The sequence below is a fragment of the Arctopsyche grandis genome, chromosome 13, assembly GCF_051622035.1.
Source record: "Arctopsyche grandis isolate Sample6627 chromosome 13, ASM5162203v2, whole genome shotgun sequence".
Lineage (NCBI taxonomy): Eukaryota > Metazoa > Arthropoda > Insecta > Trichoptera > Hydropsychidae > Arctopsyche > Arctopsyche grandis.
In genome coordinates, this window is record NC_135367.1 from 5,252,015 (window position 1) to 5,396,193 (window position 144,179).

At 34.0% G+C, this 144,179-nt stretch overlaps 7 protein-coding genes and 2 long non-coding RNA genes across 15 annotated transcripts in view; 4 read left to right on the forward strand and 5 right to left on the reverse strand.

The window, feature by feature from the left end:
- Positions 1 to 2,807, forward strand: part of mEFTs (elongation factor Ts, mitochondrial) — a 3,855-nt gene extending 1,048 nt beyond the window's left edge. Inside the window, exons 2-4 of one of the 2 annotated variants that reach the window (XM_077444623.1) lie at positions 55 to 204; positions 278 to 529; positions 1,993 to 2,782. In XM_077444623.1, coding sequence (XP_077300749.1) covers positions 55 to 204; positions 278 to 529; positions 1,993 to 2,532 — 942 coding nt within the window. In that variant the 3' untranslated portion in view covers positions 2,533 to 2,782. Of the gene's footprint in view, positions 1 to 54; positions 205 to 277; positions 530 to 1,992 lie in introns of both variants that reach the window. The other variant, XM_077444624.1, reaches the window with a different exon arrangement.
- A 5,469-nt stretch (positions 2,808 to 8,276) lies between these two features.
- Positions 8,277 to 27,737, forward strand: qua (villin like protein quail). Of its 2 annotated transcripts, none has more exons than XM_077444630.1 (15): positions 8,277 to 8,558; positions 20,713 to 20,805; positions 21,360 to 21,473; positions 21,553 to 21,752; positions 21,841 to 22,330; positions 23,426 to 23,654; positions 23,720 to 23,967; positions 24,117 to 24,203; positions 24,831 to 24,924; positions 26,151 to 26,396; positions 26,476 to 26,607; positions 26,675 to 26,830; positions 26,907 to 27,013; positions 27,094 to 27,273; positions 27,348 to 27,737. In XM_077444630.1, the coding sequence occupies exons 1-15, from the start codon at positions 8,535 to 8,537 to the stop codon at positions 27,459 to 27,461; spliced, it is 2,514 nt and encodes an 837-aa protein (XP_077300756.1). In that variant the 5' UTR covers positions 8,277 to 8,534; the 3' UTR covers positions 27,462 to 27,737. The 2 variants fall into 2 exon arrangements, with proteins under 2 accessions (XP_077300756.1, XP_077300755.1); XM_077444629.1 differs by lacking the exon at positions 8,277 to 8,558 and adding an exon at positions 17,952 to 18,143.
- Positions 27,738 to 29,076: 1,339 nt separating this feature from the next.
- Positions 29,077 to 57,368, reverse strand: LOC143921372 (uncharacterized). Its single transcript, XR_013261425.1, has 2 exons — positions 57,321 to 57,368; positions 29,077 to 31,848 (listed from the first exon to the last, which is right to left on the reverse strand). It is a non-coding gene; the product is annotated as an uncharacterized LOC143921372 (long non-coding RNA).
- Positions 39,086 to 73,232, reverse strand: Rok (Rho associated coiled-coil containing protein kinase). Of its 4 annotated transcripts, none has more exons than XM_077444626.1 (13): positions 72,765 to 73,232; positions 64,341 to 66,275; positions 63,894 to 64,054; positions 63,609 to 63,818; positions 59,878 to 60,068; positions 59,627 to 59,801; positions 59,386 to 59,543; positions 45,989 to 46,190; positions 45,632 to 45,903; positions 45,247 to 45,551; positions 44,949 to 45,168; positions 43,539 to 43,658; positions 39,989 to 41,647 (listed from the first exon to the last, which is right to left on the reverse strand). In XM_077444626.1, exons 1-12 carry the CDS (start codon positions 72,967 to 72,969, stop codon positions 43,568 to 43,570), a joined length of 4,125 nt encoding a protein of 1,374 aa, XP_077300752.1. In that variant the 5' UTR covers positions 72,970 to 73,232; the 3' UTR covers positions 39,989 to 41,647; positions 43,539 to 43,567. The 4 variants fall into 4 exon arrangements, with proteins under 4 accessions (XP_077300753.1, XP_077300752.1, XP_077300751.1 ...); XM_077444625.1 differs by having other exon boundaries at positions 43,530 to 43,658; XM_077444627.1 differs by lacking the exons at positions 39,989 to 41,647; positions 43,539 to 43,658 and adding an exon at positions 39,086 to 39,904.
- Positions 73,233 to 73,930: 698 nt separating this feature from the next.
- LOC143921373 (uncharacterized) lies at positions 73,931 to 76,161 on the reverse strand. Its single transcript, XR_013261426.1, has 3 exons — positions 75,977 to 76,161; positions 75,686 to 75,897; positions 73,931 to 75,588 (listed from the first exon to the last, which is right to left on the reverse strand). It is a non-coding gene; the product is annotated as an uncharacterized LOC143921373 (long non-coding RNA).
- Positions 76,162 to 77,962: 1,801 nt separating this feature from the next.
- Positions 77,963 to 84,559, forward strand: LOC143921532 (uncharacterized). Of its 2 annotated transcripts, XM_077444860.1 has the most exons (4): positions 77,963 to 77,984; positions 78,078 to 78,233; positions 82,041 to 82,174; positions 83,872 to 84,559. In XM_077444860.1, exons 1-4 carry the CDS (start codon positions 77,980 to 77,982, stop codon positions 83,898 to 83,900), a joined length of 324 nt encoding a protein of 107 aa, XP_077300986.1. In that variant the 5' UTR covers positions 77,963 to 77,979; the 3' UTR covers positions 83,901 to 84,559. The 2 variants fall into 2 exon arrangements, with proteins under 2 accessions (XP_077300986.1, XP_077300985.1); XM_077444859.1 differs by having other exon boundaries at positions 77,963 to 78,233; positions 83,872 to 84,558.
- A 2,917-nt stretch (positions 84,560 to 87,476) lies between these two features.
- Positions 87,477 to 102,320, forward strand: LOC143921533 (BTB/POZ domain-containing protein 6). The gene is made up of 8 exons (XM_077444861.1): positions 87,477 to 87,663; positions 87,800 to 88,062; positions 88,143 to 88,347; positions 89,414 to 89,774; positions 99,558 to 99,778; positions 99,862 to 100,122; positions 101,530 to 101,721; positions 101,796 to 102,320. Exons 2-8 carry the CDS (start codon positions 87,800 to 87,802, stop codon positions 101,958 to 101,960), a joined length of 1,668 nt encoding a protein of 555 aa, XP_077300987.1. The 5' UTR covers positions 87,477 to 87,663; the 3' UTR covers positions 101,961 to 102,320.
- Positions 90,028 to 92,560, reverse strand: LOC143921536 (uncharacterized). Its single transcript, XM_077444869.1, has 2 exons — positions 92,297 to 92,560; positions 90,028 to 92,226 (listed from the first exon to the last, which is right to left on the reverse strand). The coding sequence occupies exon 2, from the start codon at positions 92,181 to 92,183 to the stop codon at positions 91,605 to 91,607; it is 579 nt and encodes a 192-aa protein (XP_077300995.1). The 5' UTR covers positions 92,184 to 92,226; positions 92,297 to 92,560; the 3' UTR covers positions 90,028 to 91,604.
- Positions 102,321 to 106,976: 4,656 nt separating the features above from the next.
- On the reverse strand, positions 106,977 to 109,082 carry LOC143921538 (uncharacterized). The gene is made up of 2 exons (XM_077444871.1): positions 107,976 to 109,082; positions 106,977 to 107,582 (listed from the first exon to the last, which is right to left on the reverse strand). The coding sequence occupies exons 1-2, from the start codon at positions 108,386 to 108,388 to the stop codon at positions 107,540 to 107,542; spliced, it is 456 nt and encodes a 151-aa protein (XP_077300997.1). The 5' UTR covers positions 108,389 to 109,082; the 3' UTR covers positions 106,977 to 107,539.
- Between the last annotated feature and the right edge of the window lie 35,097 nt (positions 109,083 to 144,179).

A 144,179-nucleotide genomic window follows, 5' to 3' on the forward strand; every position in this document is an offset into this window, starting at 1 on the left:
GTGCTAAACAAACCATACTGCAGATTATTTAAGCATTTTTTTTTTTGTTTTCAGATGTTTATCAAATTCATCCGCAATTTCCACACAAGTCGGATCTTCTGGTCTGCAGAAACATCCGCTTTAGCAAAATTGCGAAAAAAGACTGGATACACATTTTCAAATTGTAAAAAAGCATTAGAAATGCACGGTAACGATTTGGCAAAGGTCGTTGAAACATTCTTTCTTTGTCTTAATTTTTATATTCGATGTATAAATATTTATTGGCATTAAATTTCAGGCTGAAGATTGGTTGCATGAACAGGCTCAATCATTAGGCTGGTCAAAAGCCAGCAAACTGGCCGGAAGAAAGACAACACAGGGATTAATTGCGCTGAAATATGATGGGGCTCATGCAGCGTTGGTGGAAATAAATTGTGAAACCGACTTCGTAGCTCGCAATGAAAAATTTATAGCCATGGCTGAAGAGGCCGCCAATGCTTGTTTTAAATTCGCACATTCTGCCGCTCAGGCGAAAGGACCTATAACTAAGGTTCACAAAATTCATACATGCAGTGGCGTCGCTAGGGGTGGTGTTACCTAAAAAATATTTTTTATTAATTACACGAAAAATGGTTCAGAGACGAGATATGACTTTTCTTATAGATCTATGCCCGGTAAACACGAATCTGGTAATAAAAAAATGTTGATTGGCTCGAGATTCGGAGATATATGTGTTTTTTAAATCGCGCGATTTTTCTATATCTTGGTGTTGTTCGGTCGATGTCTCAAAATATGTCAATTTTATGTTCAAAATGAATATTGGAATCTATAGTTGGGTATTTTATCTGTCATTTGTAGTACTATTCAGCTTTCAAATCTCTCTAAGTAGTCGTCCGGTTCAAATCAAAAGTCAAAAGTACGTATTTTCACTTGGGATTTTTTCCCACTGTTAATACTATTTTATATTGAGTATTTTCTATTGAAACATGTTTATTAGGATAGTGCTCTGGCCGCACTATTTTTTGTTTTCGTTTAAAAGGGTTAATTGGAAGTGTGCTGAATTTTAAATCGGTAAAATTTCGAGCTAAAAACTCGTATTAGTTGAGCACGGCTTTGCTTTTTGTACAGTGTACGCTCGACTTGCTCAAAACGCGCTAGAGTGGTGAGTCATTACTCACAAACGTTGATTGGATATATAATTTGGTGTGTTTCTTGATCTGTATAGTACACTCGACGCATTGGAGCGATCTGTAATGACGAGTAAAAACAATTAACAATTTTTTTTTTATTCAATCAATCTATGTAGTACACTCGTCGCATTGGAGCGATCTGTAATGACGAGTGTACATACATAGATTGATTGAATAAATAAAAAATGTTAATTGTTTTTACTTACGAGAGAGAAGCGCCAAAAGAGAAGCTAAGTTCACGCGTAGTTTCTGGATTGCATCTCCGTCTGAATGAATCAGTTAACCTTCTTATCTTTAGGTACAAACACTGAATCAGTTAACCTTCTTATCTTTAGGTACAAACACTGAATCAGTTAACCTTCTTATCTTTAGGTACAAACACTGAATCAGTTAACCTTCTTATCTTTAGGTACAAACACTGAATCAGTTAACCTTATTATCTTTAGGTACAAACACTGAATCAGTTAACCTTCTTATCTTTAGGTACAAACACTGAATCAGTTAACCTTCTTATCTTTAGGTACAAACACTGATTTCTTAGGAATTCGAACAAAAGGCAAATATGGTTCATATTTGATGCTACATATAGCTGCACCAGACGGATTTCGCGGTAGCTGTATAAATACAGAAAGCTGTACATATACAGAAAGCTGTACATATACAGGAATCTGTATATATACAGAGTTAGCGTTTTTCAAATTTGAACAATTTAGTGTCCCCGGTGCAGACCGCACTCCCCGCACGGGCCTAGCGACGCTTCTGATACATGTTCTAAATTCTCATTTGAAAACAAGCCAAACTTAATGAAGAAATATTTTTTCAGATGTGCTTCGACACTGAGCGTTTGGGAAGTCTTCATACAAGTCAAGGCAAAACTTTGGCCGAACAGCTCGTTTTAATGATTGGTACAGTTGGAGAGAATGCGACTCTTCGCCGTGCCGAGTGTTGGAAAAGCGCACCGGGAATTTCACTTATCGGCTACACTCACCCTGCAACCAGCGATGTAACTCCCCTTTCAATCGGAAAATATGGAGGAATTCTAGCATACACATGTGAAGACAAAACGGTTGATTCGAGTGTGATCGGCAGAAAAATCTGCCAGCATATTGTCGGTATGAATCCGACTAAAGTTGGCAAAGAGGATACCGACAAGCCGGAGAAAGTATCTGATGATGAAAACTGCCTGATATTCCAAGAGTACTTGTTAGACCCTGAACTTCAAGTAAACGAAGTATTGAAAGAAAACAAGTTGAACGTTTTAGACTTTGTACGGTTTGAATGTGGACAGAATTTAGAAGTTCAAACTGAGGAAATCAAGCCTAAAGACGGTCAACCGCTGGAAAATGTTCAAACATGTCAATAATTTGCGTGCTTGTAATATATATCTAATATAACTTGCTACCATCTTGTAAATATAGAATGCTGCAGAAATGTTACATTCTTTATGTGGTGTGAACATATTTGTAGATGTTATTTGTGTGAATGAGAATTTAATGCTTTATTATATTAACTGTAAGTAGTGATATTCAATATTATTGTATTTATTGAATTAAAAACGATGATGAAGTTATTTTATTTTTTCAATTGTATCATAATTTAAATTAAATATCTAGGATTTTTATTTTACATATAAAAATACCCGCCGGCGCAAGATTGAGAGGAGCGCCAAAACGCGGTTTGTAATATTCCGTATTATATACTACAATAATGTGCTTGATTTTATTTTATTTTTACAGAGTGATATATACCGGGAAGGCCTAACAGGTAGACTCCAATGCGCCTTCCTAGACAATTTATTACAAACATTGCAGCATTTTTATTACATAAATCGCTGTATTTCGAGAGGCTGAAGGACACGAAATTAACAATCAATTAATTGATTAATTAATCCAGAGATATCTATGGATTTAGACTTGTACATAAATTTTTACATATTGTTCATAAATTGAATTCATATATGTATTTGTGACAGCGGGTAGCATTATTTTTGCCAATTTGATGGAGGAACCGTTTCAACAATGAAATCAGATATATTGGCAAACTCTGATAGGAAACGATCGATTTGAAGTCACAAATATCCAAGTCTGACCAGCAGTACTAAAGATTAGCATGGGATCTAACCCGGTAACCTCTCGGTGCTAAACATAAACGTAACCACCGAGCTACACTCCTGGCTGTACAAAACTTGACCAATTTTTACAAGCCTCTTCTTACTTTTTAGTGAAAAATCAACGAAGAATTGAAGAAAGCGTCGAAACAATCGATTAAACTTTTAATAAAAATAATCTAATTTTAATAAAAAAAAGATACTAAAGGGGGCCTTTTGTTAGCATTTGCATGCGCGCCCTATTTTTCTAGTTACGCCACTGCCAATTCTACAATCAGGGCTGCGCCTACCATATTTATAAATGTGTGCAACGCACACAGGTGGCCAAAATATAAGGGCAGCTGAAAGAAATAAGAGTCGAAAAAATGATATTCCTTAAAATTACGAAACAAGACATCATACTTTTTAAAATGCATTGTATACTTATGGATTGCTGTTGCAAGTTACAACTTGGGTAAAAGTCGGAATTCTAGGCGCGGTTGAACCGCTCCTTCCTGTGATTGGCCACTCTTTGCGATGCCAATAGTATTGCCGTGCCTTGAATTAACTCGACTTTTACCTGATGAAATACCATCTCCGACATATACTGCCTGGTTCGCATATAATTTCGAACGGTTGGGCAGCGTACGGAAATATTCCACATATTGTGAATGGAATATACACGCATTCGTTTGTGGTTCAATACAAATTCATCTAAATATGAATCGAAACGGGCACGCGTTGTTCCAAATTGACGCTTCATCTTTCTTTTCACACGCATCCACATTTTGCGTATGTATTTCACTATCATTTGGATCCACGAAATTATCCCGGTGAACCACTTTTACCGGAATTCGGAATATTTCCGTACGCTGCCCAACCGTTCGAAATTATATGCGAACCAGGCAGTATATGTCGGGAGTATTTCATCAGGTAAAAGTCGAGTTAATTCAGGGCACGGCAATACTATTGGCATCGCAAAGAGTAGCCAATCACAGGAAGGAGCGGGTCGACCGAGCCTGGAGGGTCTGCCTTGTCGAGAATTCCGACTTTTGCTACAACTTGTAACACACCCGAACTATAATTCGGGGAAATAACGGGATAGCAGGTATAGCTTTGGTCCGCATAAAACTAGGTCTTTTATGTTCTGTTATCTTTGCGACTGCCAGATGTATTTCTTCAAGGATGTTGAGAGTATTGGTTGGTCGTCGAAAGAACAATATCCTAGACGTGGGGGTAAAAACACTATATTTTCATGAACGAACTTAAAAACGTTCAGTCTCTCTTGTCGTCTGGTCCTGTTCAGAACTAAATGTTTTGGTTTTTTGTCTGTTTTTCTGGTTTATTTTTATTGTGATTAAAATTTTCTATATTTCTCACACAATATTCATCACAATGTAAGATTTTTGCACTACTCGCATGCACTTCATTTTTTTTTAATAACATTTTTTGGTTCATAGACGAGATATGGCTTTTCTTATAGATCTATGCCCAGTAAACACGAATCTGGTAATAAAAAATGTTGCTTGGCTCGAGATTCAAAGATATGGGTGTTTTTTAAATCGCGCGATTTTTCTATATCTTCGTTTTGTTCGGTCGATGTCTCAAAATCTGTCAATTTCCTGTTCAAAATGAATATTGGAATCTATAGTCGGGTATTTTATCTTTCATTTGTAGTACTTTTCAGCTTTCAAATCTCTCTTAAGTATTCGTCCAATTCAAATCAAAAGTCAAAAGTACGTATTTTCACTTGGATTTTTTTCCCACTGTTAATACTATTTTATATTGAGTATTTTCTATTGAAACATGTTTATTGGGATAGTGTTCTGGCCATACTATTTTTTTTCGTTTAAAAGGGTTAATTGGAAGTGTGCTGAAGTTTAAATCGGTAAAATTGCGAGCTAAAAGCTCGTACTAGTATTTACTCGTATTTACACGAATCTGAATTGAATTAATAGGGATAATATATTAAATTGTCTTTATATGAGAACTAAATAAAATTTCTCTTAGAAAAATCATAGGAAATTGACAGATTTTGAGTCATCGATCGAACAACACGAAGATATAGAAAAATTGCGCGATTTAAAAAACCCACATCTCCGAATCTCGAACCAAACAACATTTTTTATTACCAGATTCGTGTTTACTGCGCATAGATCTATAAGAAAAGTCATATCTCGTCTCTGAACCATTTTCGTGTCGAACAGTGTAATTAATATGATTACATTAAAATGCTGATCAAATTAGAGAGCGGCCGATTTAAATTTGCACACAGGCAGTTGAACTCCTAGGCGCGGCCCTGTCTACAATATATGTACAATCATTACCACAACAATGGTCCCCGAATGATTGTGTAAGACTGATGAATCTAATTAATCGTTTAGCTCTTTCGTCAGAACTTTTGATATCATCTATGAAAATTTTTAATGAACAGCTAAAAATTTAAATTGACGATGCTTTGCCGCGTCCCCATTACAACCGGAAATCCTCTGCATGATTTCTACTGATTGTCATTACATCACATCGTCAATAAGTGAAATAATACTAATGTGTGTGTGTGTACCTTAACTAAAGTAATTGCACGGTTATCTGTGCGTTTCCGTCGGATTTGACGCATTTTCTCTTCGAACCTGATTCACTCGATGTTGCAGAGCCAGAATCACGAGTTTGAGTTTTCTCCACGTTCTCCGATTCATTTCGTCGATAATTTCACTCGCTTTATAAATCTTCTAGCGATGAATGTTTTGCAGGTCAAGTGCGCGAGTTCGCGGCTGAAATCGCGGTCATCGGAACGCATTCGATCATTGCGCTGCATATGCATGCATTCGCATAAAAGAGTAAAAGCGGTAAATTCTACATCGCCATTTAATTTCTGATTTTACAATTGAAGCGATTAAATTTGAACAAGCTCAAATTTTATCGCCTTAAACAAGTTTATCTGCAGATACGTAAGTTTTAAATTGTAAAATTAATGTACCGTAAGCAATAATTTTAGACTAATTTTTTGAGAATGACACAATTTGCCTTTCTAAAATTGGATTTATTGAACAGAAAACTTTTCTATACTACCTTAGCATCGTATTTCAAATGAAAAAGTCACTTGTTTTGAATCTGAGGAATAAAATTAATTTCTGGGCAATAAAAACAAAATACTAGTTTTCTATTGTTTTATTATTTACCTACAAATACTTATCAAATACAGAATGAAGAAAAAATTTACCATATCAAAGATTTACATATGTATTATATGTGAGTTAACAGTAACGTCTCTTTGAGAATAGTTTGATTCATAAGAAGAGGAAATGGATAACTGATACACATGTCTGTAAAGGGTCTACCTCACGGGACCGAAAATGAAAAGGTCGAAAAAGCAAGTATCGGAAGGCAAATATCGAAAATCAAGAGATCTTAAGTCGAAAGATCAAAAAAAGGGTGCATGGTAAACGGTACTATGTACAATATATAATATATATTAGTGGCATGCGGTGAAATTATCTCTCTTTCTATTGTCATACAGCCTTGTTTAATGTGCGCGCGCAGGATACGGGAGGAAAAACCTGCTCCTCTTGTATACCAGGAAGGCCTAACAGGTAACCCCAATGCGTCTTCCTGGCCAGAAACATTGTACATTTGATACAAATATTATAAGTATTATACAAAGTAAATATTTACCTACATATCAATTTTTTCTAAACACCCTTAGAAAAAAATTATAAAAACTGGATTACCATCCTTCTTTTTCCCGGCCTTGGGAACTTGCTACAGTTTCAGGCAGTGTCAACAAAAGCATAGAAACCCAAATGTTTGGATATAATTCTTGTAAATTGTGCTGTTTTATAAAATTTAATACAATGAGTGAAAGGCTTTTAAATTGATAAGTTCATTGCTAATAATATCAGATTTTGAATTCGCGGTAAGCTTTATTTAAAGATCGGCTTTTTCCAGTAGATTGTTTGAATAGACTTTTGCCGAATACAAATTTATTTATTCACAAATTTGCCATTTTACAGATCAACTCCAAGTCGACACTATGGTTATATAAAAAGGAAATTAATTATTATTATATTATAATAATATTATATATTAATTAAAAGACAAATATGGATAAAACAAATACAAAATTGTAAAAACATGAAATATAAAAATATAAAAATACGAAATTGTAAAAACATAAAATATAAAATATAAATTGTAAAAATAAAAATATAAAATTGTAAATACATGAAATATAAAAATATAAAAAACCTGAGAAATAAAATTATAATGAAAAATAATAATATGAAAGATAAATATATAAAAATATGAAACATTAAAATATAAAAATTTGAAAATATAAAAATGTAAAAATATGAATATAAAAATGTAATATGTTACAAGTTGCTACGATCTCAAACTAAGCAGTACCTCAACCAGATCAGTATATTTTAGATTAAACAGATCCAATCCAATAGAAATCTGGTTGAGGAGCTTGATGCCCCTGGCGACAGGGGACGAAAGCATTAAATTGGTACGTGCCTCAGGTGGGAAGAATAATTCGCGGTATCTAGTAGCTCTGAACTTGCTGGGAACATTAAATTTCAACTCCGCAAGAATACGAGGATTGTATGTATATTGATCCACTTAGAAGTTTATAGAAATGTTTTCCCAGATATGCTGTACGCCGTGACTCGAGGGAATTGTAGCCTAGACCTTTGGAGCTCTAATTTTAATTTTAAAGCGCTTTTGGCGGATCGAGCGGCGCCCTAACTTATTTGGCACCCTCGGGCACCGCCTGACCCACCCCCCCTAAAACCGGTACTGCATAGCGGGTATGATTGTTTTTGCCAATTTGATTGAGGAACCATTTCAACAATGAAATCAGATAAATTCGCAAACTCAGATAGGAAATGATCGACTTGGAGTCACAAATATCCATGTCTGACCAGCAGCATTCAAGATTAGCACGGGATCGAACCCGGTAACCACCGAGTCATACTGCTGGCTATATTTGTATATATGCAGTTGTTTACAACTGTTATAGCGTAATATGTAGTGTCGCCGCTATCTGTGGACCATCGTCGAATGTGCAAGGCGCCATTGTTAGACACAAAGGGTCCGTTCACAACAATGGCCCCGGCAGGCGCCGCGGACCGTATATCCGCGTCATTAACAAAAATCGGCCCATTTTCAAATTGAAAATGGAAAAGCGACCAGTTATGCGGGCGTCCCCTTACCGACGGACGCCACGAGCACCGCGAGAACTGCAATAATACATATGTATAATATGCAAAGCGACCGCGATGCACCGCAATTGCAGGCGATCGGTGAGTACGTGCCCCGCACTTTCCCCGCGCTCTCTTCTTACCGAGCTCGATGAAAAAGAAGCGAGAAATTGACGAAGATGAAGAATAATAAAAAAAAAGAAACAAGATCGGATCGTACGACTCCCCCTCGCAGAAAATGAGAAAAACGAGCACGAGATAGAGCAAAAAATAATAATGAAGAATAATAATAAAAAAAAACAAACAGCGGAGATATTTTAATTTTCTCTCAGCGTAAATTTTGTGATTCGAATCTCTTCTAGATGGATACGCTTGCGTTGTTCCCCTATTTTATTTATGTTTATTTTTCGTCATTGTTACACTTTGTATCGAAGCAGTTCGCCGATAAATCTCTTGGTGATTTAATTAGATACGGTCGGTACTGACGTCTCCATCAGATCTCTTAATATTCTTTAGCAGTTTTAATTATTCAAGAATGTGCATAGGTATACTGCACCACTTTATTATACATATGTACATATATATATAGATTTGAACTTCGAATTTGAACTCAATGTTTGATAAGTCATAATGGTAAACCGCAGCTCTCGTTTGATGTATGATCTCCTTTCTTGTTATCAGTGTCATAATATTGATTTCATAAACCATCATTGCATTAAATATACTATATAAATATAAATATATATATATATATATATATATATATATATATATATATATATATATATATATATATATATGTATATATATATATATATATATATATATATATATATATATATATATATATATATATATATATATATATATCTTGCTCTTTTGTAAATAAGTACATACATATACATACGTTTTTTATCAATTTTCTCACATACGTATTTGAAATTTTGATTATAAAAAACAGTACATGTATTGTTGCTTGCTAGTATATCTTTTTTTTTTAAATATATAATTTCGAAAGAGACTTTGTAAGTATGTAAATATTGTTGGTTCGTAAATCCGTGACGTCATCGAAAAAATGAATATTCAAATAAATTTAAATAAAACCATTCAAATAAATTTAAATAAAACTATTCAAATAAATTTAAATAAAACTATTCAAATAAATTTAATAAAATGTTTATTATTAGATTGGTCATGTTTAAGCGGTTTATATTACATATACCGAGCGAAGCCGGGTAAAAACACTAGTAATTTTATAAATTTACTCAAGTACATATTGTACAATAAACGTTCATAAAGTTTCTGATCGGAATCTGACCAACCCATGACTTTATCTATGTATTTGAGGAATATAAGAAGGTCACAAAAGAAAATTTGATAATTAAACATGCATACACGTTCACAAATACCGGTTATGGGAGCGTTTTCGATTCAAATTCACAAGACAAATATTCTACTTCCGGTTGTCAGATTTTGTTCAAATTTTTTGTATGGCTTAAAATTACTATCAGCATTATACAAATTGAATATCAAGAAAATAAAAATAATTTAACAGGTCAAAATAAAGTAATGAAATATTGTTTTAAAAAAAATACTACTTCCGGTATACGAATCGGGACCAAAACCTTATTAGCTGTAAGTTAGTACATAAAGAATACAAATATAAATTTTCGGCTTGATACGTTCAGGGGTGTGGAAACAATGGTGGCTACAACAATTTTGACCTTTCTAAGAGGAAAAAATGAAAAGATCCAAACTCTAATCCATTACATTAATATAAAGCTCGCAACTTCTACAATTTAATATTTTTTTGTTTTTTATTTAATAGTTTTGAATATTAAACTGTGTTTGAGTGATCGGGGCCAAACTCTGTGCAGTCAGCCATTATAATTTACTGTATTATAGTAGGTTTATGAAAGAAATGGAATTTTTCTATGAAATATATGTATTATATAATACGAAATATACATCATATATGTCATTGTCCAGCAATTTACATGCCCTAATTACAACTGAAAATACACTTCGAATGTTACATATAAGTAAAACTAAATCCGTATACCGAGTAATACAATACATTGCTTCACAAAATATATCACAGTTCTTTGTGAACTTTCTTATTATCTTTATTTTCTTCCACGACTATTACGAAAGACCGTTTTCAAGTGTCTCAGGCTAGACAAAAAAGGTTGAAGATCGTTGTTTCGTTAAATCATTCATGCAAATTATTATTTTGTTCCGCGAACGGTTCAATCACCCGTCACGAGAACGCTCTTCTTCTTACAAAACTGCGGAAAACAACAAAAGCCGAACGAAAAACGTCGTGTTGCACAACAAATATCCGACGTAAAAGTCGTGATTTTGTGGCCAACCTTTGTCGCAGACATCGGACAACGGAAACATTAACGATTAACGGCTTTTCGACGGATCGTTAGCGAGCTATCGTCTCGAACGAAAAGCGGACATTTTCGATTTTCTCCTCGCATTTTTCTGCCAATGCCAATAGATATTGAATGTGTATTTTTTTTATTTTTGAAAAGTGGAAGAGAAAACAGCTGATACTTTTTACGATTGTTTGCAAAAGAAATTGCAAATTAAGTCAAATCACGTCTTAATTTAATGAATATGGTAATAATCGATGATTGATCTCGAAAATCTCTTATGCATGAAAGATGAAATTCTTCGTTTTCATGGCCACACACACACGCTTTCTACGTATGCATTCGAAGCGATGCGATGATGTGTTCGCAACGTTTGAATGATTGTGGTACGGCTGCTGCCATAACATCACTCCATATAAAAATAAATAATAATAAAAAAAAAAACACCAAAAGACTCAGGGATGTTGCACGCAACATTATCAATGACCAACAATATCAGGCTTCATCAACAAATCATTTTTATTATTATTTATATATTTTATCAATATAATACAAACCCCTTGCTATGCTACATCCACCTAGAAACGTGGCACATGGTTTTTATTTAGATAGTTTTAAACGAGTTTGGTGCAAACGATCGACAAGCGCCAGACAGACTGAACCGCAGATTAACTGGATGGCTGCTTTAAACGCAATTCTCGACTTCACGAATGATAGATTGCACATCAAATGACGAGTAACCTTTCGGTGTGCACAGATGCAATTATTAAAATTGATTTGGATCTTTCTGGCGAGTTTAATAAGGCAAAATTCGGAACTAAAGTATCAGAAGCACAGAACGTATACAGGGTAGGTATGTCGGGACTTCGGGTAGATTTCGCTTAGTGTAAGTGCGAGCAGTGCGCACGCATAAGGTACATGTGTCGTTAATCTGTGGTTCAGTCTGTCTGGCGCTTGTCGATCGTTTGCACCGCATCGTTTTAAGCATGTGAACAAATGTGGCATGCCAAGCACATATTATCATATCATATAAATCATATAAACTATTGGGATTTATCTGCCAAGTTGCGTTTTGCCCTTTAAGAATCCGCATACTCTAATATTGCTCTATAACAGTTTGTTCGCTGTAATATGGATTATGCTTCAATTATATGGTCTCCTTATTGCTAAATTCACATAGACCAATTGTATCAAATGTACAAAGTTTCTGGCCAGGAAGGCACATTGGGGTTACCTGTTAGACCTTCCTGACATGAATTAAAAAAAAAATAAAAAAAATCGTCAGTATACATATCTCGTAGGGTATCTGGCTAAAAAAATTGCAATAATTGTAAACTATTTGAAGATTTTATTATATTACAAACAGATGCTTTATTAGTTGTCAAACAAGTTGTTCGTCTTTGAGAAACTACTACGACAAATAAATAGCTCGATAAATTTGCATCAATCAACCAGCAGCGTAGTCTAGTGGTGAGTGTTGTATTCTTTCGTGCAAGGTGTCACCGGTTCGATTCCCACTAGAGTCTCGTTGTTGGCCAGACCTCCTTGGTTTGTCGAGGTCGATCGTTTCTTATCAGAATTTGTCAATTTTTCTGATTTCTATTGAAACGGTTCCTGTAAAATTGGCTTTTCCTATCTAATTTTCTCTTGCAAACACTGAGTTATTGTTATATCTTAGGTTTCGCTAGATTTCTCTCCATAGATGTCTCTATGGATGATTATTGAATGTCAAAATTCGTATTCTTTCATGAACAATGTTATTGATCGTATTGTTTACGATGTTTGTAATGTCTGATCATATATGTCAGGTGTTGTTTCGATTTACATGTAATAATTATGTATTTAATATATAATTTTTCGAGTCTTAATCTGTTTAGCACACTCGCCGCTTTGGAGCAATCTGTTAGGCGAAGAAATAAATAAAAAATAAAAATTGTCTACAGACAAATCTCTCCGTCGATACCAAATCTCTCCGATTTGTATCGACGTCTTTGACAAAGATTAAAGTGTTATAAACATATAATCATTAGACATTCAGCGGAAACTATCCAATGATAGCCCCACTTCCAAATGGTCTTATGACTAATTGAACAAAATATGAAGTTGGGCAACCAACTGAAAAGACATTAGATTTACATACGTTGCGGAAAGCCATTGATTGACTCACATTATACAACGTAACTATTATGCTACTCGAAGAATTTGATGATTGGTGTGTTGAGCGGACAAACGGTCGAGAAGATTTTGAAATTTCGCCGATTCGTTTCCGTCAAATCCGACGGAAGCTCCTCGACCGTGTCATATTTTGCCGTCAAATCGAAAACTTTTGTTGTTTTCACGCATGCCCGCCTTCACTTTTGCGACACTTCCTCTCGACAATCACCATCGATCGAAACAACGATGCTATTGTCGAAAGCACGCAATTCGAAAACAAAAATGATAAAAAAAAAAGGAAAAGATATAAAGACGTTAATAATAACACAACAAAAGATCGAATCGCTCAAAATGTTTCCATTATACACAGTTTCACTCGTCATAAATGCTATCAAAATTTTCTACGCTTCTGTACTATCAAAACGTGTCATCGCTACAAATTTTAAAATAATGTACGAACGTATAAATTTACATGTTTAATCACATCTATATACATATATATAAAATTGAATGTCTGTTTGTCTATTTGTCTGTCTGTCTGTCTGTTTCGTGTAGGCTCCTAAACCAATCAACCGATTACAATGGAACTTTCAAGATTTGTTGTATGCATGTCCGGGAAGCTTACTGTGAAAAAAAACGGGAAAAAACCTCTTAATAATAATATTCATAATTACGAATTTACCGACGCGAAATTTTAAAGCGCCATTGTGTAGTCAAGGAAATGTGTTCGTTGGTAACCACGTTACCAGTTGGTTTATGACGACACGGCTTTGAAGAAACACGAGTTGAGCTCCAACCATCACTTTAAACGGTAACGGGAAAGGGAAACGGGAACGAATTGGAAACGGGAACGTAATGGAAACGGGAACGGGAATTGCATGCCTTTTTGTGGCATTGCAACGCATGCCGGGTTCAGTTAGTATACATATACCGGTCTCCGTGACGAGACAGAATGTTAAATGAAAGAAAACGCAAATATCGGAAGGCAAAGATCGAAAATCGAAAGATCTCAAGTCGAAAGATCAAAAAAAATGGTGCATGGTAAACGGTACATACTCAGGTACATACTCACTTAATTTGCGCGAGCAGGATACAACAGGAACAAGAGGAACAGGCTTTTCCTCCCGTATTAATGTGCGCGCGCGGAATACGGGAGGAAAAGCATGTTCCTCTTGTTCCTGTTGTATCCTGCTCGCGCAAATTAAGTGAGTATGTACCGTTTACCATGCACCATTTTTTTTTGATCTTTCGACTTAAGATCTTTCGATTTTCGATCTTTGCCTTCCGATATTTGCGTTTTCTGTCATTTAACATTCTGTCTCGTCACGTAGACCCAGTATATACATATAATATTATACATTCGCTATTGTTATGTCGATTTAGTTTATGCGCATACATTAAATCGGTGAACGCGATATAACATATGTATGTGTGTTTAATAATAATAATAAATGCATATATACACACATCCACAAAGGCACACATACACACATTCATTCATCATTTCGAACGGGTGAACGGGTTGGATCGGTGAGCGTGTAATGCGCGCACTCAACTTTTTCTATGCGTGCGCGCGCGCGCCTATAAATTACCTTACTTTATATTTATATATAACATATAACTTTATTTTAATTCGTGTATCAATCCCTTTCCAAAGCCACCCGTTGAAATTAACGGGCACAACATAAAACGGACGCGATGTACGTATGTATGTTTGTGGATATGTGGCGGACGCGTCGACCAGTCGTGTCGAGGAGACGCGGGAAGCAGGGAAGTGGGGTAGCGGGGATTTGCTGGGTTTGGAGCTTCTGTCATGTGCTCCTGATATTGGGCACCTGACTTGGAGCAGGTGGCGTCAGCGTCCGTTGCGCTGCGCGGGAACGTACATTACATACACACATCCACGAACACACACACGCATTCATCCGTCATTTCGACCGGGTGAACGGGTTGGATCGTTGAACGTGTAATGCGCGTACTCAACATTTTACTATTAATACGTGCGCGTGCCTATAAATTACCTTACATTATATTTATATGTAACATATAACTTTATTTTAATTCGTGTATCGATTCCTTTCCGAAACCATCCGTTGAAATCAACGGGAACAACACTAGTTTAATATAATAATATTTATATAATTTCGAAACGCTTTTCAATCGTCAAAATTTATATGTAGTATTATTTATATAATATGGAACGGAAAATTGCATTGATTTAATTTGTTTATATACTATTATAATGCCTGCGACTTTTAAAGTAAAAGCTGTAATTCACAACATAAATCGATTTCACATTTTGTAATGGCGAATATATTTATAATGAAAATCGAACGAAAAAAATTAATAACCGCATATTTTTTATCCAATCGATTTATATGCTTAACATTTTCGCTGTCCATGTACGAATTTTAAATGAGAATTAACTTTCATTCATTGATCGTAATCGATGCCACGAATCATGTATGTAATATAATAAATACCATAACGAACTCTACACCTGTCTAATTTGCATTTTTATGGCTTTAACAGGCCCGTATAAGACAAAGGAAGTGCATTTGGCAGCATGTGCAGTCCTATGGCCACCCATTTTACCCTTGTTTATTTAAGTTATCGCGAGGGAAACACCTTAAATCAAAGAAAAATTTTCAAAATATTACATATGCTCTCGAAAAGTAACAGTAACAATTGATATATGTACATGTAGGTATATCTGTGGAACAGCAAATTTATTTTTATTTTATTTTATTTTACATGGATATATACCAGGAAGGCTTAACTGTTAGACCACAATGCGCCTTCCTAGACAATTAATTACAAACATTGCAGCATTTTTTTTTAACATAAATCACTGTATTTCTAGAGGCTGAAGAACACGAAATTAATAATTAATTAATTAATCCATAGAGACATCTATGAATTTAGACAAGTACATAATTTTTTACGCATTGTACATAAATCAAATTCAGATATTTGTGACATAGTGGGTAGGGTGGTTTTTGCCAATTTGATGGAGGAACCGTTTCAACAATGAAAGCAGTTAAATTGGCAAACTCTGATAAGAAACGATCGACTTGGAGTCACAAATATCCAAGTCTGACCAGCAGTAAATTAAAGATTAGCCCGGGTCGAACCCGGCAACCTCTCGGTATGCTAAACATACTGCTTGCTACCTATATATCTTAATATGTAACTTCAGTTTATAGTGTATTGTCCTGGTATAAAAAACAATTAATGAATTAATCCCTAGAAACATTTATGGATTTAGACTTGTACATACATTTTTACATATAGTACATAAATCTAATTCAGATATTTGTGACATAGCGGGTAGGATAGTTTATGCCAATTTAATGGAGGAACCGTTTCAACAATGAAATCAGATAAATTGGCAAACTCTGAAAGGAAACGATCGACTTGGAGTCACAAATATCTAATAAAATATTAGCACGGAATCGAACCCGGTGACCTCTCGGTGCTAAACATTAACACAACCACCGAGCCATACTGCTGGCTACCTATATATCTTAATATGTAACTTCAGTTTATGTATAGTGTATTCAGTTCATGTTACCAATTAGGGCTAAAACAAACGTGCTCATGAACTCTCCCCCCTCGAGAGCTGTTCGACTCCTTAACTTACTGGCACATTCTTTGGATCTCTTCAACGCCAGTTATGTTGAGTTGGTCGAACACATCTTACATCTTCTTCTTCTAATGCCGAATCCATATTGGGATGTAGGTGAATACCATGGGCAGACATCTTACATAGCACGACATAATTTAAAATTATTATTTGTTTGTTTTTTTTACTATACATATTTCTTACTTTTTGACATCCTTTTTACTTTATCTATGTACGTAGTAACAATAGATGAAGTTTTGTGATCATGCGAAAATTCGAACTCGAGATTTTGACTGATTCGAACTCAGAATCGATCACTGATCAAGTTTTCATGATCTAGAAAAAATGTGTGTGTGTGTGTGTGTGTGTCTGTGTGTGTGTCTGTGTGTGTGTGTGTATTTTGGGGATATTTTTAACACCGTTAGTCCTATCGAACTGAAACTTAGTATCGGTTACTGAAATTTTTATCGACACGACGTAAATTTTTTTCAAATTTTTAAGTTGACCGGAAATGGTACCTCGCCTTATAGGTGTCCTCTTTTTTTAAGTTTTTGAATTCAATTATCTCCCAAACCACTAACTGAATCGGACTGAATTTTTTTTAAATATGATACAAATAATAATTTTTATAACCTCATATTTTTTAAATATTTCTATCTGAACCGGAAGTAGTACTTTTACTCAAGAGAATCGAAGTTTTTTATGTTTTTTTCAGAAACCTTTTGGTTTATTGAACTGAAATTTCATATCTAGAAGTTTAATTTTTATTATTTTTGTTATTCTTGTTTCATGTATACTTTTATTATTTGTATTATAATCACAGTGACGCTTTGGAGCTATCTGTCAAGTCTCTGTTGTATTGTTTTGTTTAAATAAAATAAAAAAATATATTATTGATTTATTGATCAATGTTTTTCACAAGGTATGTATGTACATATAAAGTACGTGTATATTTGCAAAAAGATTATCATTTTTTTAATGTCCATATAAGCTTTCCATATAAGTACTAATTTGGCTAAACAATATAGATAAAAATCATCCAACGAAACAAAGCAAGCTTGACATGGTCGTTTTCTTACCGAATGGCCCAAAGTTTATCTTCAACGCTGACTGCGGTCGATTTCAACCGGCGAATGGTATTTAAATGGCCATCATTATGCAGAGGGTATTGTCTGGAATTGGCCCCCCCTGCAATTGCGGCATATGATGTATGAACGGAGATAAAAAAGCGTGAACGCAAATATGAGTTTGCACGCGAACGTGGCGCGTTTTACAAAATTAGTGTTGCGGGGCGTGCGCCACGTTACCAGCTGAGATACCACTTGCAATAGGTTCAGTGGTAGCACGGCTCTCCAGTCGATCGGTGGTGTCTTCGCGATCTGGTCATCCAACGTCGTTCGTCTCCGCAGGAGTCGATCCTGACGACGAGGAAGTGCGATGAACTAACTGTGCTTGTGTATAGTGTTTGTTGTGTCCATATACCCAGCAGCCGACATGCACATCTTGGAGATTGGATTTTCAGACTATGTAATAGTCATTGTTTTACTTGCGTATGATAGTTTGGAAGCAATTCAATAGAATGTTTTGAGTTTGAATCCTTTATGTACACTTTTAAGCACTATCAATATTTTGTTACCACTATTGTAATTTTAATTTTTTCTATGAACATCGTCATATCATATGTATATATATAATTGTCTGTCCGTCTGTCTGCGATAACTCTCGTCGTTCTATAATAGTCGTTTCGATTCGGCAAATATATGTCACAGTTAAAACGCAGCCAACAAAATGTACGAATATAAAACGAACGTAATAACTAGAGGTAGGACCGGAAGCGTGCCGTTCTTTGTTTATTGTTCGTTGTGCATTGTTAATTTTTATGATGAACCTTTGTTAAAGGTTCGCCGAACCTTTTTTTTGCACTCTAGCTTTGTGAATAGACCCAAAACGCCGTGATTCCTGGAAAAAGCACGCTCTCTATCCGCCCTTTAGTAATAACCAGTCTTCGGTGGTCCAGCGTGCTTTTTCCAGGAAAGAGGGTATTTTGGGACTATTTTCCAGGAAACAAGGCAAACTACAAAGCTCTAGCTTTCTTTTCTAGCTTTACAAAGCTCTAGCTTTCTTTCTTTCTCTAGCTCTCTAGAGCAAAAAAAGGGTTCACCATAAAAATGAACAATGGTGCGCAGGGTCGCGCCGCGCTATAATAATAACTAAAGTACGGACCCAAAATGAGCTGCTCATTGTTCAATTGTTGTAAATGCTTTGTAAAAAAGGTTCGGCAAACCTTTAACAATGCATTTACAACATTTGAACAATGAACGGCACCCTGGTTATCCGGGCTTTAATAATAACACATCAACAAAATACTTATATATGTATATACTGTTTGCTACCAATGTTTCCTCTAGGCTAATAAGTCTCTGAGCATTTAGCGCCATCTATTGAAATTTTATTTAATTCATTCATTTTTTTATTGCTGTTTTATATTGTTTATATCTACATACATATAGATAGGTAGTTTTTACTTATAATACACAAATTTTCATCCGAAATATGAATATCACTAGTACGTAATATAGAAGTTAAGTCTATACTATGGTTGTCAAAAATAGTCTAATAATATAGTTTTCTAACTCAGTACTGTATATAATTTGCGTAGATATATGTACTTATCTAGCTGATTACGCCAGGATTAATCCATGATGCTGAAACTCAATCAGATTGTACTACTTCAGATCCTTGAGATTGCATCGTTTAATCTAGTTAATAAACCCAAATATTTGTAAACGTAAACTTTTAGACGAATCGATACATAACATTGTCAATTTTTTAACGTAGTTTCCTAAGTAAACTTCTAAATTTATTCTTTTGGGGATAATAAAATCAAATTTTGTTCAAAAAGATCATTTCCATATTGATTGTATATTTGAGAATTTTGTTTTTTTACAAACTTTTTATTATTCAATTTATTTCTTCAATTTAGAAATCTTGTTTCAAAACTAAACAAATTGATACTTCCATAAAATCTATAAGCCAATTTCATATTTGATGTCAATTGAATAACTATAATAATTAATAAGTTAGAAAGCCGTTATATTTAAAATTGGCGGAAGTCCAATTTTAAGTTCCAAAAACACTATTTCTGTTTGACTTAATTCACAAATTGTTATCACTTATTTTAATTCGATATGTCCAGAATCTTGGAAAAGCAAAATAAACGTATTACAGACCATCAGTATTTTTAAATATTGTTAAACGCAAAATATTATATTTAATACTTTTGAGATATCCCTCGAATATTGGACTTATGCCACTTTAATTATAATGGCTCATATATTGATTGTTTTCGTTTTAAGGCTGCTGTCATTTCAAAGTTTTGAAGCCTTTCCAAGCTCTAGTGTGTTTTTAGGGCTAGTTCAAACGGCCAATAAATAGCACGCAACGATGTTACACTTTTTGTACAAGTGTTAATACAAAATGTCGAGCATTGTTGCGTTACGTTGCGTGTTGGTAGCTGCACATACGACTTTTTGTTCCGAAAGAATTGAGTGACGTATTTTATTGTATATGTAAATACACCACTGCACTGTTTGGCTATCGAAAAATATTCACTTTCTTAAAATAAGAGCCATTTTTACAAAGGTTTATTAAGAACCTTGCTAGTAGAATCGGTTACAAGACATTCCTACGTTTATATTTAAATTTCTCGAAGTTAACATGACATTTCGTTTTTTTTGTTCTTACATATTAACCTAATTCCACGTCCATTTCACTCGATGCATTTAATGTTGAGCTATCAGTGAAATCAGATCGTTTTATTCGGTGAATATTCAGATCATAGCATATGCAACGTCACAGCTACATAGTATAATAGTGAAATTACAAAAACGATTAATTCTGAAATAAAAAGTCGATTAAGCTCGAATCGATTCTGCAGTTGATTTTCATCTCGATTCGCTAATTATTTTAAACATGCATGACGATAATTAACATTCCACCGTGAACAGTTATATTTTTTGCCAACCATAATGAGATAACAGATCACAATTTTATTTATTTTGTATACGTAACTTTTTGTTTATGTTTTTTGTTGTAGGATGACACTGACGATGGCCTCCAAGGAATCATCGATCCTATGTTTAGAACAGTTCCCAAGGAAAATACAACGTTTCTCATATGGAGAGTAGAGGTTTGATCTCATTTTTTAACTTGCAATATCGCATATACTTCCCGATATCGTCTGAAAGATCCGAGGCTGTAAATCATAGACTTGTCGTCGTTGAGATAATGATAGTTTAGCGAGTTCTTCGCGCGTGTAATTGCAATTCGATCGTGTATTTTGCGAGAACAATGGGATGGTGTATTGCAGATTTACTTCCTTTTCAATTATTCATTGTATTCCGATGCAACATATTACATTTGACATTTTAAAGTGATGAAAACATTGTTCTCAGACTCATTATTCATATTTACAACATAATTTAGACAATTGATTCCTGGTGTAAATTCTGATGTTCCAGAGTGTTTAATGACATCTTTTCCGTGTAAAAAATTTTCTTGAGAAAACGCTTTAGCCTAATTAAACCATACAATGGGGAATCATTTATCTTAACCAACATGAAACACGATTTATTAATTACAAACTACGTCGATTTACCATAATTGTATCTAAATAAGACATTTTCGGTGGGTTTCGCATATAACCGTTAGTTGATCTCTCTTACATAGAAATTTTCTTTTCAGAATTCTTCTATCGTTCTTCTTCCAAAATCGCAATATGGAACATTTTACGATGGAGACTGCTACATTATATATGCATCATCTATTTATGGACATCCAGCTGGACCCAATGTCATCGTAAGACTTATCTTAATATCATCCTATTTAAGCGTATTTAAAACACTTTTTTTATTATACGACTTATGTACATTTTTAGAAGAGGGATGTTAAAAATGCAAAGATGGAATCGCACATACATTTCTGGCTAGGTGCAAAAGCCACTCCAGATAGTACCGGTGCAGCTGCATACAAAGCCGTAGAACTCGACGCTCACTTGGGTGGATCTTCGGTACAGCACAGAGAAGTTCAAGGACACGAAAGTGCTAGGCTCAAGTCCTACTTCAAAGATGGCATTAAGTAAGTATATAAATGTAGATATATGTATTAATACAAACTTTCTTGTAACGTTGCGTTTCCGTTATCTAACTTTAATCTCCTCTCAAAGGTTGTTCAAAAGCAACGGTGCCGATTCAAAGGTGAGATTGTACCGAGTTTATGGCAGGTGTCCCGTCTTCAGCGAATTGGACGACGTGTCCTGGCAACACTTTTGCAGTAGCGGCGTTTTCATACTAGAAACTCCAGACACGATATTTATATGGATTGGAAGAGCTGCGAACACCGTTGAAAAACTGCACGGTACTAAAATCGCGCTGAAGACGGGCAAGGCGACTAGTAAGGGACAAATCGAACGACCCATCGTATTTTTAAACGACGGATACGAACAAACGCTCAGGAATGACAAGAAGTTGTTGTTCCAAAAGTATCTAAACTTGCAGCACAGACACGTGAAGACAACTGAAGAAGAAGTCAACGGCAAAGAGAAAGGAGAATCGAAACATTCTATAAGGTTGTACAAATGTTGGCACACTGCTACCAAGTACAGAATTGAAGAAATCAAACCTGGACCTTTGCTGCAATCGGATTTGAACTCAAATGTAAGTAGAAAACGTTTTTGATGAATATTTTAAATATAATACATATGTACACAAAATAGTGGCCCATAGCTAGAAGTTCGCATGTTTGCAAGATGTTATTGGAAAAGTGTTGTTATTTCCATAATTTATCGAATTAGCTTTAAATACAGAGGTAACTATAGTTAAAAATCATAAAATTTAAGTGTATTAAGTATACAGACAATACTTACGCAATGCTAAGCTGTGAAATCTAGAAATGTTTCGATATCATAATTGTGAAGAAAGGTTATGGAAACTGATGAAGTTAATTTTTACTAGCCTCTTATTGGCTCGCTTTTTTAGAATGAATTATAAAAATAATTTTCAGGACATTATTATTGATCACAACCTTTATACTTACTAGTGTTGTACCGGTTGATTTCAACGGGTGGCTTTAGAAAGGAATTGATACACGAATTAAAATAAAGTTATATGTTATATATAAATATAATGTAAGGTAATTTATAGGCGCGCGCGCGAACGTATAGAAAACATTGAGTGCGCGCATTACACGCTCACCGATTCAACCCGTTCACCGTTCAAAATGATGAATGAATGTGTGTTCTTCGTGGATTTATGTATGTATGTGTGTACGCTCCCACGCTTGCTTAGGCGTATCTGACGCTGACGTCACCCGTCGCTCGGCACTCAATATCAGGAGCACATGTCAAACGCTCAGGTCCCCGCTACACATTTCCTCGCTTCTCCGCTCGTCACGCCACATCTCTATAGCGGATGCTTAAAATGCACCCATTGGTCAGAATGGATCATCGTTGCTCTAATTGGCCAAACGTTTTAGTCCACGTGAACCACTCCGCTGACTGGTTGTGCGCCTCGTTCGCGTGTATTTATATTTTTAAATATTTTTAGGCACAACACTTGTTTGTTTTTTTGAAATCTCCATACTGGTCGACGCGTCCGCCACATACCCACAAACATACGTACATCGCGTCCGTTTTTATATATATTCTAAGTTATTTAATTCCACCATGAAACTCAAATCTTGAATGTCGATGGTTAAATATAGTCAGATAGCTTATTTTTATTTCATGTGTTTAAACTTCTGCTAAATTTTAGGAAGTGTATATCTTGGATAACGGCGTTCACGGCATATGGATTTGGGTGGGTAGAAAAGTGTCTTTGAAAGAACGAGCCGAAGCCATAAGGAACGCTAGAGGATTCGTCAAGAAAAAGCACTATCCATCATTCACTCCCGTTATTAGAGTACCTGAAGACAATGCACCATTGGAGTTCAAAACTTTATTTAAAACTTGGAAAAATTCTGACATGCAAGCTGAAGCAAACGGTACTACAATATTATGAATGTGTGTGATTATTGAAAATATAAACATTTATATTTTTCCTATACAGCCCGTGTTGCTAAAGCAGCTACTACCCGATTCGATGCTCAAACGTTACACCATGCCACTTGGTTGTCGGCTCAGACCCAACTGGTAGATGATGGTACTGGCGTAATCAAAATATGGCGGGTCACGACTACCGGACTAGTTGAAATCCTTTCGTCAGTTCTCGGCATCTTCTTTAATGCAGATTGCTATGTCGTGTTTTACACATACCATCACCCGGAAGGCGAGTCTAGCATTATTTACTACTGGATTGTAAGTATTAACTGTAAATAATTATGTATATATATATATATATATATATATATATATATATATATATATATATATATATATATATATATATATATATATATATATATTGTTAGAGGAAATTGTTTAACTTGCATTTTTTAAATTTTTAGGGAAGTTGTTCTACTCCAGAGTTGAGAAAAATCGCAGAAAAAGGAGCTAGAGAAATGCATACTAAACTTGACAGAATCCCTATGAATGTAAGTATCATCATCATCATTTACAGCCATTCTCGCCATCCACTGCTGAATGAAGGCCTCTCCAATAGGTTTCTACTGGTCTCTGTTTTGCGCAACTCTCATCCATCTCACCCCGCACATTTTCCTAATTTCGTCCACCCATCTTCCTTGCGGTCTTCCTTTTACCCTTTTGCATTCTCTCGGGTACCATTCAAGCACTTCTTTTGTCCACCTTTCGTCCATCCTCCTAGCTACGTGACCCGCCCATTGCCATTTCAATCTCTTCACTCTATCCACTATGTCCACTACCCTTGTCATACTTCTGCGGAACACGTGGGTAGAAAACCCACGTGTTCCGCTTTCTGCCTTTCCTCGTTATGCCAAGCATACAACGTTCCATACTTCTTTGAGTGCATTATATTGTAAGTATATTTATACATATTTGATAAACACGTTAACATTTTAAGTTTGGGTACAATTTTTATACAAAATCTGAGTACTATCATATTTTAAATGGGATAAATAGTAAGCTATTTTCCTCTTGACCTCACATTCTTAATATTGCTTTAGTTTTGGATGGACTAGAAATCTTAGTTATAAAAATCCACAACTAAAAATCTTTTAATAAACACTAATCAATGTTAATAGGTGCGCGTTATCCAAGGAAAAGAGCCGGCACACTTCTTGCAAATATTCAAAGGACGTATGATAACGTTTGTCGGAAAAGCTACTGATTGTGATTGTAAGTATTAAAAACATTTTATACTTTCCCCTTATCCTTGTCAAATGAGGCAGAATCCTAACTAGGGATTGCAATACCGAAAGTACCGATACCGGTAGTATCGGTATTTTAGCGAAAATTAGCCTTTGGTAATACCGGTATTTAAAAAAGACAGAAATACCGATAGTATCGATTATTTTCAAATTTGTACATTTTATTTATCGAAAACGATATCTCCATGGCTAAAAACTACAAAAACGAAATGTGAATCGCCACCAAGATAACCGCCGCTACGAAAATCGCGCGGGCGGTCTCCTGTCGTACGAATATTCGTCGCACATGAAAATTCCCATACAGAAAACAGACCAAATATTGAGCTGCAGTACTGCAGACAATTCATGTCGGCAACCTTTCATTAGCCCATTCTAAGAACCTACCCTAGTTAGTTCAATCAAAATTTCTCAATACAACTCTCTTTATAATAGATTAGCCAGCAGCATAGCTCGGTCGTTAAGCTTCTGCTTAGCGTCGAGAGGCGCCAGGTTCGATCCCATGAGCTGACCTCGATTGAAAAGTATTTTTCTGAGTACATCTGTAGTGCTGCTGGTCAGACTTGGATATTTTTAAATCCAGGTCGATCGCTTCCTATCAGAGTTTGCTAATTTTCTCTGATTTCATTGTTGAAACGGTTCCCGTTTAAAAATTGGCTGAAAAAAATCCTTCCTACCTACTGTCACCACTATTTGATTAACGTACAATAAAATTTATGTACAATTCATAGATGTCTCGTTAATTTGCGAGTTTTTCAGTGTCTCGTAATTCAACGACTTGTAATAAAAATGCTGCATTGTAATTGGCCAGGAAGGCGCATTGGGGTTCACCTGTAAGGCCTTCCTGGTATATATGTAAAAAATGAATAGATCCCATTTAGCAACTCCCACATGACATACCTCATCTCAATTTTCCCACTTTATATTAAGATACAAATACAATGTCCATAGGTTATTATTATTGGACTGCAAATACTTTTGAACTCTGGGTAACTCCAACTTTTGAATAATATAATTTCTAGTGCATTCTGCTATTCAGGGCATTGTTCGATCTCCCACCAGCTTTATTATACCTTCAGAATAATCAATCAAAGTTGCTAATAGTCTGTTATTAGCAACTTCAGTCATTTTATAGTAATAGAAATATATGGTTAACAAATATCCTAATACACTATTGGAATCTGTATAATCTTGCAGCCAGCGGAATGATACTTCGATCCCCGTCCCACTATCTGGTACGAGTTTCCGGAAAATTCACAAGGGAAGCGCGAGGAACAGAAGTCGTTGGAGATGGCAGAGAAAAGAAGCTGGATCATCGTGGCGTTTGTTACATTTTAAGAAGCGGAGCCCGATGCTGGGTCTGGTGCGCTACCAACGCCACCGGTGACGAGAGAGAAGTTGCTAAGCAGATGGCCTCCACGGAGCATGTGCTCATCATGCAAGGTATGCTCGTCATAACTTAAACAACATATCTCATTGCCAATATTGGATAGTTGAATAATTTGTTTCAACTTTCAACCAGGCAAAGAAAAGGCAGACTTTTGGGACGCTCTTGGTAACAAAAGAACCATACTTACGGCAGATCCTCAACGAGAAACTGAAGACATTCTACCGGCAAGATTGTTTTACGTTTCGATGGGATCACCGGGCTATTGTAAGTCTATTTAAACTAAACAATACTATTTGAACGAATACATTTTACATGTAATGTTATTTCACAGTCGAAGAAATAGTCTCCTTCAGCCAGGCAGATTTATCTCCGGAGTACATCGTCGTTTTAGACGCTCACTGCTGCGTATACGTTTGGACCGGTGCGTACAGTTGTACAGCGGGAAAAGACAGCGCTATAAATATAGCTCTGAAATATTTGAGATCAGGTATTTATAAGACATATCATATTGTAAATATATTAATATACACGTCAAATATAACTAATGGCTTATTTTCCAAAAGATCCGTCAGGTAGAGATGATAGCATACCGATTATGGTTTTATCCCAAGGAAGTGAAACGCCGACTTTTACAGGATTTTTCCCTACATGGGATAGAACTTTGTGGACTGTAAGCAATGCTTTGTCATTGGAGTGTGTTTTATAAAAATGTTTATTTAACTTTTTAACTATCATGTTTTTGATTTTTAGGGTCACAAATCTTATGAGCGCGTTAGACGGGAATTAGAAGGCAAATTTGACAGTGATGGAATGACTGTCAACAATAATGTCGAGACGTCTCTGTTCGATCAGTACGATAAGTATCCTCTGTCAGTTCTACGAGGACCTTCCGATAAGCTTCCGTCTTCGATTGATCCACTCCTGAAAGAGGTAGCTCGAATATGATTGTGTTGAAACTGTATAATATGAATAATATGAATTTATACGTATATTTTTGTCTATAGTTGTATCTAACTCATGATGATTTCGTTTCAACCTTTGGGGTTCCTTACAATCAATTCAAAACATTACCAATTTGGAAACAAAAAGACTTTAAAAAAGGAGCTGGCCTATTTTGAAAAACGTGTGATATGATTTTTTTTAAAACATAATCTTAAAGTTGTATTAAGTGCAAAAATAAAATAAAAAAAAAAGAACAAAAAGCATATTAAATATAATTTAATTTTGTTTGCACTTGTTAGGTCTAACTTATAAAAGTGCTAATTGTCTTGCATTCTTATTAATCAAATGTGTATTTATAATAAGCAATTGTTTAAAATTAATTTTACACATAAAAATATATTGTACGATAATTTGTATGAAGTGAAATGTGTATTAAAATATTTTTTTCACATAATTGTTGCATTATTTAATTCCAAATTCTACTGAAGTCAATATTTTCATAATTGTAATCTTCTCTCTTCCATTCGGGCTTCAAAGGGATGTTTTGTATATACGGCTGGTTCTTATATATTGGTGCTGACTGTGAATCAGTGGCGGCTCGTGAGAATAATCGGGCTGTAGTAGCTCATACCGGTGATCAAATGCAGACAAAAATAGCATGTTATGGGTTGCGATTTAACTATACATTGAGAAAAACGCTTTGTATCTTAAAAAAAATGTTTGTGCATTAAAAATTTGCATTATTTTCGGTGCGTTAAACAATATCGTATTGTGCATCGAATAAAATATTTTGGCATAATAAAGTGACCATTAAATATATGAAACGATCATTCGAAGAAATAGATTTTAGCATTAGAATAGATACAAAAGTGGCAACGTTGCAGTCTTCCGCTATTGACAACTGTCAACTGTCAACTGTCAAAAGTGTTTACTTTTTTTACGTATTACGTATGAATATGAATCGAAGCTAAGTTCGTAGGTGTCGAAGGTCGCAAGCCGAAGAGTAAAAAAGAAGGAATCCAGTAGAGAGGCGTTGGTCGTTATTGGTCATTGTAATCCTCATTTAATTAGGTAGCAAACATCCACTTTTTAACGGTACGCGACGATTGGGCGCCCAGGACGACGGTCGACCAGTGTTACTCGCCACTGCGACAACTGGACGACAAGACTGGCGGGCACTGCGTCAATTGGGCGCCCATCGCACTGGGCGATCGTCGACTGGGCGATGGCGACTGGGCGATGGCGACTGGGCGACCTGGGCGCGTGGGCGACCGCCGACTCGGCCCGCTGGTGAAGTGGTCGCCAAGCTTACGTAAACTCTGCGTTTTGCAAGGAACGACCGCGACCGTCTCCGTTATAGGAATTTCCGATGCACTGACAAATATTCTACCTACATACATATGCTTTATACCGCTTTATTTTTCGTTTCAGTTTTACCAATTTTTCGTAACAACACGAATCATACTGTTACGTACGCCGTGGATTGAGCGAATTGTACTTAGACCAACGGATATCTGTTATCGGTTAACTAAATGCATGCACTTACTTCCAAAGATTATATCTGGACTCTAAGTGCATTTAGGCTAAACAATGACCGTTATTAGTTAGTTCTCAGAATCGGTACGGGAAGACCCAATGTCTTGGAAATACATATCCGAATACGTGACTATACAACAGGTAAACAGATTAGGCGTCCTGAGAGATCTACCCTTTATAAGGCGGTACGTAGGCGATATAATTCATTCTGGATTGAACACTAGCAATACGTGTAACTCCTTAATCATCAATAAATGCTGTGAAACGACTATTGGCCTTTTACTTGGATCCTCCACCCACCCCGTACGCAAAAACTGGTCGTCAGAAGTGGGATCCAAGATGGGCCGTGGAACAAAGTCACCAGCGAAGGAAGAGAAGCTACAGCGAAGCCATCCTCGGGAGCTGTAGGAGAGAGTTCGAGCCATGGAGACACGAAACAAAAAAATGCAGTTTTCACTGCAACACACAGAATCGGTCATCACATATTCGGTTGTTGAATTGCAGTTATCACTGCAACTCGACTTTGACATTATCGGCGGCGGCCGCCAAGAAGTCATCGGGATGACGGAAGGAGGTTACGAAACGGAAGGTTTCGTACAAGTGCTGCCGGGAGAGGACAACTTGGGGCGCTGTCAAGGGCAACATCGAGGAGCAGCATCCGGCAATTGCAGAGTCATCCAAAGGGCGACCGAGACGAGGGCAGTTCGCCAATTCGCCGCAAGTAGCAATAATTAGCGACTGTAGGTGACGACGATCCACGGGAAAGCATCGTCGTCAGAAGAGGAGTGGAGATCAGGAATGGGGAGGAGCAAGAATTCATCGGGATGACGGAGGGAGGTTGCGAAACGGGAGGTTTCGTGCAGGTGCTGCCGGGAGAGGACAACTTGAGGCGTTGTCAAGGGCAGCATCGGAGAGCGGCATCCGGCAGTTGCAGAGTGGTCCAGGGGGGGACCGGAACGAGGGCGGTTCGCCAATTCACCGCGGGTGGCAGGAATTAGCGGCTGTAGGTGGCGTCGATCCACGGGAGGGCGTCGTCGTCAGAAGAGGAGCGGAGATCGACTACAACTGAGAGATGTCGATTACAAGCCACTATTCCCTTCAACTGTTTGTTGAGGGCAGATGTCAACGAACTGAAAAAAAAAATCTAATTGGAAACTAGTCGAGTCTAATTGGAAGAGTCGGAAAGTAAACGGATTGAAATGGAATTCAATCGGAACCATGCAACAGCAGAGAGGCACATCTATCAGATTGGATAAATGTTGGTTGGTCAGTCGGTGGAGTCAATCAAGTCACTTTTGGGAGGATAGAGGCACCGCTTCAGAGGGAATGGCAACGGAAGCACGTTCTGGGTGGAACGTTGGTCTGCAGCAGGATGCTGGGCCAAATGACAGGAAGACGGGGCCACCGCAACAAATTTGGACGTTGGGGAAACGAGCGACTTGGATCAACCTTGGCATTTGAAACCGAAGAAACGCCAGATCACGACTTCAACGAGAGAGAGCGGAACAATTGATATACGTCAACATCGAAAAAAAATCTAGTTGGAAACTAGTGGAAACACGAGTACCTGAAAAAATACATGGACAGTTGCAGCAGTGTTTAGATCATCTCGCAGATGTAACGGGAAAATACATCAGAAAGAAATGGATTTCAGTTGGGTCAATGGAACGGAAAAGAAGCACATTCAACAGAGTGGCAGACTGTTGGGTGCACATTTACCAAGGTCAATGGAACGGAAAAGAAACACAACCAGCAGAGTGGCAGACTGAGGTGTGCACATTTTCCAGGGTCAAGGGAACGGAAAAGAAGCACCACCAACAGAGTGGCAGACTGCGGGGTGCACATTTTCCAGGGTCAACCGTCATTTTTGTGAGGATGGTGGCGATTCTTGTGGGACATGGCTTTGGAGCACGTTCTGGGTTAAACGTTGGTCTGCAGCAGGATGCTGGGCCACATGACATAGGAACACTGGGCCACCGTAGCAAATTTGGACGATGGTGACACGAGAGACATGGACCAAGTCACTTTTGTGAGGATGGGAGCGATTCTTGTGGGACATGGCTTTGGAGCACGTTCTGGGTTGAACGTTGGTCTGCAGCAGGATGCTGGGCCACATGACAGGAATACGGGGCTGCCATAGCAAATTTGGACTTTGGTGATACGAGCAACATGGACCAAACACGTGAGAAATTTTGGACCGAAGAGCTAACAAATAATGATTTCCAAATGTAGAACATCGGATGACTAATTTTAGGCGAGTAGAAATGTAACTGTAACTGTTTCCATTGTAAAGGTGACGTAAAGTGAAGTGTAACGAAAGTTTAATGTAATTGTTTCCATTGTAAAGGTGTCGTAAAGTGAAGTGTAATGAAAGTTTAATGCAATTGTTTCCATTGTAAAGGTGACGTAAAGTGAAGTGTAATGAAAGTTTAATGTAATTGTTTCCATTGTAAAGGTGACGTAAATCGTAGTGTAACGAAGTTTTAAATGTTTTTGTTTACATTGTAAAGGTGTCGTAAATTGAAGTTTAACGAAGGTTTAATGTAATTGTTTCAATTGTAAAGGTAACGGTAGTAGAATTTAAATGTCATTGTTTCCATTGTATGTAGCTGTAAAGATAACGGCTGTAATTGTAAATGTAACTGTGACTGATATCGGAGATAAATGTAACTACTGTAGATTTATCAGTTATGATTTGTTGGTCAATCGGGACGATTTGACCTAAGAGGGAGGCAATGTTACGTACGCCGTGGATTGAGCGAATTGTACTTAGACCAACGGATATCTGTTATCGGTTAACTAAATGCATGCACTTACTTCCAAAGATTATATCTGGACTCTAAGTGCATTTAGGCTAAACAATGACCGTTATTAGTTAGTTCTCAGAATCGGTACGGGAAGACCCAATGTCTTGGAAATACATATCCGAATACGTGACTATACAACAGGTAAACAGATTAGGCGTCCTGAGAGATCTACCCTTTATAAGGCGGTACGTAGGCGATATAATTCATTCTGGATTGAACACTAGCAATACGTGTAACTCCTTAATCATCAATAAATGCTGTGAAACGACCGTTGGCCTTTTCTTGGATCCTCCACCCACCCCTACGCAACAATACTATTAATTTTTTTCGCTATATTATATTACATTTGTAGTGTAGCACATGTGTGCTACACTACAATACATGTGTAGCACCTTTTCACAAAAAATAATTGTAAGATGACAAATCATATGTACCTACATATTCTCCAAAATAATATAAAAGAAAAATGATCGATTGAATCTTTCGCGCAGTGCTTTTAGTTTGTTTTCAAATGGACACACTTTTTTTTCTTTTAAATGTTATATTTCAGTTTTATCAATTGGATAAATTCACTCTCTATTCTCAATTTTCTCAACACTGTATTAGTTATACATAATTACAAAATATTTTCTAGTAGCGATTCTCAAAGTTTTCAAGATTATATTTTTTTTCAATGATGAAATACGTTTACGAAAAAAAAGCGCATACTTAAATTCGTTCGCGGAGCTCGAATAATTTTTTTCGGCTTTTCCCATAATTAAATTATTACATCGTTTACGATTCGCAGAGGCAATTCTCGAAAAAAATAGCTTTTTAAAGCAATTTTAAACATCTCCCGTTCTATGGTTATTGTTGAAAATTACATTGAGCCACAAAAAATCACGTTTTTTAGTTACCAGAGCGGAGACTAACCAATCTTTACTAACTTTGACCCACTGAATTCGAATATGCTATTGATTTTTGCTGGTTGGTGATCGTTTACGAGATATGAGCGTTTAAAAAAATGCGCGATTTTTACAGTTTTTTGGCTTTTGCGGTCTTTAACTCAAAACCTAGTATTGCTGTGCTCAAAGTGAGTATTGGAATCAATAGTCAGATGTTTTTCCTATTGATTGTGATATTGCACTGCTTTAAAATACTTATAATTAATTGTCTAGCGAATTTTAAAAGTCAAAAATATATTTTTTTTACGTACGGATTTTTTCTCCGTGCTATTTTGCATTTATTTGGCAATTTTTTTATTTCAACTCGTTTATAAGGATTGGTTTTCTATTTCAATATTTTTTATTTTTATCTAAACGTACTAACTCGAGCGGTAATTGCAATTTAAATGCTTTCGTTTTTGTTGCTCAGTGTTATTATAGTCACATTAAAATCTATATGATAGTTTATAGTAATTAAGGCTCATTTCGTTTATCAATAATTTAAAAAGGTATATTTTTACTAATTAATATCTTTCGCTTTTGTAAATTCGAAACATACATACATATGTATAACGAATTATGTTTACATCTATAACTGTCATCCAGCGCTCATCTGTTCATCTAATGTATAATTTCTTTAATAATATTTTATACGTATAAAATATTACAAAAACCTTACAAGAAATTACATATTTTCAAATATTTGGACCGAATGAACGAACTCATTCAAAACGTTTTTTTTTTACTATGAGTGGCAGTTTTATTGCCTAAAGAGAAATAATACCGCGCCTCGTAGGCTAGGCTACAGATGCTCTGCAAGTCGTTTTGATAAAAGAGTTCTCAAAACGACTTTTGACAACTGTTTCTCGAACTACTTTTTTTCTTGATTGTTTTACATGACATGTTATACATACATATGTAAGGTTTTTCAACGGGTTTTTGCGGTATCACAAATTCATGGCCCTCAAATTTGGTTTAAAATAATGCAATGACGTAAATGATTTTATACCCTTTATCCTTTTATTAAATTCAAATTATTCTGAAATGGTTTTCATCGTTTTTTCAAAATCTCTCCGATAAAATAAACGTTTTTTTATTCCAAAAAAAATGGCAAAGTTTCAAAGCGATCGGAAAAGTTTTAGGAGGTTTGTCCAAAACTAAGATAAACCTTGTAATTTTCAAATGTTATAATTAGCATGGAAATAATTTTTTCAATGTATGTATGTGTGTGTTGTACGAATGTACATACATATGTACATATGTACATATGTTATTTTGAAAATTTTCAATTTAATATTTATTTTCATTATTCATCAATGAAAAGTAAATCAAAAAACTTTATTAATACTATGATTTGATGAATATACAAAATTTTACACGTTTTGGATTTTCGTAAGATTATAAATAAGTACCAATCACACGGTTGATCCCATATTTTTTAAGATCATCGAAAGCCGATGCAATTCGCGCTATTATATAAGTATGAAAAGGGTGAAATAGGCTTGCAAAAACTGTACGAAAAAAATTTGTACGAATATCAACACAAATTAAAAATCATGCGTTTCAAATTCACCATGCACATTTTATTTATATTTACTTTATCTATGTACTATTACACGACAATTGGTGCAAGTCCAAAATGTTCAACGACAAAATGTACCCGAAAATTAGTGCACTGACAAAATGTACCCGCGACAAAATGTAAACGGAAAAAATGTTCAAGCGACAAAATGTTCAAAAATGTTCAAAATGTTCAACCGTATCCAATATTTTCTTATTTAAATTGAAAAAAAAAACTTTCTGAGCGTATGAACTGCAGATTACATTGCATAAGTTTATATGGCAGGGCTTCTCAACCGTCTCCAAAATTTACTTTATTTCAAATGAATAAATTACTTTTTATCGTACACATCGCGGGCGATATTAAATTAGTATAAATGACAGGGGTTCTCAACCGTATCCAATCTTTACGTATTTAAATTGAAAAAAAAAACTTTCTGAGCGTATGAACTGCAGATTATATTGCATTAGTTTATATGGCAGGGCTTCTCAACCGTCTCCAAAATTTTCTTTATTTCAAATGAATAATTTACTTTTTATCGTACACATCGCGGGCGTTATTAAATTAGTGTAAATGACAGGGGTTCTCAACCGTATCCAATATTTACGTATTTAAATTGAAAAAAAAAAACTTTCCGAGCGTATGAACTGCAGATTAAATTGCTACCCGAGGTTCACGTCTGACATTCACTATGATTTTCCCAATATAATTAACCTCAAAATAAATGAGGAAATCATCGACCTTTTGTTGGATTTCTCGCTCTTGTTCCAATAGCCATGGGTTGAGAATTTGGAGGAGTTCCTCCCAGCTTTCGACTACATTTTATGGAGGAACAAATGCTAAAGCCAACACCATTTTAAATTTAATTGCATTTTCCTGATTATCGTAAAATTCAGATAATCCCAATTCCTGGATTTTTCTATAGATACTTTGGGACAGATGGAAAAAGCAACCCGTTACTTGCGCATTTGGTCATTGGCTTTGAACGGCATTGATGGCTGCCCTCTCGAAATCCATCATTACCCTATTAGGTTCCCAATCTTGAATATACATTTTTAATTGACTAAAGAGTCTATTATATGTGGTTCCACTTTTATCTGGAAGCAGACAAAATATTAAGGGAACCGCCTTCCCCGGCTTTTGGTCAGTGCCCTCCAGTCGCGTGCCATGTATAGAATATAGCTGCGTGAATAGTGGTGGAGCAGTTTTGAATGTACCGTCCATTAGTATGCTCTGGCAACTTTTTAAAAATTATAAATTCTTTCTCGTTGTGAACATTAAAATTCTTTCTTCAGAACCAGAGCCTGAATCCCAAAATAAAAATTGCTCCGGTGTAGTTGTGCTACCTGTTATTTGATACTCTGTAGGTACATCTATGTCGCTCCTTGTTATTGGCAGAGGTAGTGGTACTTGTGTTTTATTCCTCTGCCTTTGTACAACTGCAAAAATGCAACTAAACTCTTTGTACAAATACAAAATTCATTAACCAACCCTAACTACATAAAAAATGTTAAGATTCCTAGAAAAAGATTTGGTCGAAGCATATGCGTTTCAATACTTCGAAGACAATAGGTTATTTTAAGCTGAAAAATAAAATTCGATTTACAATCATTTCATTTTAACCATGCATTTTTTTTCTCAACGTGTGAATTTGATTAGCAAAAAGTTGAATTTGATTTACAAAAGAGTGAATACGTAATAAATAATAAATGTAATTATTTAAAAATTCATCATTATCAGTATATAATAAAAAAGAAGACAGTAGACATTTCCATGTTTTAATATTCATATAAATTATTGATATATTAATTGTCTATTAACATATGCACAGTCCATCCTAAAATGCCGATGTAACACCAAACCGGACTACGGAATGACTTTAAAAACAAAATTAATTATGGTTGAAAATTATAATACATTGCTTGAAAGATAGTCTTCTTGATAAATATTGTGGTTCTAGCTTATTTGCCATAATTTTAAAGCCTATAAAATAATTTTTCGTAAACTGGTCAAGTACGGTTTGCATATTGCAAGATAAGGTTTTTACTATATTCATTGAAGCTCAGGTATTATCAGTGGTGCTGTTAGTGCTAAATTAAAAAGAACCAGGTCGGTGTTTAATTTTTACGACCCCCCCCCCCCTCGCTTTTTTCCTTACTAAAAATAAGTTGTATCCTAATATTGGTAGTTCAAATATTTATTAAAAAAATCAAATAATAATAAATATTCTCACTTGTTGAAATTATGATGTATTCTCTTATATTTTATAAAAACTTCCATAATGCATCCTCTTCAACATCTTTGATTTTGCAAAACCCGTGTTCGTGTGTCAACAGCAACATTTCCTTTTAGCAATTCTAAATCCATGTACATATGTATGTCAAAAAACTATCAAATTTTAACATGTGAATTTAGAGATCACTATTCATTTAAGCTGAGTTCCCTCATTTTATGTATCCTCAAGTGTGTATGGTCAATAGTTCAAAGAATGTTTTCTTTCGAAGTTTTGGGTGGTTTTAGATAAAAAAGCCAATAAATTTCACTAAACGTCTTTTAAGTTTTGAATGTGCTCAGATTACTATTCGAGTGTTAGAACGAGATTCTGCTCACAATATTTGGAATACAAAATTTTATGTGAAATTTTAGTCAAAATATTTTTTAATTGTACTCGAAAAACAATGTTTATATCAATCAAAGTGCCAGGGTGGCGATTTGATTTAAAAGTTATATTATTAAAATTTCTAGTCATAACAATAAAACAATAACAACAAAATATTTCTTAACAATAACAATAAAACTTGACTCTTTGTTGTTTTCGAGAAAGTTACAACCAACAGCCGCAATATTTCCGGGTAAGTTTATGAAATAAATACTCATTTGAAACGACATATGCCGTTCATAAATAAACAGACAAAGCTGTTTTTTGCGTAAAGGGCTGTAGTGCACACAATATTGACTGTGACTAATTACTACTTTTTATGTACGTACGTATCTTAGGGTTGCCATAATTGTCGGACCACCGAAGGGGACTTCCCCCCCCAAAAAAAAAAAAACACTCATAGCTTTCATAGCTTTATACACTCGAAATTCATAGCTTTGTTATAAAAAATTGTGCAATCTTTTAAAACGATGCATCTGTACCAAATCTAAAATCAAACAATATAGATTAATAGGCGATTCAATTTAATAAAACCAAATAGAACCTTACCTTAACATTTTAATTCATACGTTCTTCTCTCGCCTTTACTCTTCTTTGAATTGGGCGACTTCATGTTTTCGTTTTTTGGAGCAGCTCTTTTTCCCCTTTTATATAATTAATATATAGTTCAATGCACGACATTTTATAATACATACACTTTTTTATAACACGCTTTTCACTGTGTCAATATAATGCGAATTGCGCTCATCTGTCAGTGAGCTTTATGTAATTAATGAGAACACACGTTCAACATAGGCATTTTGCGGTGGGATGGTGAACAAGTATTGTTAACTTGATAACCTTATTAGAACTTTATAATACCAGAGAAATTATAAATTTATTACATAGATATATGTATATTTTTCTATAATAAATGTGATCGAGCTTATCAACTGTGAATAGCTAAAAATTATTATTCTAATGCTACAAACCGAAGTTGAAGAGGACATTGAAGAGATTTCGAACCCACCATTTGCCTATTGTCCTAGGGTTTTACGCAAAGAAAAAAATGCATTCAATAGCCTCTAACATGAGGGTAGTAAAATTTTATAACCCATTTGTCTTTTTACATATTTTCGTCCATTTGTGTAGACAATTCATCTGTCAATCATAGAACTAATTTCAAAATATATTATTGTTTTGCCATCTCTATTCAACGCGCGTGATTTTTTTTACATTTACATTTTAATTGCATTTTACATCGATCGTGTGTATTTAACATGTCAAAATTAAATTTTGTATTCAACCCTTACGCATAATAGTTAGTTAATGATGCAATATTAATGTGAAACATAAAGGAGGTATGTAAAAATAATTTTAGCTGGGGACTAAGGAACCCGTTGCCCAAAAAAAAAAGGTTGACTATTGTAAATTTCTAATGTCTGCCTTTTTTACATACCTCCTTTTTTCTCCAATACAATGTCCGATTCATACATTTGTTTTTTGTTAAACACTAAGTAAAATCTCTCCATCATAAATCCTAATAGTCGTAATTCGAGACTTCATTGTAAAATAATACATTAAATTTATCTAAATTAATATTTGATATTCTTGCCTTATAATTGTATAATGAAATATTAAGTTTAAAAAAAACTTTCATTTTACATATATGTAGCTTGCGAATGTACACTAGAAGACTTATTTGCAGAAGAAATAAAATAATTGCATTTTTAAACAAAATTTTGGAAAAAAATTATGTGAATTTGATTTAGAGACGCCGTAAAGGTCACATTCAATGTTAAAACTCGAAGTACACGTGACCGCTGGCTGGAAACTGTTTTATCAAAATAAAACGTGGCGATCAACGTTTATTTATTTATATATTATCTTAGCTATCAAGCTAATTTTAAAAATACTTCTTAATTACTTAACTCTAAAATTTATAATTATCTTATATGTACTGTCCCTCACAGAGGTCTTCGCACCTCTGTGAGGGTGTTAAACTAATTCAATGACATACGCTTAAAAACTAAATTATTCATTTGAAATAAAGAAAATTTTGGAGACGGTTGAGAAGCCCTGCCATATAAACTAATCTAATGTAATCTGCAGTGCATACGCTTAGAAAGTTTTTTTTTCAATTTAAATACGTAAATATTGGATACGGTTGAGCACCCCTGTCATTTATACTAATTTAATAACGCCCGCGATGTGTACGATAAAAAGTAAATTATTCATTTGAAATAAAGTAAATTTTGGAGACGGTTGAGAAGCCCTGTTATACAAACTGATGCAATGTAATCTGCAGTTCATACGCTCGGAAAGTTTTTTTTTTCAATTTAAATACGTAAATATTGGATACGTTTGAGAACCCCTGTCATTTATACTAATTTAATAACGCCCGCGATGTGTACGATAAAAAGTAAATTATTCATTTGAAATAAAGTAAATTTTGGAGACGGTTGATAAGCCCTGCCATATAAACTATTGCAATGTAATCTGCAGTTCATACGCTTAGAAAGTTTTTTTTTTCAATTTAAATAAAAAAATATTGGATACGGTTGAAAACCCCTGACATTTATACTAATTCAATGACATCTTAAAATGATATTCAATGAGTCACAATGACATTCGCTTAAAATGTAATTGTTCAATTTAAATAAGAATATGTTGGTACGGTTGAGAACACCTTTAATTTATAATAATTTAATAACATCCGCGATCTACACGATAAAAAGTACCATATACATCGATAAATATAATACAATAAAAAGTTACTTTTGCCATTAAAATAGGATAATTTAGGATTTTTGAACATTTTGTCGCTTGAACATTTTTTCCGTTTACATTTTGTCGCGGGTACATTTTGTCAGTGCACTAATTTTCGGGTACATTTTGTCGTTGAACATTTTGGACTTGCACCAATTGTCGCGTCCCCGCAGTGCCCGCCAGTCTCGTCGTCCAGTTGTCGCAGTGGCGAGTAACACTGGTCGACCGATCGTCCTGGGCGCCCAATTGTCCGTGTCCCACTTTTTAAGTAGCAAATATTTTTCTTTTGTTTATTATCATATTTTTCTGCCTTTGCTTTTGTTTTATTCTTATGCAAACCATTGTAGGGTATTAGATTCTTCCTTTGTGTCACAATAGTAAAAAACTGTAAATAATTAAATAGATAATAATAGAAATAATGTATAGATGAGGGGATGAAAATCATGAAGAAACAAAGACGATAGTTTTTAACTTGTTATTTATTAATGTTTACATACCTTTCGTCTAAAACTAAAATACAGTTCCATCATTATTTTTAAATTTATACAATATACAAAATGTAAAATTAATAAAATAATATTTCAAAATTTAGTTTTTACCTAAGCATCTATTATAAAACATCGGATCATGGAGATCGAAATAGAATACACTTAAAGGTTTTAATAGGATTATCACAGGAGGTGTTCTCCTGTAAGTAACACAGCGATGAAGTACAAATTGGAAGGAACAAGTTAAATATAATTATTGTACAAAAAATGAGGTTTATTTCATTGTCGACAAAACGCCGAAATTTGATGTTACTTTTTTTCATCGTTACAAAAAATCAAGATGAAAACTTCACAACACTGTAAGGCACTATGAAATCGTCAATGTAAAAATTGAGACTCAATTAGATAAATACCAAATAATCTGGCAATCAACAATGCGAACAAATGGCAGACACGTATGACTAAAACGTTTTCTTAAAGCAATTTATTGCGTGCCAACTAACTGCTACAAAGAGTATTCGAAGAAAAGAAAAAAAAACACAATTTTAAAAAGTCGCGTATACTCGATGTCTCACAATTTTACAGCGGTCAAATTATTAAGTAATAAATCTATTAAAATAATTCTTGGCATGTCATTGGCATTTAAAAAATATATATCATCAATATATAATCATCTTTCAAACACCGCTATTCATCAACAACAAAAAAAAAATCAAAGAATAATAAGAGAAGGAAAAATCTTATAAAATAAATTCTAGGAAGCTTCATTGCTTGTTGCTTCTCGAGTAAATACAGATGAAGAAGCTCTCCACATCACAATAATTAAAATGGCCACATACTTGTTAGCGTCATATAAAAAATGAACTGACACATTCGTTAAGCATAATATCTATTTTTGGCAATATTATTTGAAACACTAAAATAAGCTATAAATCATAAATATGAGAAATGCACGAAAAAAAATTACACAAAACATTTAATTCGTATATATGTATAAATATACTATATACATATATATAGGATGTCTCAAAAATAGGGTTTGCTATAAATGTTCAGAAGAAGGAATGTAAAAGAAAAAATATCCAATAGCTGTACTCGTAGCCAACAACATACAATAACAAAAAATATATGTATATTATATAAATACTATAGACTAAAATGGGTAGACTTAAAGTAGCACCAGTCTACTATAATAAGGATCATCTGTTGTAATAAGTTGGAACACTGGCAACCTATTTTAAACACTAATCAGTTAGAAATGAAGCTGCAAACGGCAGACCCTGCTAGTTATGTAGTAAGTTAGCCTCCTCGTTTATCTGAAGGCATTTTAATACACATGAGCTTATTTACACGTCGTTAATCAAATCCGGAGCGTAAACGTTACTACTACATCAGGTATATATATATTGTATATATCGTCTTTACAATACAAACAAGAACAGAAGTGATAAATTTTACATTTTGTCTTTTTTTTTATAATTTGTTTCTTTTTAAGATATGTAAGAGTATTTTCTTAATAAATATAAAAAGAATTATAAAACAAAAATATGTATGATAAGCCACACCTACAGTATCTTGAGCGAATTCTTCAATTTTCTATGTGTTATGAATGTCTCGGATCCATGTTTTAATAGTTTATTCTGAAAATATGAATTATCTTAAAATGCAAAAGTGATTCATTCGATAAATTACGACAAACAGATTATAATATCATTTTATTAAGCGACTGTGCAGTTTAAAATTTTATTTATTGTACATATTTTGATATAAATATGAATTTAAATTTCATACTGCAAATATTAATGTTCTACGATCCGAACACAGTGTTGATTTTTATATAATATATATGCATTTGAATTTTTACTTACATATGTACACATTTGGTTATACTATTAAATATGTGTGTAACCAAAACAAAATTAAAATACTCGAATCGATCAGTTCTAAATATCAAAGCTGCACTATATAATATATAATAAGCTCAAATTTATAATTATATTAATAATAAGAATAATACAATTTTACAAATGTGTTAAGATAATTATTGAAGGAATAAAAATCACTTTCAGGAATAAAATCCATTACCAAAGTATTCCCAACGTAAAGAAAATGATGTCCAAATTACACATGTTTATGTATGTATGTCATTAGTTTCAAATTTATAGCGAATTTCATACAATTAATCATATAAAAATATTTATTATTACACTAAACGCTACATTTTAAAAAGTATTAAGTATATATGATTGTTAAAAAAATATATATTAAAATGCATATTAAGTTTCACACCAAAAACTATGAACAGAGCGAGTTGTAATTTTTCAACCGGAAATTAGTTACGCCAACACCACCAGTGATATAAATATCGGTTGTGGCTATTTGCAGGTACTATATCTACAAATTATTGGCTATTTGCAGGAACAATATATATGCGAATTATTGGCATATATATTGGCATGTAGCAGTAAACACGCTGACAGTGACAGTTCACGCGCATGCGCAGAAAGCTTTGCGCCTGTCGCAGATATAGTACCTGCAAATAGCCAATAATTTGCAGATATAGTACCTGCAAATAGCCAATAATTCGCAAATATAGTACCTGCAAATAGCCACAACCATAAATATCAGCAACACAGAGTCAAATAAATCGTATGAATATGCAACATATGCTTACATTACATTCATATTTCCACCATCACCTTTGGCAACAAAAGAATTATAAGAAAAATAATAAACATTCGTCTTTCGAAAGAAAGTCCAAACAAAAGTTATTTATTCTCAATTAAACTAGATATAAAATATTTCCATAAGCACAGCCAAACCAAAACAAAAACAATTTAAGCGACACAGAATAGTAATAAAATGTAGAAAAATGTAAAATAAGAAATTTATCTATACAGTCACATAATGTATGTATAATTCGATTTTCTAATTGCTTTAGTCCCCATTATGTATTATATATATTGTATATTGACTACTTGAGCAAACAGGAGGAGCTACTTGCCAAATCCAAAGTTAAATATCCTATTATTGAATAAAAGTGAGCTCGTTTTAAAAATTTGTAAAATGACATTCATTCGTACCAAAGTTCTTATTTCACTAAATATGACAGAATAGTATTATGTATATTTAATAATAGCCTCACTAGTAAATATATATATAATTATTTAAATAGACTAGACAATGAAAATATATCGATGTATACGATCAATCAATAGAAAATCATAAGGGATTAGGATGAATATGAGTATGTATATGAGATTCAATAAAAAGTAAATCTAATGGAAAGAAAATCAATTCTTCACTAACAACTATGTAAATATGTCGTATGTTAAAACAAAATACATGGAATATAATACAACAAAAGAAATATTCGAATATTCAGTGATATTTGAAACAAATTTCAATACAAAGTTAAGAAAATTGTCATATGCAAAATATTTCCATACCCCACTAGGTACAACAAATACAATATATATATATATTAAAAGATATTGATTATAAATAGAAGAAAAAAACTACTTTCGTTACTTCGGACTGACACGATGGTGTTTCCAGGGTCATTTGTTAACAAGAGAGGCATTTGCAGGTAGAGTGGCTGCCCGCTGAGTTATGTTCATATAAGCTTTCAGGGAAGATCTCGTGGATTCTCTGTTAGATTGCATTTTAGTTGATCATTAAATATCATTTTAAATAAATAAAAAATATATATACAACTAACTTATATCAACATTAGATAACATGAAACACTCGAAAAATGATTACATGAATCCACTTGATATTTCCGACACCTTTGTTGATAATTTTATAACCACAAAAAAAAATTAGCTTGAACAAATTCATTGGTTTGGCGATTTTTATTTATTTTCAATCGTTTTTACAAATTAAACAAGTGCAATTAAAAAAAAATACTTTGTATCTTAAAAAAAATGTTTGTGCATTAAAAATTTGCATTATTTTCGGTGCATTAACAATCTCGTATTGTGCATCGAATAAAATATTTTGGCATTATAAAGTGACCATAAAAAATATGAAACGATCAATCGAAAAAATAGATTTTAGCATTTGAATACATACAAAAAGTGGCAACGTTGCACTCTTCCGCTATTGACAAGTGTCAATTTTTTTTTTTACTTTTGTTTTACGTATTACTTATGAATATGAATGATGTCAGGTCGTAGAGTCGAAGCCAAGGTCGTAGGTCGCAAACCGAAGAGTAAAAAAGAAAGAATCCAGTAGAGATAAGCGTTGGTCGTTGTCGGTTCGTATTTTGGTCATTGTAATACACATTCAAGTAGCAAACATCCACTTTTTAAGTAGTAAATATTTTTTTCAATGATCAAACGTTTCTAACGCAATCTGTTTCCGTCATTTAGAACATGCACACAATTTTTTTTGTATTGTACAAAAACTTTTTTTAATGAACAAATATTTTTTTAAATGAACATTTATTTTATAAAATGGACGTTTAAATTGTTCCCATTAAAAATAAGCACATAATTTCAACGGAATACAACCGGGCATACAAACAATACTCAAATAGCTATTTTGTAACATAAACATACACACAATACAATAGCATGCATAATAACAGGAAAAATGCAATAACCGATCGAAAAATAAATATGGAAGTGTGCATTGAAAAAATATCTAAAAATAAATATGAGTGCTTATTTGTTATTACAAGTTTTCTGTGAGACTAAAATCAATTCTACATTCCGAACATGATACATATGTAAGACAGAAAATTGAAAAAAAACACAGCTAAAAGAGATAGTGGATATGTATAAAGATAAAATTTGTTAGTTTGAATACAGAAGTGATTCATAGTAAGCCGCAAGCAGTGTTAAAATTTTTTATTTAGTTATTTTATATCGTGCTGTGTTTGAAGACAGATAATTAATAAAAAGCAAACAGGCAGATTAAAAAAAAATTCAATACCTCGGTGAGACTTTAGCGTTGTCGTGCGACGCTTGAGCTTTGTACCCGAACTTTTGCACCTTCCTCGAAAGCCTGATAACCCAATTCCTCTGCTCGTCGGGCGTATCGGCTAATATGAGCAGCTCTCGTGCGAAGGTCGGATCGTAGTTCAACTTGCACGGAGCTATCGACTCTTCTCCGCGCCTATCCAAATGCTCGGCATGCACTTTAATATGGCACCCTGTAAAAAAGTTCACAATAACCGTTGACTAATTGAGTTTTCACACTTCACACTCAATCGTACGGTGCAATTACTTACTTTTACATTCTAAAGCGGGTGGCGGTCTGAACATGTTCCACAAAGGTTTGGTACACACTTCGCAGGTCGTCGGCATGTGGTACGTGATCTGAAGGAAATCGTGGCCCTTGCGAGATATAGTGCCGGGTTTTTCGTCGGCATCGGATATTAAATTATCGTTGCCCTGTGCATTGGCTTCGCCGGTTTCCCCAGGACGACGCGCTTCTCCTTCGCCGCCGTACAACAGCTGAAATATCCTCGGGATATCTTTAGCGTCGGCGCGTATGACGTCGCCTTGCGTCACAGATCGAACATGGAATACTTTACTGTTGAAAAAGACGATAAAAAATCAGCATCGGATAGTATAAAAATAATATACATTAAACATAGCAAAACATGAACTTACTTCAAGTCTAATATTAATGCAGGATCAGTATTCTGTTTGTCACTTTCAGAATTGTAAAAAATTATTTTCCTAGAACTAACTACGACATATTGCTTTTTCCAACCGTGGCGGCGTATATTTTGTTTAAATGGAACGTTAAGCCACCCTTCCAAGGTCGATTCCTGTCCGCCGTCTTCTGCATCAGCGTCGGCCGACGATTGCGACACTGTTTCACTGCATAAAGCGACTATTTTCTCTTTCAGCTGTTCTATCTCGGCATCTTTACCATCAATCTACGAAAGAAAAATAACGAATCATAAATTAAAAATAGCATTAAATAAAACAAACATCGAAACGATGATGGAATTGAATAAACACCTCCATTTGAAGTCTCAATTTTCCTTGAGATTCCTCCGAAAGTGACTGCTGTAATTCTTGCAATTCTCTATGTTGTTTGGCAACCATTTGATCGTACTTTTCTTTTTCTCTTGTAAGTTCTTGTTGTAATTTTCTATAATCCTTATCTTTTCGAGCTGAAACTTTACTTGTTTTTGTTTTGCCAGTATTATTCATGTCTTTTCTGCAAAAAATAAATAAATTAATATATATATATATATATATATTTTTTTTTTATTCATATACATATATTTACAGGATATAATGTTTATTTCAAAGTTGGATATGTATTCCTTATCAGATAAGAGTAGCTCTTGTGCCTGATAAGTTAAGCTAAGATAAGATAAGGGGACACGGACAATTGGGCGCCCAGGACGATCGGTCGACCAGTGTTACTCGCCAATGCGACAACTGGACGACGAAACTGGCGGGCACTGCGTCAATTGGGCCCTGCGTCAATTGGGCGCCCATCGCACTGGGCGATCGTCGACTGGGCGACGGCGACTGGGCGACCCGGGCGCCTGGGCGACTGCCGACTCGGCCTGCTGGTGAAGTGGTCGCCAAGCTTACGTAAACTTTGCGTTTTGCAAGGAACGACCGCGACCGTCTCCGTTATAGGAATTTCCGATGCACTGACAAATATTCTACCTACATACATATGCTTTATACCGCTTTATTTTTCGTTTCAGTTTTACCAATTTTTCGTAACAACACGAATCATACTATTAATTTTTTTCGCTATATTATATTACATTTGCTGGAATTTTATATTAAACGTACTTTTATAAATACATGTGTAGCACCTTTTCACAAAAAATAATTGTAAGATGACATTTTATTTATATTTACTTTATCTATGTATGTATGTAGTATAGATTAAGTTTTGTATAATTTGTGTTCGCATTCCGTTACGGATCCCTTCGACAAAAAAAAAGGTAGCTACCTGAATCAGAGCTTCATTCTCGCTCGTTTTTCGGAACAATAGACTGACCATTTCATCGGGATTCATCGGGACTTGCTAATGAGCGTACGTGCCCTCTCGTTTATAATCAATCAATCCAGTGTTTCTTAACCATTAATTACAAATTCTATTTTATTTATCGAATATTAGCTTTATCACAATATCACCATGTTTAAGTGTGCGCGTTGTAATTCTGAAGGCTTAGACGGTGTTCTATGTAGTGGCTGTAAATTGAAATTTGATTTTCCTTGTTCTGGTATTACCAAAGCGGGATATAATAAACTCGGAGGGGATCGTCAGCTCCAGTGGAAATGTGCTTCATGCAAGACGGGCTTTATTCCAGCCCCTCCCGGAAGCGTCCCAGCGTCGAGCTCCCCAACCCCAGTATCGATGGATCTTCTGTTGGCTGAAATACAAGGCATCAAGATGGACTTAGCCCCTCTCAGATCAATGTCGGATGACATCAAATCCCTGAAATCTGATGTTTCTGATTTGAAGAACTCTTTGGAGATGGCCCATTCCTTAATAAATGATTTTACACAGAAGATACATAAACCAGAGTCTAGGTTAGATACTCTAGAAAAGACAAACCTTGAGACAGCAACTATCCATAACAAGATTGATCACCTTGAACAGCAATTAAATGAGAAGGAACAATGGTCAAGAAGAAATAATATTGAAATCAAAGGGGTACCACTCTTTAAAAGTGAAAATCTGATTGACACCATTGTTAATCTGAGCAAGAAAATTAATTATCCCATAACCCCTAATCAAATTAACTTTGTTGCGCGGGTTCCTTCCCGTATTAATAATAATTCTAAACCGATTGTCGCCTCTTTTCATAACTATCATCTTAAAGAAGAATTTATGCTAGCAGCACGGCGTTTAAAGTCACTTTCATCTAAGGATCTCGGTTATTCCGATGACAAAAGGATTTTTGTAAATGACCACCTGACCGTTTCGAACAAAATGCTACTTACAAAGGTGAAGGCCCTGGCTAAGGAAAAACATTTTTTATATGTTTGGGTGAAACACTCAAAAATCTTAGTACGGAAGAACAACACCTCACCGATCACAGCTATATACTCGGAACGAGATCTAATAAATATCCAGTGAAACAATCATCTAAAATTTTACATTTAGTCAAATCAATTTTTCAAAGGTTGATAACCATTTGCAAATCAATTAGTTATTGTAGTATTGTTGCCATTCTGACGGTTATGACGATGGTTGGTTTTGGTCGATGTGAGCGGGTATACTATCAAGTGTCAGAATTGACTGCAAATAAAAAATGACGGATTTCATATATAATGAACTAGATAAAAAAAATATGATTGTAGAAAAAATATATAACAGCTACAAAGATTACTGTATCCAACAAAACGACATCAACTGCAGTCCTTTAATTCTACATATGAACATTAGAAGCATAGAACGGAACATAGATGAATTTTTAACAACAATTAATAACAATCTTAAGAAGCCGGCATGCATAGTATTCAAATAGTGAAGTGACGTACTATATACCGGGATATACTTATGTATCAACTACTAACCGTATAAATAAAAACAGTGGGATTGCTATGTTCATATTAAATAATTGTGACATATTATGCGAGGAAGAAATTCATATAAATGGAACAAACTGCCTACATATACAAATTAAGTATTATAACAAAAAAATTGATATTATCCCTATATATAGAACGCAATCATCTACTGTCTGTTTGTTTATAGAAGAACTAAGACAAATATTATTAAAATTTAAAAACGCAAATGCAATAATTTTAGGTGACATAAATTTAAATATATCGCACGATTACACATCGATGAACAAAGATAACTACCTAAACATGATGGCGGAATTAAATTTTGTACCATGTATTTACTCTTACACTAGAAACATAAATGGGCAACGTCCATCGTGCATCGATCATATTTTCACAAATATAAAAGATATAAATAATATAAACTCGGGAATTATAAAAACTTCAATTACCGACCATTACATGATTATGCTACATTATATTTCAATGACACCTCAGACGATAAATCAACATTACAAACAAACTGCTAATACTAATAATGAAATATCTGTTATTAATAATGTATCTTTGATAAATAAATTGTCATCTGAACTTTGGTTAGATATTCTCCAAAATGATAACGTTAACGAGTGCTGTGAAATATTTGAAAATAGATTAACAAAGTATATTAATGACTCGAAAAAAATTATTCAAATAAGAAACTCAGCAAAATTTCGTAAAATCAAACCGTGGATAACACATGGACTAGTGGTATCTATAAGACATAAAGAAAGGCTTTACAAAGAAACAAAAAAAAAACCACTAGATATAAAATTAATTAATCATTTTAGAAGATACAAAAATAAATTAGTTTCTCTCATAAAAAATACTAAAGAAAAATATTATAAAAACAAACTTGATAATTCTGAAAACGACAGTAAGAAAGTTTGGATAATAATCAATGAAATTCTGGAAAATAAACAGAAAACTAAAAGTAATACCATAAAAAATATAATACAAAACAAAAATATAATAAACTGTACTGAGGAACCCAAAAAAGGAGCAAACGCTTTTAACGATTTCTTTGCAAATGTTGGAAAGAATCTAGCTGATAAAATTACTGTAAAAAATAAAAAATTATATTGAAAAAACTGCGAACATAGAAACTAAACTAGATCTCTTCGAACCAACCAATCCGTCTGAAATAGTACAAATTATATCAAATATGCGAGGTGGCTCTGCTTCGGGTTTTGATGGTCTCTCCGTAAAAACACTAAAAATAATTAAAAATTACGTTTCTACACCAATCTCTCATATTATAAACAATAGCTTTAAAACGGGAATTTTCCCGAACACATATAAAAAAACCATAATTATTCCAGTATATAAATCTGGTAACCCAGAGGATATTTCTAATTATAGACCTATTTCACTCTTATCAAATATATCGAAAATTTTTGAAAAAATTGCTAAAAAAAGACTAACTCTGTTTATAAAAAATAACTCGATCATAAATGAAAATCAATTCGGATTCACAGAGGGAAAAAGTACCCAACATGCCATTGCAAAAATTTCATGTATTATCCAGAGTACCTTAGACAAATCAAATAAATGTATAGGAATTTTCATTGACTTAAAAAAAGCATTTGACAGCATTTCCCATAAAAAACTTGTATTAAAATTAAAAGAAAATGGCATTGACCTCATAGCCCTTAAATGGATAGAAAGCTATTTAACAGACAGACCTCAAATTGTAAAATTAAATCAAACATATAGTACACCACTTACAAGTATATTTGGCATTCCTCAAGGCACGGTCCTCGGACCATTACTTTTTCTAATATATGTAAATGACATTTTCCAACAGAAAATAAAGGGTGATTTAATCTCTTATGCAGATGATACTGTATTATTAGTAAAAGGCCAAACTTGGGAAATAGTTAACAAACTTGCAAATGAAGATATTAATACTTTGAAATCATGGTTTGATAATAACCTACTTACACTTAATGCAAAAAAAACAACATATATATTATTCTCATTACAAAAAATACCTATAGAAAAAGTTAATATTACAATCCATGATGAAAAATGTGACTATGTAAACTGTAAACTACATGATCCTGTTTGTACTGTAATCAACTCTTCTTCTGAAATTAAATATCTCGGTGTTATCATTGATCAAAACATGAAATGGACAAGCCATATTACAGAGCTAGTAAAGAGAATAAGGAAATGTATATATATATTTGTTAGGTTAAGAAATATTTTAAATGTGAAAATAATAAAAAATGTGTATTATGCCCTTGTCCACTCTCTGCTTATCTATGGAATTATAAGTTGGGGAGGATCCTACAAAAGCAATCTAAATTCAGTAAAAGTTTCGCAAAAAATTATTATAAAAGTAATACTTAAAAAAAACTCTACTTTCTCGACAAAATCGCTTTTTAAACTATTTCCAGTACCAAATATCGATGACATATTTAAGCAAGCTTCCATTATAAAAATGTGTAAAGAAAAAAATAACAAAGAATATCAAGAATTTTATAAACTAATGAGAAATGGAAACCAATTTATCACACCAAATTTTAAAACAACACAAATGCAAAACCATTATATTTTCCAAGCCATAAATAACTATAATAATCTCCCTTCTGAATTGCGCTGTATTGTTAACCAAACAGAACAAGTAAAACAAATTAAATACTTTTTCAAAAAAAACTTGCACTGAAAAATTTTAATGTAATTTTTATATAAAAAATATTATAATAGATTTTAAGAATTTATAATAGAATCGTAGCTCCCTTATCAGGCACAAGAGCTACTCTTATATATAAATATCTCCTACAATAGAAAGTTATAAAAAACTCTTGAAGGCTAGACAATAATTTAAACACGTTTTGTATATATATGTAGTATTTTTCTTTGATATTCAATGATGAAATTCAAATAAAAGAAACATCGCATGATTTTTAATTTGTGTCGATATTCGTACAAATTTACGTAAAAAATATTCGTACAAATTTGATGTTCAAAAATAAAAATAAAAATACTTATATAATAGCGCGAATTGCATCGGCTTTCGATGATCTTATAAAATATGGGATCAACCGTGTGATTGGTGCTTATTTTTAATCTTACGAAAATCCAAAACGTGTAAAATTTGTAACTCTCAACATTAAATCAATTCTAGAATCGCCAGTATTTAGTATATTCATCAAATCATAGTATTAATAAAGTTTTTTGATTTACTTTTCATTGATGAATAATGAAAATAAATATTAAATTGAAAATTTTCAAAATAAGATATGTACATATGTATGTATGTACATGCATTCATACAACACATACATACATTGAAAAAATTATTTCCATGCTAATTATAACATTTGAAAATTACAAGGTTTATCTTAGTTTTGGACAAACCTCCTAAAACTTTTCCGATCGCTTTGAAACTTTGCCATTTTTTTTGGAATAAAAAACGTTTATTTTATCGGAGAGGTTTTGAAAAAACGATGAAAATCATTTCAGAATAATTTGAATTTAATAAAAGGATAAAGGGTATAAAATCATTTACGTCATTGCATTATTTTAAACCAAATTTGAGGGCCATGAATTTATGATACCGCAAAAACCCGTTGAAAAACCTTACATATGTATGTATGTATAACATGTCATGTAAAACAATCAAGAAAAAAAGTAGTTCGAGAAACAGTTGTCAAAAGTCGTTTTGAGAACTCTTTTATCAAAACGACTTGCAGAGCATCTGTAGCCTAGCCTACGAGGCGCGGTATTATTTCTCTTTAGGCAATAAAACTGCCACTCATAGTAAAAAAAAAACGTTTTGAATGAGTTCGTTCATTCGGTCCAAATATTTGAAAATATATAATTTCTTGTAAGGTCTTTGTAATATTTTATACGTATAAAATATTATTAAAGAAATTATACATTAGATGAACAGATGAGCGCTGGATGACAGTTATAGATGTAAACATAATTCGTTATACATATTTATAAATGTTTTTTTTTTATCTATTTATTTTATTTTATTTTACGGTCAAGAAAAAATTGACCATTTTACATGTGGGAAATAGAGAAAGAAAAAGAAAAAAAAAATTAAAATGAAATATAAAAGAAAAATACACATACATTCATATACTACAAAATAAATTACATTATATTAAAAAAATATTTAAATAAAATAGATTTCATGTTATATTTACTAACAATGAATAAATCGACCATGGACAATTCGTTTCCAACTCTGTGCAGTCTCAACATAGCTGAGTTCAATGAGTAATTAGTGGTAAACCTGGGCATATCAAAAAGATGGTTACATCTAATTGATCTACCCGGCACATGGAAGCACACTAAACTCACCAAGTCAGAGCATTTAATAGTGCCATTAAGAAGACCACACAGAACTGAAATATCGTTAATTTTCCTTCTGTCATATAATTTTAGCAAATTAAGTTTCCTATAAATAATAATGTTACTGACATAATGATTATGACTTTTAAAAAATTTAAATTTGATGAATCTAATGAACTTTATTTGCACTGACTCTATTATGTTAATTTGTTTCATTAAATAAGGAGACCAAATGGTAGAATTGTACTCTAATTGGTTTCTAACCAGAGTGGTGTATAAAATTTTAATCGTATTTACATTTTTGAAGTGAGTACTATTTCTTATTAAGAAACCAAGTGTTTTGATGGCATTTTTTGTGATAAAATTTATATGAGAATTAAAAGTTAATTTGTCGTCAAAAATAACTCCTAGATCTTTAATTAGCGATGATGATGGTAATGATTCATTATTTATATGATAATTATAAATAATTTTGTTATTTGACCTACTGAACCTGACAACAGAACACTTCTTAATGTTTAAATATAATTTATTAAAAGAACACCAATCGTTTAATGAGTTTAAATTAGTTTGTAAAGTAGCACAATCGTTAGTGTCTTTTATACATTTAAATATTTTTAAATCGTCTGCAAATAAGAGCACTTTAACATCATTAAATATATTTATAATATCATTTATAAAAATATTGAATAGGACTGGTCCCATGTGAGATCCTTGGGGAACGCCACTAGTTGGATTAAAGGAGTAAGATTTAGAATGGCCGATTTGAACTAATAATGATCTATTGGACAAATAGCTCCGAAACCAGTTTAGTAATACACCGCTGATTCCGATACTGTTTAGTTTATATAATAAAATCTCAATATCAACTTTGTCAAATGCTTTACTGAAATCAGTGTAAATTGAGTCAACTTGCAATTTAACAGATAAGGCACTAGAAATAAAATTTTCATATAATAATAAATTGGATAAGGTAGATCTACCAGAAGTAAAACCATGTTGTTGTGGAATAATAATGTTATTAATGAAAGGAATAAATTCGTCTAATACTAAACTTTCAAAAAGTTTTGGAATAGTTGATAGTTGACAGATGGCTCTATAGTTCATTACATTATGTTTATCCCCATTTTTATGGAGAGGCATTAAATAGCCAGACTTCCAAGAATTGGGAAATATACCAGTGGAAATAGATTGATTAAAGAGATTAAAAAGAGGATAAGTTAATACATTGGCACAATTCTTGATAAAAATTGGGGGTATGTTGTCAGGACCCGCAGATTTAGATATATCTAAGGCATTTATTTTGTTAATCAATTTTTGAATAGATATATTTATAGAATGTAAAGGTGAAATCAGGACATTATTATTTACAATGCTATAATTAGAATTATTGTTGTTGTTTTTGACATAGATCGATTTGAAAAAATCAGCAAAAAGATTGACTGAATCATTAGTATTGTCAACAAATTTACCGTTAAGTTGAATGTTTTCTGGTATATATGTTTTATTGTTGTTTAATTCTTTAGTAAATGACCAAAAATATTTGGAATTTGAATCAATGAATGATTCTGTTTTTTTAATATAAAGTTTAAAACATTTGGATATATGTAGTTTACACAAAGCTCTTAGTTTTTTGAATTCAATATATATGTGTGTCGAGTTATAAATTTTGAATAATTTGTGCACACTTTTTTTTTTATGTATTAGGTTTTTTAATTCGGGACTAAACCATCTTGGAAAAAAATGCAACTTATTTTTATATTGAGGAACATGGTTGTATATACAAGAGATTAATAATTCATTCAGCATAATGACTTTTGATTCAAAGTTAATGTTATCGTTTAAGAACGACCAATTAGTGACATTTAATTGGTTCATGATTTCGTTATAATCGGCTCTGTGAAAATCAAAAATATTTTGCTGAATTAAAGGTAGATTAGTAGATTTATTTAAAGTAATAATAATATCAAGGGGTGGATGATGGCCATCCACTGGAGATAGAACATCATGAGATTTCATAACGTTAGTGTTTTTGAAATTGGAAAAAACTAAATCTAAGACACGATCATTCAAGTTGGAAATAGTATTAAATTGTTTAAGACCTAAATTTAAAGATAAATTTATAATTTCTTGATGAATTGGAGAATTTTCATTCATTTCAAGGTTTTGCCAGTCCAAATTTGGTAGATTAAAATCACCAGTTATTAAGAATTTTGAATCAGGATATTTTAATCTGATTGTTTCAATATTATTTATAAAATTATTATATACACTAATGTCAGAGGATGGAGGGATGTAAACACAACCGAATATGCACTTTACATTGAAAATTTTGGTTGATATAAATATTTGTTCGATGGAATTGTTTGTGTTGATGATGACAGATGATGAATGAACTTTTTTAACACTTTGTGATCGGGTCACGAGAATTCTCGTGTTTGAGTACCCAACGCTTGATGGCGGTTCACGAGAATTCTCGTGTTCACGTAGTCTGCTCTTGGACTGCGGATTACGAGAAAACTCGTGTTCTTAAAATATTTTTAATCAACGACATCTCTATAACTGGATACATACTTCATATACAAATGATAAAATCGGAACCTGTGTTATATATTTTGTCTCGTGGAACCATTTAAACTCGTAACATGTGTTTGAAATTTGTCACACCCATTTTTTTCAATCTTTCGCTTGTTTCTTCCTATTTCACCCTAGATGTAGGTTTCCGTAAGACGCTGACCTTTTCGGTTCTTTTGGTCGCTTTCGTGAATTTGAATTTGAATTAATCCGTAAAAATGGCTTCTCGTGCTGATGATCAGGATCAAATATTTGCCGATAATAATGCACCAACACCAGCACCAACGAAGCGTGCAACGACAAAGGACCATCCCCTAGGATTATCTATGGATTTACGAAGTCATAAATTACGACCCATAATGACAAGCGGCACAAAAAAATATCCATGTGTACTGCACAAAAGAACAGCAGTGAAACCCGATACTTTTGCGAGTTCTGTAACGTTCCACTTCATAAAGGTACCTGCTTTGATAGATGTCATACACGCGTAAACTATTAATTACCATTTGTAAATATTGTATAAAACTATTATTTATGTTATAAGCCATTTTTTAATTAAAACTTTAAAACTATAAAACAATGTGTATTTATAAGTGAAAGTAAAATTTTTTTGTGTTGTGGTGTTCATAAATAGAATCTGCAGATACTCGCAAGTACAAATCAAAAATTTTATTGAAATACAATGAGGACTTCGAGAGTTATACGAATTTTAGCGAGTATTGAGAGTAAACCGCAATATCGCGAAAACACGCCCGCTTTCGCCTTTCAGGCGGCCGCGCGACCTACCCGCATACAAAGTGTTAATAAGAATTGCCACGCCACCGCCTCGAGTCTTCTTACTGGTGTTTATGTTTCTATCATATCTATACATATTGTATGTATGAAAGTTTAGTTCGGAGTCATTTATAAGGTTGTTTAGCCACGTTTCTGTTAATAATATGATGTCATATGCGGAAGCAGCTATAGCATTTTTAAGGAATTGTATTTTAGATATAATGCTTCTGACATTTTGGTAATATATTGTTAGTTTTTTGTACTATTTTTATTTATTATTTTAGGCACTCCATTAAAATATTTTATTATTAAGTCACTTTCACCTTTGTCTTTTCTGGTATTCATTTCGTTCCACAAATTGTTTATATGTAGTCTTTGCATGTACGTTAGGTCATTTTTTATTTTAATTCCTAGTTTGGGTCCTTTTCTAAGTAATGATATTGCTGTTTGCTGTACATCGAGTTTAACTTTTAGGGGCCTTGGCTTCGTACCTTGTTTTAATCCGATTCTATGAGCGGTGAATTTGTGGTTAGGTAGCTCGGCTTTTGACAATAAATTTGCGATTACATTATTGTCGTCATTATTACCTGTTTCAGTAATGTCAAATATGATAACATTGTTTTTTCTATTTTTTCTTTGAAACATACATATGTATGTATGTTTCGAATTTACAAAAGCGAAAGATATTAATTAGTAAAAATATACCTTTTTAAATTATTGATAAACGAAATGAGCCTTAATTACTATAAACTATCATATAGATTTTAATGTGACTATAATAACACTGAGCAACAAAAACGAAAGCATTTAAATTGCAATTACCGCTCGAGTTAGTACTGTTACGTACGCCGTGGATTGAGCGAATTGTACTTAGACCAACGGATATCTGTTATCGGATTAACTAAATGCATACCGTGCGACTGGTATAAGTGGGTTTTAAGGATTAGCGACAAGCTAAGTGCATGAAACAATGATTGCACTTCTCATACCGTGGGAATACATATCCGAATACGTGACTATGCAGTAGGTAAACATATTAGACGTCCTGAGAGATCTACCCCTTATAAGGCGGTACGTAGGCGATATCAGGTCATTCTGGACTGAACACTGGCAATACGTGTATCTCCTGAATCATCAATAAATGCTGTGAAACGACTGTTGGCTTTTACTTGGATCCTCCACCCACCCCTACGCAACAGTACGTTTAGATAAAAATAAAAAATATTAAAATAGAAAACCAATCCTTATAAACGAGGTGAAATAAAAAAATTGCCAAATAAATGCAAAATAGCACGGAGAAAAAATCCATAAAAAAAATGTATTTTTGACTTTTAAAATTCGCTAGACAATTAATTATAAGTATTTTAAAGCAATGCAATATCAAAATCAATAGGAAAAACATCTGACTATTGATTCCAATACTCACTTTGAGCACAGCAATACTAGGTTTTGAGTTAAAGACCGCAAAAGCCAAAAAACTGTAAAAATCGCGCATTTTTTTAAACGCTCATATCTCGTAAACGATCACCAACCAGCAAAAATCAATAGCATATTCGAATTCAGTGGGTCAAAGTTAGTAAAGATTGGTTAGTCTCCGCTCTGGTAACTAAAAAACGTGATTTTTTGTGGCTCAATGTAATTTTCAACAATAACCATAGAACGGGAGATGTTTAAAATTGCTTTAAAAAGCATTTGTAGTGTAGCACACATGTGCTACACTACAAATGTAATATAATATAGCGAAAAAAATTAATAGTATGATTCGTGTTGTTACGAAAAATTGGTAAAACTGAAACGAAAAATAAAGCGGTATAAAGCATATGTATGTAGGTAGAATATTTGTCAGTGCATCGGAAATTCCTATAACGGAGACGGTCGCGGTCGTTCCTTGCAAAACGCAGAGTTTACGTAAGCTTGGCGACCACTTCACCAGCGGGCCGAGTCGGCGGTCGCCCAGGCGCCCTGGTCGCCCAGTCGCCGTCGCCCAGTCGACGATCGCCCAATGCGATGGGCGCCCAATTGACGCAGTGCCCGCCAGTCTCGTTGTCCAGTTGTCGCAGTGGCGAGTAACACTGGTCGACCGATCGTCCTGGGCGCCCAATCGTCGCGTACCGAAGATAAGCACCCGAGCACTATTCCAAGCAGCAATGGACAAAATAAGAATGGGACATCTAGTTGCCGACGTTCTAGGAGGACATGGCACATGAAGTAGAAGAATAACAAAAGAAAAAAACTTCTATACTATATATAAAAACGGACTGTCGCTAAATATATATATTTGTATATTTGTATGCGACGGACGATCAACCATCAACCAGTATGGGGAACAAAAATTTTTTTTTTCATTTTTTCAGTTTTTTTCATTTTTTTCACTTTTTCAGTTTTTTCATTTTTTCAGTTTTTTCTTTTTTTTCATTTTTTTCATTTTTTTCATTTTTTCAGTTTTTCAGTTTCCCAGTTTTTTCTGGCCCCGGGGTGCCGAAGGCACTGAGGGCGCTGGGGGCGAAGCCCCCGGGGTGCCGGAGGCATCGGGGGCGCTGGGGGCGCCGGAGGCGCTAGGGGCGAAGCCCCCGGGGTGCCGAAGGCATCGGGGGCGCTGGGGCCGAAGGCCCCGGAGCGACGGAAGCGCCGGGGTTCCGGAGGCGTCGGCGATGCACAAAACGTAATTCGTAATTCGTAATCACTTCGTAATTTGTCATTCGTAATTCGTGCATTAATTTCTTTCCGAAACCAGTCGATTCAATATCTTTAACTTTATTTTTATTCGAGTTTCAATTCCTTTTCCAAACCACCCGTTGAAATCAACGGGTCCAACACTAGTATATAATATTTGCTACTAATTTTTCCTCTTGGCAGAGACATCGACATCTCTTGAAAATTTATTTAATTAATTAATTAATTTCTCTATTGGTGTTTTATATTGTTAACATGTAGGTAGGCAGGTACTTCTTACCTTTTTATATATTAAACAATTAAATATAAATATTAAAATTAATATATATAAACTATTTAAAAATTATTCGACCACGTGCGGATCGAACCGACACATTCCGTTTAATTTTTTTTTATTTAATAACTTAATATGCCAACACCCATGCGATGATATGTCATCGGGTGCAACACTATTTTTAAATAATTATGCAAAAAATTAGAAAAATCAAAGTAGTACAAACCTATTCATAATTTCAGCCAATTTATTCACAGCTTGACACTTCAACATAGTTTCGGACTGTAATTTCTTTGTCAATTTTTCGAGTTCATCCTGAGTTGCAGTAGAAGCATTTAATTTATCTTGTAAAATTGCAACTGATCTGCGATAATTTTCTACTTCCTTTAAAATTAACAAATTTGTTTAATTCAAAGTTTCATAAATCATAAAAATAGCAGTTTTTACATATAAAATCAATATAATACCTTCCGGTGATGTTCTACAGCAGCACTGGTTTCTTGCTCCCTTTCACGGAGTGATTGTATTGCGTTTTCTTTTGCGGTCATATCGTTACGGTGTTTCGTCATTATATCTTTGTACTCCAGCTCTTTCATGGTCTTTTCTTTTTCAAGATCGGCGACCGTTTCCTCGGCAATCAATCTATAACATTAAACAATATTACAAAATATTACATAGTATAAAACTTCATATAAACAAAAGATAATAATGAAATTACTTTGCCAGTGCTTCTGAATCGCCCCTAGTGATAGCTATTTGCAACTGATGCATCAAAGATGTGCGTTCATCTTCCAACTCCTGCATATTACGATTGCGTTCTTCGACTTCTTCTCGCAATTCGGCTAGTTGTTGTTTATATAATGTTGTAAAATATTGTTCCGAATCGAGCTGCTCTTTTAATTCTTTCAACTGAAATTAATGTTATATTATTTAAATGTGCACTGGTGACGTATGATGGGCATTGACAGAGTATGTACTATGTTGCGTACTAATACTTAGAGACCCATATTGTTATCGATGACACGAACAAAAGTTCACGGACAAAACGCTCACTGACATATTGAACCCAATAGAAGGTTCACGCGTTAGAGCGTTCACAAGCAAAACACTCACTGACATGATGTACCCAATAGAAGGTTTAAGCGTCAGAACGTTCATGGGCAAAACGCTCACCGACATAATGTACCAAATAGAAGGTTCACACGATATAACGTCCACGGAGAAAACGTTCACCTGATCGAACATTCACACAACAAAACGTCCACATTTTACGTTAGCAACTTTTTATTTTATTTATAATTTTCAAAATGAAGATCATTTCAATTCTTTGTGGCACAATTTATGAAAAGATACAATTTAAAGATTACAAATCGGTTGCTATCATAATTCATTGTGAACATCTGATTTCATGAATCATTCTTGTATCCAATGTCTAAATTCCACATTCATATTTGAAGAATGGAAAAACACATTTATTAAAAAATTTTTTCTTCAAAACCACTGTCTTTTCATTTCCTCAATAATTTTCCTTTCATATATGTATGTACATATATAGCTATTATGGGACTAGAATCACTAGCTAAAATGACTAAATTTAATAATCTCGGATCCTAAACATATTAAATGAAGCTGTGATTCTTCTGTCGATAGCCATATATACTATGTATGACTGAATTATCACAGATGATGAGACATAACTCATTTTGGGCCGTAAACATACAAAGCATTTTTAGTACAATTTCATTCAAAGGCCGTCAACACGGTGTGCGTTTTTAAATCCGTCAAACTTCATACAAAAAAATATTATTTTTAAGATTTGATTTCAAACTTTCACTCATAGATATCATACCAGCATCTTTGGCCAAAATATCAAAAAATAAATTTTAATATATATTAGTATGATTTAAAGCTTGAAATATTGTTCCAAGGAAATTATCGATTATAATAATAATAATAATAATATTCAGAATAAATCCCCAGATATCGAAATTGACTGCTTAGCTTTTTTCGCTTAGCATAGATTTTAAATTGAATCTTTCATTCAAATGAACAACACAATAATCTATAAGATAGATATCATTATGCATAATATATTTATATGTTAGTTTCAGAAACGCTGATCTGATCATTCATAGGGTCAAACACAATTGTAAAGAAGCTCTATTCCATTTTTTAATTTAATTGATATAAAGGTTTATACTATATTATAAAGGCTCTAAATTTTAGTTAATGTGCGAAAAATACGACGACTCTTATAGCTTTCGCAAAATTCGAGCGGTCCATAATGAGTCAATATCTAAATCATGGATTCCAAGCTTCAATAGTTCAATAGCTCAAAATACCTGAAGAGATTTTGCATCGTCTCGTAATCGTAATGCTGATGTTATTCGAAATATGCAACGGCTACTGGAAGCCTAGAGGGGACTAATCAAAATGACTAATCGATAGTCTAAGAAATTTTGAAAAAATTCACTTATCTAACAATGATTTTTCTTATCACATTTTTTTATAAATTACTTCAGATAAAAATTAACAATTAAATAGACAGTCAGTACATTTTTGTAGACCTTATTGAAATGACACATACTTGGCACAAGCTGCTGCAACACAATGTCAACTGTATACAGTGGAAGATTGACCATTCATAATAGCAATATCCTGCTTTTCAAACATAAGCAGAAAGAGCTAGAAAACATTAAAGGACATGTCATAAATAATATGTATCCAACTACACTTGACCTGTTCCTCATATGATTTGCGCACAAAAATTTTGCTCAGGTATTTATATTATTTTTATTAATGCAAATTCTACCAAAACAGATATGTAATACTTTTGCTTATTATTTTTATTTCTTAAATGTAATACCGGGTATTGCATCAAAATATGGACGGCAAACACAAGTGGTACACATTTATAACTACAAGCTTTTAAACCCGAAATTTGCAAATGATTCCAATTCCATACATATCCAAATGATTCACGCAGATGCACACTATCAATACAAACAAACACGTTTTTGAGATTGCACGCATGCCTCCGACTTGTATAAATATGCACTTATGCACCGAGTAGTGCACTCAATAAACCACTCTAGTAAATACGTACCTCATCTTTCACTCTACACAACTTATCCAAAGCATCCCGCATACATCTTAAACGTTTGCCCACGGCCGTCTTCTATGGAAGCTTTGCGCGACAAGTCTGTAGCGCGGCTGTCTTCCATAGAATCTCTGAATTTTGCACGGGATTTTGAGCCTTATATGCGCCTATTTGAGCTGTTTTAAGGTTCAAAATTGGTTGAATATATTACTGAGAGTTGAATGCCATCTATTCAATTTGCTTAAAATGAATATATACCAGTCAAAATTAGTTTTTTGTGGAAAAATACTGAAACCTCGTTGATGTCTTCATACAATTGAGACAATACGTCTCAATTGTATGAAGAATGATTATTTGACAATTAAGCCAAAACTACGAGATATATTATGTATTTTATTGTTTAAAATAATACTTTATGTGTTAATTAACATATCTGGTTACTTGAGTAAATATTAAAATCTGTATTTAAGATCGAAAACTCGATTGCCAAATTCGCGAAAAAGGTGCCGCGTACAGGGCTTGTTCGCTATATTTATTGCCGCGGCCAAATGGTTAACAGGTATTGGGCCCAGAAGTTGCTAAAGATTCATAGAAGACGCACAATACCAATCTGTCCGTAAAATGGAGTCGAAATCCACCAGGATGAACGTCGCAGCCATCGAACCACTCACGCGTGCGAACTACGACACATGGAAAATACAGATGGAGACCTTGCTCATGAGGAACGACGCGTCGGCCGAAGAAATCGTCGAGCCGAAGACAGATGCCGAAGAAAGTAAGACTTGGAAGGCGAAAGACGCCCAAGATTCTCATGATCTTTGTCAGGCAGAATACATGGCCCTGACGGAAGCTGCAAAGGAAGCTTTACATGTCAGACAGCTATTGAACGACATGGGAGTCGACCAAAAGGAAGTTCTCAGAGGCAGCACAACATATAGCCAAGAACCCCGTTGTAACCAGGAAGCCAAAACATATGGCGGTAAGAGAACATTTCATAAGGGATATGGCGAAGAAGGGCACCATAAGACTCGCGTACCGGCGATCTGAGGAACTAGAGGCCGACATGCTGACTAAAGCTCTATCGGCAGCACAATTGATGGACGTCACTGACAGACTGGGGATATTCAGGGAGTGTTGGGACTGCACGCATGCCTCTGACTTGTATAGATATGCACTTATGACCAAAATCTGTATTGCACTATTGCACCGAGTAGTGCACTCAACAAACTGCTCTAGTAAACACGTACCTCATCTTTAGCTCTCAAGTTATCCAAAGCATCTCAATAACACTCAAGATTTCTTTATATACTTAACACAACATCAATGCAATGAAATCAACAGCAACGAACCTGAGTTTCATCACGAGATCTGACAGCATTTAATGAAATGATTTCATTGCGGACAGCTGATAAGGAAACTTTCAGATCTGCAATTTCTTTCTCTTTCATTTCTTTGTACGATCTCAAGGAAATTATTTCAGCTTGAGCTGACGAAAGATCGGCGGCTAAAGACTTCCGTTTGTGTTGTTCCTGATCCAACGCAGCCTGTAAGCCTTGAACCTAAACAAAAAATTGTTTTACAATAATTGTATAGTCGTATTAAATTTTTTTTTTTTATAATACAACTATGGTAACCTTTTCACTTTCTTGACGATGTTCACCTTCTACTTTTTGTAGACGTTGCTGAATCTGTCTATAATCCACATTCAACATGGACATTTGCCGCTCTTTCTCTTGACAATTAAGTTCAGCCTTTTGCCGAATAGTTTTTTCCTCGTTCAGCTTAGCTTGGAGGGCTAAAAATTAAACAAAACATTGAAATCATCACATCAATGTAAGATCACGAAGTGACAAAACTAAAACGTAAGCTATTCAGATATGAATAAACACCTGTTCATATATATTGCTAATAAAGTATAACTACCTCGAAAAATTTTATCCATTCGACCTTTGATGCATGCAAATATAAAATTTCGAACTCATGATAAATATAAAATCACTAACAAAAATAAAATCATAGTAACTACATGAAAATAGACTAAAAAAAAGTACGATAAGATTAATCAAGTTCGAGTATATTACCTTTAACGACTTCTAGATTGGCTTCGTCTTTAGATAACGATTGTGAATGTTGAGTGTGGTGATGGGCTTGGACTTCTTGCATTAGACGACGTTGTGCAGCGTCCAGTTCCAACTCTATCGTGGCGGTTTGCTTTTCTTGATTGGCTAGTCGTTCCGCCAGTTGTCTCTCCGTAGTCTCGGCGTGAGCGAGTCGGTTTCCAACGCGGCTCAGTTCAGAGTGAGCGGCCGTTAGAAGAGCGTTCACTTCCAGCGCTGCAGCATTAGCCTCGTTCCGAGCACGTCGTTCGGCTTCGAGGCTCTCGATTATGCGCATCTTTTCTCTCTCCATCGCTTCCTTTTCCACTTGGAGAGTGGAAAGGAGCCCCGAGTTGGCCTGTTCGGCGACCTGACGAGCGGCCTGCAACTCGGCAGCTTGCATCCGCAAACGTGCCGATACTTCAGACTCACACTTGAGCTTCTCTTGTATATCAGACAATTGTTTTTCTAATATACTAATTCGATCATTACTCTGTTGATTGTTATTCATTTCTTTTGTTCTCTTAGCTTGCTCTTCTTCAAGTCGGCGGTTCGTTTCGTTGAGCAAAGTTTCAATTTTACGTCTTAACTCTCCTTCGGCTTCCATCTTGCGTTGGGTCTCTTTTAGATTGTACTTGACTCGAGCCAGTTCCTTCTCAGCCGAAGCCATTTTATCCTTTGCATCATTTTCACACTCGGACAATGCTTGAATTTGAATCAACAGTTGGCCGTTTGCCTCTTCTAGTTTTTCCTTGGCGGCTATTTCTTTGTCTAATAAATTTTCGAGATGTTTCCAGCCGTCCGAGCCGTGAACTGAACTATTGACATGATTGGACGATACCGTATCCACGACGTCGTATTTTTCAATCCCACGAGAACACAGTTGATAGTCTCTATTGTAAGTGAATCCCACAAAAGGAAGATGATTTCCGGCAAAAGTTTTAGGATCCGGAAAGCTTGCATCCAAGGCATCGGACTTTTCGATATCGTCGAAATTACGTGCATCGTCGTCACTCGAGAGTTCAGGTACAACTGGGGGCGCGGCGTCTCTTAAATTTTCAAAACTCCACTGGTCGTTTATAAAGAACGGATGATCTTTTATCTCGTTGACATTGCTCCTCCCTAAGCGTTTGGTTCTATCAGTCAAAAAGCCTCGTATGAGAGCCTTGGCATCTCTCGAGATATCGACGTCTTCGGGAAACGACAGTGTATTCCTATGATCCATAATTTTTCCGTACGTTCCGACCAAACTGTCAGCGTAGAAAGGAGGGTCTCCGATGAGCATTTCGTATAAAAAGATTCCGACTGCCCACCAATCACACTCCCTTCCGTAGACACCCTCACCGTTCTGCGATTGCAAAACTTCCGGGGATATATAATCAGGGGTTCCGACTGCGTTGCTGGCACGCACCAGTCCATCGGGACCCATGCGCATACAAGTTCCAAAATCGGCCAGTTTCAGGTGGCCGTATTTGTCGATGAGCATATTGTCGGGTTTCACGTCCCTATGTACAAAGCCCATTCCGTGGATGACGTCTAAAGCTAACACGATTTCCATAGTATAAAATTTTGCCCACTTCTCAGGTATATCGTAATTCGACATTAAACTAACTAGATCGCCCCCCGGCATATAATCCATCACCATATACAAATACTTTTGGTCCTGGAAGGCAAAGTGTAACTTTAAGATCCATTCAGAGTTCGCGTGAGCCATGATGTGCCTCTCCTCCCAGAAGAACGTCGAGTCCGATCTTTTGATCATTTCAACTTTGCTCAGTAGTTTCATGGCGTACACTTGACGAGTAAATTTATGTCTAACTAATTGCACTTCGCCAAAAGCGCCTCTTCCTATTACTTTAACGAAATCATAATCTGATGCTTTCATACGCAAATCACAGATGCTAGAGGCCAAGGATTCATCTGAAAATAAAAACAATAATCGAATTATTACATGTGCACATATTTCAATGAAAATAATGAATTATGTATGAAGATAGTTTTAGATCATAAATCTTATTTAGTTCAATGTAGAAACCAATTTAAATAGTTTTCGATTACTTATAAGCTATTTTCTACATTATAAACGGTTTAGTCGAGTTGTAGCTCAAAATATTAGTTGTACGAATTTTTTTCATTAACACTTTGCACTCTTATTGGAATTTCTCTTCACCACTAGTCTACTCTAGGACGGAAAAAATTATATGATTTTTTTTTTTTAATTTTAGTTGTTCATATTATTAAATTATGTCGAAGATCGAATTGGTAAATTCATTTTAACAAAAAATACGCAATTTTTTTTTTAGATAAAAACTAAATATTATGCTCAGTTATTTTGGGACTATCTGTTCGTCTCCAATTGTGACCATAATAACATGATGTTGATTTGGGATAGCATTTCTCGAATATAGTCACTAAACTCAATTATTTCAAACCATCATAATTACTAAATCGAACTAAATGATAAGTTCTACATTTCTTGTATTATTTATGACAGCAGTTTTGTATAATAAATGAGTTTTATTACTAGAAACTTTTAAAATATGCCTATAGAAATGTTTTCATACCTACCCTATAGTTCGTTAGGCAGTTTGGGTCCAAGGATGCAAAGCTATTGTCTGTTTACTCATTGTATTTTAATGGGGACCCACCCTCATAAAGTGTCTATAGGTTAGTTTTTAAACTGTTAGTTAAAATCGTATTTTCTATTCGTTACCAACTTGTAGGACACATCGAAAAAAAAAGCCGGATCATCCCAGAAGGCGGGCAAAGACGAAAAGATTAGATTTAACAGATACATGGTGTTTTTGATCACTATTTTTTTACACTTTTCAAACAAATCTTGCCTTTGAAGTTCACGACGAACTCATCGACCACTATGTCTCTGCACGGTATAATTAATTGTCTGCATTTAGCATCTAAATGATTCAAAAAGCCATTGTGTTCTACATTATTATTTTTGAGTTGTAATATCCGAAATATTTGTAGAAACCGATCTCTTTTGAAGACACTCCTAAAAAACATATTTTCAACCGAAAAATAAAAATTTTTTGGTTGAAAATATGATGACATAAAATCGAACAATTATCACTGTTTGTATCTCTGATATCACCTTCACTATCGCTTTCGTTATCAACATATCCCCTTTTTTACTTGGTTTGGGTTGAATGCCACTTCCACTGTAAAAATTTTCTACATTATCAAATACAAAATAGTTATCATCACTATCACAATCATTTTGGAAGTCTTCTAGGTTTTGAAAGTTTTCTAGTACGTAACGAATAGAAAATGTGATTTTAACTAACAGTTTAAAAACTGAAATTTCAATGTTGCCAACACTTGTATTTATTATTTCTCCATATGCACTAATATTACCGAACACGTCGTAAAATTATGGTCACCCCACCGAAAATACCTCCTTAGAGCACAATATATCGATACCGACTGCCCAAATAAAACGGCGCACTCAAATGTAGAAGCAGGTAAAGAATGCAAATATTCTTAGAAACAATATAGACGCTAACCCATTACTGTAATTATCCTATTTATACATTTTCTAGCATCTCGTATCCTTTAAGTACACTATTGTAAAATAAAACCTTCAAAAATTTGCCAATGAATATTAAAAATAAAGCTCCAAAGTAGCCGCTTAACAAAGCCACTATACTGGCTTTCAGAGCTGGCAGCCGAATATCCGAAAGCCACTATAGTGGCTTTCAGAGTTCAAGACGCTAAACCAAATAATGTCCATTTCTAATTATATTATTTACTAGCTGTATTACCCGGCTTCGCTCAGTGTTTATAAGATAAACCGCTTAAACATGACTAAGCTAATAGTAAACATTTAATTAAAAAAAAAAAAATTTTAAAAATTAAAAAAAAAAATCAAAAAATTAAAAAAAAAACAAAAAAATTAAAAAAAAATCAAAATTTTTTTTTTAAAAAATCTAATTTTTTTTTTGCCTTCTAGGGCTTCGCCCTCGGCGCCCCCCTGAGCCTTTGCCTTTAAGGGCTTCGCCCCTCCACGCCCCCATGAGCAATTGCCGTTTAGGGCTTCGCCCCCATGATCAGTTGCCTTTTAGGGCTTCGCCCCTCCACGCCCCCATGATTAAATGCCGTCTAAGGCTTCGCCCCCATGATCAGTAGCCTTTTAGGGCTTCGCCCCTCCGCGCCCCCATGATTAATTGCCATCTAGGGCTTCGCCCCCCTTAGTTTATGCCTTTTAGGGCTTCGTCCCTCCGCGCCGCCATGATTTAATGCCGTCTAGGGCTTCGCCCCCCTTAGTAAATGCCTATTAGGGCTTCGCCCCTCCGCGCCCCCATGATTGAATGACGTCTAAGGCTTCGCCCCCATGATCAGTTGCCTTTTAGGGCTTCGCCCCTCCACGCCCCCATGATTAAATGCCGTCTAGGGCTTCGCCCCCCTTAGTTTATGCCTTTTAGGGCTTCGCCCCTCCGCGCCCCCATGATTTAATGCCGTCTAGGGCTTCGCCCCCCTTAGTTAATGCCTATTAGGGCTTCGCCCCTCCGTGCCCCCATGATCAGTTGCCTTTTAGGGCTTCGCCCCTCCACGCCCCCATGATTAATTGCCGTCTAGGGCTTCGCCCCCCTTAGTTTATGGCTTTTAGGGCTTCGCCCCTCTGCGCTCCCATGATAAATTGCCGTCTAGGGCTTCGCCCCCATGGTCAGTTGCCGTTAAGGGCTTCGCCCCAAAAGGCTGCGCCCCCTTCGGGGCCCCATGCGGCTGAGCTCTATAAGGCAGCGCCCCATAAGGCGGCGCCCCATAAGGCTGCGCCCCCTTCGGGGCCCCATGAAACTACTCGCCTTGCGCCCCCGCGGGAATGAATCCATTGAATCGAAAAAAACAAATCGGCGCCCATGGATCGCCCATGAATCACGTGTTCGATGACGTCACCGATCTACGGACGACGACGAAGGATATAGACATACATATATACAAAGTCTCTTTCCAAATTATAGATTAGATTACAGTATTTATGTATATAGTATTACATTCAAGTGGTGAATCCGAGTCTGTTATACAAATTTATCAAGAGAGTTTTTATAATTGAAAGTAGCTTAAGTCTGCTTTTCTTCATTTCGAGAAATATCCCACAAAACATGAAATATAATGTTTTACGTTTAACAATATTCAAAAATACTAGTAGCTTGTAATACGTTCATTCTGCTGTTCCGAGATTCTAGACAAATTGTATTAAAACCAGCAGAATAGACTAGCAGTTAGCATATAATGCTTTGAACAAAGTGGTCACGGGTTCAAATCCCACTGGTTTCTGCTGGCCAGACCTTGGATTTGTGACTCCAGGTCGATCGTTTCCTATCTGAGTTTGTCAATTTATCTGATTTTCATTGGAACGATAGCAAAAAATTGGCAACCTTATCCATTTTATCGCAAATCTCGAGTTTTCACCAATCGCGAATTTCGCTGAATTTTATAAAATGCTGCAAATTTACAAATTTGACCATAAATGTCTCGGTGGATGTTAATTGATATGTATTTACTTTGTATAATTCTAATAATACTTGTATCAAATGTACAATTTTCCTGACCAGGAAGGCACATTTGGGTTACCGTTTGGCCCTCCCGGTATATATTAAATAAATAAATGATAACAATTTGTGAATAAGTCAAACGGAAATAGTGTTTTTGGATCTGAAAATTGAACTTCCGCTACTTTTATTTTAAATATAATGACTCAATTGATCAAAATATATGCAGATGCAATTTTTTTTTAAATATGTACATTTATAGACATTCTGCTTAATTGTGTGGCTGTTTTTTAGTAATAGAGTAAATAAGGAAAAATATTTTAATACAGTTGTTTGTACAGACAAAAATGAAGGTTTAGTTAAATGTGAATATTTTATATGATTTTTTTCTGTATTTCATTCAAACATTTAGACTAGGGTTGCCAGATTTATTGACATTCAAACAGAGACATTTAAATTGTGTATCTTTTGGCAACTTTGTAACTACTTTTTGAACAATGAGGCGTCGGCATCTTTTTTATCCACCAATTTGTCAAAGCAACACTTCTTTCAATAGTGCAATCGTTCGTATATGCCGTATTTACAATAGCTTAGATCAGCGGTTCCCGAACGGTGTTCCGCGGAACCTTGGGGTTCCGTAAGAGGCTCTCAGGGGCTCCATTCAAGATTTCCCATTTGTGTCAACTTACAAATGCGAGGCTGGGTTTTCAGCTTACGCCTACACGAAAAATAAGTTGAATGCTGCACCAGACCTCCGCATCCAAATGTCAGACATAAAACCTGACTTCATTGTTATTTTAAGGAAAACTATGAAAAGATTTCATTCATCACATTAAATAAATATCTTTTTGTTCCAACTAAATAAATATTTTTATCTTAAAAAGTCTTTCTTTTAAAGTCAAACTATACTTAGAAGATGTGGACGGACACCAATCCAAAAAGCCTCAGTATGGTGTGATTTCACGTAAAAAAACAATGTTACAATTAGTTTATTTCTTACTTAAGCTAGGGTTCCGTCCAAAAATGGTAAACCAAAAAGGGTTCCGTAGCCAAAAGAATTCGGGAACCGCTGGCTTAGATGATTGTCTTGACCTCTTTGGTGACCTTTTAGTATTTTTAGGACAAAGGTGAAGAAAATAATATGTGGTTGTATTGCTTCTTCACCTTCATTGTCGTTCTTTTTCTTTTTTACTTTATCTGTTTCTTTTTGTAAAATCTTGATGTTTTTGTAATTTTACATTACCATATGTAGTGCTTACTGTAAATGGAATATTATATTTTTATTTGTGTTTATTATTATTTTTTGTCTCACTATACAACTTTCTTTTTATATTTTATTCTGTATGTGTGCCTATTTAAATAAATAAAAAATAAATAAATAATTATATCGGATTGTTGGTTTCCGCGACGAGAAATTTCAAGTGACTCAACATAGAAAACATAAGCACAGTTTGTCGTCGAAAGATAAGACTGCGGTTATTGAATTAATCAAATTGAATATTGAAAGTTTCATGTGATATGTTCGGAGCCAGTGGCGTAGCGAAGGGGGGGGGGGGTTCGGGGGGTCTGGACCCCCACCTTGTCCTCAGCCCACTCCTGTCGCAATTGATCGTTTGTACCATTTTGGATAGTTTTTTTATCACAAATCCATGATAGATTTTTAAGACATAAACATATACTTGAAAATTTCCAATGTTTGATTCCTGATGGAAAAAGCTGTCAACCATCAAGTGTTTTAAAAAATAAGATAAAGACTTTGGGGTAAATTTACAACCAAGATATATTTTGTGGGCCTTTCATTCTATCTGGAGAGTTGGAGATGTGGTGACAATATATAAGTAATAGTGAAAATCGACTGAAAAACGTACTAGCTGCAATTGCAATTTACAATCCTTCAATAATTGGAAAGAATGTTGATGTAATGTCTGAGATTTTAAATATAGAATTAAATTATGTGAATGACTGGTTGTGTGAAAATAAATTAAAGTTTAATGTAAATAAAACAAAAATGATGTGGTTGAATGGTAAAAATATTATATATAAAAACGGACTGTCGCTAAATATATATATTTGTATATTTGTACATATGTATATATGTGACAGACGATCAACCATCAACCAGTATGGGGAACAAATTTTTTTTTTCTTCATATTTTTCATTTATTTCATTTTTTCAGTTTTTTTATTTATTTCAATTTTTCATTTTTTTCATTTTTTTCACTTTTTTGTTGTTGTTGTTTTCGTTTATAGATGGTGGGGAATAAAGATTTATTGAAAGAGAAAATCAGCAATGTTGTGGCATTATTAAAGACTGGACAGTTTTCTCTTCGGTCTATTGCCAAAAAAGAGGAGATTAGTCATGGTTCTGTGCATAAAATCAGCATCAGACTGAAAAATAATGATGACCCCACCGTCACCCGGCGGACGAATTGTCGTGGCATTCGAAAATTCAGTCCACGAATTCACCGAAAAATCGTCGGGGTCGTAAACAGTGATTGGTTCATTACAGCAAAAGGAATAAAAACATCTTTGGGGGAAGCAAATATTAATATTTCGGTCAGTACGATCCGATGCCGCCTCGCCGAAGCTGGGTTAAAAAGTCGACAACCAGTCATGATTTGGGGCTCAATTAGTGGGGAAGGTCTGGGGCCATTGTATTTTGTAGAAGGGATGATGAATGCTTCGCTATATATAACTGTATTGTGAGACACTTTATTGCTCTCAAAGCAAAACAAAATTGACAATGGGAATCTCGTGCACTTAATGCTAGATAATGCACCCCGCCACACAGCCCAAATTGTGAAAAAAGTCATGTCCAACCACAATTTACTCCACACTCTCCTTTCTCCCTATGTCTGGCATACCCTTAAAATGAAAGTGGGGTAGTGGATGAAATACTCACATCTGGTGGCGAAGGCGTCGATGTTCTTCGTCTTGCGGATGTTGGGGTGAAGCGTGTCGTGGACGAGAGCCGTGACGGCGTCCAGCAGACAGTCGACGTTGGCCGGCGAACGCGCGTCCGTCAGCTGCGACTCCAGCGCCTGCAGCCGCCGCTTCCTCTCCTCACCCACCCCCACCCCTGCACCCGCACCCGTCTGACCCTCCATCCCTCTTCACGCGGAAAGAGGGGCGGCCGCGGCCACTGCCGGCGACAGCGGACAGCGACACGCCCGCGCCACTTGGACACTCCTCCTTGGTGCTCCTCACAACACAACACCCCAACACAACCTCACCTACACTCGCACTCGCTCCCGCACTCGCATTCTCACCGTTCCAAGCGAGTTGGTCGAATATCAACATACCGAACGACGACCATACCTAATGTCATACATACCTAACTGCAGTTTACCTAAATACAAATTGATCGAATGAAGGTTGTTTTACGTTGACGGATAGATGGCCGTACCGCAAAATTGGGCCCGTTGGTCTCGACGCGCAGTTGGCTAAGTGAATCGTTCTCCTATCAGAAAACTGAGGATCCGTGCGTGGATCATACATACCTACAGGCGTCTATCTTAAGTGTGTGCAAACCAAATTGGATACATATCATTCAAAATGAAATAAAAGTCAAATTTTATTTATTAAAAAGCATTTTAATTATTACAATCTCCGTATAAGAATCAAATCAGCCAGCAGCATAGCTCGGACGTTAAGCTTCTGCTTACCGTCATGAAGGTGCCGGGTTCTATCCCTGAATGAAAATGAATTTTTCAGAGTATGCTGTTGGTCAGACCTGGATTTGTGACTCCAGGTTGATCGTTTCCTATCAGAGTTTGCCAATTTTCTCTGATTTCATTGTTGAAACGGTTCCCGGAAAAAAAAATTGGCTAAAAATCCTTCCTACCTACTATGTCACCACTATTTGAAATTTGATGAATGTACAATAAAAATTTATGTACAATTCATAGATGTCTCGTTAATTTGCGAGTTTTTTCAGTGTCTCGCAATTCAACGACTTATAATAAAAAAATGCTGCATTTGTATTTGTAATTGGCCAGGAAGGCGCATTGGGATTTTCCTGTAAGGCCTTCCTGGTATATATGTAAAATAAAATAAAATTACGATGGTAGTGTTGGTATACAGTTTGAAAATCTGACGACATGCATTTATTACATATATTTATTATTACAACTATTCATATAAACAATGTTAAAATTATGGAGGATGAACGCATGAGACGACTGGCATGTTAATGCACGTGTTTATTATATGACAGCTGAAGACAGAGTGGGTAGCGGCTCTCCGAACCCAGCCGGGTTGGTCCCCACTCGCAGGAAGGCAACCAAACTCGACCATGTCGTATAAGCGAGCCGCCACATCACTCCCCCCCCCAGCATCAGCGATACCAAAATTACAAAGAAACAAATTTTACAAAAGAAAAAAATTATTGTTACACAAAGAGAAAAAATTATTACGTGGGGAGAAAAAAAATTGTTGACGTGGGTCATCCGCTGTGTACATAGGTGTACCGCCCTGAATGGTCGGTAGATTCGAGGGCGGTGACGTCGCGAGCAGGACGGTGGCTGGTCCGATGGTCGCGCCGATGCGATGCTGCGGCGGCGCCGCTCTTCCGAGGCTCTTCCATGTCGTATAAGCGAGCCGCCACAAAATTATTATTCAAATGTATCACTAATTTGTCGCATGTTCCTTGCATAATTCATGGTAAAAATTTTAAAATCTGATATACAAATATATACAAGTGGAACACAAAATTGACATATTTGAATGATCGATTTGAATGTGATGCACACAATGGGTTATCTAATCAGCTCTAAGTAAGTACATAAAGAAAAAAAATATAAATTTTCAGCTTAATACGTTTAGGAGCATGGACAAATAGTTATTTATAATTTCACGGCAGCAATAAATGTAATTAAACTAATTAAAATGAATAAAACTAAACAAAGTATATAAATCATTAAATTTGACGTACTGTGTTGCGAAGGGCAAAAATCGACATCTTTGAAAGATTGATTTGATTGTGATGCACACAATGGGTTATCCCTTATTTTATTTTCAACTTTCAATTGTTTTAACCAGTTTAAATCACACCTACAATTCCATTCATTATCCGCAACGGTTAAAAATTCGTGTTTTAGGTCAACATCTGCGAAATCAACAAAAATGGATCGTTTCAATGTAGTTAGCTTATTGTTTGCTAATTGCAATTTTTTAAGTGATTTAATATGGAAATTTTCACGACCGATATGTTTGATTTTATTTGAGTCCAAATATACGAATTCAACATTTTCTACTTTAAAAAATGTCTGATCACCTATACTTTCAATGTTATTATAAATAATTGTAACTGTCGCAAGTTTAGGTAAAGGAATTGTACCAATTAAATTTTCTATATTGAGGGGAAATATCATTCCCTCCACGTACAATCTCGTCAAATTTTGTGCTATACCACTTAAAACATTTTCTTTAATTTGATCTATTTTGGATCTCTTTATTTGTAAGACGTTTAAAAATTGTAGGCCCTTAAATGTACCTTCTTCTAATGTTTTAATTCTTAAAGATACTAGTGATAAAGAATTTAATTCTTCAAAAATGTATCCTTCAAACGTATTATTTTCAATTTTGTCGATATTCGAAGAATTTATGATTAGATTTAATATACGGAAGCTTGTTGTATCAATCCAATTTTGGGACAGTGTTTTGTTTTCTACGAATAAATTTTTGATGTTGAGTTTTTTTATGTATCCTTTTGCGTTCGGAAAATTCTAAAAATTAAATGAGGATATTTATTTGATTATTTAGTTTTTCTTTTATTTATTACTAAAGACATGCAAATTATGTAATTTTTATAAAAGAATATACCTTGAATTCTTCTTCTAATATTGATGTCAAATCAGTTACGGTTACATTGTTACGTAATTCTGCATACAACGCTAGTATTTTCAGTGCTGCAATTTCGTTTTATTGAATCTTCCTTTTGTTGAATAGAATAGGTTCCGAAGACACACATTGATATAATCGTTATATACAATATTTTAACACATCTATTCGATATCATTTTGACCTTTGAGTGTCTGAAATTTAAAACATGAATATTATATATACCGGTTTAAAGTACGTACGAACAACTCGTTTTTCGTCAAACATACATACTCGTACGAACAACTCGTCGAATACATTGTATGCACATATGGAAAAATGTGTAATTGTGGTAATAATGACTCCTTTCTGCTGCTTTTACTTTCCTTTATTTGAAGAAATAGAAGAGGGACTGCCGGCTGGTGTATGGTGATTGGCACATCACCTATCGAATATTTAACTGATACTGATATATTTTTCGTGCACCGTCGGTATAAGCCCTCTATTTATACATTTGTACTAAATATTAGGTGGGGAGCGACCATAACAACATGAAGATTGTCCAACATATTTACATACGAACAACTCGTTGACTTTGTATATAAATATGTAACATAAAATCATAATTACACTGACTTTTTAGTGAATTCATGTTATGAATTACACATTCAAATTATAGCTAAAATTATACATTTTAGCTACATTTTCACTGGCCGCGATTAGTGAAATTATAATTTTTGACAGTGGAATCTTAGTGAAATGCCAACTTAAAATTATTATTTTATAAAAAATTTTATCATTCAATAATAAATTGCTTTACGTACTAAGAAGATAAAGTCGACCTGAAAGACATTTTAACATCCACCCCAAACTAAACGAAACACACATATGTATTATCGTGGAAATAGAAGAAAACTTTATTTTCATTTAACATTTTGAGTTCACGCAAATACATTGAAAATACAAACAAAATTGTGAAATACTAATTTTACATAGTAAAATACTAATTTTACGAGATAAACATTAACTATTAAGGCTTGACCGCACACACACAAGAGTATTTTTATTACATGACTTGATACAATAGTCAATTTTCTTTAACGTTAGTTGTTTTACATATTGATTATTCATATATTGAAAAGAATATATGTGTTCTGTGTTGTCTGTAATAAGTTGGCCATCTGTAATACCACTCATGAGTTTTTATTACATGCAAATGTTTATTATAAATTGGTTTATTTCTGTAACTTGATTAATAAATTATTTATTATTTATTGTATTGCTTGTTTCTTGTCTTGTTATTATTGTTTATATTTCATTGTGTTTTGCAATCTGCAATACATATGTAGTATAAATTACTAACTGATTTATATTTGTTATGTATTCATCATAATTTATATTTATTACGTATATTTAAAATTATTAATTATTTATTATGGAAATTGTATCAATCGTAGAAATTGTACTAGTCTGTCTATTATACATGCGTTTTCTTCTCACCTTCTTTTAATATTGATGATTGGAAAGCCAATTTTAATATATGTACAATAAAAAAAATCTGTATATCTTTTTTGATTCCTTTTTATTACTTTGTTTTATCATAAATTTTATTGTAAATATGTACATTGTTTGCTATATAATATAGTATAGTATATATAGCAAAAGATAATACAAAGCTAAAAAAGCAATTAATTTTTTCAATGTCCTTAATTTAGTTCACTCGCCATTAGGTGGGAAATCCTTTTTAAATCTTCTGTCGGGCGCAATATGTTGTATATAGAGTTTAAGGGCTATTTGCAAAGAAATGTTATAACATTTATCTGTCTATGTTACTACGCCATCTATTGATATCGCGTCGAAAAATTACTAAATAATAAAATTTACTACTATTGGTTTGAAACTCGGCTACTGCTGGTTTGAAACTCGAAATTAGGTGAATGTGTCATTCGGTATAAAGATATTAGGTGAATTTACCATTAGGTCAATAGATTTTCGGTAAAAGCGTCATTAGTGGAATTGCATTAGGTGAATTGATTTAGGTGTATTGCATTCGACCAATTTACCTGCTCCCCCCTAGGATTGCCTAGGGGGGATGTCGTCGACATTTCAGGGAGCGTGTCGCGAACATATTTACGACATTTGCTCGGCTCATTACTTTATTCAATTATCTTTCTATTTACCCGGCTTCGCTCGGTATTTGTAATATAAACCGCTTAAACATGGCCAATCTAACGTGGCAGCTCCCCAGGTACTGGCCGTAAACCAACGTGTGATACCGCTTCTTCTGTCATAACAAAATGCAGTGCATACCATCACCTCATAACCACTTTATTGTTCAATTATCGTACTCTACTCATAACTGGTCATCTAAATACGGAATTTTTATTGTTCGCAGCACACCCACACCCACACCACAGCCTTCTACGAATCTCAACTCCAAGCGAGATGACATGTCTAAACTACACGGTCACTTCTCTCGCCCTTCTCCATATTTTTATTTATTTTTTATTTTATTTTTTTATTTTACATATATACCAGGAAGGCCTTACAGGTAAATCCCAATGCGCCTTCCTGGCCAATTACAAATACAAATATATATATATATATGTAGAATTGATTTTTAAACGAGCCGAGATAGAGTGTGTGTGGTATGCCTGGGAAAGACCGGATGCGTGTTGTTATGGTCACTTGTTGGAGAACGAGCCCGAAGATATGTGTTAATAAATACATAGTTCTGACTTAATCTGCGTTTCACTTGGAATCCTTCACATCCGGATCCTATATTTGGGGGCTTTGTCCGGGATGCCTGAAGACATTTCGAGTGACAGCCAGAAACGGTCAGACGACGACGCGAAGTTTTGACAGTTGAGGTTAGGACGCGCGCGCGATGACGAGATCGCGTACGAGCTTAAAGGCGAAGCCCGTGACGTCGGTGACGTCACGTCAGCGAACACGCCACACGACGATGATGATATCCAGAACGATAGCGCCATTATCAGCGTCAGTTTTACGTCGGCTAACTGTCGTGGAGATGCAGAGGTTCGCGGACTTAGACGAAGATGATGACGACGACGATGAAGAGGAAGAAGAAGACGAAGTGCCATATTTTGACAGAGACAAATTCGAGACATACGCGCCACGGTTTAAGGGGATCGGCGGTGTGCCAATCAGCCAGTGGATTGTGCGCATGGAAGAATTTGCGAAGTTCTTCCACTGGACGCCCCTGGAGCAACTGGTCTACGGGAGAATATATTGCGTAGGAACAGCGAGAATGTTCCTGGATTCAGAAGGGATAATTATATCATGGACTATCCTTAAGCAGAAGCTGATAGAAGAGTTCCAGTGGGATGACGAAGAGCTCGTCTTTGAAGAACGAGAAATGCTTGCTCAAGCAGAGCCCATTGACTCCGATTCAAGTGGGGCCGGTGAAACACCAGACGACGAACCCAGGGTGACGGGGCCCGTGAGAAACCGTGAAAACCGAGAAAGACTGAGTTCACGATGCTACAATTGTGGTGGACGTGGTCATCTAGCAGCCGACTGTAGGTTTAAGACGAGAGGAACTCGTTGTTTCAATTGTAACGAGTTTGGGCACATATCAGCTCAATGTAACAGCACCAAAACAAAGACTGTCTTGACAATACAAGAAGAAATAAGAGAACCAGTCAGTATTCCAACACAAGAGGACGAGGCGAACATGGCTGATGGAGATGTAAACATGGCCGATGTAAGTGTCAACAGTGATGGTTTGCACAGAAAAAGACCTTTGCAGCAACGGGCTTCACGAGAGATGTCTGCTCAAAGAGAACTCATTGTTTCCAATAATGAACAGGACGAGGCGAACATGGCTGATGGAGATGTAAACATGGCCGATGTAAGTGTGAACGGTGATGGTTTGCACAGAAAAAGACCTTTGCAGCAACGGGCTTCACGAGAGATGTCTGCTCAAAGAGAACTCATTGTTTCCAATAATGAACAGGACGAGGCGAACATGGCTGATGGAGATGTAAACATGGCCGATGTAAGTGTGAACAGTGATGGTTTGCACAGAAAAAGACCTTTGCAGCAACGGGCTTCACGAGAGATGTCTGCTCAAAGAGAACTCATTGTTTCCAATGATGAAGAGGACGATGCGAACATGGCTGATGGAGGTGTGAACCTGGCTGATGGAAGTATGGACGGTGATGGTTTGCAAAGAGGAAGACTTTTGGATTACGGAGACATACCGTCTTCAAATACAGATGAACCACCCGATGATCAATTTAGAAAAGGATCTAAGGATTATAGTCATTTGAAGAATTCTGAAGATGAGAATAAAGAAAAGGAAAAACATAAAGACAAAGAGAAAGATATGGCTAAATCACAAGAAGGATTAAGGGACCCAGTCAAAATTTCAACACCAAAAGACACTGTATTCACTTTCAAGCTCGGTCGTAGTCGGATTGATGTTAATTCAATGGAAAAGAAAATAGAACCATGGATTGAGAAAAGACTTACTGGATGTATCAGTGAGCTAGAACCAATATGTGTTGACTTCATTTATGGTAAATTACTAGCAGAATATCTGTGGGGTGACGGCAGATTCATCGGACAGTCACAGAGAATCGCCGAGGGCATTGGATAGAATTTAAGTTGTACCGATGGAAGTGAAGTGTGCGTTTGTGAATTAGAAGATAAGTGAAATGCCTGGAGGGTTTTTAGTTAAGCCTTACTTGTAATTTGATGATTGAAAAGTGTAATGTTTTATTGCTTATTCTAGTATTTTTTGGGAAGTGCTTTGTATATTGAATCATGTTTTAATTTGGTTACATGCTTAGAAGAATATAAGATAACTGTATTGAAATGTAATTCTAGTAATGTTTTAAAATGTGATTGTTTCCGATGTAAAGATTTAACCTGTCATTGTAAAGGTATTGATTTTAATGTTTTATTGCTAATTCTAGTAATGTTTTGAAATGTGATTGTTTCCGATGTAAAGATTTAACCTGTCATTGTAAAGGTATTGATTTTAATGTTTTATTGCTAATTCTAGTAATGTTTTGAAATGTGATTGTTTCCGATGTAAAGATTTAACCTGTCATAGTAAAGGTATTGATTTTAATGTTTATTGCTAATTCTAGTAATGTTTTAAAATGTGATTGTTTCCGATGTAAAGATTTAACCTGTCATTGTAAAGGTATTGATTTTAATGTTTTATTGCTAATTCTAGTAATGTTTTGAAATGTGATTGTTTCCGATGTAAAGATTTAACTTTTGTCATTGTAAAGGTATTGATTTTAATGTTTTGTATTGCTTGTAATAACTTTAAATTGTAATTGTGATACCTTTCTGTTTTGTATTGCTTGACATAATTTTAAATTGTAATTGTGATGATTTATGTGTAACTTTAATTGTGATGTGTAACTTTATTGAAGATTGAATTATGTTGAAATGAAAAATTGATTTGTAGTGAAATGTGTAACGATTAATTTGTTATAATTGTAATTGTTATGTAAATTGTAAAATGATTGATGTATAAGTGTATTGAAATGTAGTTGTGATGATGATTGTAATTGTGATTTAAATTGTAATTGTGACAATTGAAAGCATGTTTAGAAGAATATAAGATGATTTTATGGAATGGAAGATTAAACATTGTTGAGGATGATAGAGGAAATGTTTTAAAAGAATGTAAGATGATACATTGTATAGAGTGGAAAATGAAATGTAAAAGAATGTGAGATGAAACATTGTTGAGGATGATAGAGGAAATGTTTTAAAAGAATGTAAGATGATACATTGTATAGAGTAGAAGATGAAATGTAAAAGAATGTGAGATGAAATGCTGTAAAAATATAAAAGACGAAGAATGTCATCCGAGGGCGAATGACAGTCAGGAATGACCGAATGTAGAATTGATTTTTAAACGAGCCGAGATAGAGTGTGTGTGGTATGCCTGGGAAAGACCGGATGCGTGTTGTTATGGTCACTTGTTAGAGAACGAGCCCGAAGATAACATGTGTTAATAAATACATAGTTCTGACTTAATCTGCGTTTCACTTGGAATCCTTCACATCCGGATCCTATATATATATATATATATATATATATATATATATATATATATATATATATATGTATATACATATATGGGGGTGGTATATGAGTACAAATATATATATATATATTGATTAGGTAATATCGGACCATTTACAGAAGATAGAATATGTAAAATCAAAATTGTTTTATTTTAAAAAACGGACAGATTTATAGAATTCACAAATATCAAAATGTCAATATTGAAGTACCTACCTAGTTCGTTTTGTGACCCTCATTTATTAAAAAATGTTGCTAATTTATTGAAAAATGTGATTTTCAGGAAAGAGTTGAAAAAAATAGAGCAATCTAAAAGGTCGGGCTGCGGAGCTGATGAGATATATATATATACCATCATCCTCGACATTTCACGAACTGAGCTTTTTGGCCAACGTAGAAAAACCCGTGCTGACTATGGTAATCATCTTGATTATATTACTACTTTTGGAAAATAATTTATTTATTAGGTACTATTCGACCACATCAACTTTAGTCTCGGCCCGATGATAGTAATTCGACAATGGACTGAAAACAACATTAAACACCATGAAGATGGCATGAGGGCGAAATCAGACAGCGGTGAATGTGGGACGTGGTTTTTTTAGATACATATTAGAAAAAACGTGGCATTCATCGAACGCGTACATGGGATAGTTTAGAATTTTATAAAGAAAATAAGAAACTTTTGAATCAAATTAGCAGTGTATAAATAAATATAGCAACAGAGGTGATGAAATTGAGTGAGAATGAAGATGATTAAATTCAACAATTAATTTTTAAGCGCACTTTTTAAGTTCCTAACTACATATGTATATTCCGGTTATTATGAAAGTGGAATAAGTCATATAATATTTCCTTTGAGATAATTGGACTTTTGTGTAAATTTGTTTTAAAAATTATTGTGATACCTTAGCCTTATGGGGGTCTACGTGACGAGCCGGAATCTGATATTACCGAAAACACAAAGATCGAAAATCGAAAGATCTTAAGTCGAAATATCAAAAAAAGAGGGTGCATGGTAAACGGTACATACTCACTGTATGACCGGCCTTATAGATATAATCTTTTCCCGCACAATTATAAAGAAAATTGTAAAATAAACATTTTTTTGTTAAATGTTCTCTTTTTTTGTCCATGACACTTGGCAACCCTAGCTTATGGTGATTTTCGATGATAGTGCGATATAACTAGAGGTAGGATAGTCACAGTGCTATCCATTGTTCCATTGTTGTAAATCCTTTGTAAAAAAGGTTCGGCAAACCTTTAACAATGCATTTACAACCTTTGAACAATACGCGGCACCTTCTGGGTCCGGTGACTAGATATAACCATGTCTTTGAATATATGTATATAAATATAATGTAGCATAGCAATATGAAAAATTATTACGGTAAATAATAATTACGGATCACAAATGAAATTATTTTATTTAAAAAAATCAATATAATACAAATATACATAAAAAAGAATAACAAAGATAGTAAAAAAATAAAAAGCAAGAAAGAAATATGTATAGTAAAAAAACTAGTAAATAATAATGATAATTATATAGGTTTACCTACCACGGTGTCTACAAGGTTACAAGGCTGTTCTTCTTTTCTCATCGAAGAAATACTGTCGAAACTCGTCTCTGACTGTTTTTGCATCTGACTTAGCATTTCGATTAAAAGAAGTGGAAAGGCTAGTTATTGTGTCTTTGTCTTCTTCTTCTAATGCAATATCATCAGCTACTAATACATATGGAAAATTCGTCGTGGTGTTGGGCAATGGACATGGCTCTGGCAAATTTAAATTGCGTTGTTCATAGAGTTCCCAAAATTTCGTATAGAATAAAACTCCACCATCTGAGATTTTTCCGTTTGTTCCTACATCAATCATGATGAACTCTTTTCTCGCATTAACCAAATCCATGAGGACAATGCTATAAAAGCTTTTATAATTGTAGTATGAGGGACCCTACATTCGAGGTTTAATAATTTCAATGTGTTTGCCATCTAGACTTCCAATGCATCTGGGGAAATTGTAAAGTTTTCCAAATTCATTTGCGATTTCGATTCATTCTGCATCTGTTGTTGGCATCTGAAAAATTTTAAATTAATTTTTTTTTTTTTCAGGAAGATTATTCTCAACAACACCAAAATGAAGTAGTACAAAAAGAGTCTTTGATATATTCGTCTCTTAATGATGACGATGAAGGTGCCGAAAATAACAAAGAATAGGCCGAACAAAAAAAATGAGCTGCTTGCACAAGCATGCACTATACTGTCTCGGCCCATTGTTGAATCTCCCCAAACTTCTTTCGATCTAATGTGTGCGTCCTGGATTGAGAGTTTAAAAGGCTTAAATCCGAAACTAAAATTAGATAAAGCACATGCCATAAACAATATAATATATGAAGCTCAAACGAAAAATTTGTATTATACTGAAATTAATAATTCATTATCTCTCACATCTTTATCAAACTCATCGCCACATGTTATCCACATACCCGAGAATACTAGCTTCAATTCACCCAAAATACAAGTAATAGAAGGGTTGGAACCATCAACACACATTACCAAACGTCCGCCAATTATCCACATTCCTAAAAATATTAAATACAATCCGGGTATATGAATAACAGAAGGGTTGGCTTCAAAAAATTTTATAAAACATCAAACAACATCACACATAAACATAATCATCTAGTCATCATTTATTTTTTACATACCTCCTTTATTATTGTATTTCATTATAATTTGTTTTTTTGTTTATGTAAAATGTTTACTATATAATAAGTAATATAAATAAAGTTTTTATATTACTTTGGTTTCTATTTTTACCTTTATATACTTCTTGATCATCGGGCCGAGACTAAAGTTGATGTGGTCGAATAGTACCTAATAAATAAATTATTTTCTAAAAGTAGTAATATAATCAAGATGATTACCATAGTCAGCACGGGTTTTTCTACGTTGGCCAAAAAGCTCAGTTCGTGAAATGTCGAGGATGATGGTATATATATATATATCTCATCAGCTCCGCAGCCCTACCTTTTAGATTGCTCTATTTTTTTCAACTCTTTCCTGAAAATCACATTTTTCAATAAATTAGCAACATTTTTTAATAAATGAGGGTCACAAAACGAACTAGGTAGGTACTTCAATATTGACATTTTGATATTTGTGAATTCTATAAATCTGTCCGTTTTTTAAAATAAAACAATTTTGATTTTACATATTCTATCTTCTGTAAATGGTCCGATATTACCTAATCAATATATATATATATATATATATATATATATATATATATATATATATATATATATATATATATATATATATATATATATATATATATATATATATATATATATATATATATATATATATATATATATTTGTACTCATATACCACCCCCATATATGTATATATGTACATATATATGGAGAAGGGCGAAAGAAGTGACGGTGTAGTTTAGTCATGTCATCTCGCTTGGAGTTTCGATTGGTAGAAGGCTGTGGTGTGGGTGTGGGTGTGGGTGTGGGTGTGCTGCGAACAATAAAAGTTCCGTGTTTAGATGACCAGTTATGAGTAGAGTACGATAATTGAACAATAAAGTGGTTATGAGGTGATGGTATGCACTGCATATTGTTATGACAGAAGAAGCGGTATCACACGTTGGTTTACGGCCAGTACCTGGGGAGCTGCCACATAAGATTGGCCATGTTTAAGCGGTTTATATTACAAATACCGAGCGAAGCCGGGTAAATAGAAAGATAATTGAATAAAGTAATGAGCCGAGCAAATGTCGTAAATATGTTGGCGACACGCTCTCTGAAATATCGACGACATCCTCCCAATGCAAAAGGCAATCCTAGGGGTACTGCCCGAGCTATGGAGGGGCGTCGCGTGGCTCGCGGATTGGTGAAAAATTGGAACACGCTGTATGTTTCCACGCCGTCAAATACCGCGGTATCTACCGCTAGTGTTAACGCTGCCATTTGCAAAAGCTTTTATGTGTTGATTTATTATTTTTTTTTTTGTTATATTATATTCTGTGAATGTGTGTGTGTGTGAGTGTGCGTTTGCTTTTTAGGTGAGTGTATGTATTTGTGGTTTATGTGTGTGTGTGTGTGTGTGTGTGTGTGTGTGTGTATGTGTGTGTGTGTGTGTGTGCTTGCGTGCTTATGCACGCATAATCATGCGTACATGTATGTTTACTTGAGGTGTGCGTGCATTCTCACGGCACATCTCAGGTTTTGTTTCCTACCGCATGCGCGCTTTGTGTGTTCATGCGCTGTTGTTAATTTTGTACTTGGTTATGTACAGTGTGGTTTTTTTTTATTAGAACAGTGATGTGCGGTTGTTCTTGTGCGATATTCATGAACAACCGTCTCGTTCTCCGACGAAAGGGCTTGGACTGTATTCGTCGGGGGGGTGGTGGCCTCATGGTGAGGGCTTTAAGGGTCAAATTCCGTGACCTTTAAAGCGGGCTTAGAAAAGTGTTCTTCACCAGACGAAGAGGTTTCGGCCCGCCGAAATTGGAGATGGAGGGTTTTGAGGTGCCGTTCCGCGATTCGGTGCGATACCTCGGAATCCAGCTCGACCGAAAGCTCAGGTTCACGGAGCATGTGGAGCGGGCATCCGCCAGGGCGGACGTGACGGCCTGTCAGTTAGCCCGCCTCATGCCAAATGTGGGTGGGCCTAAGAGTGTCAGGAGGAAACTCCTGAGCTCGGTGGTCCACTCCATACTCTTGTACGGCGCTCCCGTCTGGTGTGACTCCCTTGAAGTGGAGCGCACTAGGCGCAAAATGACTGGAGTGCAGAGACGGTGCGCTCTGAGGGTCGTTTCGGCATACCGCACGGTATCGGGAAATGCCGCATTGGTGCTCGCTGGTTGTGGAGTGCTGTGCTCCTATCGAGTCGTAGGACTCGATAAGAGCACGGATAAGATAAGGATAAGAGGTATAGATAAGGATAAGATAAGGATAAGAGGTATAGATAAGGATAAGATAAGGATAAGGATAAGATAAGGATAAGATAAGGATAAGGATAATAGCACAACGGATATCGGATAGAAGGCAAAGATCGAAAATCGAAAAATCGTAAGTCGAAAGATAAAAAAAGGGTGCATGGTAAACGGTATATACTCACTTAATTTGCGCGAGTAGGGTACAACAGGAACAAGAGGAAAAGGCTTTTCCTCCCGTATTCTACAACTTGAGGTTGCTATTTAGGAACTGGTTATGGAAAAATTCCTAAATATCGGGTGTATCGGGTGTAGATATCGGTAGTGTAAACGTAGCCATATGGACGAGCCGCCACTGAACCATTTCTATATAATAACAATAATATTAAACCTGGCTCTGTGCTGTTGTTCTAGTTGACAAACGATTTGTAAGTAAACACGTCCATCTCTAGAATGTGAAGCTAATTGTGAACAAAGGTTTATAGGTTCGAGTGGATAATATTGTGGTATGACCGCTTTCCATCGAGATACTTATGGTGTAGTTGTTTTTCCACTGCTAATTAAATTACGATATCTATTAAATGCTTCAAAAGTAAACAACAATAGAGGAAATTGTAAAAGCGCTAATAATGCATGCTTGAAAACAAAAATTAATTAAAATATCGCCACTGTTAAAATCTAAATTTGGCCAACGTCTGCTGGAAATACAAAACAACTATTAGAAATACAAAAAAGGATCGATACAAAAATTGTATATGGTCGGATAAGTGTGCGTTTTGGTGTCATGGTGTTATGGTGCGAGCTGAAGAGCGCACAACAGTATTGTGTGCGTCGGTGACGGAAATAGATAGTCGGTGGCGGAATTGGCGCCTTTGAGTCGGGCGCTCCGCCCCCCGCCCCCGCCCCCGCCCCCACCCTGTCGCCCCCGATTACCATCTGCCTAACAGACCAGGCAATTTTATACCGCTTTCACTATTCACTATTCACCCGACCGACATCCATTACTATCAGCTGTTATACATACATACATATATGTCATATAAATGTAGTAAATGTTTTACTTAATGTCGCTTCTCCTCATCATTCAGATGGCTCACAACACTCAAGACTGGCAGATATCATGTAAGAAGATAACCGAAAGAGGAAAGCGTTTATTAAAATTGGGACAATGGATCGACTGTACATTTTTGGTCGGTAACGAACCGAATCAGATCGTCATCAAAGGTCACAAACTAATACTTGCCATGGCTTCACCCGTCTTCGAAGCCATGTTCTTCGGCGGAATGCCAGAAATCAACGACCCAATACTCATACTGGACGTACAGCCCGAAGCGTTTAAAGCTCTATTAGAGTAATACTTACATATATACATATACTTGTTCACATATTAATGTATGGAAGTGAATGTTCATATTGTCGCAATTTTTGCAGGTACGTATACTCGGATGAGGTACATATCAATTCTTTCGATAAGGCGTGTGAATTGTGCTACGCCGCTAAAAAGTACATGTTGCCGCATTTAGTACAAGAGTGTACCAATTACATGTGGTCTGATCTCAATCCGAAGAATGCATGTCGAGCGTACGAGTTCGCTAAACTTTTCGAAGAACCCATTTTGATGGAGCGATGCCTTCAGGTATTATTTTATCGGGTTTATTACTTTATCTATGTACGTAGTAATGATGGATGAAGTTTTGTGAGCATGCGAATATTCGAACTCAGAATCGATCACTGATCACGTTTTCATGATCTAGAAAAAATGTGTCTGTATTTTTTTCAAATTTTTAAATTGACCGTAAATGGTACCTCCCCTCTTAAATGTCCTCTTTTTTTAAGTTTGAATTGAATTCAATTCCAAACCGTTAACCGAATCAGACTGAATTTTTTTTACATGTAATAGAAATTATAAATTTTATACCCTTATATTTTTTGAATATTTTTACCTGAGCCGGAAGTAGACTTTTACTCTAGATAATCGAGGTTTTTTATGTTTTTCTCAGAAACTGTTTGGTTTATTGAACTGAAATTTCATATCTAGAAGCTTAAGCTTAATACCAAGTTATGTATAAAATTTGGTAAGCATCCGTCAGCTGGAAGTGGCAGTTTAATCTTGTTCGATTTTTCTTCCACTATTTTTTTCGACCCCTTTAACACGTGTGCTCTTCACGAAAAAATTCAAGTATAATTATTGTATCAATTTGATGAAAATAAATAAAAATCACTAAATTTAATAAAACGGAAATGGGATTTCTTCCTCTTAGGAAAGTAAAAAATGTTGTGACCACATGATTTTTTCCACATACCTGAACGTATCAAGCTGAAAATTTATGTTTGTATTCTTTGTGTACTAACTTAGAGCTGATAAGGTTTTGGTCAGAATTCGTAAACCGGAAGTAGTGATTTTTTTAAAACAATATTTCATTATTTTATTTTGCCCTTTTAAATTATTTTTATTTTCTTGGTATTTAATGTGCAAAAAATTTCGAACAAAATCCGACAACCGGAAGCAGAACTTTTGTCTTGTGTGAGTTTCCCTACATTTGCGCTCAATTCGTATCGAAAATGTTCTCATAAACGGTATGTGTGAACGTGTATGTATGTTTAATTGTCGAATTTTGTTTTGTGACCTTCTTTTATTCCTCAAATACATGGATAAAGTCATACCGAATCAAAAATTTATTCTTATGTTACATATTTTTCAGATAATCTGTACACAGACGGTCGAGGTTTTAGCGGAAAGCAGTTTCGAAGACATCGAACTGGCAACTATGATTAAAATATTCGAACAGGACAATCTCAATATCGACAGTGAAATGGAATTGTTCGATGCAGCCGTAAGATATGCAACTTCACAAATGTTCACGGTTCAGAATGTGATGCTGTTGCAGCGCCCGTGCAGAGTTAGCGTACAGCCAGCAATGTCACCGCTGCAATCGAGCGACTCTACGGCTTCCGTTTCCGAAGCTCCAGAAAAAGCTGGCCTTCAAAAGGAAATGGTCGAATCGTCAGATGTTCCGACAACGTCGAGCGAAATCACAAAGACCAGTATAAGTGACGACGCAGGTTTTAAAGTTTTTTGATAATGCAAATTTTGTTATTATTTTTATTTAATTTATACCAGAAAGGCCTAACAGGTAAACCCAATGCGCCTTCCTGGCCAAAGACAATTATATTAACATATATGTACACCATCCATATATACACAAATACTTACACGTATACCAGTGGCGTGCGGTGACTTTTCAAACAAGGGATGCTGTCTCTTGTTTGAAAAAAAAACCGACCAATTTATTTTTTTAAATTTTATTTTATTCTTCGTTCCTTTTTACAAAATTCATCGATAACCGCATCATAGAATTTTTTATTGTTTTTTAAATTTGACATTATTTTCTTTTCGATTGCAATTTTAGTAAGACCAGAGAGTCTTTCTTCACTTTGACTACTTCTGGTGAACGTTTTAATTCTTTTCATAGTCGAAAATGATCGTTCAGCCGATGCGCTCGTGGAAGGTATCGTACAAATTAATTGTATTAAACTAAATACTTGTTCCAAAACTTCTATTAGATCATCTTTCACAATTAATTCCTTTACGTCATTTATAGATTTCAAATGAAAATCTTGCGTTGAGTACATGTAAATTAATTCGCTTTTTAATTTCATCAAATCAAATTATTTTCCATAAGTTAGGTGGAGTGATTTAAATAGGATATCTGGAAAATTATTTTCATATTCTTTAAATTTTTTGACGTTAAAAAAAATTAAAAGAAATTTTAAATTTTCGATATCTCGAAATCGATTGGTTGTATTTACTGAAAGAGTTTCTAAAATTTCAGAATAGTGAAGTTTATACGTTGTTTTCACATCTTCTTCACATTCAGCATATTTTCTTTTTCTATTAAAATTTTTAGTTATTACTTTGTTCCACAATGAATCAAAATCGTCTTTTTTGTTATCTAAATATTTTACAAATTTTTTAATTTCACTTACGCAATACGATATGTCAAAGGTTTTTTTTTGTAAAATTTCAAATAAAAAATCTGCCGAATTAAATATTGCAGAAAATAAATGCAAATTGAAATTGAATTCAAACTCTTTTAAATAACGATGAAGGACTTCAGCATTTGTGACAGCATCAGTATCCCATTCGTCTTCATCATTAATTATTTGATTAAATATTTCCATTAATTCTGTTTGATATTCTAATACCATATTTAAAATTTTGCTATTGTAGTTCCATCGTGTAGGGGCAGCAGTGGGAAATCGTTTTTTTATTTGACAATCGAGAAGGGAAATTCTTCTTGAAGACTTACAAAAAAAAGTTGAAAATGACAACATACGGCTGAAAAAACGTTTGCATCCGGATATATGGTTAACAGATTGCGACAAAACTAAATTCAATCTCTGAGCGTAACAATGGACAAATAAAGAATTAGGACAAATATCTCGAATTTTTCGTTGCACTCCATTATGCTCCCCGGACATTACAGCCGCTCCATCATACGTTTGTGCAATTAATTTGTCCAAACAACCAAATTCTTCCAAGGTCTCACGTATGTGCTGAAAAAGAGAATTAGCTGTTCTATTGGGACTAACATCGACAAATCCAACTAATCTCTCCTGAATTTCATTGTTTTCATCTACATATCTAAAAATAGTAGATAGCTGAGCTTTGCGACTGATATCTGTAGATTCGTCCACAATTATGGAAACAAATTTTGATGCACGTATTTCAGTTTTAATCTCATCTAGCAAGACTTTTGATATTGCGGATACCAAGTCATTTTGTATATGGTTCGATAATCCAGTAAACACCGTAGAGTTATCTAAATGAGTTTTCAATTTTATGTCTGATTCACTCAACAGATACAGCAATTCAATATAATTCCCTCTATTTTACGATTCCTGGTGTTCAAAATGTCCTCGTAAAGGTTGTTCTTGTTTTGCTAAAAAACAGATCGCGCTTATTAATTTCGACAAAATGTATCTATTTGCAGTAACTTCTTTGTTGTGCATTTCAATATTTGCTTTAAATTGAGCACTTAAAAAATTTTCTATACGAGGTCCCTTTCCAAATTTTTTAAATTGAGCAGCAGAACATATGTGAGCTTGAGAACATTCATGTCTCTTGCGCGATTTACTTAAATTGTTTAGGTCAGAAAATCCAAATTTACTCCAGACATTCACTTCTTGAGAAAATAAAATACATGGCCAACAGAATAATTTCGTTAAGTGAGCACATCCACAAATCCATGAAATTTTTTCGTATGTTTCTGTGTTAAAATACCTTTTAAATGTTTTTGTTTTAGACTGAATATTTAATATTGGTGTGGGTTTGGGGCTCTTAACAATAATCTCCTTTTCATTAAATGGGAGAGAAGCAAATCTTCTTTTCAGCACATTTTCAATTAAACAATTGCAATTATTATTGATCTCGACGACAAGTCCACTCTCATTGTTATTTTCGATATCCATATTAAAGGCAATAATGAAAACTCGTAAGTAGTGGAACAGTAAACTAAAAATAAAGTTAGACGAAACTAATTAAAATGAAAACTTAATTCAAAAGTAAAAAATAACCAACTTACAGTATAAATGATTAACTTCGTCTAAAGAAATGAATCGGCTAGCTTTTTGATAAATAACTTGGGGCGTAGCGTGCGGAAATATCGATCAACAGCGGCTTCCAAGTGAAACTCAATAGATAAGCAAACAGAGAAACCGAATCCACCGTAGAGGTTAAACAAGTGTCAACGCGTCCGCGCGAATAAGACAGCCTCATAGTGCGCATGCGCAAATGGGATCGGTCGCGACTCCGAATCCATGACGCGCGCGCACTTCACTCAGCGTCTACTCGCCAGCGTCACTCGCCTGTGGCCGGCCTATGCGAATGCGGCCTATGCGAATCCTTAATAAAAATTATCAAAAGATCCTATATAATGCATCATGTAACAAAAAACACGTGATATGTGAAATATATATCATATACTACATCATAATCACGTACATCACTAAGAATACATCGAAGCGAAATTCAAATATTTATTAAAAATACTCTTGGCTTTTTAAAGTTATAGGGGATGCGCCGCATCCACCGCATCCATGGACCGCACGCCACTGATATATATATATATATATATATATATATATATATATATATATATATATATATATATATATATATATATATATATATATATATATATATATATATATATATATATATATATATATATATATATATATATATATATATATATATATATATATATATATATATATATATATATATATATATATATATATATATATATATATATATATATATATATATATATATATATATATATATATATATATAAAAATGTGGCGGCCCCCCCCCTAATTAATATCTTAGCTAGGCTTTTCAGCAAATGCATCCAGAACCAAGCTATACCAGAAGGATGGAATAACGCAACTATCATTTTAATACACAAAAAAGGCGACAAAAGCGATATCAAGAACTACCGACCCATTAGTCTACTTTCAGCGGTATAGAGTGAAGAGATTGAAATGGCAATGGGCGGGTCACGTAGCTAGGAGGATGGACGAAAGGTGGACAAAAGAAGTGCTTGAATGGTACCCGAGAGAAGGCAAAAGAGTAAAAGGAAGACCGCAAGGAAGATGGGTGAACGAAATTAGGAAAATGTGCGGAATGAGATGGATGAGTGTTGCGCAAAACAGAGACGAGTGTATATATATATATATATATATATATATATATATATATATATATATATATATATATATATATTCAATCTTCAATAAAGTTACACATAAATCATCACAATTACAATTTAAAATTATTTCAAGCAATACAAAACATTAAAATCAATACCTTTACAATGACAGAAGTTAAATCTTTACATCGGAAACAATCACATTTTAAAACATTACTAGAATTACATTTCAATACAGTTATCTTATATTCTTCTAAGCATGTAACCAAATTAAAACATTATTCAATGTACAAAGCACTTCCCAAAAAATACTAGAATAAGCAATAAAACATTACACCTTTCAATCATCAAATTACAAGTAAGGCTTAACTAAAACCCCTTCAGGTATTTCACTTATTCTCTAATTCACTAACGCACACTTCACTTCCATCGGTACAACTTAAATACTATCCAATGCCCGCGGCGATTCTCCTTGACCGTCCGATGAACCTGCCGTCACCCCACAGATTTCCTGCTAGTAATTTACCATAAATGAAGTCAACACATATTGGTTCTGGCTCACTGATACATCCAATAAGTCTTTTCTCAATCCACGGTCCTATTTTCTTTTCCATTGAAGTAACATCAATCCGACTACGACCGAGTCTTTATGTTTCTCCTTTTTTTTATTCTCATCTTCAGAATTCTTCAAATGACTATAATCCTTAGATCCTTTTCTAAATTGATCATCTGTATTTGAAGATGGTATGTCTCCGTAATCCAAAAGTCTTCAACTTTGAAAACCATCACCGTCCATACTTCCATCAGCCAGGTTCACACCTCCATCAGCCATGTTCCCATCGTCCTCTTCATTATTGGAAACAATGAGTTCTGCTTGAGCAGACATCTCTCGTGAAGCCCGTTGCTGCAAAGGTCTTTTGTGACATTTAAATTGTCTTTTACATGCCTGTTGCCACACTTCCTTACGATCCCTCATCTCTTGCTCTTTTTTTCTCCTCGGCAGACTCCGTTCTAAGTTAACCTCCATCAAAACACACGGTTTATTAACAAATTTCACTTTGTTGCCGTCAATGCACATAAGAACGGATTCTGTTATGGGGCTACCCAACAGGGCGGCACCCGGGATACTGACTTCTTTTCTTATTTCTTCTTGTATTGGAATACTGACTGGTTCTCTTATTTCTTCTTGTGATTTAGTCATATATATATATATATATATATATATATATATATATATATATATATATATATATATATATATATATATATATTCACATATACATATTATTTTTTATTATTTTTATTGTTACAAATCAATATACACTCGCCATTACAGATTTGCTCCAATGCGATGGGTGTCAGAGAAGTGTTATACAATAGAAGTGCCCTTTTGAACAAATATCCCGTGTCAACCGCGTTCACAGTACCATAATTAGTAATAGTTGTCTCTGTCACGCTCGTAAGCGTGTCCGCGCGCGAGTAAGAGTCAGAACATCGTGTCTACACGCCAGCTTTTAATTAACAAACCTTTTTTCACGAACGGAATTAGGGTCATCACAAATTCACTACAGAAATAAAAGTCCTTTTTATTTATAGTTTATTTATTTTTTGATAATAGTATATACATGTTTATAGATTTATTTACAATCAAATATTGATACAAATAATAAAAAAATTAAATTAGAAACCACTAAAAAGAATTTGCTTATTAAAGCGTTGACGGTTACTTTCGCCTTTACTTTTTATAGTAAACATTTTGCTTTCAAAATGTAATCGTGTAAAAAAATATTTCTCGATTATTGCTTTAATTAGTAATAAACAATGACTTTCTGTATTTCCGTCAAAATGTGGAGCAAATCTAATAATGGTGGGGGTATCTAATAGTTGATATAAAGTTTTGTTTATAAAATATTTAGATCGTATTTTGGCAATAAGGTCTTATTACCACTTGCTGTTAAGGCACATTTAAATAATTTTTCACAAGTGCAGCAAATATCAATTACTTCTTGAGTGGGGTAAACTAACCCTCCTTTATCTTTTAAAATAATTAAATTGTGATACGGAAGTAGATTCTTAGAAACTAGCGCATCACAACAATAATTACAACAGATTTTTTGTAATATTTTTTTCACGGCAAACCGGGCGATATAGGCTATAGTGTTTTTTAACCCTTTGACTGCTACAACAACGATAAATCGTTGTTTTGAAATCGGCGAAGATTGCTACGACGATCGTTGTTGACGTCATTAATTGTCGTATTTCGATACTTTCTTTGAGCCACCAGCGCATCAGTGGCACGAAACATTTTTTTTATATACGTATTTATATTTATTTTTCAATCAAGCTTTATAAATATTTATCAATTTTTTAAATAAAAGCTCTTCAATTTCGGGTTCATCATCAAAGTAAATTTCGGGTTCGTTGTCAATGTCATATAAGGAGTTATTACTTGGGAATTGATTATTATCGATAAATTCATTTTCAGAATCAGTAGAGCTGCTGATTTGTCGAGTTCCTCGGCGAGGAGCTATTATTTCGCTTTCATCACTTTCACTGTCCGATATCATTTTGCAGAGTTAAAATAAATGGCAAAAAACAATAGAAATCCGCTTTCAATTATATAGGTCACGAGACGTCACGAATTCATGCAATCAATCAAATGCAACTGAAATGCATACAAAATGTTTATGATACATGTTGAAAAATTATTTGATTATTAGAAACTTCGCATCCTTGTGTGTCTCGCTCATACGTACACAATTAAAACCAAGAAAGAAAGAGAGAGAGACCGCTAACTGTTTCGAATATATCGCATGTTGTAAGGATACATCGATATCTAAAAATAGATTATTGAAAAGAATAAAGCCTCGGAAAACAATCGTCAAAACTTATTTAGTGTATATATGTAGATATCTCTTTCGCACGCACGCATGTAAAAGCAAGACAGAAAGAGAGAGCACGAGTCCACGACTGCTTCTTAAAAATGTATATAAAGTATTATAAAAATTACGAGTGTTCGGCGAAGTAAGTATGTAAAAAAAAATATTATATTAATTTTTTTCAAAATAATTACAAATGTTAGCATTTTTCGCTTGGACATTGAAAAACCTCGTAGCAGCCAAAGGGTTAAGCCCTTTGATAAAATAATTGCATCAACATATTTTACCTCCTTTTCCACAAACGGTGAAGTTAATGTATTATTTTCATTTGAATCATTGTCCACATCTACAAAATTATGGCGAATACCAGAAGACGAAGAATTAATAATTTCTATGCTATTTTCGGGTGCACAGTTTAAAACGTTAATGAATTCTAGGGGCCTGCAATTGCTGTTGAAACACGATTTTAATTCTAAATGGTTAAGGGTTTTTTTATATGCAGATTTAAAATGCAAAGCATGGGGGTTGTTATTATAACCTCCCCTATGGCGGATATTCGAGAAGTACATTTCAATGTGGTCTTGGGATAACCGATAGGTCGCCAAGTACCTAAGACCTATATTTGATTTAACTACTTTTTCATATAAAATTTTAATGCTTTCTAAGCAAATAAGGAAGCCTAAAAATCCAGTTTTAAATTTAGATGTCAATACCGGTTTATTAATTTTTTTGAACAAAATTCCTGTGTGTTCGTTTGTTTTTTTTTTTATAAATTTCGTGGTATGTAAACCTAATAAAAAAAATTTAAATTCTTCAATTGTGTTAAAAATAACACTTTCATTTCCACTATTGAGCGCGCGTTTATACCCATACAAACGGGGGTCACCTCTCGTATTGCATATGTCAAATATGTCATTTATTAACTGAATAAAATCAGCCGTTGGCCCGCATTCTGAAAATGAAGGAACATTTTCTTGGCAAAACTTCAATGACAGAGCCACACTACTACTCATCAATTGAGATGCCAACGAAACCTTCATCACTTGCCGCCTGAAATTTAAATGTTTTGAATTTATCTTATTGCCCAATCGTAAACCCTCCGAATTTTGGTAATCTTGAAGTTGTTGTAGATATTTCCATTCAATTTTTTTTTCGTAACGATCTAAAAATACTTTTTGTGACTCAAAGTTATTTCTTATTAACTTTAACATATGACACGCATCTAGCATTAAAACAACATCAAAGTTGTCAGTAGGGTGCTTAAAATATGGTTGTAAATTTTCTGGATCATATAACTTACAACCTAGAATTTTCATTGCCGCAATATTGGTAGCACAGCCATCGCAAGTTAAAGAAACTACTCTTACATTTACTTGCGAACATTTTTGGAGTGCGACAGTTATTAGGCTAGAAAGTTTATTTGTGTCAATACCGTTTAAAAGAAAATACGCAATTGGTAATTTCCAAGCTTGATTAATGCCCACTAATAAAAATACTAATGCAGAAGATGCTAATCGTTCGCAGTCATCAGAAACACCAAAACCTATATCCACGAAACCATGATATTTCTTTCCGTCAAAAAGTTTTTGTTGGCGTATCGCCATTTCGTCTATGACTAAATTGCAAATAATATTACTTTCTGATGCTGTTTTTATTTCTAAAGCTTTAAATGCTTCATAAGTAAATCCCGGCTCGCCCTTGATTTTAGAAAACCATTTAGCTAGTGTTCGAGGATGTGGCAATCGATTAGTAAAAGCATTCCTTACATATTTGTATGCAGCTGGTGAATAATAGTTTAAAGTTAAAGCAAATTTTTTTAATTCCCCAGGAATTTTTTTATTACGAAATTTCTGAAACTGATTAAGTATATAACAAGCTTTTTTATTGTTGACTAAGTGACTTTCTTCTTCTTCTGTAAGAAAACGCTTTTCTTTCAAGTCCTTGATAATAATTTCAAGTGTTTTTTTTTTTTGCAATTAATCGCTTATTTACAGTATGCAACACTTTTAACCTTCTTAGACGATTTGCTGAAGTTTTTCTCAATCTCTCTATCAGTCTTCTCATTTTATGTTTTCGGGGTGTATCTAATATTTCCTGTATTTCTTCGTCTGTTGTAAAAGTAGATTCGATGTCCATTGCTGATTGTGGGTCTTGATTATTTTCCCTCTTTAAATAAAAAAAAGATTAATTCACCTTTTATATAACACCGAAATACAATACACAGAAAATAATAATTAAAGCTTACCTCCGATATTGGAATTGCATATTTTTTTAACCTGACACATTTCGATAAAGTTAAAACATCTTCAGCTCTAAAATGGTTTGAGCATATAATGGTGTTGGGCGTTGGTAGCCAATCGGTTTCTCTTCTCCATTTGCGGATTATGTCTACCCACTTTTCTCGTAATTGGCTGTCCTTAGGAACTCTAAAATTAGCGTGTAATGTATATTTTCAACTAAAATATGTATATTATAAAATGAACGATGTTTACATTAATTAAACTTATTGAGTTGGTAACTTATTAATTAAAACTTATTAATTAAATTTATTGAGTGAATTGGTTATGAATATAATTGAGTATTCGGTGCTACCCAGAGAAATGTTTTTACATTTATTTTAAAATTATTTTTACATTTCTCTGGTGCCACCCCTGAAATTGTATGCAATCGCCGGCGGTCGCAAGACACAACATGCAACTTGTCAAATTACGATGTTAATTGAATAATATGTTACTTAAATGATTAACTTACCTATGAAAATGTATTCCATGTTGTTTGTTGTGTGTATTTGAATGCATTGTGCAACTTTTAATGATGCACTTCCCCATCTTGCCAGTAATATGAACAATGTTTATCAGAGATATGACCAGCCCCATACACGGAACACGACTGTGGCGGAAAAAAATTAAGTGTGGCTACAGCCACGTTTCAACTGTCGACACTTTTGATGCCTTAGGGCACTTCTATTGTATAACACGTCTCTGATCACCGACCCCCCGACGCCTCCGGCGCCCCCAGCACCCCCGATGCCTTCGGCACCCTGGGGGCTTCGCCCCCAGCGCCACCGACGCACAAAAATGAAAAAACTGAAAATATGAAAAAAAAAAAATTTGTTCCCCATACTGGTTGACGGTTGATCGTCCGTCACATATATAATTATAACATGTCTTTTTTAAACCGTGAAACCAATTGGATGATGAAACTGCGTGAAGCATTGTTTTATATTATAATAATGCGTAATTTGTATGCAGATGAAGAGCAGCAGTCGACGTCTACGATATTTTCGATGCGAAATGCCATTCAGAAAATAAGATTTTTAACGTTGTCGCCGCAAGAGTTTGCCGAAGGACCCGCTCAGTCGAATCTGTTGAGCCAACAGGAAGCTTTCTCGATTCTAATGAATATATCGTCGCCTCGTAGCGACTTTTCAATGCCGGAGGGGTTCACATCGTCGACACGCCGCAGGAACAAGGTACCTATAGTTTTGTCTTTTCGGAATGAACAGTCTCTGTCGGCTTGAATTTATTTTAGATACAATCCAAAGAAAAATTCCAGGTCCCTGTCGTCAAGTGGCCACCAGACTGCCATATGCTCCAAGAAGTCGGTCACAGGCCTGACTCGTCCAACTCGAAGAGGCATTTATCCGATACACTTCAACAAATAGCTGTATTTTCTATAGAGACTACCAATAGGGATGCGAATAAATATTATTGCCAACGGTCTATAGTTCACGGAACCGACTGTCTCAACACGTGCGACCTCGAATGTTCCGTGACGTTCACAGTAGACAAAAATATCTGTGTGATCGGAGTCCAGGTAGAGTAGCCCAGTATTACTAATTGATTCATATGACGCTATTGAACCAGCGGTATTCACGCAGAGCTTTAATTACAATGCGAGTTTATTCCTATTGCTTAATGGAACCAACCCTCGTGAGTGATTTTTCGACACCTGTAACCTTATGAATCTTTTGTACGATTAAAATTTGGTATACTGTATTTCATTTACTAAAGCACTATGGAGATACGTAAGCTTTTATTGTTGGTATGGTCTGAATTTTCTACCTTATTAAGGTCCGTTTGTATTATCCACTGCTGCATGTCAACAGCTTAGCACAGTGCTGTATGGAGAAGACTGATTTTATTCACACTATACAGCAACGCCCTTTTTCGGCGCATTTATACTTATTTAAATCTGTATGTATGTGCAACACAAAAAAAAAATGAATAAATGTTCTGATTGTGAGAGAATGAACGCAAACTAGACAATTCACTGACGTTTCAGTGAAATCATTGTAACATTTTTAGGGTTGGTTTTATTAATTTAAGATTAGATTGTTAGGGTTGGTATTATTTAAGGGTTAGGATAGGTTAGATTAAGTAATGCTTTGCCGTATTCACTTAACTGTTTGCCCGCGGCCGTCTTTTATGGAAGTTTTGGGCGACAAGTCTGTAGCGCGGCTGTCTTCCATAGAATTTCTGAACTTTGCACGGGATTTTGAGCCTTATATGCGCCTATTTCAACTGTTTTAAGGTTCAAAATTGGTTGAATATATTACTGCGAGTTGAATGGCATCTATTCAATTTGCTTAAAATGAATATATACCAGTCAAAATTAGTTTTTTTTTGTGGAACCAAACTGAAACCTCGTTTATGTGACGTCACGTCTGTTGAGCAATGGCGATGATACGTCTCAATTGTATGAAGAATGATTATTTGACAATTAAGCCAAAACTACGAGATATATTATGTATTTTATTGTTTAAAATAATACTTTATGTGTTAATTAACATATTTGTTTACTTGAGTAAATATTAAAATCTGTATTTAAGGTCGAAAACTCGATTGCCAAATTCGCGAAAAAGGTGCCGCGTACAGGGCTTGTTCGCTATATTTATTGCCGCGGGCAAAGGGTTAAGATTGGCTTGTTGGGGTTAAATTGATAGAGTTATAACTTCGTTGTAAATTCATTGTTTGATACATTTTCACTGCAACATATATAAGAGAAAACAGTATTTAGTCAATTGTATTTAAAGTTAGAAGTGAAGTCGTATTCTGATATCGATTAGTAGTGAACAGAACTCCATTTGCTTTCGAATACTGCTGGTTGCCTGAATTATTATTGCAATTTGATTGTTTTTTTTTTATATTTATGTATGTATGCATGTAATTACGATGCTAATATTTTCACCTATATACAATAAGCATTTTACAATGTGTTTAGATTCCAACTCAAGTATTGGGCGAAGATCCGTCTCTCGTGCCGTCGGCGGTCACTTACTCGGAACTCTTATATGCACATCTCTTGGATGCCGACGGCTCTCGTTTGACGTACACTCACTACACATCTCGCGTTCCTTACAGTTCTCTAGTAGATATAATATTCAATAGACCGTTCTACATTCAACGCAACAAGGTACGATCGAATATGCATGTGTTTTAAATCTGGTTAAATTAAATCCGGCGAATAAATTTTTTTTTCGATTGCAGGTGTACAAAGTTGCAGTTGTGTTCAATAAATTGGGGTGGTATCCCATGGGGGATTCACGCAGCGAGAGGGTCGTGTACGATAACGTCTGTTTTAGTTTTGGCGTGGGTCCTACGAGCGACTCGGTCAGGGACGGCCTCATAAGATCTATAATATATACATATTGATGGTTTTGTTTTAGTCGTGTGTATATATGTATATTTTTAAAATTTTAAGGAATTTAACACGTTCAACTCGGCGTGTACCACCGGTACCACCTATGGCAGACTATAATTTTACGGTTCCACTTGAGCACCCCAACACTAAAATTCCTATAAAATTCTAAAGATTTAGGGACAACTCATTATATAAAGTGATTTATTTAATGCCGTCACGCATAATTGGGGCAAATGTATGAAATCATGCGCCGGGCTGAATGTGTTAATTACGTATATATATAATATAAAATATATATTGGCATTATATAGAGTTACATATTATGACAAAATATTGACGTAAATAAACTATTAAACTAAACTATAAAAATTATACGGTTTTTTTTTGTTTTGTATATTTTAACATATGTATTAGCCACAGTGACATTACCGAGTACTATAACGCGTCACTGTGGTCAGTCAACAAATCATAACACAAATAAAGGTGTATAAAACATCCGTGCTCGACGATATTTATAATTGATCAACCGCAGGCGTTGCTCCACAACTACTCAACCAGTTCAGCGCAGCTTACATTAAACAGGTCAATTTCACCAGCAACCTGGTTGAGCAGATATATCGGTCTAGATATTGGAGATGTTGCCAGCATATTTGTGCGAGCCACAGGAGAAAACAAATCACGATTCGTCAGGTCCCTGAACTTACTAGGTGTATAAAACTTAAATTTATTAATGCATTAAATTTATTAATCCTGTCAGGAGTTCCTCAAGGTTCTCACCTTGGACCACTTCTGTTTATTATTTTTATGAATGACCTAATCCCCCTACTGAAGTGTCAATGCTTACTTTATGCCGATGATCTTAAGGTTTTCCATCCTATCAATAGTGAGTCGGATTGCTTAAAATTACAATCCGACATTGATATAATATCTGAATGGTGTAATATAAACCTTATGCATCTCAATATTTCTAAATGCTTCTCAATGACACTTTCCAGAAATCGTAACCTAATTGACTTTACTTACAATATTAATAACGTAGATCTTACAGCAAAAAATTGTGCCAGAGACTTAGGTATACTTATAGATTCCAAACTATCATTTAATGAACATATTAATCATATTGTTACTAAATATTATAAACTCTTGGGATTTATTTGCCGAGTTGCGAAGCCCTTTAAGAATCCCCATACTCTGATTCTACTCTATAACAGTTTAGTTCGTAGTAATATGGAGTATGCCTCAATCATATGGTCTCCCTATTACCAAACTCACATTGAGCACTTAGAAACAATCCAGAAGCGTTTTTTGCGCCATTTATCCTATAAGACTGGTCTTAAAAAACTGTTACCATCTTATAATGACAGACTTTCTTTTTTCCATATTGCAAGTTTGTCTCAGCGTAGAAGGGTTTCTGATTTGTTAATTTTATATAAGATTGCTAATGGTATTCTTGACACATCTGTTTTAAGCGAGATTAATTTTAACGTTAATGCCCGATTCACCAGATGCACAAATCTTTTTTATCCACCTATTTGTCAAAGCAACACCTCTTTCAATAGTGCAATCGTTCGTATATGCCGTATTTACGATAGCTTAGATGATTGTCCTTACCTCTTTAGTGACTCTTTTAGTATTTTTAGGACAAAGGTGAAGAAAATAATATGTGGTTGATTTGCTTCTTCACCCTTATAGTCTTTCTTTTTCTTTTTTACTTTATCCGTATCTTTTTCTTTATCTGTTTCTTTTCTTTTTATTAAAATCTTGATGTTTTTGTAATTTTACTTTTTTATATCACCATGTGGTGCTCACTGTAAATGGAATATTATATTTTTATTTATGTTTATTATTATTTTTTGTCTCATTATACAACTTTCTTTTTATATTTTATTCTGTATGTGTGCCTATTTAAATAAAATAAAATAAACATTATATGCGGGAAACGGAGATTACAGTCTTTAGCGAATTGTTGCTTGACAGCAACAATTCGCTAAAGACTGTTGACTGACAGTAATCTCCGTTTTTTTTTTACCCATGCTTTTCGACTGATTTCCGTGGACAAAGGTAGGTATAGGTCTACGGGAGAGTATATTGCGTAGGAACAGCGAGAATGTTCCTGGATTCAGAAGGGATAATTAGATCATGGACTATCCTTAAGCAGAAGCTGATAGAAGAGTTCCAGTGGGATGATGAAGAGCTCGTCTTTGAAGAACGAGAAATGCTTGCTCAAGCAGATCCCATTGACTCTGATTCAAGTGGGGCCGGTGAAACACCAAAGATGTCAAATGGTACACGGCCTGCAGCATCGCCGTCTCAAACTACTTTAGACGCTTCTTCAGTGCGACTAGACACGGGTGAAACAGATATGACTAAATCACAAGAAGAAATAAGAAAAGAAGTCAGTATCCCGGGTGCCGCCCTGTTGGGTAGCCCCATAACAGAATCCGTTCTTATGTGCATTGACGGCAACAAAGTGAAGTTTGTTAATAAACCGTGTGTTTTGATGAAGGTTAACTTAGAACGGAGTCTGCCGAGGAGAAAAAAAGAGCAAGAGATGAGGGATCGTAAGGAAGTGTGGCAACCGGCATGTAAAAGACAATTTAAATGTCACAAAAGACCTTTGCAGCAACGGGCTTCACGAGAGATGTCTGCTCAAGCAGAACTCATTGTTTCCAATAATGAAGAGGACGATGGGAACATGGCTGATGGAGGTGTGAACCTGGCTGATGGAAGTATGGACGGTGATGGTTTTCAAAGTTGAAGACTTTTGGATTACGGAGACATACCATCTTCAAATACAGATGATCAATTTAGAAAAGGATCTAAGGATTATAGTCATTTGAAGAATTCTGAAGATGAGAATAAAGAAAAGGAGAGACATAAAGACAAAGGAAAAGATACGGCTAAATCACAAGAAGGAAAAAGGGACCCAGTCAAAATTTCAACACCGAAGGACACTATATTCACTTTCAAGCTCGGTCGTAGTCGGATTGATGTTACTTCAATGGAAAAGAAAATAGGACCGTGGATTGAGAAAAGACTTATTGGATGTATCAGTGAGCCAGAACCAATATGTGTTGACTTCATTTATGGTAAATTACTAGCAGGAAATCTGTGGGGTGACGGCAGGTTCATCGGACGGTCAAGGAGAATCGCCGCGGGCATTGGATAGTATTTAAGTTGTACCGATGGAAGTGAAGTGTGCGTTAGTGAATTAGAGAATAAGTGAAATACCTGGAGGGGTTTTAGTTAAGCCTTACTTGTAATTTGATGATTGAAAGGTGTAATGTTTTATTGCTAATTCTAGTAATGTTTTAAAATGTGATTGTTTCCGATGTAAAGATCTAACTTGTCATTGTAAAGGTATTGATTTTAATGTTTTGTATTGCTTGAAATAATTTTAAATTGTAATTGTGATGATTTATGTGTAACTTTAATTGTGATGATTTATGTGTAACTTTATTGAAGATTGAATTGTGTTGAAATGTAAAAATTGATTTGTAGTGAAATGTGTAACGATTACTTTGTTATAATTGTAATTGTTATGTAAATTGTAAAATGATTGATGTATAAGTGTATTGAAATGTAGTGGTGATGATGATTGTAATTGTGATGTAAATTGTAATTGTGACAATTGAAAGCATGTTTAGAAGAATATAAGATGATTTTATGGAATGGAAGATGAAACATTGTTGAGGATGATAGAGTAAAAGTTTTAAAAGAATGTAAGATGATACATTGTATAGAGTAGAAGATGAAATGTAAAAGAATGTGAGATGAAATGCTGTAAAAATATAAAAGACGAAGAATGTCATCCGAGGGCGAATGACAGTCAGGAATGACCGAATGTAGAAATGATTTTTAAACGAGCCGAGCCGTATGTGTGGTTGGTCAAACTGCTAGGGATAAAGTGTGTGTGGTAAGCATGGGAGAGACCGGATGCGTGTTGTTATGGTCACTTGTTGGAGAACAAGCCCGAAGACATGTTATAATAAATACATAGTTCTGACTTAATCTGCGTTTCACTTGGAATCCTTCACATCCGGATCCTATATTTATATATAAATAAATGTATTTAATGTAAATGTATTATGCTAGGAATACGAACGATCAACAATTGATTTTTACGTTATTTGAACTCCACTACCGAACCACAAAATGCTTTTTTCTGAAAATTTGGTTATTTGTTTAATAGATTTAGTTAAAATTATATTTTTACTAAAATTTTATTTATATGCATTTACTTAATTTCAAATTAATTATAATAGTACGATTTTGATATTTAAAAAAAATATATATTTCTTGTAAAAATAAAGTAAAAACTTGAAATTTAAAATGAGAATTATACGGTGGGAAAAGGTATTAAAGTCTTGGTTTTAAAGATTTTTAAAGAATTTTGTCTCATTTCAATTTGAATGTAATTTTCGTTTGCCGGATTCTTACCGAAGCAAATTGATGTAGCAAAAGCAATAGCAAAAATTCCGCAATCATACCCATTGGTTTGACTTTGAACAGTATGAAAAACATTTTCAACTTGCGAACCGTACATTTTTTCAATGTAAGTCATTTGATCCGTATCTAATTTAAACTTATTCAAACTATCGTAAACATTATTAACCTGACCATCAAAATAAGTACAAATCCAATGACCTATTTTACAACCTCCAAAGCTACTGTATAAAATTTGCAAATTGGATGATCCGGGTGAAACTGTATCTATCCTATTTGGGTTTTGAATATACAAGACACTTTGGGGTTGAAAATTAGTTTTACTTTTAAAAATTTCTTGAAAAAAATCGATATGTACATCTTCTAAATAACCGGTTTGATTTGAAATAATGTTTAGATCGTCTTTATTCATTACAAGATTTTGAAAATATTTCCCGGGAAATTGTTTATTAAAAAGATTTGAGCTATCAATATCGTCTACTAATTCAAAAGATTTTGTGGAACTCTGTTCTATACTGGATTCTATATTGGATTCATCGCATTTTAATGATATTAAGGACTTTTCTTTATTATTTTTTTTTCTGCTTTTATAAAAAATATTATCGATTGATTTTTACCGTCAATAATATCAAAATTAAAATCACCCATTACCGTCAAGTGTTCATGGGATGTGATCATAGCTTCAGTAAAAATAAACTTAAAAATTTTACAAAAAACTGTAGTTGGAACGCCAGGAGATTTATAGCCTGATATTATAACGTTGTTATCAATTTTAAAAGAAATAAATTCGACGTGATATTTAAAATGAATTTCTACTTTATGAATACAACTGGAAGTAATTTTATTGATTCTGACAAAACAAATTAATCCTCGAGAGCCATTCGTGGCATTAGATCTAAATACTACGCGGAAATTAGGAATTTCAATTATATCATTTTAAAATTAAAACATCAGCATCTAAATAAAAATCATAAATGACGATATTTTTTTGTTTCAATGTTAATGAACAAATGTTAAAATATACGATCTTAGTTCCCTGTTCGCATCGCGGTACGATGTCGCTCAATAATTTAAGCGGTCTTTCTGTTCTCATTCTAGCGATTTCTTTTAATACAGGATCCTCTGTTTTTACTTTCTTAAACAATTAAAATTTTCCTAATATATATAATCCCGATAAACAAGTTACTCTACTTAAAGCAACGTAAAGCAAGGCCCGTGTAATGCGACCTGAATTTAAATCTATAACGACTTTTTCAAATGTTTGTCCCTGACTCTTATGAATTGTCAGGCCCTCGGACGGAACTACTGGAAACTGTTTTCTAATTACTGGATTACCTATTTTATTTGATATATTTAGAGATATGCTAATTTTTGAAACTGGAGTTAAAGTTTTATCAATTTTTTCTTTCTCAACTAAATTACTGAATAAACTACGGGCCTTACTACCTACACTTTTGGAAGAAAAATCTATCCAAACAATTTCTACATTTGAAGCCTGCTCAACTGAAATAAATTTTAGCTCTCCACACGCCCGATTTACTAACCCATCTTCAATATCTATATTATTTGTTATCATATACTTAAGGCCTATTTTTAATCTTACTACATGTGGAAGACCGTTGACATCACTTAATTTTTTATTTTTTAACGATTGCAAAATTCCCAACTTTTTTTTTTCTGAAATGCTACCTAATATTACATCTTCCGCCTCTGCTATAAATTCTTCTCCAGATTGCCGATCAATTTTAAAATTGTTGTAAATCTCTACATATCTATTTTCACAAAATAAACGAATAGCTTCAATAGGTACGTCTTTTTCGGCTATTTCGCGTGATTTGAAGATTTCTATATCTCTCTCATCTAAACTATTATTGGCTAAATTATTTAACGCCTTTATAAAATCTAGTTGCTTTTGACGCATTACCTTGGTTAACTCAAAAATTTGGAAATGTTCCCACAAGGGGGTTGATATTAAAGAAAGTGTCCATTTCATTTTTGGGAGGCAAAAATATTTGGCGATCCATGACTGGAGGTAACTGATGTAAATCTCCTACACAAACAACTGATATACCCCCAAAAGGTTTGTTAATCCCAATAATCTGTCTCAATCTGGTATCTATGCGACTAAAAAGAGTACTACCTACCATTGAAATTTCGTCTATAACTAACAATTTTAAGTGGAATAACTTCTCGCGAATACTACTAGCTAAATCCTCTGACAAGTTTGGCATTTGGCCTCCAAATTGACTAACCGGTAACGCAAACGCCGTGTGAAGTGTGATCCCATTTATGAGAAAAGCGGCCTTACCTGACGGAGCACACAATAAAACAAAAATTGTATTTTTATCCGATCCCGGGAGAGCATCAAAATAATTCGTTATAGATTGGTAGAGCTCGAATCACTACACTTTTACCTACTCCTGCCGATCCAGATAGGAATGCGAAGACAGGATCTTTTCCTGTTTTAAAACTATTTAGCAGGTGCATTACGAATTTTAACTGCCGCGAATTTAAACTTTGGATCATTTCTATCATTTTGTTTTCAATTATTCGTGTTGGAGAAGTGAATCTAACAGTTTCGTTACTATTTTTATTTTTACTATTATTATCTGATTCTTTACCGGCTTGCTGAAATATATCTATGTTTTGTTCTAGAGGAATTCTGTCTGCTATGAAATTATTCACTTCATCATTTTTCGCGTCCATTAAATCAACTTCTACTTTATTTAAATAGAAATCTAATACCTCATCCCTTAAAATTGAATATTTCGTGCGATTTTCCTTAATTCTATCATAATTTTCTAAGTATTTCCTTTCACAATTAACATTTTCGACCTCTTCTAATTCATTCCTAAAAGGTAAAAACAACAAAATTTGTTCTCTATAATAGTTATGCGGATCCTGAACTAATTTATAACGACGATACCTAATGATAGCAGACTTGCTCCTTTCCTTTAGTTTAATTTCACAATCTAAATTTAAAGTTTCAAAGTCTTCTGCCCTTTCTATAGAATCAATTTTTTTGGTCGAATACGTAGCAGCGTAGTCCGCGAGTGTTATATTATCTAGCGATTGCAGCCTATTCGCATATTTCATAATAATATTTTTAGAATAAATATCTACGGAATCTGAGTCTAGTTTTATTAAGTCTTTGTTCGGCTTCAGCATACGAACACGTTCTGTAAACGGACTTGTATTTATGAAAACACTCCGCCTACTCATTTTGGACAAAGGCAACGGTAAAACATGGTAGGCGGCTTCTTGGGAGGACATTAAATTATTATTTAAAAAGACATTAGCGATTTTCCTGAATTTATTTCTTAATGTAGTGTTTCCATTGTTTATGTCAGATGCTGCATCTCTCAATAATTTTGAAAGTCCTGATTCTACTTTTGCAAAGTAATTAATTATATACGAAGCTAAACCGTATTCTTCCAAAATAAATTGTATATCCATATTGGATTCAAACAAGGGCAAAATATCTTTGTTATAAGAGTTAATTCCAACCTCAAGGGAACTACGTTTTAAAAATATTTTAGATTTTTTTAAGGAGCTTCTAATGGCTAATATGTACTCATATTCAGTCATAGACAGCTGGACTAAAATATCTTCAAAACTTTCAATTGTTACAACCTTGGATAGAAAATATTTGTTCATTAATTTTTGTATTTTTACAAATGACAATTTTAAATTTTCATTTTTTTCATTCTCAGATAACGGCTCTAATATAACAGTTCTGGGCATAACCGGAATGGGAAAATTAAACCGGCACTTCTTTTTATTATTTTTATAGCAAGTGTGGCTATGTCTATGCCTTTGAACGGCCATATATGCATTTTTAGATTTAAGTTTACATGTCATAAATTTGTCTACAAATTCTATACAGTCTAAATTTAAATTTACGGAATTATATTTAGGGGCATCTTTTAACCATAAAAATATGTGCTCGTGGGGAGATCCCCTCATTTGGAATTCTACTCGATTAAAACTATCTATTACTTTATTATCATCAAAAATGCTGTTATTGGATTTCATAACTGTCATTAATTTATTAATTTTATAATGAAAATATCGAGCACATGTTACAGGATCATTACGAATTAACTTATTTTTTTCAAATTTGCTTAAATTATACGCTTCTTCTAATGTTATACTAGTGCCGTTATTTAATTTATTTAAGCATTGTAATAATTCAGGCCATATGGTCTCGCCAGCCGAAACGGTTAAAAATATTGTCGGTCTACCCAATTGTCGAATCATACTCAACAAATCTTTTTTTCGAGATTCCCAATAGGATGGCGATGAGCGAATTTGGTTTAAAATTTTGTAACCACCATCAAAATGTGAAATAGTTTGAATAAAATCTTTATTTAATACGTCTTTTGCGGATATTTTATCGTTAATCTTTGATTTACGTAAACACATGTTAATGTTTGCCAAGCAACTTTTCTCCAATTTTTTTTTGGCCATATACAAAATTCTAGTGGAAACACACGACCGACGATTTTTCCGTCTGCTTTCCGACTTGACTCGGCCGCTATAACTAATATTATTGGGCAATGAGAACGAGTGACCACCGAATATAGTTGGAAAACAAAGTTCATCTAAATCATCGATCATGTGCCACGGCACAGGCTTGTTAAATTCCCCTGGTGCAGTAATTTTAATTTCATCGTTTCTGTCTATCAATAATACCTCATCATCGAAATCAATATCATCTTCTTGAAAAATTTTTGCCAAATTATCGCTGTCAATATTAATCTCTTCGATGGTGTTGTCTGCTTCGTCAATTATGAAGTCTATTTCTTCGTGATATTGTTTATCGTAGCGCTGAAAATATTTTAATATTATGCTTAAGATAAAGAGGTGATTTAATTAAATACGTTAATGCGTCACATACAACAGCGGGTCTCATGGTTTCGAACATATAATCTGAAGTGTGGAGCATGTGACGCTTTAATTTTACCTGAATTGTTGACATATTGTTGAAATGTCGCGGTAATACCTGCAAAATGTCGTCGATTTCGATCGGAATATTTACGACGCTACCTTGAATTCCGAGTTGTGAATTAATATTAAATGACTTTAGAGCCCGGATTTGCATAAAATTTATATAAGGCGCAACCATTCTTTCTTCTAACGGTGATAACATTTTAATGCATTCGGGTATATCTACGAATTTCAAACCATTGGTCGTGGACAACTTCGGAATTCGGCCCTTACTCACAGAAGAATAGCAGGTACGGCATATATAATTGGAGGTTATATTTATAATGTTTTTCAAAAAATCTATAGAGTATTTATTTGCAATTTTACTTACCAGTTTTTCAAAAAAAATTACAGAGTGTAAAAAAAAGAGTCCTTCGCAACAACAACACACGAAATCAGGCATATTTTTCCTATCTCTAATAAATTTAAGTAGCAAATCAGTTTTTTTTGTTCTATTGAAAAACTCTCTACTTTTGTAAAAGTTAATACTTCTCAATTTCTTACAGTGGTCCCGTTTTTGTAAATTTTCCGTTAGCTTATAATCTTCATCACTTCGTTTGCTTATCATGGTTCTTTGGTTCTTCATTTGTTCTTTTACTTTGTAATCTTCATCGCTTCGTTTGCTCCTCATGGCTCTTTGGTTCTTCATTTGTTCTTTTACTTTATAATCTTCATCACTTCGTTTGCTCCTCATGGCTCTTTGGTTCTTCATTTGTTCTTTTACTTTATAATCTTTATCACTTCGTTTGCTCCTCATGGCTCTTTGGTTCTTCATTTGTTCTTTTACTTTATAATCTTCATCACTTCGTTTGCTTCTCATGGCTCTTTGGTTCGTCATTTGTTCTCTTACTTTATAATCTTCATCACTTCGTTTGCTCCTCATAGCTCTTTGGTTCTTCATTTGTTCTATTACTTTATAATCTTCACTGCTTCGTTTGATCCTCTTGGTTCTTTGGTTCTTCATTTATTCTTTTACTTTATAATCTTCATCACTTCGTTTGCTCCTCATGGCTCTTTGGTTCTTCATTTGTTCTTTTACTTTATAATCTTCACTGCTTCGTTTCCTCCTATTGGCCATTTGATTATTCTTCATTTCACTTTTCTTGTAATTTGTATTTTGTCGAATTTTTATCATCGATATTCGATTTATAAGTTTTACTTTTTCTTCACTATCCTTTATTACTTTATCAATGTACGTAGTAACAATAGATGAAGTTTTGTGATCATGCGAAAATTCGAACTCGAGATTTTGACTGATTCGAACTCAGAATCGATCACTGATCACGTTTTCATGATCTAGAAAAAAATGTGTGTGTGTGTGTGTATTTTGGGGATATTTTTAATACCGTTAGCCCTATTGAACTGAAACTTAGTATCGGTTAATGAAATTCTTATCGACACGTCGTAATTTATTTTCAAATTTTTAAGTTGACCGAAAATGGTACCTCCCCTTATAGGTGTCTTCTTTTTTTTAAGTTTTTGAATTCAATTATCTTCCAAACCACTAACTCAATCAGACTAAATTTTTTTTAAATATGATAGAAATAATAATTTATATAACCTTATATTTTTTAAATATTTCTATCTGAGCCGGAAGTAGTACTTTTACTCTAGAGAATCGAGGTTTTTTATGTTTTTCTCAGAAACCTTTTGTTTTATTGAACTGAAATTTCATATCTAAAAGTTTAAGCTTAATAACAAGTTATAAATAAAATTTAGTAAGTATCTGTCAACCGGAAGTGGCAGTTTACTCTTGTTCGATTTTTCTTCCACTATTTTTTTCAACCCCTTAAACATGTGTTCGTCACAAAAAAATTCAAGTATAATTTTTGTAGCAATGTGATGAAAATAAAAAAAAATTATTAAATTTTATAAACCGGAAGTGGGATTTTTTTCACTTAGAAAGGTTGAAAATGTTGTGCCCACTACTCTGTCCACACCCCTGAACGTATTAAGCTGAAAATTTATATTTCTATCCTTTATGTACTAACTTAGAGCTGGTAGGGTTTTAGTCAGAATTCGTAAACCGGAAGTAGTATTTTTTTTTAAAACAATATTTAATTATTTTTTCATTATTTTATTTTGACCTTTTAAATTGTTTTAAGCTTCTTGATATTTATTGTGTATAATAAAAATAGTGATTTTAAGTAAAAATAAAAAAAATACTTAATTTAATGAACCGGAAGTGGGATTTTTTTCCTCGTAGAAAGGTCAAAAATGTTGTGCCCACTACTCTGTCCACACCCCTGAACGTATTAAGCTGAAAATTTATATTTTTATCCATTATGTACTAACTTAGAGCTGGTAGGGTTTTGGTCAGAATTTGTAAACCGGAAGTAGTATTTTATTTTAAAACAATATTTCATTATTTTTTCATTATTTTATTTTGACCTTTAAATTGTTTTAAGCTTCTTGATATTTATTGTGTATAATAAAAATAGTGATTTTAAGTAAAAATAAAAAAATACTTAATTTAATGAACCGGAAGTGGGATTTTTTTTCTCGTAGAAAGGTCAAAAATGTTGTGCCCACTACTCTGTCCACACCCCTGAACGTATTAAGCTGAAAATTTATATTTTTATCCATTATGTACTAACTTAGAGCTGGTAGGGTTTTGATCAGATTTTGTAAACCGGAAGCGTCGAGGCCAATGGGACCAGTTTGCTTGAGACTGGCTCGATCATTTGGTATCCCAGTCAAAGTAATTACTCTTTCAAATTAAAAAGAGTTCAAATAAATTTTCTTCCTTACTTATATTTGAGAGAGTATGGTTATTACCCATTTTTTTATATGTACATATCTATAATGTACTTATGTGTTTTCATTTTTTGGTCATAGCGACTATTTGAGGTCACCTGCTGTATCGCTATGACCCAATATATGATATTTTTTTTATTTTTTATTTATTTATTCATATTTATTTATTTATTTATTTTATTTTACGGTCAAGAAAAAATTGACCATTTTACATGTTGGAAATAGAGAAAGAAAAAGAAAAAAAAAATTAAAATGAAATATAAAAGAAAAATACACAAACATTCATATACTACAAAATAAATTACATTATATTAAAAAAATATTTAAATAAAATAGATTTCATGTTATATTTACTAACAATGAATAAATCGACCATGGACAATTCGTTTCCAACTCTGTGCAGTCTCAACATAGCTGAGTTCAATGAGTAATTAGTGGTAAACCTGGGCATATCAAAAAGATGGTTACATCTAATTGATCTACCCGGCACATGGAAGCACACTAAACTCACCAAGTCAGAGCATTTAATAGTGCCATTAAGAAGACCACACAGAACTGAAATATCGTTAATTTTCCTTCTGTCATATAATTTTAGCAAATTAAGTTTCCTATAAATAATAATGTTACTGACATAATGATTATGACTTTTAAAAAATTTAAATTTGATGAATCTAATGAACTTTATTTGCACTGACTCTATTATGTTAATTTGTTTCATTAAATAAGGAGACCAAATGGTAGAATTGTACTCTAATTGGTTTCTAACCAGAGTGGTGTATAAAATTTTAATCGTATTTACATTTTTGAAGTGAGTACTATTTCTTATTAAGAAACCAAGTGTTTTGATGGCATTTTTTGTGATAAAATTTATATGAGAATTAAAAGTTAATTTGTCGTCAAAAATAACTCCTAGATCTTTAATTAGCGATGATGATGGTAATGATTCATTATTTATATGATAATTATAAATAATTTTGTTATTTGACCTACTGAACCTGACAACAGAACACTTCTTAATGTTTAAATATAATTTATTAAAAGAACACCAATCGTTTAATGAGTTTAAATTAGTTTGTAAAGTAGCACAATCGTAAGTGTCTTTTATACATTTAAATATTTTTAAATCGTCTGCAAATAAGAGCACTTTAACATCATTAAATATATTTATAATATCATTTATAAAAATATTGAATAGGACTGGTCCCATGTGAGATCCTTGGGGAACGCCACTAGTTGGATTAAAGGAGTAAGATTTAGAATGGCCGATTTTAACTAATAATGATCTATTGGACAAATAGCTCCGAAACCAGTTTAGTAATACACCTCTGATTCCGATACTGTTTAGTTTATATAATAAAATCTCAATATCAACTTTGTCAAATGCTTTACTGAAATCAGTGTAAATTGAGTCAACTTGCAATTTAACAGATAAGGCACTAGAAATAAAATTTTCATATAATAATAAATTGGATAAGGTAGATCTACCAGAAGTAAAACCATGTTGTTGTGGAATAATAATGTTATTAATGAAAGGAATAAATTCGTCTAATACTAAACTTTCAAAAAGTTTTGGAATAGTTGATAGTTGACAGATGGCTCTATAGTTCATTACATTATGTTTATCCCCATTTTTATGAAGAGGCATTAAATAGCCAGACTTCCAAGAATTGGGAAATATACCAGTGGAAATAGATTGATTAAAGAGATTAAAAAGAGGATAAGTTAATACATTGGCACAATTCTTGATAAAAATTGGGGGTATGTTGTCAGGACCCGCAGATTTAGATATATCTAAGGCATTTATTTTGTTAATCAATTTTTGAATAGATATATTTATAGAATGTAAAGGTGAAATCAGGACATTATTATTTACAATGCTATAATTAGAATTATTGTTGTTGTTTTTGACATAGATCGATTTGAAAAAATCAGCAAAAAGATTGACTGAATCATTAGTATTGTCAACAAATTTACCGTTAAGTTGAATGTTTTCTGGTATATATGTTTTATTGTTGTTTAATTCTTTAGTAAATGACCAAAAATATTTGGAATTTGAATCAATGAATGATACTGTTTTTTTAATATAAAGTTTAAAACATTTGGATATATGTAGTTTACACAAAGCTCTTAGTTTTTTGAATTCAATATATATGTGTGTAGAGTTATAAATTTTGAATAATTTGTGCACACTTTTTTTTTTATGTATTAGGTTTTTTAATTCGGGACTAAACCATTTTGGAAAAAAATGCAACTTATTTTTATATTGAGGAACATGGTTGTATATACAAGAGATTAATAATTCATTCAGCATAATGACTTTTGATTCAAAGTTAATGTTATCGTTTAAGAACGACCAATTAGTGACATTTAATTGGTTCATGATTTCGTTATAATCGGCTCTGTGAAAATCAAAAATATTTTGCTGAATTAAAGGTAGATTAGTAGATTTATTTAAAGTAATAATAATATCAAGGGGTGGATGATGGCCATCCACTGGAGATAGAACATCATGTGATTTCATAACGTTAGTGTTTTTGAAATTGGAAAAAACTAAATCTAAGACACGATCATTCAAGTTGGAAATAGTATTAAATTGTTTAAGACCTAAATTTAAAGATAAATTTATAATTTCTTGATGAATTGGAGAATTTTCATTCATTTCAAGGTTTTGCCAGTCCAAATTTGGTAGATTAAAATCACCAGTTATTAAGAATTTTGAATCAGGATATTTTAATCTGATTGTTTCAATATTATTTATAAAATTATTATATACACTAATGTCAGAGGATGGAGGGATGTAAACACAACCGAATATGCACTTTACATTGAAAATTTTGGTTGATATAAATATTTGTTCGATGGAATTGTTTGTGTTGATGATGACAGATGATGAATGAACATTTTTAATAAGAATTGCCACGCCACCGCCTCGAGTCTTCGTACTGGTGTTTATGTTTCTATCATATCTATACATATTGTATGTATGAAAGTTTAGTTCGGAGTCATTTATAAGGTTGTTTAGCCACGTTTCTGTTAATAATATGATGTCATATGCGGAAGCAGCTATAGCATTTTTAAGGAATTGTATTTTAGATATAATGCTTCTGACATTTTGGTAATATATTGTTAGTTTTTTGTACTATTTTTATTTATTATTTTAGGCACTCCGTTAAAATATTTTATTATTAAGTCACTTTCACCTTTGTCTTTTCTGGTATTCATTTCGTTCCACAAATTGTTTATATGTAGTCTTTGCATGTACGTTAGGTCATATTTTATTTTAATTCCTAGTTTGGGTCCTTTTCTAAGTAATGATATTGCTGTTTGCTGTACATCGAGTTTAACTTTTAGGGGCCTTGGCTTCGTTCCTTGTTTTAATCCGATTCTATGAGCGGTGAATTTTTGGTTAGGTAGCTCGGCTTTTGACAATAAATTTGCGATTACATTATTGTCGTCATTATTACCTGTTTCAGTAATGTCAAATATGATAACATTGTTTTTTCTATTTTTTCTTTCTTCCATTTCACTAACAAGTTCCAATGTCGATTCAATCGTGGTGGGTGTATCTTTAGACATATACATTTTGGTAGCTGACAGCTCTCCTTCCAGCATTGCAATATTACAGGACATTTCGCCTACAGTTTGCGAGATATCAGAGGTGAAAGGCATCAATTTGGCCATTTGGTCCTTGCTAAATCTATTGACAGGGTCCATGAGGACTTGGACCATACTCTCTAATATTTTGGAGACGCTTTGCACGTACTTGGCCATTTTATATTTTATAATAGTAACAATGAAGAAGTAGCAAAAACACACTTTGGCGACACGACCGAACGCGACAACGAACACAATATCATGATATACATATATTTACAGGATATAATGTTTATTACAAAGTTGGACATGTATTCCTTATCAGATAAGAGTAGCTCTTGTGCCTGATAAGGGAGCTACGATTCTATTATAAATTCTTAAAATCTATTATAATATTTTTTATATAAAAATTACATTAAAATTTTTCAGTGCAAGTTTTTTTTGAAAAAGTATTTAATTTGTTTTACTTGTTCTGTTTGGTTAACAATACAGCGCAATTCAGAAGGGAGATTATTATAGTTATTTATGGCTTGGAAAATATAATGGTTTTGCATTTGTGTTGTTTTAAAATTTCCATTTCTCATTAGTTTATAAAATTCTTGATATTCTTTGTTATTTTTTTCGTTACACATTTTTATAATGGAAGCTTGCTTAAATATGTCATCGATATTTAGTACTGGAAATAGTTTAAAAAGCGATTTTGTCGAGAAAGTAGAGTTTTTTTTAAGTATTACTTTTATAATAATTTTTTGCGAAACTTTTACTGAATTTAGATTGCTTTTGTAGGATCCTCCCCAACCTAAATTTCCATAGATAAGCAGAGAGTGGACAAGGGCATAATACACATTTTTTATTATTTTCACATTTAAAATATTTCTTAACCTAACAAATATATATATACATACATTTCCTTATTCTCTTTACTAGCTCTGTAATATGGCTTGTCCATTTCATGTTTTGATCAATGATAACACCGAGATATTTAATTTCAGAAGAAGAGTTGATTACAGTACAAACAGGATCATGTAGTTTACAGTTTACATAGTCACATTTTTCATCATGGATTGTAATATTAACTTTTTCTATAGGTATTTTTTGTAATGAGAATAATATATATGTTGTTTTTTTTGCATTAAGTGTAAGTAGGTTATTATCAAACCATGATTTCAAAGTATTAATATCTTCATTTGCAAGTTTGTTAACTATTTCCCAAGTTTGGCCTTTTACTAATAATACAGTATCATCTGCATAAGAGATTAAATCACCCTTTATTTTCTGTTGGAAAATGTCATTTACATATATTAGAAAAAGTAATGGTCCGAGGACCGTGCCTTGAGGAATGCCAAATATACTTGTAAGTGGTGTACTATATGTTTGATTTAATTTTACAATTTGAGGTCTGTCTGTTAAATAGCTTTCTATCCATTTAAGGGCTATGAGGTCAATGCCATTTTCTTTTGATTTTAATACAAGTTTTTTATGGGAAATGCTGTCAAATGCTTTTTTTAAGTCAATGAAAATTCCTATACATTTATTTGATTTGTCTAAGGTACTCTGGATAATACATGAAATTTTTGCAATGGCATCTTGGGTACTTTTTCCCTCTGTGAATCCGAATTGATTTTCATTTATGATCGAGTTATTTTTTATAAACAGAGTTAGTCTTTTTTTAGCAATTTTTTCAAAAATTTTTGATATATTTGATAAGAGTGAAATAGGTCTATAATTAGAAATATCCTCTGGGTTACCAGATTTATATACTGGAATAATTATGGTTTTTTTATATGTGTTCGGGAAAATTCCCGTTTTAAAGCTATTGTTTATAATATGAGAGATTGGTGTAGAAACGTAATTTTTAATTATTTTTAGTGTTTTTACGGAGAGACCATCAAAACCCGAAGCAGAGCCACCTCGCATATTTGATATAATTTGTACTATTTCAGACGGATTGGTTGGTTCGAAGAGATCTATTTTAGTTTCTATGTTCGCAGTTTTTTCAATATAATTTTTTTTTTTTTTACAGTAATTTTATCAGCTAGATTCTTTCCAACATTTGCAAAGAAATCGTTAAAAGGGTTTGCTCCTTTTTTGGGTTCCTCAGTACAGTTTATTATATTTTTGTTTCGTATTATATTTTTTATGGTATTACTTTTAGTTTTCTGTTTATTTTCCAGAATTTCATTGATTATTATCCAAACTTTCTTACTGTCGTTTTCAGAATCATCAAGTTTGTTTTTATAATATTTTTCTTTAGTATTTTTTATGAGAGAAACTAATTTATTTTTGTATTTTCTAAAATGATTAATTAATTTTATATCTAGTGGTTTTTTTTTTGTTTCTTTGTAAAGCCTTTCTTTATGTCTTATAGATACCACTAGTCCATGTGTTATCCACGGTTTGATTTTACGAAATTTTGCTGAGTTTCTTATTTGAATAATTTTTTTCGAGTCATTAATATACTTTGTTAATCTATTTTCAAATATTTCACAGCACTCGTTAACGTTATCATTTTGGAGAATATCTAACCAAAGTTCAGATGACAATTTATTTATCAAAGATACATTATTAATAACAGATATTTCATTATTAGTATTAGCAGTTTGTTTGTAATGTTGATTTATCGTCTGAGGTGTCATTGAAATATAATGTAGCATAATCATGTAATGGTCGGTAATTGAAGTTTTTATAATTCCCGAGTTTATATTATTTATATCTTTTATATTTGTGAAAATATGATCGATGCATGATGGACGTTGCCCATTTATGTTTCTAGTGTAAGAGTAAATACATGGTACAAAATTTAATGCCGCCATCATGTTTAGGTATTCGATCTTAATTTATATATTTTTATATATAGTATATTTTTATGAGATTTGTATTGTAATTTTATTTTTCTTACATGTGATTGTTTTCCCTCATTTCCTATATACATATATTTTTGTGTTTATGTTTTTATATATTTTTGTACTCACCTATATTTTTATACAAATTATATTTTTATTTAATTAGTGTGGATTCTCTGCCAATTTATTTAATTTCGTTTGTTTTTTTTTTGCCATTGCAAATTGCCCATTTTTGCATGGGCAATTTCCAATTGCTAAATCGACATCATACGTTTTTCACTCGGTACTTCATAATTATCATCATGCATTTTCACAATCATGTCCGTATCTAGCGTTTTTAATCTGTATGCGGTCAAATTTCTATGTGAGAAAAATTTTCATCTAAGGATAGTTGAGCCATTAAATATCTACATATGGTCTAAAGTATTTTCTACGTTTTTTAAATAAATAAAAGGTAAACACCGGTTTGGTGTTTACACATATTGCCAAATTTCCCCTTTTCACACGTGCAATATCCAACTGCTAAATCGACCTTATGCGTTTTTCACTGGGTACTTCATAATTATCATCATCCATTTTGACAATCACGCCCCTATATAGCTTTTTTAATCCTTATAATACCCTAAAGCCGATGTGGCGACATTCATAGAATCGCCAAAAATACCCTGAGCTGATGTATCGGTTTTCAAAATGATCTATTTATTTTAAGCACATTTTGACGCTTTTAAGATAAGATATAATTTTTTTTTTTTTTTTTAAGATATTTGCAATCGACCCGTCGGTCATAAGCAGATTTTAAAAAATATATATTTTAAATTTTTTTTCTTTTGTCAGTTTAAAAATTTTAATTTATTTAAATAAAAAAATCTATAATTTTATTTTTCTATAAAATATTTTACCAAAATGTCTATATTATTAATGCTTTTTCAATAATTTACGTAAACATTTAGAAAAAAAATATTTTCTAGGGTATTTTTGGCATACCTATTAAAAATCGAAGGGTATTAAAGAGTTAAAATCAAACTGTAAATAAAGATTGTTCATATCTATTCTGCCGTGAACAAAATCTAGATATTTATTTATATAATATGTCTCCATGTCCGTGCAAATTGAATCAATTAGAGATATAATATATCATTGTAAGATTTATATCTCTGTAAAATAATGTCTTTAAATACTCTAACTGTCATCTCAGAATAGTTTTGTTTGGTTTCCAAGTGTTCTGTAATCATGAAAAGCTGAGCACAAACAATTTCTTCGTTCTCAATATTTCTTGCAGCATTTATTTTTATAAATCTAAATTAAATAAAATTGGCTGATCCTTTAGTTAAATAAGATTTTGTATCCCCAAATTATCTTCACATAGATTGCCCTATGTGTGGGTAATTGTTTTATCTATTATTTTGCGTGTATAATTTAATTTCATTATTTTGATTCCAATACACATTGTATTTGTTTTTTTTTTCCTTAAAAATGTTTTCTGATTGTATTTCATTAATGTATTAAGAAATATTTAGATGTTTACTTTGGAATTTGTGTTATTGTTTATTTTGTGTATTTAATTTATGATTTGATCCTTTATTATTTTAAATAAAACAAAAGATGTTATATTAAACTATTTGTATTCTCATTTGTATTATAAACAATGATAAACATTTTTATTATTTACCGAGCCGTACCCCACCGCATAAGAGATAATACACTTAATTGTGAAGCGTTGGGGGTGCCATGTGTGAAATCGTCTCAAGTTTAAACAAAAAGTGCTTATTCACATTTTTTTCAGTATTGTTGCTACCCAACTTCCTTCTCAGACTTTCGATGATCTTTAATTGCAATTTAATTTAAAGGCATACTGGTATATATTTTTTACTATTAAGAATTGTTGGTATAATTACATGGATATCGCATGTCCCAATGTACAGTTTCCTGTTTATAATCTCTTTCTCACTTTAAATTGTATTTACTGTTAACGATTGGAGTTGTTTTCACACTCATTTGCATCAAATATATGTATGTACTTGATGCATTTTTATCAAACATACACACGCATGTTGAAAACTTGTTGGATAATTGAGCATCGCATTCGAAAAGTGGTAAGTTGCGGTTCACTTGAGGTATATCTTTGAGGAGACGAAAGACAGTCGTAATTGATTAATTGAACGTGAAGTGTAATTGCGAGAGCCGCGTCGTATTGGATATATCGAAACGTCAGTCACAATGAAATGTCAGTGTAAATGCTCGAGCTGCCGCTTCGCAGTGCCACTAGTGAAACAAGCCGATCAGACCGACAACGTGATTGGCAGCGTTAACACTAGCGGTAGATACCGCGGTATTTGACGGCGTGTTCCAATTTTTCACCAATCCGCGAGCCACACGACGCCCCTCAATAGCTCGGGCAGTACCCCTAGGATTGCCTTTTGCATTGGGAGGATGTCGTCGATATTTCAGAGAGCGTGTCGCCAACATATTTACTATTTCTATTTACCCGGCTTCGCTCGGTATTTGTAATATAAACCGCTTAAACATGCCCAATCTAATGTGGCAGCTCCCCAGGTACTGGCCGAAAACCAACGTGTGATACCGCTTCTTCTGTCATAACAAAATGCAGTGCATAACCATCACCTCATAACCACTTTATTGTTCAATTATCGTACTCTACTCATAACTGGTCATCTAAACACGGAATTTTTATTGTTCGCAGCACACCCACACCCACACCCACACCCACACCCACACCCACACCACAGCCTTCTACCAATCGAAACTCCAAGCGAGATGACTAAACTACACCGTCACTTCTCTCGCCCTTCTCCATATATATGTATATACATATATGGGGATGGTATATGAGTACAAATATATATATATATATATATATATATATATATATATATATATATATATATATATATATATATATATATATATATATATATATATATATATATATATATATATATATATATATATATATATATATATATATCTTATATCTAATCTATAATTTGGAAAGAGACTTTGTATGTATCCTTGGTCGTCGTTTTCGTCGTTTTCGTCCGTAGATCGGTGACGTCATCGAACACGTGATTCGATTTTTTTTTTTTCGATCCATGGGCGCCGATTTGTTTTTTTCGTTTCAATGGATTCACCCCCGCGGGGGCGCAAGGCGAGTAGCTTCATGGGGCCCCGCCAGGGGCGCCACAAGGGGCGCAGCCCCGTGGGGCCCCAGCCTCATGGGGCGCAGCCCCATGGGGCTCAAAAGGGGGCGCCACAAGGGGCGCAGCCCCGTGGGGCCCCGAAGGGGGCCCGGGGGGCCCAGCCTCATGGGGCGCAGCCCCATGGGGCTCAAAAGGGGGCGCCACAAGGGACGCAGCCCCGTGGGGCCCCGAAGGGGGCCCGGGGGGCCCAGCCTCATGGGGCGCAGCCCCATGGGGCTCAAAAGGGGGCGCCACAAGGGGCGCAGCCCCGTGGGGCCCCGGGGGGGCCCAGCCTCATGGGGCGCAGCCCCATGGGGCTCAAAAGGGGGCGCCACATGGGGCGCAGCCCCGTGGGGCCCCGAAGGGGGCCCGGGGGGCCCAGCCTCATGGGGCGCAGCCCCATGGGGCTCAAAAGGGGGCGCCACAAGGGGCGCAGCCCCGTGGGGCCCCGAATGGGGGCCTGGGGGGCCCAGTCTCATGGGGCGCAGCCCCATGGGGCTCAAAAGGGGGCGCCACAAGGGGCGCAGCCCCGTGGGGCCCCGGAGGGGGCCCGGGGGGCCCAGCCTCATGGGGCGCAAGCCCTAATAGGCATTAACTAAGGGGGGCGAAGCCCTAGACGGCAATTAATCATGGGGGCGCGGAGGGGCGAAGCCCTAAAAGGCAACTGATCATGGGGGCGAAGCCTTAGACGGCATTTAATCGTGAGGGCGCGGAGGGGCGAAGCCCTAAAAGGCATTAACTAAGGGGGGCGAAGCCCTAAACGGCAATTAATCTTGGGGGCGCGGGGGGCGAAGCCCTAAAAGGCATTAACTAGGGGGGGCGAAGCCCTAGACGGCATTTAATCATGGGGGTGCGGAGAGGCGAAGCCCTAAAAGGCATTAACTAAGGGGGGCGAAGCCCGAAACGGCAATTAATCTTGGGGGCGCGGGGGGCGAAGCCCTAAAAGGCATTAACTAAGGGGGGCGAAGCCCTAGACGGCTTTGAATCATGGGGGCGCGGAGGGGCGAAGCCCTAAAAGGCAACTGATCATGGGGGCGAAGCCCTAAACGGCAATTGCTCATGGGGCGTGGAGGGGCGAAGCCCTAGAAGGCAAAGGCTCAGGGGGGTGCCGAGGGCGAAGCCCTAGAAGGCAAAAAAAAAAAATAGATTTTTTTTTTTTGATTTTTTTAAATTTTTTTTTTGATTTTTTTTTTATTTTTTTTTTTTGATTTTTTTTTTATTTTTTTTTAATTTTTTTTTTTATTTTTTTTTTAAATTTTTAAATTTTTTTTTTTTTTTAATTAAATTAGCTTAGTCATGTTTAAGCGGTTTATATTATAAACACTGAGCGAAGCCGGGTAATACAGCTAGTATATATATATAATAACAGTGGCGGACTGGCCATACAAGCGAACATGCCCGATGGCATGTGGGCCCCACTATCTGTTAGAAAATATGGGCCCTCAGTAAAATTAAATAACTTTTTAACTATTTCATGTGTGTAAAAATGTATAGGATATTGCACTTTTCATCATGATTGATGTAGGAACAAACGGAAAAATCTCAGATGGTGGAGTTTTATTCTATACCAAATTTTGGGAACTCTATGAACAACGCAAATTAAATTTGCCAGAGCCATGTCCATTGCCCAACACCACGACGAATTTTCCATATGTATTAGTAGCTGATGATATTGCATTATAAGAAGAAGACAAAGACACAATAACTAGCCTTTCCACTTCTTTTAATCGAAATGCTAAGTCAGATGCAAAAACAGTCAGAGACGAGTTTCGACAGTATTTCTTCGATGAGAAAAGAAGAACAGCCTTGTAACCTTGTAGACACCGTGGTAGGTAAACCTATATAATTATCATTATTATTTACTTGTTTTTTTACAATACATATTTCTTTCTTGCTTTTTATTTTTTAACTACCTTTGTTATTCTTTTTTATGTATATTTGTATTATATTGATTTTTTTAAATAAAATAATTTCATTTGTGATCCGTAATTATTATTTACCGTAATAATTTTTCATATTGCTATGCTACATTATTTTTATATATATATATATATATATATATATATATATATATATATATATATATATATATATATATATATTTTATTTATCCCATATTAATTGTATTGAGAAAGTTCAACTTAAATTTATTAAATCCTTACGCTACCTTTTTCCTACCTATACCCATTCTACTGTTTCCGACATTTTAAAAATCCTTTCTTTTAACAATCTTTCTGTCAGGCGACGACATTCTAATGCTATATTCTTCTTTAAGCTCATAAATGGTTTTCTTGATTGTTCTGATTTACTGAATAAGGTTAATTTCAGAATCCCAGTTCGATACTCTAGACGCGTTGCACTCTTTTCACTTGATCCTTTCAATACTAATTCCCAAAAATATTTTTATCTGCAGCGCGTTTATCGTATGTTTAACGGAGAGCTGAATGAGGTTGATCTGTTTGGTATTTCCCTACATCAATTCAGGTCTAACATCAAGAGAATCTTGACCGATTGATTCATTTTTTCTCCTATTCTATTTTTTCAATATTTCCATTATTTTTATACTTTAGTTTAGTTATGTAATGTGCTATTTAATCATATTATAGCTTTCATTCTTTTCCTTTTCATTTGTTTATTTTGTATTTACCTTTTTCATTTGTTTTTTATATTTGTAAATTTCAATTTCTTCTTATATTCTATCTTATAACCTTTTCCAAATATTTTAATACTATAGTTAAATTATGCAATGTACTACATATTTTGTCATGCCTTTATTCTTTACTTTTTAATTTGTTTTCCTTATATTTATCTTTTTCATTTTTGTAAAAATCTATTATTGGACTCGGATGTTACATATATTATTTATTTACTTTTTGTTTTTTTTATACCTATCTCTGTACATCCTGTCTGTTGATTTTTCAATTAATAAAATAAAATTAAAAAAAAAAAAAAAAAAAAAAATATATATATATATATATATATATATATATATATATATATATATATATATATATATATATATTGCTGTCGGTTCCCTCATCACTGAGGATCGTGACTATGATGTGCGGTCAACCAGCTGCCTCCATTCAGTTCTAAATTCGGCCAGGCGAAGACTTGCTACCGTGGAAGCGCCCGTCGCTGCAGATACTTGGTCAGTCCAGCGTGCGGGGGATCTGCCTCTGGCTCTTCTGCCTTCGACGCTACCAACCACAACCAACCGCTCCAGGCTCTCCTCACCTCTTCGTGCAATGTGGCCGAAGAACTGCAATATACGTTTCAGGCATATTGTTGACAATCTATCCTTGATTTTCAATTCTTCAAGAATAGACACATTCGTGCGTTTGTCGGTCCAAGGCACGCGCAGTAGCCGTCTCCAGGACCACATCTCGAAGGCATCGATTCTCCGTCTATCCGCCGCCTTCATGGTCCACGTCTCGACACCATAAAGGCAGACAGAAAAAACGAGACTCTTCACGAGACGGATTTTGACAGCAGTTGTAATGGCTCTATTCTTCCAAATCTTCGTTAGTTGTGACATTGCCGATTTTGCTAATGTAATCCGGCGCCGTATTTCCAATTCGCTGCCGCCGTTGTTAGATATGAGTGACCCCAGATAGTCAAAATTATCAACCACATCTATACCGTTTAAAGCTGAGTTGTTGTTTTGCAGCTGTTGGTGACGGTCAATTATCATAATTTTTGTTTTGGGGCGGTTTATCTGGAGGCCAAGCACATTACTCTCTGTCTCAACACGACGGATCAGTTCGGCCATTTCTTCATGATTATTAGCTATGAGCGTTGTGTCATCCGCATACCGAAGATTGGATAGTTTTTTTCCACCAATGGACACTCCACCCTTCCAACCATCCAGTGCTCTACGCATTATATACTCTCCATATATATTAAATAGGTCTGGAGATAATATACACCCTTGCCTTACTCCACGTTGTACTCGAAAATTTGTCGAGTTTAGCGAATTGATTCGATTATATATATATATATATATATATATATATATATATATATATATATATATATATATATATATATATATATATATATATATATATATATATATATATATATATATATATATATATATATATAATATATATATATATATATATATATATATATATATATATATATATATATATATATATATATATATATATATATATATATATTTATATATATATATATATATATATATATATATACAGTGGCGGACTGGGACTAAAATTAGTGCATGCCAGGAGTCAAAGGGGGCCCACCCAGGGTTAATATGTCCCCCCCCCCCATATAACAAAATTTTCTTCTATTCATCACGCTAAAAATCAAGGGTAAAAAATAAATAATATTTTAAAAAATGGCAATAAACAAATTTAGGTACAAGAAAAATGGCAAAAGTAAAATAGATCCATAAATTACATTGTATATTTCGTTTTAATCCTTGTCCTAGGTAAATAGAATGCATCATAAAAAAAGCGACATAAAAGCTACTTTTACTTTCGGTATAAAACAATCAGGGACGTCATTTCAGCTTTTTCTTGGGGAGGGCAGGCAAAGATTGGTCAAATTGAATTTTTTTTCAAAAAAACTTTTTTTATATTGGAATGAAAATGGAAAATATTCTTTGCATACAGCTTATTGAGAATATAAAATATGAAAAAAATAAGCTTATTTTTGAAAAAATAATATGTAAAATTTTTTTTCCAAAAATCTTCACATAATCGATCACTGATCACGTTTACATAATATAGAAAAATGTGTGCGGCTCTGTGTGTCTGAGTGTGTGTTTCTGTGTGTCTTTTTATTATTTTATATATGGATATGTATATATAAAATTATTTTTATCTCAACCAGAAGTAGTACTTTTACCCTATAAGATCGAGGTATTTATATTTTTTTCTCGGAAACTTTTCGACTTATTATTGAACTGACATTACATATCTATAATTATAAACCTAGTGCCAAGTTATATATAAAATTTCGTGAACACCCGTTAGCCGAAAGTGACAGTTTACTTCTGTTGGCAGTTTACCGGATTTTTCTTCCACTATTTTAATCGACCCTTTAAATATGTCTGATCTTCACGATTTTATGTATAATTCCTTGCATGAATGTAATGAAAATATAATAAAAAAATCATCAAATTTAATTAACCAGAAGTGGGATTTTTTCCTCTTAAAAAAGTCAAAAAAAATTTTTACCACACCCCTGAACGTATCAAGCTGAAAATTTATATTTGTATTCTTTATGTACTAAATTTGATAAGGTTTTGGTCAGAAAGCAATTTTGTTAAATAACTAAAACTTTTTTTGGACCGAATTCATTACACATGAAGTTTAAATCCATTTCATTCGTTGTTTTGTGAGAGAATGGACGTCTTCAAATACATAAAATAAAAATACGAAAAATAAATTCATTTGTGATTGAACCGATTCAGTAAAATATTAATTTAAAATCTTTCTTGAAAACAAAAAATATACGAACTTTCGGAAAAATAAACGTTACACAACTGTTTTTGAGACAAAATAAAGTAAAGGGGACCTTTCTATAGAATGAACAATTTCTAAGAATTTTACCCAAGGCATACATACCACTTAAAAACCAAAATATACTTGCTTTGAAAATTTTTTTTTTTCAAAGCACATAGCTTGGATTATTTTATTAGTTACCCAAAAGTAACATACATAAGAAATAAATGTAGCATTCATAGGTCCATAGTATCTCAATAATCATTTAATTCATGATATTTTCTAAATTCACACTATTCCTTAATTTAGGGGGGCGAGTGTCTCCCTATGCCCCCCCCCCCAAATTACGTCCCTGAAAAAAATGCATAATATTTTCAATTAATGTTAATCGAAAATCGGGATTTTGGGGAGGGGGCCCCTATCCTATATTTCTATATACATGGATGTGTCTATATGAGGAATAGATTTTATATTCGGAAACTGTTTAAAATTGTGTAAAATCTTACTATATCGTCGAAGTATAATCAAATGTTATTTTGAAAGTATGAAGTAAATTTAAAATCGCTGGTTGATGATGAATCGTCCTATAAAAATTGTTTTAAACAATTCAGTTTATATTATTCACGGAAATTTGTTTATTCCCATTTTTATTTCAGTAGGTAGTTGTTGCATAGGTATTGGTATATATGTACATAATATTGAGGTTAGAAATGGGCCCGGCAAAAGGGCCCACGCAAATGTTGAAACTTACATCGAGCCTAATAAAAAAAAGGTTACCGATCCTTGGGCTGTTAAAGCAGGTATTAGTTGTTTGTGTATATCGTAAGAAATTTGTTTTGTTGAAATACCCAAACTTTAGGTCTCAAAGTGCAATATCCTATAAATTTTAACACACTTGAAATAGTTAAAAAGTTATTTAATTTTACTGAGCGCCCATATTTTCTAACAGATAATGGGGCCCACATGCCATCGGGCATGTTCGCTTGTATGGCCAGTCCGCCACTGGGCCTAAGAGTGTCAGGAGGAAACTCCTGAGCTCGGTGGTCCACTCCATACTCTTGTACGGCGCTCCCGTCTGGTGTGACTCCCTTGAAGTGGAGCGCACTAGGCGCAAAATGACTGGAGTGCAGAGACGGTGCGCTCTGAGGGTCGTTTCGGCATACCGCACGGTATCGGGAAATGCCGCATTGGTGCTCGCTGGTTGTGGAGTGCTGTGCTCTTATCGAGTCGTAGGACTCGATAAGAGCACGGATAAGATAAGGATAAGAGGTATAGATAAGGTTAAGATAAGGATAAGGATAAGATAAGGATAAGATAAGGATAAGATAAGGATAAGATAAGGATAAGATAAGGATAAGATAAGGATAAGATAAGGATAAGATAAGGATAAGATAAGGATAAGATAAGGATAAGGATAATAGCACAACGGATATCGGATAGAAGGCAAAGATCGAAAATCGAAAAATCGTAAGTCGAAAGATAAAAAAAGGGTGCATGGTAAACGGTACATACTCACTTAATTTGCGCGAGTAGGGTACAACAGGAACAAGAGGAACAGGCTTTTCCTCCCGTATTCTACAACTTGAGGTTGCTATTTAGGAACTGGTTATGGAAAAATTCCTAATTATCGGGTGTATCGGGTGTAGATATCGGTAGTGTAAACGTAGCCATATGGACGAGCCGCCACTGAACCATTTCTATATAATAACAATAATATTAAACCTGGCTCTGTGCTGTTGTTCTAGTTGACAAACGATTTGTAAGTAAACACGTCCATCTCTAGAATGTGAAGCTAATTGTGAACAAAGGTTTATAGGATCGAGTGGATAAGATTGTGGTATGACCGCTTTCCATCGAGATACTTATGGTGTAGTTGTTTTTCCACTGCTAATTAAATTACGATATCTATTAAATGCTTCAAAAGTAAACAACAATAGAGGAAATTGTAAAAGCGCTAATAATGCATGCTTGAAAACAAAAATTAATTAAAATATCGCCACTGTTAAAATCTAAATTTGGCCAACGTCTGCTGGAAATACAAAACAACTATAAGAAATACAAAAAAGGATCGATACAAGAATTGTCTATGGTCGGATAAGTGTGCGCTTTGGTGTCATGGTGTTATGGTATATATATATATATATATATATATATATATATATATATATATATATATATATATATATATATATATATATATATATATATATATATATCATCATCATCATCATCATTTACAGCCATTCGCCATCCACTGCTGGATGAAGGCCTCTCCAACACGCTTCCACTCGTCTCTGTTTTGCGCAACACTCATCCATCTCATTCCGCACATTTTCCTAATTTCGTTCACCCATCTTCCTTGCGGTCTTCCTTTTACTCTTTTGCCTTCTCTCGGGTACCATTCAAGCACTTCTTTTGTCCACCTTTCGTCCATCCTCCTAGCTACGTGACCCGCCCATTGCCATTTCAATCTCTTCACTCTATCCACTATGTCCACTACCCTTGTCATATTTCTCACCCACGTGTTCCGCTTCCTGTCTTTCCTCGTTATGCCAAGCATACAGCGTTCCATACTTCTTTGAGTGCATTGGATTTTATTTTGCATCTTGGCGTTCAGTGTCCAAGTTTCACATCCATACGTCATCACTGGCAAAACGCATTGATCAAAGATCCTTTTCTTCAGGCAGAGTGGCATTTTTGATTTAAAAACAGCATTCATCCGTCCAAATGCACTCCACCCTAATTTCATACGTCTCTTTATCTCTTCATTTTTACTACCAGACATGTCAATTATTTGACCTAAATATAAATAATTATTTACTACTTCTACTGGTTTATCATCTAAGGGGATGCTATCAGGCATGCAATAACTATTGAACATTAGTTTAGTCTTATCTACGTTAATTTTTAATCCTACTTTTCTACTTTCCCTGTCCAGCTGTGTTAGTCTGATAAGTAGGTCAGCTGAATCACGAGCTACTAAAACTATATCGTCTGCGAACCGAAGGTGACTCAAAAAGCGACCATTGATGCTTACTCCGGCTGTATCCCAATCCAATTTCCTGAAAACTCCCTCAAGCACCGCATTGAATAACTTGGGCGAGATTGTATCTCCTTGTCTTACTCCTTTTCCTATGCTAAATCTATCTGTACCTGAAAAAATTTTAACCGAAGCTGTGGCATTCTTATATATTGCAGCTAACAGTCCCACATAGGGTTCCGGCACTCCCTGTGTTTTTAGAGCGTTAAGTACTGCATTATGACTAACTGTATCGAAGGCTTTCTCATAATCGACGAAACCTAGGCACAATGGCCGTTGATATTCGTTGGCGTGCTCGATTAGTTCGCCAACTACTTGGAGGTGGTCCATTGTGCTGAAATTTGCCCTAAACCCTGCCTGCTCTATAGGTTGGTTCTCGTCGAGGATATTCTTCAGCCTTTCTGTAATAACCTTCGTGAAGAGCTTGTAGACCGCTGAAAGTAGACTAATGGGTCGGTAGTTCTTGATATCGCTTTTGTCGCCTTTTTTGTGTATTAAAATGATAGTTGCGTTATTCCATCCTTCTGGTATAGCTTGGTTCTGGATGCATTTGCTGAAAAGCCTAGCTAAGATATTAATTAGGGGGGGGCCGCCACATTTTAGTAAGTCAATGGGAATATTATCTTCCCCTGGGGATTTACCGTTCTTTGCAGTTTTTAGCGCGGCCTCTACTTCGCTAGGCAATACTGCAGGAACCCTTTGGCCGTGTGTCGATTCCAGAGCGGGGAATTGGCCGTTGTCGTTCTCGTATAGTTTTGCATAGAACGTGTAAACTCTGTCTATGATTTCTTCTCTATTCCTAATTATTACTCCGCTCTCTGATCTGATTGCGATCATTTGGTTTTTGCCTAAGAAAAGATCCTGTTTGCACTTTTTCAGGCTACGGTTATTCTTAATGGTATTTTCTATTAGCTTGCTGTTAAAATCCCTGACATCCCTGACTATTCTCTTTTTAATTTCCTTATTTACTAGATTGTATTCTTGCTTATTATTATCCCTATCTAAATTCCTTTTATGCTTAATTAGGTTTTTTGTTTCCGCTGAAATTTTGCTTAATTTAATCTGTTTCCTGAATCCACCTAATTTCTTACCTGTTGAGGTTAGAACCGAACTAATTACAGTGTTCAATTCCTCGATGTCTGCTTCTGGGTTTAATTTCCCGTATCGATTTCCAAGTTCGAGTTCGAATTCCTTTTTCCTAGACCTTAGTTGAGCGAAATCTGGAGAGTTACTGCATCCTTTTATTAATTTCCTACGTTCGCAATTTATATTAATGGCCATCTTGGCACGGACTAATCTGTGATCGCTACCTATATCTACTTTACTTAAAACACTAACGTCTTTAACGGAGTGCAGGGCATTTGTTAGGATGAAATCGATCTCGTTTCTGTCTCCTTTAGGACTCTCCCAAGTCCACTTATTGTTGGTGTTTTTCCTGAAAAATGAATTAGTGATAAAGAGCCTGTTGTGTTCTGCGAATTCTATGAGGCGATCGCCTCTGTCGTTTCTTTGGCCGGTACCAAAATTGCCTACTGCTCTTTCAGTATTTGCCTTTTGTCCTATTTTTGCGTTTAAGTCGCCCATGATTATTTTAAAGTGGTGACGGCTATTATCGTATGCGTCCTGTATTTTTTCGTAGAAGTCTTCTATTTCCTCGTCTGGGTGGCTAGATGTGGGGGCGTACACTTGGAAGATTTGACAAGTGTACCTGCTCGAGATTCTTAATACTATATAGCATATACGTTCCGATATGTCGCTTATTTCTATAATATTTCTTTCTATTCTCTTATTGATAAGAAACCCTACTCCTCCTATTCTACCATTTGGTAGCCCTCTCCAGTAGAGACAGTTACCACTTTTTAGGATTATTTGGTTTTGCTGTTTTCGTCTTACTTCACTAAGTCCTATTATATCCCATTTGATATTTTCTAATTCATTCTCTAATGCAAGCACACTTCCTTCACTCGATAACGTTCTTACATTGTACGTGGCTAAATACAGGTTTCTATTAGCTAAGCTATCATCCATCGTCACTCTTACCTTGTTGGAGGTTTGGATATTATTTTTCTCGCATTTATCCAAGATGTGTTGAGAAAAAGGCGGTACTTGAGAGAGATTTCCATTCAAGGAGTGAGTTCTTACCGCCATAGACTCTTCTCTGTGGTCAGCTTTGACAGATAGTCATCCTAGGTATCACTTGGATCACTTATGAGTTATTACATGCCATTTAACAGGGTTACTTTGTAAGTGAAAGTAGTTAGTTATGATAATAATAGATTAGCAATTGTTATACTACTTTTTTACAGATCTTTATCGTGAGACGCCTCTTTGGAGACAACGGATTTATATATGTGAGTGCGGTTTGCAATTTAATATTTTAATAATAAATTTAGTAAAGAATATAAAATTACACGAATTACTTTAATATAAATTAAATATGAAAAAGAACTATTAGACAGTTGGGAAACACCGTTTCTGTTTGCTATTATTCTATTAAGTAAAGTTCGTTAAAAATTTTTGTCTGAAAGCAATTATGTGGAAGATTTATTGCTTCTGTGGGACCGAATTTTGACTGGCGAGCAGGGACCCTTATTTTTTTTGTATTCAGGTAGGGAGATGTATCTCGTTCGTATACGCTTTTGTAACTGACACAAAATTAACACAATATTTTTCGCAATCACTGATATTAAAAACGCTGTTAACGGCCGATCGTCTGTTTATTTTTACACTTAAATTATACTAGGATGCAATTAGTAAAATAAGTGATTAGATGGTTAAATTTTTAGATTAAATTTCGTGCAATAGCCGGGTTTAAGCGAGTAATAGCGGGAAGAACGCAGAAGCACGTCTTCCCCGCATGACACGAAAGACCGAACTCCATATGAGTACAAATATATATATATATATATATATATATATATATATATATATATATATATATATATATATATATTTGTACTCATATACCATCCCCATATATGTATATACATATATATGGAGAAGGGCGAGAGAAGTGACGGTGTAGTTTAGTCATCTCGCTTGGAGTTTCGATTGGTAGAAGGCTGTGGTGTGGGTGTGGGTGTGGGTGTGGGTGTGGGTGTGGGTGTGCTGCGAACAATAAAAATTCCGTGTTTAGATGACCAGTTATGAGTAGAGTACGATAATTGAACAATAAAGTGGTTATGAGGTGATGGTTATGCACTGCATTTTGTTATGACAGAAGAAGCGGTATCACACGTTGGTTTTCGGCCAGTACCTGGGGAGCTGCCACATTAGATTGGGCATGTTTAAGCGGTTTATATTACAAATACCGAGCGAAGCCGGGTAAATAGAAATAGTAAATATGTTGGCGACACGCTCTCTGAAATATCGACGACATCCTCCCAATGCAAAAGGCAATCCTAGGGGTACTGCCCGAGCTATTGAGGGGCGTCGTGTGGCTCGCGGATTGGTGAAAAATTGGAACACGCCGTCAAATACCGCGGTATCTACCGCTAGTGCTAACGCTGCCAATCACGTTGTCGGTCTGATCGGCTTGTTTCACTAGTGGCACTGCGAAGCGGCAGCTCGAGCATTTACACTGACATTTCATTGTGACTGACGTTTCGATATATCCAATACGACGCGGCTCTCGCAATTACACTTCACGTTCAATTAATCAATTACGACTGTCTTTCGTCTCCTCAAAGATATACCTCAAGTGAACCGCAACTTACCACTTTTCGAATGCGATGCTCAATTATCCAACAAGTTTTCAACATGCGTGTGTATGTTTGATAAAAATGCATCAAGTACATACATATATTTGATGCAAATGAGTGTGAAAACAACTCCAATCGTTAACAGTAAATACAATTTAAAGTGAGAAAGAGATTATAAACAGGAAACTGTACATTGGGACATGCGATATCCATGTAATTATACCAACAATTCTTAATAGTAAAAAATATATACCAGTATGCCTTTAAATTAAATTGCAATTAAAGATCATCGAAAGTCTGAGAAGGAAGTTGGGTAGCAACAATACTGAAAAAAATGTGAATAAGCACTTTTTGTTTAAACTTGAGACGATTTCACACATGGCACCCCCAACGCTTCACAATTAAGTGTATTATCTCTTATGCGGTAGGGTACGGCTCGGTAAATAATAAAAATGTTTATCATTGTTTATAATACAAATGAGAATACAAATAGTTTAATATAACATCTTTTGTTTTATTTAAAATAATAAAGGATCAAATCATAAATTAAATACACAAAATAAACAATAACACAAATTCCAAAGTAAACATCTAAATATTTCTTAATACATTAATGAAATACAATCAGAAAACATTTTTAAGGAAAAAAAAAACAAATACAATGTGTATTGGAATCAAAATAATGAAATTAAATTATACACGCAAAATAATAGATAAAACAATTACCCACACATAGGGCAATCTATGTGAAGATAATTTGGGGATACAAAATCTTATTTAACTAAAGGATCAGCCAATTTTATTTAATTTAGATTTATAAAAATAAATGCTGCAAGAAATATTGAGAACGAAGAAATTGTTTGTGCTCAGCTTTTCATGATTACAGAACACTTGGAAACCAAACAAAACTATTCTGAGATGACAGTTAGAGTATTTAAAGACATTATTTTACAGAGATATAAATCTTACAATGATATATTATATCTCTAATTGATTCAATTTGCACGGACATGGAGACATATTATATAAATAAATATCTAGATTTTGTTCACGGCAGAATAGATATGAACAATCTTTATTTACAGTTTGATTTTAACTCTTTAATACCCTTCGATTTTTAATAGGTATGCCAAAAATACCCTAGAAAATATTTTTTTTCTAAATGTTTACGTAAATTATTGAAAAAGCAATAATATAGACATTTTGGTAAAAATATTTTATAGAAAAATAAAATTATAGATTTTTTTATTTAAATAAATTAAAATTTTTAAACTGACAAAAGAAAAAAAATTTAAAATATATATTTTTTAAAATCTGCTTATGACCGACGGGTCGATTGCAAATATCTTAAAAAAAAAAAAAAAAATTATATCTTATCTTAAAAGCGTCAAAATGTGCTTAAAATAAATAGATCATTTTGAAAACCGATACATCAGCTCAGGGTATTTTTGGCGATTCTATGAATGTCGCCACATCGGCTTTAGGGTATTATAAGGATTAAAAAAGCTATATAGGGGCGTGATTGTCAAAATGGATGATGATAATTATGAAGTACCCAGTGAAAAACGCATAAGGTCGATTTAGCAGTTGGATATTGCACGTGTGAAAAGGGGAAATTTGGCAATATGTGTAAACACCAAACCGGTGTTTACCTTTTATTTATTTAAAAAACGTAGAAAATACTTTAGACCATATGTAGATATTTAATGGCTCAACTATCCTTAGATGAAAATTTTTCTCACATAGAAATTTGACCGCATACAGATTAAAAACGCTAGATACGGACATGATTGTGAAAATGGATGATGATAATTATGAAGTACCGAGTGAAAAACGTATGATGTCGATTTAGCAATTGGAAATTGCCCATGCAAAAATGGGCAATTTGCAATGGCAAAAAAAAAACAAACGAAATTAAATAAATTGGCAGAGAATCCACACTAATTAAATAAAAATATAATTTGTATAAAAATATAGGTGAGTACAAAAATATATAAAAACATAAACACAAAAATATATGTATATAGGAAATGAGGGAAAACAATCACATGTAAGAAAAATAAAATTACAATACAAATCTCATAAAAATATACTATATATAAAAATATATAAATTAAGATCGAATACCTAAACATGATGGCGGCATTAAATTTTGTACCATGTATTTACTCTTACACTAGAAACATAAATGGGCAACGTCCATCATGCATCGATCATATTTTCACAAATATAAAAGATATAAATAATATAAACTCGGGAATTATAAAAACTTCAATTACCGACCATTACATGATTATGCTACATTATATTTCAATGACACCTCAGACGATAAATCAACATTACAAACAAACTGCTAATACTAATAATGAAATATCTGTTATTAATAATGTATCTTTGATAAATAAATTGTCATCTGAACTTTGGTTAGATATTCTCCAAAATGATAACGTTAACGAGTGCTGTGAAATATTTGAAAATAGATTAACAAAGTATATTAATGACTCGAAAAAAATTATTCAAATAAGAAACTCAGCAAAATTTCGTAAAATCAAACCGTGGATAACACATGGACTAGTGGTATCTATAAGACATAAAGAAAGGCTTTACAAAGAAACAAAAAAAAAACCACTAGATATAAAATTAATTAATCATTTTAGAAAATACAAAAATAAATTAGTTTCTCTCATAAAAAATACTAAAGAAAAGTATTATAAAAACAAACTTGATGATTCTGAAAACGACAGTAAGAAAGTTTGGATAATAATCAATGAAATTCTGGAAAATAAACAGAAAACTAAAAGTAATACCATAAAAAATATAATACGAAACAAAAATATAATAAACTGTACTGAGGAACCCAAAAAAGGAGCAAACCCTTTTAACGATTTCTTTGCAAATGTTGGAAAGAATCTAGCTGATAAAATTACTGTAAAAAAAAAAAAAATTATATTGAAAAAACTGCGAACATAGAAACTAAAATAGATCTCTTCGAACCAACCAATCCGTCTGAAATAGTACAAATTATATCAAATATGCGAGGTTGCTCTGCTTCGGGTTTTGATGGTCTCTCCGTAAAAACACTAAAAATAATTAAAAATTACGTTTCTACACCAATCTCTCATATTATAAACAATAGCTTTAAAACGGGAATTTTCCCGAACACATATAAAAAAACCATAATTATTCCAGTATATAAATCTGGTAACCCAGAGGATATTTCTAATTATAGACCTATTTCACTCTTATCAAATATATCAAAAATTTTTGAAAAAATTGCTAAAAAAAGACTAACTCTGTTTATAAAAAATAACTCGATCATAAATGAAAATCAATTCGGATTCACAGAGGGAAAAAGTACCCAAGATGCCATTGCAAAAATTTCATGTATTATCCAGAGTACCTTAGACAAATCAAATAAATGTATAGGAATTTTCATTGACTTAAAAAAAGCATTTGACAGCATTTCCCATAAAAAACTTGTATTAAAATTAAAAGAAAATGGCATTGACCTCATAGCCCTTAAATGGATAGAAAGCTATTTAACAGACAGACCTCAAATTGTAAAATTAAATCAAACATATAGTACACCACTTTTAAGTATATTTGGCATTCCTCAAGGCACGGTCCTCGGACCATTACTTTTTCTAATATATGTAAATGACATTTTCCAACAGAAAATAAAGGGTGATTTAATCTCTTATGCAGATGATACTGTATTATTAGTAAAAGGCCAAACTTGGGAAATAGTTAACAAACTTGCAAATGAAGATATTAATACTTTGAAATCATGGTTTGATAATAACCTACTTACACTTAATGCAAAAAAAACAACATATATATTATTCTCATTACAAAAAATACCTATAGAAAAAGTTAATATTACAATCCATGATGAAAAATGTGACTATGTAAACTGTAAACTACATGATCCTGTTTGTACTGTAATCAACTCTTCTTCTGAAATTAAATATCTCGGTGTTATCATTGATCAAAACATGAAATGGACAAGCCATATTACAGAGCTAGTAAAGAGAATAAGGAAATGTATATATATATTTGTTAGGTTAAGAAATATTTTAAATGTGAAAATAATAAAAAATGTGTATTATGCCCTTGTCCACTCTCTGCTTATCTATGGAATTATAGGTTGGGGAGGATCCTACAAAAGCAATCTAAATTCAGTAAAAGTTTCGCAAAAAATTATTATAAAAGTAATACTTAAAAAAAACTCTACTTTCTCGACAAAATCGCTTTTTAAACTATTTCCAGTACCAAATATCGATGACATATTTAAGCAAGCTTCCATTATAAAAATGTGTAAAGAAAAAAATAACAAAGAATATCAAGAATTTTATAATCTAATGAGAAATGGAAACCAATTTATCACACCAAATTTTAAAACAACACAAATGCAAAACCATTATATTTTCCAAGCCATAAATAACTATAATAATCTCCCTTCTGAATTGCGCTGTATTGTTAACCAAACAGAACAAGTAAAACAAATTAAATACTTTTTCAAAAAAAACTTGCACTGAAAAATTTTAATGTAATTTTTATATAAAAAATATTATAATAGATTTTAAGAATTTATAATAGAATCGTAGCTCCCTTATCAGGCACAAGAGCTACTCTTATCTGATAAGGAATACATGTCCAACTTTGTAATAAACATTATATCCTGTAAATATATGTATATCATGATATTGTGTTCGTTGTCGCGTTCGGTCGTGTCGCCAAAGTGTGTTTTTGCTACTTCTTCATTGTTACTATTATAAAATATAAAATGGCCAAGTACGTGCAAAGCGTCTCCAAAATATTAGAGAGTATGGTCCAAGTCCTCATGGACCCTGTCAATAGATTTAGCAAGGACCAAATGGCCAAATTGATGCCTTTCACCTCTGATATCTCGCAAACTGTAGGCGAAATGTCCTGTAATATTGCAATGCTGGAAGGAGAGCTGTCAGCTACCAAAATGTATATGTCTAAAGATACACCCACCACGATTGAATCGACATTGGAACTTGTTAGTGAAATGGAAGAAAGAAAAAATAGAAAAAACAATGTTATCATATTTGACATTACTGAAACAGGTAATAATGACGACAATAATGTAATCGCAAATTTATTGTCAAAAGCCGAGCTACCTAACCAAAAATTCACCGCTCATAGAATCGGATTAAAACAAGGAACGAAGCCAAGGCCCCTAAAAGTTAAACTCGATGTACAGCAAACAGCAATATCATTACTTAGAAAAGGACCCAAACTAGGAATTAAAATAAAAAATGACCTAACGTACATGCAAAGACTACATATAAACAATTTGTGGAACGAAATGAATACCAGAAAAGACAAAGGTGAAAGTGACTTAATAATAAAATATTTTAACGGAGTGCCTAAAATAATAAATAAAAATAGTACAAAAAACTAACAATATATTACCAAAATGTCAGAAGCATTATATCTAAAATACAATTCCTTAAAAATGCTATAGCTCCTTCCGCATATGACATTATATTATTAACAGAAACGTGGCTAAACAACCTTATAAATGACTCCGAACTAAACTTTCATACATACAATATGTATAGATATGATAGAAACATAAACACCAGTACGAAGACTCGAGGCGGTGGCGTGGCAATTATTATTAAAAATGTTCATTCATCATCTGTCATCATCAACACAAACAATTCCATCGAACAAATATTTATATCAACCAAAATTTTCAATGTAAAGTGCATATTCGGTTGTGTTTACATCCCTCCATCCTCTGACATTAGTGTATATAATAATTTTATAAATAATATTGAAACAATCAGATTAAAATATCCTGATTCAAAATTCTTAATAACTGGTGATTTTAATCTACCAAATTTGGACTGGCAAAACCTTGAAATGAATGAAAATTCTCCAATTCATCAAGAAATTATAAATTTATCTTTAAATTTAGGTCTTACTATTTCCAACTTGAATGATCGTGTCTTAGATTTAGTTTTTTCCAATTTCAAAAACACTAACGTTATGAAATCTCATGATGTTCTATCTCCAGTGGATGGCCATCATCCACCCCTAGATATTATTATTACTTTAAATAAATCTACTAATCTACCTTTAATTCAGCAAAATATATTTGATTTTCACAGAGCCGATTATAACGAAATCATGAACCAATTAAATGTCACTAATTGGTCGTTCTTAAACGATAACATTAACTTTGAATCAAAAGTCATTATGCTGAATGAATTATTAATCTCTTGTATATACAACCATGTTCCTCAATATAAAAATAAGTTGCATTTTTTTCCAAAATGGTTTAGTCCCGAATTAAAAAACCTAATACATAAAAAAAAAAGTGTGCACAAATTATTCAAAATTTATAACTCTACACACATATATATTGAATTCAAAAAACTAAGAGCTTTGTGTAAACTACATATATCCAAATGTTTTAAACTTTATATTAAAAAAACTAGTTGATGTAGCCTATATATATATATATAGATGTATATATATATATATATATATATATATATATATATATATATATATATATATATATATATATATATATATATATATATATATATATATATATTTATATATATATATATATATATATATATAGCCTATATATATATATATAGATGTATATATATATATATATATATATATATATATATATATATATATATATATATATATATATTTATATATATTTATTTATTTATTTATTTATTTTTAAACAGACCATTGTGGCATAACAAGAATTCCTAAAGCGCCACAATGGTCAAAAAATATAACACAAAAAAGAAAAAAAACAAAATAACAATTAAACATGAACATAAATACATCCATACATAAACATAAAAAATATCATTTAATAATAACAGATAAAGTAAAAATATCAAATAAAATATAGCATAAGGAATGCCTTGCACCTACAGCCAGTTTCAATAAATATGTAAGAAACAACTACAAATACAAAACATCCCTGTAAGGCCCAAATGGAAGAGAGTTAATCAAAATTTCACTCATAAATCACAATCAATCATGAAAACAATGATGAGCGAAGACTACCAGATAAATGGGTTAGAGTAATTTCCGACAATTTACGCTCACTAAGGTGGAAAATATCACATTCAGTTTCGGCAGCAACGATTTCATTAAGAAGTCGGATAGCTCTTGGAATAGGAGCCATTCGAAAAAGGACTGTGCGGGCAGGAGGTACAGCCAGCAAATGATGATGTCTACCACGCACATAGTGATTAGGGACATAAAGTCCCAACTGCTCCAGCAATAACGGGCATGACGTATTACCACGTAAGAGCAGGAGAACGAAACGAATTAATGAGAAGTTTCTCCGAAGTTCAAGGGAATTATACCCAAGCATGCCCAAAAGGAAAGGAGTGGGGTAGAGATATGGGTAATACCCATATTCTTTCCTATATAGGAAACGAAGAAATGCTTTTTGCACTTTCTCAATCATCAGAGAGTAATTTGCTTCATGCGGATTCCACACAATCGCATTATACTCTAGCTTACTTCTCACAAGCGAATTGAAAAGCAAGCGAGAAGACAAAGGATTGGAGAATAATCTTGCATATCTCAAAACAAATCCAAGTCGACGAAAGGAAACGTCAGCGACTTTCTTGATATGGTTGTGAAAGGTGAGCTGAGGATCAAAAGTGATACCCAAATCGACAATAGATTCCACACGCTTCAACAAGACGGATCTAATGGAATATCCGTGACAAAAGAGCGAATGTGCACGTCCATAGCTCATAATTGCACATTTGTTTAAATTAAGTTCAAGGCCTAAACTAGAACTAAACTCCAAGACAGCGTTAATATCAGCTTGAAGGAGAGAGGCTTGCCTCTCATCCTTGACAGCAAAAAATAATTTAACGTCGTCAGCAAACAAGAGACATGATGCATTACATAAAACTCTAGGGAGGTTATTATAAAAATTGTAAATAGTAATGGGCCTAAAGTGGACCCCTGAGTAACACCAGATCGAGTAAAAAATGAAGGAGATTCATAAAGACCATATCTAACAAATTGCTTCCTATCACTAAGATAAGAAGCAAAGAGTTTAAGAAGACGCGTTGAAAAACCCACTTCAGCTAACCTGATCAAAAGAGCGTCATTATTGACTTGATCAAAGGCTTTACGAAAGTCAA

Coding starts and splice junctions, on each gene's coding strand:
- qua (XM_077444629.1), top strand. CDS start 18,111: ATGCACATCTTGGAGATTGGATTTTCAGACTAT. Junction 21,474..21,552: donor CAGCTGGACCCAATGTCATC/GTAAGACTTATC, acceptor GTACATTTTTAG/AAGAGGGATGTTAAAAATGC. Junction 27,274..27,347: donor TTGATCCACTCCTGAAAGAG/GTAGCTCGAATA, acceptor TTTTGTCTATAG/TTGTATCTAACTCATGATGA.
- Rok (XM_077444626.1), bottom strand. CDS start 72,969: ATGGAGGGTCAGACGGGTGCGGGTGCAGGGGTGGGGGTGGGTGAGGAG. Junction 64,055..64,340: donor CAATCTAGAAGTCGTTAAAG/GTAATATACTCG, acceptor TTTAATTTTTAG/CCCTCCAAGCTAAGCTGAAC. Junction 63,819..63,893: donor ATCGTCAAGAAAGTGAAAAG/GTTACCATAGTT, acceptor TTTTTTGTTTAG/GTTCAAGGCTTACAGGCTGC.
- LOC143921532 (XM_077444859.1), top strand. CDS start 77,980: ATGCAGTGCATACCATCACCTCATAACCACTTTATTGTTCAATTATCG. Junction 78,234..82,040: donor ATACCAGGAAGGCCTTACAG/GTAAATCCCAAT, acceptor TGTGATTTTCAG/GAAAGAGTTGAAAAAAATAG. Junction 82,175..83,871: donor AAAAACCCGTGCTGACTATG/GTAATCATCTTG, acceptor TTTTTTTTTCAG/GAAGATTATTCTCAACAACA.
- LOC143921533 (XM_077444861.1), top strand. CDS start 87,800: ATGGCTCACAACACTCAAGACTGGCAGATATCATGTAAGAAGATAACC. Junction 88,063..88,142: donor GCGTTTAAAGCTCTATTAGA/GTAATACTTACA, acceptor CAATTTTTGCAG/GTACGTATACTCGGATGAGG. Junction 88,348..89,413: donor TGATGGAGCGATGCCTTCAG/GTATTATTTTAT, acceptor CATATTTTTCAG/ATAATCTGTACACAGACGGT.
- LOC143921536 (XM_077444869.1), bottom strand. CDS start 92,183: ATGGATATCGAAAATAACAATGAGAGTGGACTTGTCGTCGAGATCAAT.
- LOC143921538 (XM_077444871.1), bottom strand. CDS start 108,388: ATGAAATGGACACTTTCTTTAATATCAACCCCCTTGTGGGAACATTTC. Junction 107,583..107,975: donor AGATTAAAAATAGGCCTTAA/GTATATGATAAC, acceptor TGCTTTAAGTAG/AGTAACTTGTTTATCGGGAT.